Source organism: Siniperca chuatsi, linkage group LG14 (genome assembly GCF_020085105.1).
Source record: "Siniperca chuatsi isolate FFG_IHB_CAS linkage group LG14, ASM2008510v1, whole genome shotgun sequence".
Classification (NCBI taxonomy): Eukaryota; Metazoa; Chordata; class Actinopteri; order Centrarchiformes; family Sinipercidae; genus Siniperca; species Siniperca chuatsi.
In genome coordinates, this window is record NC_058055.1 from 10,502,907 (window position 1) to 10,615,898 (window position 112,992).

A 112,992-nucleotide genomic window follows, 5' to 3' on the forward strand; every position below is an offset into this window, starting at 1 on the left:
AATATATATTGATATATGCATCTTAATAGCATTTGCAGCTTACTTGAAAGCTTAGAGTAATGTGTTAGTTCAAAATCAGTTCATTTATTAACTAATGACTGTTAGGCGGTCTTATTAAGTGTTACCCAATAATTCATCCTCTGAGCTGCTCACATCCCTGATCACCATCTGCATCAGCGTTTGTGGAATGTAGTTTATTCATAAATGAATGAATTGCTGGCTTCGTGTCACCCCAGCTAGCGAGCCTCTAAAACTTGTACCTAATCCCATCCTTTGATTGTCAACATTATTGCTAATTCACATCTCACAAGTAAAGCTGACAACCATTCTACACACTTACATACAGTACAGAGGTTAATTAATGCTTCTAGTCTCTTTCTCTCTCGCACGGTTTTCTCAGAGATTTCAAAGGCATCATTCCTCTCCAGTCTTCCCTTTCAGCTTAACAAAGCTGATGTCATTAATCCTTTCTACATACTAATCACTTGATTTCTTAGGGCTCTGGGTTTTTAAGAGACAAAAGGCTACAACTCAAACCAAACAATTTACCAATCCACAAGGCTATTATTGTATGAACACATCATCAATGTCCTGATTTTTGAGGGGATCACATGATTGACGATTATCTGGCCCAATTGGTAAAATGGCAGTGTCTGTTAGTAAGAGATGGTACCTTACAAAGTGTAGTCTGTTAAAAATATTGATAGCATTTCATTTCAATCTAATTCAATATAATGTAATATAATGAAGTGATTGTTAATGTCTTTTTATGACACTCAGTTATGTCCAGTTTGTCGTGGGCTTAAAATGGCAAGCAAAAATAGGACGAGGGGCTTCTCCAAAAAGAAAAAGATAGCATGGTGTTTTCTCCTGCTCCACACTGGCTCCTTTGTACTGAACCCAGCTTTGACATCAACTGGGTCAAACATGAGGGAGGGAGGGAAGGAGGGCAGCAGCTGGACCCGACCGTCAATGTCACCCTTGTTAGTCAACTTCATCGATGTCAGTCACTGGTGTTTCGATTTATATCACTCTTTTGTCTGTGCACACCTCTTATCTCTGTGTGTTTCTGAAGATGCTGCTCTGAGGACCCTCAGACCTGTTCATTGTATTTTGCTGACATCTAGCATGTGTGTGTGTGCAGCCAGACATCACATTCATGTGGGCAATCAACAGATGAACTATTGAAAGTTAATGAAATACACCCGACAAATGAATGTGCACAATAATTTAACACCTCTGAGGTGAAACATGAAATAACTCTGTATAGCTGTGTTGGTTTATTTGCATTGCGCATATTAAGTTAAAGAAAACAATGCACATTTGCCCCTAAATGAAATATAAATTATTTTAAACTAGCCAAAGTGTATTAATGTGTATTTAATCTTTAATCTTTGTGGCTGATGTGCTGTATAAAGTGTGCATGCAAAAACTTCCATTCTTGCTAAATTACCCACATATTTTGGTGTAATCAAAGAAAGCAACAATTATTAATCAGAACAGCTAAAATACAGTAAATATCACCAAATACCAAGAAAATAACTCATATTAGAATTTATGAGCTGCTCCTTGTCCCCACTCCTGAACCCATGGCTCTATCAATAATGACTGGCAGCTGAAATGGGACTTTGTGACTTTAAGATGTGACTCTGGGAGATGTGGTCTATCTATTGTTGATGAGACAAAAGCGCGAGTCAGATTCATATAGGAGTGGCGGGGAATAACTTCTCATATCCTCATATCACAGTCACAAAGCCACCCAGCAAAACTTCAATAACCCCTGCACTTCTTTCTGGACATGGGTGAGTACACAGAATTTTCAATAACTCTTATCATCTATTATTGATGTGATTTGAAAATGTGGATTTCAATAACTTACTAATGTTGCCTTTAATATGTCCTTTCTGTCCTTAGACATCATGTTGCGCTCATGCACTGTGGGAAAGATTGGCTGCTTTAATCCTGTGTTTTCATTTATCAAAAGTATTTCAATATCCACATATGGATTACTGATTTACCATGGATTCACACTTTGCCCTTTTTCCTAATATATGATATAACATACAATGATGATTTCAGAAGACTGAAATGAAAACAGCATGTGGGCTCAGCCGGGATTACTTACTATTAATGAAAGAACTCCTCGTTACCTCCTCTAACCCCTGTAACCATGAATAAGACTGGAATCAGAGTGGCTGACAGAGATGGGCAGTGACTCTCATCATGCCAAGGCCATGCCAGGTCACTCGTGTGAAAGAGGTCAGATACTCCCATATGTGTCACAGGGATAAATTAGCAAATCTCCATGACAACGACCCAAACAACTTCTGCTTACCATTTTTTCTCACTCACAAACAACTTGTGTGCTTTCACACATTTTTAACAGCTTTCTAGTCTACTTGATTGATTATCTGGCATCTACTGTAAATGCATTTTTGCACTGAATTCAAACAGAGGCTCTGATGGCCTGTATCATTCTATCACTGTAACCACTGTTGCAGCAGGGCACAGCTGAAGCGTGGGCGTCTGCAGGCACTATCAGTTATGGGACTCTAGCAGTCTTCCTGCTGTTACTATTTATACTTTAGTAGCAGTTTGTTTAACTCACAGCCTCTGTTCCTTCCAGCTAAAATCATATAATTTGTGAAATTATCAGAATGTTTTATCACACTGAGATAGTTTAGGCACCTAAGGATTTTACAGTGTAGAGACAAATTTTGAGTGGGGATGTTGTTGTTGTGAAGATATTCAAATTTCCCCTCTCGGTCATTATGCTTCTACCCACTCTTTGAACACTTGAACCCAGCCCCCGCCGGCATTGACACTCAGTGCCATGGTACCAGTCTCAGCCAGCTGTGGATGGAGGATGGCCAGAGTAGTGACATTGCCAGTGGTGTTGAGAGGGTCCTGGTGACCCCTCTGCCACCACATACTACTGTGTGTGTGTGTGTGTGTGTGTGTGTGTGTGTGTGTGTGTGTGTGTGTGTGTGTGTGTGTGTGTGTGTGTGTGTTTTGTGGTACTATGGTCTTTGTTTGTTTGACATCGCTGCCCTTTGTTCCTCCCTGAACATGGCAAAGACAATGGATATTGTATCTGCAGCCACAAAGAGAAGCTCTTTCTTCAGGCCCCTGAAGCCAGTGTTTCACCACCATCTCTCACTTGGCTGGTGACGCCTGTGACCGCTGGAGAAAGAGGGCAGGACCAGAATTAGTAGGGGCTGAGCTGTGAGGTGTTGGTACAGGCAGAGGAGCTTTCACATACGGATGAAATCTGTGCAGAGAGGCTTATTTTACAATAGCAATACCTTGTAGGCAGAACTGTACATCACTGGTTGGCATTGGGATCTTTCTTGTTGCGGAGTGCAGGATCAGAAGCAGCAAATGTTTCCGGTCAGGCAGCCTTGGCTTTGCAAAGCCTTAGGTGCTTTCCTCTATCCCATTTCTGCCAATGCATTTATTAACACTGTGGATATTTACTACCTGCTTCAACAGCGCAGCTTACACTGGAAGAAGTGCATGAGATTGTTGTGAAGTCAGTGGTGACTGCTTTTGTTTGGACGCTTTATTGGGAATCGCTGCTTGAACTCTTGTTTGTCACTGCTGTCTAATTTTTTTTTCTGTTGCTTTCTTGCCTGTTGGTGGGGTTTTGGTGTTTGCTCATGGATTTGCAGACAGAGCGAGGCCTTTTTCATAGCTCCCCCACAGTAAAAGAGTTCCCCACCGTGGCGTAGATGTGTTGTGTGGTTATATGTGCGGTGTGTGCCGCCTGTGTGCTGATATATTATGCCCCCTCAGGTTGTTATGATTGCTGTATCCGGTGCATTGGGGCAGTGCCCTACCCATCCCTGGTGGCCACCTTGCTGTGCTATGCTGGCATGGCAATGTTTTGTGGCTGTGGGCACGAAGCGTTGACCCAGACCGAAGTCCTGGTCGAGACTTACTTCGCCCGCAATGTTCAGGACTTTGTGGTCATGGCCTCCTTGTGAGTGACGCTTTAATAAATTCTCTTAATTGTGATTTTTGACCTCTCAAGAATTGTTTGATTTTACTGTTTGACCTTACTTCTCCCTGTGACTATCCCAGTATCAAATACTTCCAGTACGTGATCTATGGCCTGGCATCATTTTTCTTCCTCTATGGTATCCTGCTGCTGGCTGAGGGTTTCTACACCACGAGCGCTGTCAAGCAGACCTTTGGAGAATTCAGGAGCACCCAATGTGGCCGCTGCCTCAGCCTGACGGTGAGAACAGGGAGGAGGGAGGGGAAATATGACGTCAGGTCATTATTAAGATGCTGAATGCTGGGTTGTTCTAGCTCCTAAGCTCAATGTTCAATGTTCTTTGTTTATGCCATTTCTAAACAGAATCATGAATTATGGTTGATAGCTGATTTAATGACACCACATTTATCACACTGAAACCTAAGCTCCTACACCACATTCCTGTGACCTTACATGCTGCACTTTTTTATTTCACCAGTTTATCATAGTGACGTACATCTTGGCCTTCATCTGGCTGGCAGTATTTGCCTTCACTGCTATCCCAGTATTCTTCTTGTTCAACATGGAGCAGACCTGCCACAACATCAACATCCTGGCTGAAACAACCCCCAGCATTAATCAGCACGGCTGGATTTGCATGGACGCCAGGCAGTATGGTGCGTTGTTCTAATAATGACTGACCGCATGTCCACCTGATGAGAATGTTAATGTGTCTGTGGAAGCAATGAATTAATCATTAGGGAGTGAATGCAAAACTGCTTGTTGAATTACTTGTGAAACAATTAAGATAACTACACCTTTATCGTAATTTCTATACTGCTGTGTCCCTGATATGCTGTATGCGAGCAGGACCTTAAAAGCGTCATAACTCATCATGATGCAGCAATAGTAAGAGATACTTACGTCATGTCTTCATTTAAGGTCTCCTCCCTTGGAATGCAATGCCAGGCAAGGCTTGTGGAATGACCTTGGCATCTATCTGCAAAACCAGCGAAGTAAGTAGATGGATCCAATATTCCTTTTTACACAGTTTAGTATTTCATGTCAGCATTAAAATCAGTGTGCAGAATCTAAGTCAAATCCATTCTAAATTATAAATGGGCATGTGTGTAAATGAGCACTTTTTATATAATGGAATGACTCAAACATACAGGGGATTGGTTGAATTCTCTGAATACGTATTAAACTAGCCTGTGTTTGATATGTCTTACAGTTCTACATCACCTATGACTTGTACATAGCTGCATTTGCTGGCGCCGGGGTCACTCTCTTAGCACTGGTGAGCGATTGCTTTGGCATTTGCATGCTTTCTGGTCAGATTCAATATTTCATTTAAGCTTCCTCTTGTAAATACTACCAGTTGAATCACATTTAAAGGGTCAGTTCAACCAAATTACAAAAAACATATTTAGTCGTGCAGATAGTTTTGGTTTTATGTGGTTGGGCAGGTTTTGAGATAGATTCTGAGATTATTGCTGCCACCTTAATACAATGGAAGTGAACAAAATTTTGTTTGTGGTACTGAAAGCATTGAAAACTGACTTTTAAAAAGATTCTGCAGCAACATCTTTTTCCAGGCCTTGCTATGTTTAACAGTTTTCAGTGGAACTACTTTCTAATAAAGAAATAGTTCCTACCAACACTGTTCACAGCAAAGTATGTGGATTATCTGGAGTAACAGGGACACAAAACTGTTCAATGTCAGTTTTCAATGCTGTGCGCATCAAAAAAAAGAAGAAAATTCCAGTCAAATTGTTTGTATTGGGCTGGCAGCAGAAAACTCAGAAACTGATTTCTCAAACCTTGGACAAGTCTGAAACAAAACTGCATGGCTAGATACCACAGAACCATAGAAAACATATTTGTTTAAAAAGCTATTTTTCCATATTTTCATCTTTTTTCCTTTCTGTTCTTCCCACCTCCATCTCAATGTCTTCCTTTGCAGTTTCTGTATATGGTTGCCAGCACCTACAACTACGCAGTGTTGCGGTTCCTGGGCAGGAAAGGTGTCCGCTAAGTGCAACACCTCCGTCCCAGTCAACCCCATCCTCTGGCTACGAGAGGGACAGTCAACACATGCAACACTAGATTTCCATTCATCCTCTGGGAAACAGCAACTTCCAAACCTGGATCACCTGCCATAGTATTTCTTTAGACATGTCCAATGACAGACAAATGATTCTCATCACTGTTTTGTATGAACAACAGACAGAGAGATGAAGATAATTCACACTCAGCAGCGAGCTCTGGCCTCCTCCTCAAATCCTCCTCTCAGATGATTCTCTTAGCTTTGTTGTTCATTTTCCTCTCGCAGGTTCTATCTCTCATTTTATCCTTTTTGTGAAGCTTCATTGGTGCTGACGCTGTTGTCAGATTGTGATGTATGACGTTTCATGAATAATTAAAAGCAATGACAGCTCGCCTCGCAAATCATAACTGCATGCCCTCCGTTCAGTGTTTATGATTTTGCTGCTGCCTCATTATCACCATCTTGTGTATCAACATCGTGTGAACTAAAGCAAGTGAAGCTGAATGTACCAAAGTTCTCTACAAGGGTTAGGTGTAATCCCCCATCTCCCTTTGTGCTTTCACTTACAATACATGTACTTTGCATTCACTCATAATGCATTTTTGCTTGGTTCTAATGCCACTGTGTAAGGCGGAATTCAAATACATGTATACATTTTACTGGAGGTTTTTTTGGTTACTGCTTAAAATAAGCTCTTTTTATGTTACTGAGGTGTTGATGCTTCAATAACGTGCCTCCAGGTGACTCAAGTTTGGTGTGTAGCCCTGCTACTTACTGAGCTTGGTTGTGTTGTGTGCGCTCATTTGAAATTAAGGCTGATTAAACCATTAAAATCTGAGGCAGTAATTTGTGATTTTATTTGAACCCTATACAGCATGTTGCAATAAAAATCTTTCATGTCGATTGTATTTCTTGTAAGCATCTTTGGCAATTACTAAATGAAATAATATGTTGCCAAACCTTTTCATTACAGAATTCTTAATCCTGACAATACATATGTTCTAAAAAACATTCAGTGGGGAAATTATTTCAAAAGACAGAATACAGAGTTAAGGCAACAGTGGTGAAGTTCTCAGTCCAAACAACACATTAATCACAGTATGCTTTGGGTCTTCTCTGATGACATATTTGTCCCAGTTAGGCTTCAGGTCTTGAGAGCTTTTGCAAAGCAGCCATCACATTGGATCACTTGATTACGCAAAAACATGGAGGTCCGCATATCTCCCAGGGCCTTAGCACACACACCACACTGCAAAAACATACACAATATTAACATTATGCAATAACAAGAGCCTGTCATTCAATATATAACCACAGATATACAGAATGTTTCCTAACAGGTAAAGAAGAAGACAGAACAAACCTTTAGACAGTCAGGGTGGCACTTCACCAGAGGTTCACTGAATGTGATCTTGATATTTCCATCAATTATTTTGTCACAGAATGAACAAACAGCTGTGCTATCCCTGCGGTAGAGAGAAAGAGTTAAAAACATTATAACCCTTGTTGTGCGTGAACTTACTTTGCATAACTTACATAATGTTTGAAACTCTAAACTGTGTTGTCTTTAAAGTGAAACATTACCTGGTCCCAATCAAAGTTTGTGTGGATCGTAGCTCCTCCACAGGGTTTTGAAACAATTCAGAGCTACAAAAAATAGTCAACAGCAAACAATGAGATGCATTTAATTACACAAGTGAAAACATGTGAATATTGAAAAATGATAAATGTGAGGTGGTTCCCTTTTATAAAAAGCTTCCTCACGTGTTTGTATCATCAGACTGCTGGCTCAGTCTGGTCTCCTCTGTGTGGGATTGTTTTGGATCTTTCAGAGGTTCAGGAGCAGTTTCAACTGTGGGTGGCTCCACATCTAATGCATCTGTCAGTTCAATGGCTCTGCAAGCTACCTTAGCTTCAGCATCCTTAGCTGTTACAGGTTCAACAGCATCCTCGATGTTCAGCTCCACCACACAATCTGCTGTGCTCTCAGGTGTTGTCTCAACGCTTTGCTCAACAACAGCAAACAGTGGCTGGACTTCACACTCAACTACCTCTTCAGCTCTGGTCTTTAAAACCGGCCCTGCTGACTCAGACTCAACTTTACCCTCTACAGACTTGACTGTTTCCACATGGTCTTGGAGAGCAGCCTCTTCCCCAGCTGTATCAGTGACAGCAGGGGTCTCAGGCGATGACTCCACAGCAACCTCAGCTACAGCACTGACAGTTTCCCCAGCAGCCTGTTCTGGAGGACCTTTCTCACAACTCCCCTCTGTAGCGGTTTCGGCACCCGGGTAAGTGGGCGATTCGGATACATTATCTGCCACTAAGTCAGGGACTGGTTCCACACGGAGAGCAGCCTCTTCTCCAGGTGTTGCATTTATCGCATCACTCTTGTCAGGCGATGACTCCACCACAACCTCAGCTACAGCTTCAACAATTTCTTCTGCAGCCTGTTCTGGATGACTCCCCTCTGCAGGTCATACAGTTGATTCTACTCCTGCTGACTCTGTTTTAGTTGAAGGGTCCTCTTGAGGTTTCAGTTCGACTGCAAGCGCAGCAGGGACTTCAGCAGTGTCTTTACTCTTGCTCGCCGCAGCAGAGGTTTCTGCAACAGGATCTTCCACATGAACATCTGCAGAGACATTGGCCTCATTGTGTTCTACATTTGACTGGTGAGCTGTTGTATCAGCATATTCTCGCTTGTTTTCTGCTGTTGTGTTGGCAACTGGTTGCTCAGCTGGCTCCACAGGAGACATTGCCTCTGGGTTTTCCTTTGTTGAAGAAACTGGTTGTGCCTGACCATTGTGGATACGTTCTTCTACATGACCATCTGCAGAGACCTCAGCAGCCCCCTCATTGTGTTTTAAGTTTGACCGGTAAACTGCTGTATCAGCATATTCTTCCTTGTTTTCTGCAGGTGTGTTGGGGACTGATTTTTCTGGTTGTGCCTCACCATTTTGGATAAGTTCTTCTGTGGGTGCTTGGGGCCTGTAACAGACGGAGTTACTTATTCCCAACTATGCAAAAAAGACATATGAACAAAAATGCCTACACTCAGCATCTTTAAATTTCATACTTGCAGTTCAATAGAGAGATGCTTCATATACTAACTTTATATCGTCTGTGGTTTCCACTGTTGACCCCTCAGGCTGAGCGTCTTTCTGGGGAGGAATAACTTCACCATTTGCCTGATTAGCTGAATCACTAAAATATACAACAGAAAATAATAAACTTGCAAAGATATATATCTGGCACTAACAGTCAATATTTGGTTTAAATGTTCAAACTTAACTGAGATTAATAATGCAAACCTTGAAACAAGTGGATTTGCAGAGGAGCAGTGAGTAGTTGCTCATAGTCTGCACAGTTAATTTTTAATTAAAATTCAGCACATACATACCCTTCAGATGGAATGAACTGTGTCATTTGGAGAGGAGGGCTCACTTGAGAATCTACTGATCTACAGGGTAAGAATAAAAAACACACCTTGAAAAGAACCTTGGCATTTATAACCTTTTAGCAGAGTACAAAACAGCAGCAAATTATATCTCGCTAATTAATTCTTCACAACCAATAAAAGATTTAATCAGCTTTAAACTATCTGAAAATACCAAACAGCCAAATGCTCCATATTGAGATGGTTAAAAGAGTCTCTTTTTTTTTGCAAGGGATAATGTAAATGTACAATATTAACACAGGTAACTTGTAAAACAGTGTCAACAGAGAAAACCTTATCAGCAAGGGATGATGAGATGTCAGGAGTTATGTCAGTTTCAGAATATGACTCTGCTTCTTCTTTTTTATAAGTGAGGCGTTCATCTATAACCTACACAAAAAATGTTGCACAAAAAGTCTGACCTGCATTGGAGGATGAGCACTTACACATATAGGACACCAGCATGTAAGCTGAGTGGTGTAAAAAAAGGGGCGGAGCTGTTTTCTTGAACAAGGAATGTGATCCAGTTACAGGCATGAGTCAATCTAGTACCAGTTTGTGCCTCTCATCTATTACCATTGCTGGTAATAGATGAGAGGCACACAAAACTGAACTAGAGTCAATTATGCTTGCAGTGGTAAAACATCTTGATATTGATGTAACTCTTGATAGATGGTAAGGTCATGGTCAACCTGTACACACTGAAACTAAAGCATGTGAACCTTTTCATCCATTATAAAGTGACTGGAACTCATGATTCAAATTAATTGCCATGGTGTCTATCCCTCCCAACACATGTTGTCCTCTGAAATGGCAATAGATGAAAATTTCTCTTAATCGATCATGGAAAAGTACACAAAGGCTTCTATATCTAATTATGTAGGATGATGTTACACACATTTATCACCAAAAATATCCAAAACCAACCAAAAGGGGAAAAATGCAAACATTTTGGAGTGATATAGAATGATGGTTTAGTGAAAACTTTAGCCTTAATTTTGTTTGTTGTTTTTTTTTGTTTGATAGATTGTTTTCTTATTCTTACTATTTTCTATTGCTATTTCTATTTTACAGCTATAGCTATTTAGTCATTTTGAGTATTGATTTAATCTGCATATCCGCAGGTTTGGACACTTATTTTTGTAACGGGAACCTTGCTACTTTTATTTTGAAAACAACGTCACTTAACTTCCGGCTTTGTTCCGCTGTCTCCCGGCTTGAGATGTAGCAGTTTCATGCTAGGCACGAGATGCGGTTCTGGTAAAACGTAACCGCATAATTTCAACTTTCTGTAACCGACAGGCATGTAGCGACGACTGTAGACTAAACACTACAATTCGGTTTGTGGGGGGTGGGGGGGGTTAGCGTAATTTTGTCTCAAAAACTACCAAGCTTCACATGATTGTAGTTTACAAACAGTAACTAGCGTTACGGTGCGCGACGTCACAACCAACACCGGACGAGTTGCCTCTTGTCCCCCACAAAATATTACTACGACGACTCCCCAAGACCAGTAAGTCAGTTGATAATGTTATTTTAACAGGTTTCTCTACGTATAATGAGAGCTTTGACCGTGACAGAAAGTACAGTATAATTTTAGTAACGTTACCTAAATTAACAGGCGCCTGATGAAACTGATATTAGCTTCCGATTCGTGAGTTAAGGGGGGATTTAAGGGAAACTTCATCATATCAGGGCTAATGCTTTACGCCACTTTTGCCATTGCAAGTTGGAAGAGCATCAAGTTTGTTTTATTTTATACTATTGTTCTATTTGTGAAAACAGACAACGACCAAGTCTAGACCAAAAATTCAAGTAAACCTGGACTAGATTAACATGGAAAGAGTTCTGGGTATCATTTTTTGCTTTAATAAATTCAATTCAATTTAAACAGATATGAAACGGGATCTTTAAGTCTTTAGACACTCCATGTTTAGCAAATTCCAGTTTGACTAGTCAGCATTGCAGGTATTTTACATCTAGACCTTTACTTATGTGGTCTGCATGGAGAAAGTGCAGCAAAAAAACAACAACAAATAGAATAAGTGTTTTAGTTACATAAAACAGGAAGTAGAACTGGTTTAATTAGTCCAAGTATGAGCATTTTTGTGTATTCTGGATGGACAAAAAGCACAGAAGACAGAAGCCTTTTCTGTCTACACAACTTGACAAGAGGTTTATCAGAAAGAGCACTTGCTACAACAGAACATCAGCTGAGGAATATTATCCCTTAAGTTTCATTCAAATGCCCCTTTAATTAGTCAATCCAAACCCAACTTCAGCCTTGTGCATCCATCTATGCAGTGAACATGAATGTTGGATGCAGGAGATTCAGTTGCTCTTGTTCATGAGCATTGCACTTGTAAGCATCAAGAGGTAGGACATCCATCTTGTAAACTAAACTTGGATCAGAATAAGGAAGTGAGGCCAGACAGAGCTGTGTGCTGTATGTGGTTCATTGTTAGCAACTGTAGACAAAGGAGGATGAAAAGCATTGGAGTCTCTTTAGTCTCCCTGAACAGATTTCATTTTTAATGAAGTGAAAAAATATTCTTGGTTATATTGAGTTTTGCGATTTTCATAACACATTGGGCTGATTTGTTGTGTGTATCACATTTGTTTAATGCATTATTGATGTATTAATGCAGTATTTCCTGTGCCATCCTAGAAAAAATGCCATCGAGAAATCATCTTGACAAAATCGGGAGGAAGAAGAAGAAGAAATGGACAGAGGAGGCCATGGAACGTGCACTGATCGAGGTGAAGTCAGGAAGGTGTACGGTGAGACAGGCTGCCAAGGAGTTTGGAGTCCCTAAATCTTCGCTGGGGGACAGAGTCAGCGGACGGGTGACACCAGGGAGTCGCAGCGGCCCAGCTCAGCTTATAACATCTGCTGACGAGGAGCTCTTGGTGGAGTTCTCTTTATACATGTCCAAGCATGGATTCCCACTGACCAAGCAACAGCTAGTGTCCTTTGCCTCATCCATTTATAAGAGGCAGCACCGGAGGGTGGCATTTTCTAAACTAGGCCAGACCTGGTGGCTCAATTTTAGAAAACGGCAAGAAAAGAATATTACCATTCAGCCAGCAGACAGTGTTGTCCGTGGGAGGACAGCATGTGTAAGAAAGGAAGCAGTGGATCAGTTTTTTCATTTACTGAGCACTGTCATCGACGCTCATGGGCTCAGAGACAAGCCTCACCAAATCTTCAACTGCAATGAAACAGGCTTTCAGCTGGGCAGGAAGAGGGTGATTCTCCCCAAATCTGCCAGTCTGGGCCAGAAGCCAATGCCAGGCTTGAGAGACCACATCTCCGTCCTGGCTTGCTTTAGCGCAGCTGGAGAGGACATTCCCCCATTTATTATCTACTCAAAGGCCTATCCAGGGGCAGTATGTTACAAGACACAAGGACCTCCAAATGCCCTCTATGGATGGTCAGACTCGGGGTGTATCAACTCTGACCTTTTCAAGAAATGGTTCCTCAAACACTTCCTCCTGCACGCACCAAGGGAGCGTCCACTGCTGCTGATTTTCGATGGCCACAAGTCTCCCGTGAACCTTGAGGTGGTAGAAGCAGCTCGTAAGGAGGACGTCATCCTTCTGTGTTTTCCGCCTCATTGCTCTCACATCCTGCAGCCACTCGACGCGGGTCTCTTTGTTCTCCTGAAGCATCGTTTTGCATCACTCATAGGTGATGGTTGTGATACTCACTTCGCAGTCAGCAAAAAGGAGTTCTCAGGTGTATTTAAAGGGACGTATCAGGTAGTGAAGGAGGAAGAGGGCGTCAGGACTGTGAAGGAAGGCTTCAGGAAATGTGGCATCTACCCACTGAACCACTTCGCCATCAACGAGGGTCATTTAATGCAATCGCACAGCATGGGCCCAGCAGCTGGACCCTCCTTGTCTACATCAGCACAGGGGGTGCACACTGTAGGAGAACTCACAGCTGCTGAACCCTCCTCCTAACTCATTACTACCGAAGACTGTCAGTCAGCTGTCAGTACCTCCTGGGGAAAGAGATTGACTGCATAATTTGACAAAACCTGAATGAACACAGACTAGTTCTATCATTTGCAGCACTGAATGGGTGCCCAGCCTCCCTGCAGAGCGCTCTGTTTGTCAGCTCGCCAGAAGAAAGGGGTGTGTTGATATTAATTACTTGTCAACGATGTGCTCAGATTTAGTAGTTGAGTAAAAATGTTTGAATGCTGCACAACAGTAGTTCCCAACTTGGGTGGGGGGTCTAAAGGAGTCAAAAGATTTTTAAAGGAATAAGAAAACAAAAAAACAAAAAAAAAAAAAATATATATATATATATATATATATATATATATATATATAATGTTTCTGCGACACAAAATTATGTTTTATTTTCTCTAAGATTTCTCTATTTATTGCATTTTTCTTGTGAAATACTGGATATTTTTGGTTTATCTGTTCACAAATCATGTCCACATTAAGGCCATAACCTGTGAGGAGCAGGTCAGAAGCAGACGTTGCTTCATTTTAGGGGATCACAAGCCAAAAAGGTTGAAAACTACTGCTGTACAACTAATTAACTTAAGCTCTGTCATTTTGTCTTGTGTGTGATTGATGGCCAGTCAGCTAGCTACGCTAACCAGCATCAAGCAGTATGAATATAGACTAAGTTGTGCTTTTTTTCTACATTAGTGGATCCTTGACAGTAAGCGGTAGGCTAGTCTACAAGCTAGCTTTCTATTTCTGTTCTGGACTGATCAAACAATTCAATGTGTGTTCATGCAGCTAACATATTAAAGCAGAACAGATTCACCTCATTGTTCTTAAGATGCTTATGAAGATGAAAGGACAGATTTGAAACTCATTGTCACCACATTGTCAAGTGTTATCATGTTTGAGACTCGTTAATTACAGGAACTAGTACATTGTGAAAATGTAGTTAGACATTGAGGCCTGGCAAGATTTATTATGGTCCAGTATCCATGCAGAAGATTAGCAAAAAAGACCATACTCATAAAACTTTTACTGAGGGATTTCTCCTTTGTGGTGTTCAAGCCTGCTGTGAAACAGAGGCGTACACAATGTTTTATGCTGATAGAAGGGAAACAATAACATGTCTTTGAAACCGCTAACTGTTCAGCTATTATTTCTTTGCTTGAGTATTCTGAATGTACTTGGTTCATTAAGTAGTTACAAAAGGAATATATTGTCTAAAATACAAAAGAACTATTGAGAAAAGTGTAGCCTGTTTTTAATCTGTGGAGGGGTGTCTTTATACATAAATGTGTTCAAATATGTAATATTTTCTATTCACACAGAAGAATTGACCCTGCAGGATGATCCCAGGGGGAAAAAATTGAATAAAGGTGTGTTTTGAAATATTTTTACAGCACAAATGTGTCCACAAGTTTAATTATTTACTAAAGGTGTGTGTGTAGTGAGGACTGAAACACTTTTTTTTACCTACAGGGTGAGGACATTTTTGGAAAGTGAGGACATTTTGGCCGGCCCTCACAACTTCAAAGGGCTGCTTGACGGGTAAAACTTGGGTTTACGGGTTAGGTTAGAATTAGGTTATGGGGTTAGGCATTTATTTGTGATGGTTTAAGGTTGGGGTAAGGGGCTAGGGAATGCATTATGTCAATGACAGTCATATAATTACTGTGTAAACAGTCAATTAAGTCAATGTTTACATCTTTACAGCTTAAAAATAAAGTGGATAACTCTGAAAATGGCTTTATTTATTTATAATTATTAAATACTATTTTGCAGAAAATGATCATGAATTTTTATGCTCAGCAAAACAATTAGATTAGTATTTAACACACATAATCACAAAAAATTGATGCATGGTCAAATATTTATACAGCTGAAATTGGGGATTCATGTTTATTATATAATTTATAGTGTTCATTAGGAAGCTGAGAGGGCTCTTGGTATTGAAGGGCAAATATACAGGTGTTAAAGCTGTGTGCCTTGAGGGGAAATACTCCAGTAAGAATGGTATTCAGATTAATGCTTCATCAACCAGCTAAAGCACAGGTCAGCCTGCAGTGTACTATGGGTCTTTGTGGATGCAGCAGAGCAGCCCAGGGCTAATTTAATGTTTGTGTATGTTAATACCACAGATGGGGAATTGTGCCTGAAGTCTTTATACATTTTTTAGTTTTTATTCACTGACACAACATAGTCGAAGGAGAATTTCAGTTTGACTTGCGGTACTGACACCACATTGTTCCTCGTATCAAAATGGGTCTCATGGGTCTAATATTTAAATATCACATGGTTTTATTTCTTTTCTTTTTTTTTTCTTTACTGCATTTTTCAACTCAAAATTAGCTAGATTGTAAAATATATAAAAGAATGACTATTTGTCACAAATGACAAATTTAGTAAGCACCAGCTAACTAACTGCTAAAATTCCGTTTACTAAATATTACTTCATTAAATCACATACATTTAGTATTGATGGGTGAAACGCACAAAAAGCTTTCTGAAGCACAATGCATCACTATGAAGTACCTGTGTTGAAAATGGTTCACTGTTTCGAGGCATTTGATACAGTCAAAAATGGCAACATCTGTTGGCATTGCATTGCATTTGTATGGGTGGATTAAATCTAAGACCATGATGAATCAGAATACAAGTGGTTTTACTTCTTTCATTATTGTTATTTTGTTCAATAAATCTTGTTTTATGAAAAACACTTTTAAACAGAGTCTACGGCTCTGTTTTTCTTCTGAGTGTGACGTAACGAGGTCTCTTTCAAAGTGGTTGTTGGTTGTAAAGCGAGGCATCGAAACTTCTTGCCGCAATACTTACGTACTTTGAAAGGTCGATGCTGTGTTGAGCAGTCTGCTTCTCACTAACATTTACTGTGTATTGTGTTGAGAGTCTTGGTGTCCATTTACTCAAAGCCTAATTTGTGTTTGTTTTTGCTGTGCTGAAGAATAGCGGTGTAAAAGCAGCTCAATAACTTTTTGTCCTTTTTTAAATAGCATCATTCACATCTTCCAGTATTTATACTGTAGCACTTACTCAAATTTCTTAGCTGTGGACATAACGTGTGAATTCTGTCTGACTGGAACAGGTCTGGTCTCCACAACATGGTCGGTGCTGTAAGACAGAAGAAGATGTTTTTTGTGAATTTGCAGCATATTTGTTGCACCATTTCTGTCTCAAAAATGCAGTGCTTGTGATGTAGGACACATAGAAAAACTAAAGAGGACCTGAATATACAGTAACAATTGTCTTGCTACACCATAGCACATCAGCAAAATACAGGAAAGCAAGTTTGTAACAATTTCATGTGATTCATTGAATTATTGCTTTAAATTAACACTTCATTTTTGATGTTGCATCTGAGTCGCTGAGAATACCCTGGTTTGTCTTGCTCTTCCTTTTTCTGTTGTGATTTCTGGATCCAACTGAAATCATTTTTCAGTGCAGTCCGCACCCTGGTGGTTTGAAACACCTGGTGTCTGTCAACATCTACAACACACACGTTCAGTCAGTACTGGGTACCAAGAATACTTGCATACCATATTTAATCTTAGAAAAGGATGAAATATTGGAATCAAGTGTGACTTACCTTTTGACATGATGCTGATATTTTCTCAGATGTTCAACCTGATGAAATTATTTAAAGATGAAAAAAATGTATTCAATAAAACAAATAAAACAGTAATAACAGAACTGTGATACACTGCATCTGCTTTCCATATGTCTTTCTTTCCATATTCTCACCAGTGACTTCAGACCTGTTTATGATCCAGCATCTCACACAAAACCCACAATACTGTATTCTGCACAGTAACAACTCACTCAGAATGTAAAAGTGACATTTAAGCATTTAGCTTTTGTTACAGTCCCATTCTGGACAACTATGTACTGTTGAATCAGAATATGGAGCATAGATAAACATTGAAATGACACATTTAGGTAACCGTTTTTATGCTCTTCTCAGTGCTCACCACATTTATGTTAAAATAAACCCTGTGTAAAAATATCATCCTGACAGAATTATGTAATAATGTTGTTCCACATAGACTCCATATTCACTATCCTCTCTTTTGCTCAGAATTGTAACTCGCCCAGTGTCATGTCCCATCATACTGTGCAACGTGTCTGTGTTCTCTTTGATCTCCTGTTAACATTTTGACCTGCGCTTAGTGTTTTAATCTCGTATGATGAGTCTCACTGGAGATGTGCCAGCACCAATTAACCAGGTCAAATTCATTATGCATAGAAAATGAAAGCAATTCTGACTTTGTAATGAGCCCTTACCCTGCATAGTTAATGAACATGAAATCAGAACTAGTGTGAAGTCCAATCTTGCACCATATTGTGTTCTCACCTGTTCTGGTCAGCTGTGTCGGCGCTGTCAAAGCAGAGTGGTGTCAAGCTTCCTCTGGATCTCTGTCTCACGCAGGCAGGCTGGTAGATATACTTCAACCCGAGCCCCCACCCCCTGTCATTTCACATTCCACCCCCTGTTAGTCTGAAGTGCCGCACCTGGATGCTGCTATGCAGGTTGATCGAGTGGGTAGATGGGTTGCTTTTCATGACAATCATGGTGTGGGTAGATATTGATTTACAGTGTTGTGTTTCTACAAGTGTGAAATGTTACAGCCAGATTTTCACAGTCACTCTTTTTTTGAGAACCAAATGAAAAAAAGAGCCAACCCTACAACTGAGTACTTTGTGGTGTTTTTTTCCCCCCACTGACTTTAGCCTTTAACTACATACTTACCACACTATAAATGTGGCCAGAAATGAAACCCTGCAGCTCATTCGCTGAAGACATTGCATAAGAAACATTTTAGTGTTGTTCCACTCTTCTAGAGAAAAACATGCTATTCCAGTTGATTGGATGCTAGGAATCAAGAGAGATATTATCTTCAAGACCTGATCAAGTGAAATGTTCATCTTCTCCAGTGAAACCGACACATTCAACCTCAGTCTTTTTTTTTGTAAATAATTTTACATTTAAATTTGATTAAAAATAATTGTATTAATTTTTTATTTATTATTTTATTTTATTTATCATACACACACACACACAAACACACACACACACACACACACAAACACAGGTGTATATATTATGAATAAGATCACATCAAATAAAGAGGTCATAGTATAGCTTGCAAGAAACCACAGTCACACTGTAAATAGTTTTGTTGTTAGCAGAAATTCTGCATTGTGTCTTCACTTTTCTGGGGTTTTGTCTCCTATGGGAGCATTTGCACTTGACAAAGAAAAATAAGACCTTTTAAACACAAAATATTTGAATGCTGTGTGGAATCCAACAGAACCTCGTCCGCTGGTTTGCTTCCTTGAGCCTCAGCCAACATCTTCAGTAATGATTGCTACGGCACGGTGTCAAAACAAGACAGAGATTGTCAAAGTGACACACTCACATACAGAACAGACATGGTGAAATGGGAATAGGTGTACTGCGCAATGAAAATTGTTGCAGAGAAACAGGAGGGCACAATTTGAACTTACTGTAACTGCGTTTTTGCATCATTAAAATGCATGCTATATAAAACAAACTTGTAAAACAAAACGTTTATTTTACCATCAAATTTAAGTTTGTCTTGCAAGTATTGTGACTACACAGCAGAATAAAAATATAAACATTAAATGTTGCACAGTGTGTGCTTTGTTTTTTATGTCTTTTAATGTATGTCATTATGATTTATGTATCTTATGTTCAAGTATGTGTGCTCTGTTTCACCTGACTGCAAGACAAATTTCCCCTTGGGGACAATAAAGTTTAAGCTGAAAGCTTTACAGCCTTGTTTTCCTGTGGCCATTTTAGTTTGGCATTTATTTACATGTTAGTTTTGAAAACCGGTCATAACGATATTATGAGGCCTCATCTTGAGATGTCTACACTGGCCTGAAAATGCAATAATTAAAAACAATTTAAGTCTGTGCCTATTACAGTCATTGGAAGTGTGGCTTACTTTGCCCCTGGCCCCTATCCAACTCACTGTATTACTCATGTGTCCTGCATCTGCATTGCATAACTTGCACATTATGTAGAAATGTAACCATAATACAATCTGGCAATTAGGGTTACAATGCTGCCAAAACATGATTTGTGACTTTCAAGGCATCCAAATGACTAAATCCTGCTACAATCATGTATTACATATCACAATGAAATGATAAACTGTACAACCAAAGTACTGTATGTTCAACTAAACTAACAATGCCAAACGACCAGCTTTAAACTCACTGGCTGTATGATTAAAGGGAACTCTCCAGACATGTAGATACTGATTATACCTCCATGAACCGTAATCATAGGCAGCCACTAAGTAGAGAGTTGGTTGTGATAACATTAAAGGAAGGTTGAGTTTTGATTCATCATCTGATGCTATCTGCCCCCTACCTTCCTCACTACAACACTGCACATTGTTATCGAGGCACTTTCGTTGTTCTCGCTAGCAAAGGTAGAGCACCTGATAAAATTTAGAAAGTGTAGAATATTTGTTTAGCAAGATTTGTATACCCTGATCACAGCAACACATGCTTTGAGTATTAGACAAATATATATTGTGACAAGCAGCGCGGAAGGAGAAACCGGAAGCAGTAAAACAACAAACTTAACACACTACTCCGTTATGGGACACGAGGGCCGTCGCTCTAATATAGATGTGTCTAATTAATACTTAAAAAATAATATTTTAGCTATATCTAAATAAATTATATTAATTTAGTTAGTAGGTCGAGTTATAGTTATAGTTTTCATCTAATTTCCGATTGTTTTTGAACGCATCTTCTCCAGGTTTCTACGGGAAGTGACGTCACTCCTTCGCGTCCGTCGGGTCTTCTATTTTGTCGTGTGGTAGCTGCTTTGGTAAGTGTTGTTGCTCTACAGATCATTTCTAAAATGCCCACAATTTGAAATGTAGTTTTATTTCAATACATCTAACGAAGTATTTCTTTTTTGACCATACACAGTCGGCCGCAGAGCTGAAATAGTATTGCACAGGACGCGTTGTTAGAGGTTAGCCTGCTAGCAACTTATTAGCTTTGTGTGGCTATCCGGCTAGCTTGTGTTTTGTACTTTATCAATAACTAGAAAACAACTTATAATTACAACTAATAATACAACTAATAATAGAGGGTATACTTCTCACAAAGACATGAAAACAATAAGCTGGTTGTTAACGTTTTTAATCTGATCAGCCAAAACTCTTACTGACAGATTGAATATGTTGCTTAACGTTAGCTTGTTAGTGAATGTTCTTCTGTCCTTTAATGTTTGACGAATGAAAAAAATAATGTAAATTCACGCCTCAGTTGGGAAATTAGTGATTTAGCATAACTCATTATCCCTGTGTCTCTCAACTGTAATGATGGGATCATAAATGTTGATGCTCTATTCAATTACATTACTATACCGCGATATTATCTGTAAATTATAAGGCATTTTACCCTTCCCCCTGCAGACAAATTGTGCATGGTTGATTTTTAGGTAGTTGGCAACAGAGCCTGCTGAGTTTCCTTAATCACTGTTGGGTTAAAACATTTGGGTAGTATAAAAGATGTTGTTCGATTGAAAGGCGGGGACTTCTGCTTCATAATTGGCAAATTGACTTGATATTTGTGTCAGGAGCTGCCTGCTTCTAGCTTTCCCACCCTGTGTAATTGTTCTCAGGTCTTGGTGTGTGTACTGTTCTGAACATAACTTGGTTTTCAGCTCACATTTGTCCACCTTTCATGTGTTGCCACAGCAGAGCCATCAAAGATGACTACAGCTGCAAGACCAACATTTGAGCCGGCGAGAGGAGGGAGGGGTAAAGGAGAAGGGGGTGATTTGAGTGCCCTGTCCAAGCAGTATTCCAGTCGAGATCTTCCGGGTCACACCAAGATCAAGTACAGGTCAGCAGATCAAACATGAATGGAGTGTTGCTGAGTGCACTGCTGGCTGGTTGGCCAGGCACTGATTTACATCCAGTATGACTCTGAAGGTGGATATATGCTGAAAGCAATATATATTTAATTGTTGTTTTTTTTCCTCAAAATTTTCTCCATCCTCAGGCAACCTACACAGGATGCCCCAGAAGAGGTGCGTGCCCGTGACTTCCGCAGGGAGCTGGAGGAGAGGGAGCGTGTAGCTGCACGTGAGAAGACCAGAGAAAGGGGACCAAGAGGTTGGTCTTTCTGCAGATATTAGACTTTATGTGTATATTTCTGACCAAATCCCTTATTTTATCTAAAGTTTTATACCCATGAAAACAACCTCTTAAAATAGTGCATTGACCCAAATTTTCCAGAGCACACCACATCATCATCATCATCTTCTTCATCATCTTCAAAGAGGCCCAGACTGGATCAGATCCCAGCAGCCAACCTTGATGCTGACGACCCTCTCACTGATGTAAGTGCTTGCACTGCAAGACTTAGTGGTGATTAGCGCTCATTAAGCTCCCTCACCAATGATACTTGGTTGTTTTAAAGGATGAGGAGGACGAGGACTCTGAGGAGGACAGTGATGACGATGACACTGCAGCTCTTCTGGCGGAACTGGAGAAGATCAAGAAGGAGCGGGCTGAAGAGCAAGAACGCAAAGTAAAGTATCATTTCAGACTGACGTGTTTGTACCTGCTGTCAGCAAATTAAGACATGGGTTACATTTGAGAGAGCAAATGTTTCCTCTTTGTGTTTAATGAATTTGTTTCTTTTCCCATCTTAGGAGCGGGAGCAAAAGGCAGAGGAGGAGAGGATTCGCATGGAGAATATCTTGAGTGGCAATCCATTGATTAATTTGGCAGGGCAGCAACAACAACAACAACAACAACAACAACAGACGAGCCAGACTCAGAATACATTCAGGGTCAAGAGAAGGTATCTCACAAACGCACACGAGTATTGTATTTTGAAGAAAAAGGTTCTCTTCACTTTCCGCTAATGGTCAACATTTAATTTGTTAATATCTTTCTAGGTGGGATGATGATGTTGTGTTCAAGAACTGTGCCAAAGGAGTGGACGAAGCACGGAAGGAGAAACGCTTTGTCAATGACACGCTGCGCTCTGAGTTCCACAAGAAATTTATGGAGAAATATGTAAAGTAAAGAACTTGGAGTGTCTTGTTTTGTTGTTTGTTTTTTAAATTCTCATTTCTTTGGCCTCCACCCTCCTGTTGTTCTCTGTCCCAAGAATGGTAGATGGCATTCAAATACATTCTGTATTCAAATGCATTAGCATTTGTACAGTCAACATGTAAAATGTTGTATATAAATGAGTTTGTGAGTTACATCCTTTGAATAAAGCTTATGAAAAGTTGGATGAAATTGTTTAATGAAATTCAACATCTGAGTCTTTCTGTAGGTTTTTTTTAATTAATTTCAATAAAAAAAAACTTGTGTTTAAAATGACTCGAAGAAATTTCTCTGAGAAACATGGCTGTCGTTGTGGAGAATGATCTGTTCACAGCTTTCTATTTATTCAACCTTTCCCTTAATTGTATCTTGTCTGCGTACTGAATTTCTTTATTGCACAGTACTCATTGAGCAAGATCTTGCACACACACAATGGGTTACATACTTTTATGAACCTTGGAAAATTAAAGGACTTGAATAGGATATAAATCAAAAACTGCAGAATCAAAATTTTAGTTTATTTAATGTCATGTGAAGTGTTTTGTCCTGTCTCTTTATTTCCTTTTTTAAATGTATTTATTTAACCATGCAAGTCATTAAGAACAAATTCTTATTTACAATGGCGGCCTGGCAAAACACAACAGAACAAGAGTAGCATACACAAGCAGTAAGACAAGCAGGCAAAGCAACAACAAAAAAGTAGCAAGAGGAATCATATCAATAATCACAATCTCACTAAAATCCTGTTGCTTTAGCTGCATTATTTTTTATTATTGTTCATATGCTGTATGGGTTTTTTTTTTTTTTTTTGGAAGTGCATGAGGATTATTTGCCGCAATTACAAATAATAGATTATTTGATTCAATGATATGCTAAGAATAATTATGTTTAAGTATCCAGAATTGTGTGAACAAATTCAACACATTGTTTTAGGGAATTTGGTACATTTCCCCACACAAGTATGTACAATTTTAAGAACAACTTCTCTTTTCTTACTCCATCTACCCATACACAGTATAGACCTATTGTCCAATATCCATTGTGCTTATGTAATTAACACCTGATTAACCTGATGTAATAGTATAATAAATACCTGTAGCCTATATTCGAACATTAATATGATTTATAACAATTCACTTAAATTATGAGATATAAATGTTTAAGAGTAAGCGCAGAATGACGCATATTGCAGTGCGTGCGGTCTTTTGTAAGAATTCCAACAGCAAGTAGATAAATATAACTAAACAATGAATTTACAGAGATGTGGCATTTATGGGGCAGGGAACATGGAGAATGCGCAAAGATGCACAAAGTAATGTATGATGTTTTAATCAAAATAATTCGAAATATGACACTGTGATATAGTCCGCTTTTAGTGCATAGCAAACGGTGGATTTCCTTTTAAAATATCCACCACCAAAACAGTGCCTGGAACCGCTGTTTCAGAGCAAAATGGTCATGTCAAAACGTACAAAGGGCAGTGAAGGCAGCATGCGACAAGTCGACACTCGAGGCAGCCGACAGGGGGCGCCACTACCAACAAACGCCTCCCTGTGACCACAGACTGTGTTTGTGACAGGGATTGGGAGGCTGCTGGGAAAAGATGGCAGCTTCCTTTTGTGTGTGTGGACATACTGTACTCCGAGGGGGCATTTAAAGACATTCTTCAGTGGATACACGGATCTCCATCGCATACTCGGGGTTCACACCGCCGGTTCTCCAAACATTTTGAGCAGGAGAACATGGAGAAGAGCGGGAGCATCGACAGTTTGGGCTCGAAACGCTCCTCTTCCCGACAGCCGAGTGTTGATTCATTGTCCAGGTAGCTAAACCCACCACAACACATCGCTCTTTAAGCTAGCTAAAAGTTTTTAAACTGACAAAAGGTTAACATGTCTAGTCCTAATGCACTTTTTGTAGCCTTTCAGAAGTGACTGTTAAACCCTAAACAGTGTAGCTAATCTGGTGAACACACTGTCACGAAACGACCACTGTTGTTGACAGTTAGTTAGGACACCATTTAATGGCTGCTGTCATTATCGGCTGTTGTCCCTTTAAATAAAAAAACTCGACGAATTGTTTATGCTGTGAGATGTGAATAATTGTGTCCATCAGAAGTTATCAGAGTCCAGAGTAATGTCATGTATTTGCATACACAGCCTGACCAACAGCTAAACCCCCTAAAGTTGCTACATTGTCGACTAAGGTGTTCATTGTGTTTTCGGTCAATCAATTAATCGTTTGGGCTACAAAACATCAGAAAATAATGAAAATATGCCCATCACAATTTGCTAGAGCCCAAGGCGATTCCTTCAAGTTACTTGATTTGCCCAAGCAACAGTCAAAAACTCTTAAATATTACAAAGTTATAAAACAGAGAAAAGCTGCAGATCCTCATATTTGAGAAGCTGGAACCAGAGAGTGCTTGGCATTGTTGCTTAATAAATGGCTTAACGTTACATAATTAAGCACTATTCTGCAGCATATCATACTTACTCAGTCTAACAGCTAAAAATTCTAAAGTTGCTACTCAGTTTAGAAAAATATAAAATGAAATAAAGTATAAATAAGTAGTTGTTCATTTGATTCTTTTTTTTTTTTGTTAGTTGGCTAATTATTTAGTCAAATGATGGTTTCAGCACAAGTGAAATGGGATGAGACATGGCTGCGGTTACTCCCTTCTCAGACAGAAGTTTGTCATATTATCTCTCGCCAGTACTTCCACATCTCGCTCTGACCGGTCTGCCCAGGCCAAGCCACCGTCTGCGATGTCCTCTGACTCTGTGTCTACCTCTGCAGAGCTCTCCCCAGAGCTCAGGGTTAGTAGTCTGCACATCGTTTGCTGAGATCCTGCTGCATCATTAATGACTAATGATAATGACTGAAGCATGACTATCCTCTTTTCTGCACCCTTCAGGTTAAGCCCAAAACTCTTGCCAAGGTATGCCATATCATGAATTACATACTACCCAACACGTGTCTTTGAATAATGCTTTATGATGATTACCTTAGCAGGTTTCATGGGTTCAGGTGAAGAGGCTGCTCCACATTCAGATCTAATTTGTATCCATTGTTTCCAGCAGGTGCTTAGAGATTCAGACAAAGAGGAGCCACAGTTACTTCCAAATGAAACTGTGCAAGACATGGGTAGGCTCTGTTTTTGCTGCAATCACAGCTCTAATAAAAATAGCTTGCTTGCATTAAAGGCAAAGTTGCTTTGCTAAGTTTTCTTTTTTTGTTTTATTCTATAGCCCAAGATGTCACCTACTTCTGTCCGTTCACTGGAGCACTGAGGGGAACAGTGACAGTTACCAACTACAGACTTTTCTTCAAATGCATAGACAGGGTATGCTTAGGGAATTTTTAAAAAGCACTGTAAATATTTTGAAGAATCATTTTGTTTTTGTTAACGTGTAGTTGGTTTCCAGGAGCCACCATTTGTGCTGGACCTGCCCCTTGGGGTGGTGAGTCGTGTGGAAAAGATTGGGAGTGCATCAAGCCGTGGTGATGTGTCCTATGGGCTTGTTTGCAAGGTGAGTAAGACGTGGAAGTGGTCTGGAATAACTACACTTGTTTTATATGGCAGTTCAGATGTTTACAGGTTACAGATGCAAGAACCTACAGATAGCACAGTAGATGACAGTTATACAGTGCACAGGCTAAAGCACAGAGGATGAACCTCCTCTCATCCCAACTGTGTAAACAACACTGTCAGAAAACATTAAGAAAGAATGAGCCTATAAACAAGATCAATGTCCACAATAGCATAATGTTACCGTAGTGGCTTTACTGCTATGAAATCATGTTCACGTACAGCTGTTGACCCCTGACTTTGACCATGACCTGCCGCTCTGCCTTTGTGCAGGATGTGCGAAATTTACGATTTGCACACAAACAAATGGAGGACACACTCAGGAAGTCCATTTTCGAAGTGCTGATGAAATTTGCGTTTCCCGTTTCCAACGGGCTGGTGAGTAACTCTCAGCCATCTGACACTGTAGCTCTGAATGTAGAGCCATTTAGTTCAAAACCCCACCCAAACTGTACACCACCTATCCAGTCATCCTGTGCCGTCACCCAGTCAACAGCGCAGAGCGACCCAGCTTGACATTGCGCACCATCCAGCTGGATAGCGCCAGTATTGGGAGAAGTTAGTCTTCAGGCCTTTCTGCCAGAAAGGCTTTAGGAAGTCATAGGACTTTCACCCAGGAGACCAAGGTTTGTGTCCTGTGTGAGGCAAATTTTGACTTATTTTAGCTGACTTAATATTTTACAGGGTTTTTTTATTTTTAGTCGCAATTTGGTTAGATTTAGGCAACAAAACTACTTGGTTAGGTTAAAATAGACCCTTTCACAACGTTAACCATGTGGCTTTCTAACACGTGGTTGACGTTGTGAAAGGGTCTATTTTAAGCCAAACCATGATCTTTTCCTAAACCTAACCAAGTAGTTTGGCAGAAAGGCCTGAAGACTAACTAGACTCCCAATACCGGCACTATCCAGCTGGGTGGTGCATGATGTCCAATTGGATTGCTCTGCGCTGTAGACTGGGTCGCGCCCGATGTCCACTGGGTGGTGACGCAGGATGACTGGATAGGTGGTGTCTGGTAACTGGATAGGTGGTATAGAGTTTGGGTGGGTTTTTGAATGAAGTGGCTCTCCATAGCTCTGCACTGTCTACCAAGTGATGAATTTCTCTCCCACTCTCCATAGCAAATCTTTGCCTTTGAATATGGGCAAGTCTTTCCTGAAAATGGATGGAAGGTGTATGACGCTGTCTCAGAATACAAAAGACAGGTATTTAAAAATGACACGGTCCGACTGCTTGGCTTAATGTTAAAGAAACTTATTACATCAGTTGCTTGTGTGTGTGTGTGTGTGTGTGTGTGTGTGTGTGTGTGTTTTTAAAGGGTATACCTAATGAAAGCTGGAGGATAACAAAAGTAAACGATCACTACGAGGTTTGTGACACCTACCCATCAACTCTGGCAGTGCCTGTCAACATACCAGACGAAGAGCTGAAGAGAGTAGCTGGCTTCCGAGCAAAGGGAAGGATACCTGTGAGTGACCATTCTGCAGAATGAGTCTAATTATCCTCTCCTGTGCACCTGGTTTGTTGGACTGTCTGTGGTAATATTCTGTTGTACTCTGCATGTAGGTGTTGTCATGGATCCATCCAGAGAGCCAGGCGACAGTGACACGCTGCAGTCAGCCCATGGTTGGGGTAAACGGGAAGCGCAGCAAAGAGGATGAGAAATACCTCCAGGCGATCATGGATGCTAATGCTCAGTCCCACAAACTCTTCATTTTTGATGCCAGGCCCAGCGTCAACGCTGCCGCCAACAAGGTTTAACAGATTTTTAAAAAAGCAATATTTAAAAAGGAAAACTATATTAATATAGTATTTAAGTAATTTCTTGTCATTACCCCTGTACATAGTGGTCAGAGGTTAGGGTCAGTTGTAGTACAGCACCATCAGTGAATGAACCATTGTACTACGCATTCTGTCTCCACTTGTTGTGTTTTTTTTCTTCAGATGAAAGGGGGTGGTTATGAAAGTGAGGATGCGTATCAAAATGCTGAGCTGGTGTTCTTGGATATTCACAACATCCATGTGATGAGAGAGTCACTCCGCAAGCTGAAGGATGTGGTCTACCCCAACATCGAGGACTCCCACTGGCTCTCCAATCTGGAGTCCACTCATTGGCTTGAGCACATCAAGGTGAGCATAATGATGCATCACTGTGAACTAGGAGAGGAATGAGGTAAAAAAAAAAGAATAATCAATCAATCAAGATGAGCCTATTCCCAGCCTCTTGATCAAGTTGCTTGTGTGTGTGTTTGTAGTTGATCCTGGCAGGAGCACTGCGGATTGCCGACAAGGTGGAGTCTGGGAAAACATCGGTGGTGGTGCACTGTAGCGATGGTTGGGACCGCACAGGTCAGCTCACCTCCTTGGCCATGCTCATGCTGGATGGTTACTACCGCACCATTCGTGGCTTCGAGGTGCTGCTTGAGAAAGAGTGGCTGAGCTTTGGTCACCGCTTCCAGCTGGTAAACAAATATTCATAAATTTTCGACATTTTGGAAACCACATTGGTGTGTTGGCCTCTCCAGTTGCATCACTGAATGTCGTTTCGTCTTTCTTCATTTCTTTAAGCGTATCGGTCATGGTGATAAGAACCACACAGACGCAGACCGTTCACCTGTTTTTATTCAGTTCGTTGACTGTGTCTGGCAGTTGACTCGCCAGGTGAGCAATAAGTGGTACTGATATGTGGAAAAATTCTTCAGAATCAAATGTGTCTTTCTAGGACACTAATGAAGCTGTTTTTATTTAAGTTTCCTGCAGCCTTTGAGTTCAACGAATACTTCCTGGTAACCATCTTGGACCACCTGTACAGCTGCCTGTTTGGGACATTCTTGTGTAACAGCGAACAGCAGAGGCTGAAGGAAGTAAGAGCATTTTACGATTGCGGTTGCTGTTGCAAAATGAGACGTTTTAAAGTAAAATATTGGAAAGAGTGTGGAGTAGAAAGTCTGTTACTGGTATGGAGGTTTGTTGTGCATTCAGTGTCATGACAATTGCACCTTTTACTTTACAGGAGATTCCCAAGAGGACAGTGTCGTTGTGGTCTTATATAAACAGCCAGCTGGAGGAGTTTACCAATCCTTTGTATGTGAACTATTCCAACCATGTGCTGTTCCCTGTAGTCAGCTTACGTCACCTGGAGCTTTGGGTTGGCTACTACATCCGCTGGAACCCTCGCATGAGACCTCAGGTATGTCAAGAAGCCTGTCTCTTGTTTAAGACCTGACCTTTTCAAAGGAAATTGTTTGCACTCCATACATGCTCCATTTAACTTTTTTGTTTTGTTTTTTGCCAGGAACCTGTTCATCAGCGCTACAAGGAGCTGTTGGCGAAACGCGCTGAGCTGCAGAAGAGAGTGGACGAGTTACAGCGAGAGGTGACCAATCGCTCAGCCTCCTCTTCCTCTGAACGGGCGGGCTCTCCCACACGCTCCATCACTCCAGTGCAGACCTTTGTTTGACACAACTTGACCCTCATGGCAGTCGCAGAAGCTGAGTCCTACCTGTGAGAAGGTGCCATACAGTAGTAATCAGTAGGCAACGCCTGGCGCCACAAAGGACCTGTGTGCCAAATTGCCTCTTTGGGTGACAAACCGTGTTATTACACTACCACCAAAAGTCTGATTAGGCAGATTACTGTATTTGCATCTCACAGGTCATGTAGAGTCTGCTTGCAACAGAAGGGAGTCTGTCTCAGACCGCTTTACTACAGCCATATTGTACTCTTCCTCCACAGTTGAGAGGACATGTAACCTGAATAGCGAGTACTCTTTAGCATATTGACCTACCTACAATCAGTGTTGATTTTTTTATTTTTAAGTACACTATACTATTACGTGGGTAAAATTTGTATTTCTTATACACTTCATAGGAACACTCACTTGAATCCTCTACACGGCAATTGTTTATTAGATATTGATTTGAAAGCAACACCGCTGAAGCAATTGTGAAGATGTACATTGCTGCAAAAAATAAAATTGAGCTCAAAACTGTAGTACTAAAACCAACTAAATGGCTCGGGAGTTGTTAAATATTCAAAAATGTAGCTAAAGGGCTATAATGTTAGCTTCTTATAATAGTAAAAAAAAAAAAAAAGTCATAGAGTGCATTAAAAAACGTTGGCAGGTTGTCTTCACCAGCCAGTGATTTTAGATTGTTGTGACCAAAAAACAGTTTATTTTTAATTTTTATGAATACATAATTGCATTCCTCTCATTGAGTGATTTAAGTTTTGTAAGTTTCATTTTTCTAACAAGTTAACATTATTTATTAAGCTTTAGTCCAGACTTGTATTTATGGCTCACAAATGTCAGAAATTCATTAGAGATGTTCCCATGCAATATTAATAAGCCACACAGAATATGCAAGAGTTTATTTGGCCCAGTTAAGTCATTTACTCAAAATGTTTATGTGTGGACATTTCTTTCAGACGCTTTTTAAAGCTAGTATCAGCTAATATTTTTTTTATAGGCAGTAGATGCGTAACAACTAATAATTTGCTTTGAGTGTTTGTTTTTTTTTTAGTTAAATGAATCTCATTGAATATCTGTGCCTTTCTCTGAATGACTGAGAATAACGAGAGAAAAGTGTGCATAGGTTTTAATTGCCAAGGTTAAATGGTAAATACAGTGTTAGTTAGGCTTTCCACTGCGCATGTGAATACTTCCAATAAACACAGGACTCAACTTCAAGGATTCAGTATGGTTTGTTACATTAGTGTGGTGTGAACACAACACCCTCCAGTCTATTTCTTGGTTTTAGCTATTAGTGTTTCAAATGGTAGCAGAACCCCAATGACATTAGCATTAATTATCTCTTGTTATGGTCTTGGCATAATATATAAGAAAATGAGTGCCTTTTTTATAAATGAAGAAATATGAAAGTGATTTAAAGGTCTGAAATTTACAGTGTGACTGTGCCGTGGGGTAACATTAGATTGCAATGGCTCTGAAAACATTAGCATGGTCATATTCAAGCTGTTTCACTCTCATACCTAAATATTAGATGAGTAGCCATGAATTGGCTTTAAGGCATCCTTTACCTATTAACAGACGTATTATTCTCTTGACTTTTGTTTTTAATTTATGCCTACTTAAAGTTAATTTATATTGCCACTTATATTGAATTACTCTCCCTTTAAAAATGTACAGCTATTAGAGCATGACCATTTTTCCACATGTATAAAGTGACGGTGCAATGCTGTATCCACTTCATTGCTCAAAACTTGTTTTGGGAAATTGATATACTGCAGAAAACAGCAACCTGTACTGTCAAATGTCAAAATGTATACAAATATTTAATTAATTAAAAGTGCTGATACTATATAGTCAACATTTTGGGAACGTTTGGGCTCTTATTTTTGTGTTAGTAAATAAGTCAGCCGATAACTGACAAGAAACTTAAGTACAGAAATGCCAAAGATGTGTTCGGAAACAGTGTCACCATTCTACAATTTGTCCACCAGAGAGTAGTGACAAGTTTATTTTTCAACTGTAAAATGTCCTGCTCAGTGCAAAAAAAAAAAAAAAGGATTATCAAAAGTGTTGTACTAGGGTAACTAACCCTAACGTACAAGTCATAACTATCAAAAATGTTTCATTATGTTCTGGGTTGTGTGAAGAAAATTTATATCAGCTGATATATCATTATCCAATTTTTCTCAAATATCAATATTGATATCGGCCCTTAAAAGATCCAGCATCGGGTACAGTTGACCGATCTTTTAATACAGGACAAACACTCCACAACTAGATTTAAATGTTTTCTTATGCTGTTTAAGGGTTGTTTTCATCAGTAACTTCTGTAAATACACTTTAAAACTGACAGATAGTTTTAGTTATAATCAGTTGAGAAACATACTGATCATTCACGTATGTGATTTGTCTTTAAGTTTAAACAAATTGATTCTCCATTAGCCAGTTTTTTTATTCTGACATATTCCAAACATTGATCTATAATAAAATCCATATTGACTGTATTTGATTCAAGACTGGTTTTTGAGCTAGAAACTGATCTTTCCATCCATCACAGTAGCTGAGGTAAAGTAAGGTTTACCCACCCCTTATTTTACCACCACAGCTTCTGATATCACACCAAATAGTTAAAGCTGATTTTCATCATAAAAGTCTTTTGTTTTTAAATAACAGAATGAGATTTAATGTAGCTGCTGCACAGAATTAGGCCTGAAACCAGGTTAACCAGGACCCCCTCACTGGATACATTACAGAAAACAAAAGGGCCTAATAGAAATTACTCAATCCTCCAATCTCAAAATGTTGATTGAAATGTCACACAAATGTCATACCTGAGGTTTAATCAGTTGGAATAAGCACTGAGTTGCAAACGACCATTGCTACTGTATATCAGATATTGTACATTCTTTTAACATTTTGGGAAAGGCCAAACTGATATTTACAAAAGCGCCGCCATACATAGACAAATTATAAATATAATTCTACTTATACCCTTAAAACAAAATGTGAATCATAAGTACAGGTATCCATCATATACAGAATGTGTAACAGCACACAGAGTCTCACTGATTGTTTGTTTCAGGGACTGGAGTCCTTTCATTAATGATCATTTTTACATATATGGCTACATACTGTAGAATTTGAGAGATGCCTCAAATGTATACTTGGGACTATCTTGTGACTTTCAGAGCTCCTGACAATCTATAGGCCCCCCGGGACCTTACTGACACTCCTGCAGCTCCTGCAGCGTGGCTGATTACTATGCCACCTATGCAAACTGGGTTCCATCATAACAATTTATAAACATTAATAGAAAATAGGGAGTTAGCAGACTCCAAAGGACAGGGATGGTTTCCATTTGAAAACATGTAAGCTGACATTAATGACTCAATAATTACACATAAAATGATCTTCACAAGGCAAACAGGATGGAATAATAACATTAGTGTCCAGTGCTTGCATGACTAAACTTTCAGTTGTTGTATTCGTTACTTTAGTGATCAAACAAGTTAAAAACTGCGCAAGTTAATGTCATGATTATGCATGTGGAGCTGTGTTGGATGAATCCAGACATATGATTGGCTCTGCGCATTTCAAAATGTGAATCCCGCGGACGGATGTTGTGTCGCGATAGGTTTCCTTTCTTCTTCTCGAGCCGTCGGCCACTTCCGGTTACATGACGACGACGACGGCGTTGATACAAAAAGAGAGAAGGAAAACAGGAAAATACCTTTCTTGGCGAGAACAGTGGAAACTTAATATAAATAGTCAGATCTACTTTAACGGGTTGCTTATGTGGCGGCATAACTAACGATCGATCTCGAGTTAGTCTGGCTGGATAACGTATGAGCAGTGAAAGATCACATATATTTGGAGTTTATTGTTCTTCGCCTGCTCCCTCCAGCTAAGCTATTTCTGTGTTGCCCTACCTAGCCGAGCTAGCTAACGTTAGCTAACGCTGGATGCCAACACAGTGTGTGTATTCTTAGTTCTCAGTTAGCACGCGGCTAGAAAGGAAATAGTGCCGTCAATCCGCTCAGTTTGCAGCTGGACTCTGCTAACCTCTTCTAACTCAGTGACATTAGTTGGCGAGAATGGCAACGTCGGCTCTGTACGCCTGTACGAAGTGTAACCAGCGGTACCCCTTCGAGGAGCTGTCGCAGGGCCAGCAGCTGTGCAAGGTATTTTTGTGTGTGTGTGTGTGTGTGTATGTGTGATCGAGAATGACAGCAAACAAGACACAAACAATCCCGGGATAAAAGAGTGTGGAAGTGTTACTGCCGAGTCGGTGTGATGATGTTACGGCGAGCAGCACGTTAGACAGGCTCAGGTTATGTAACAAGCTTTTGTCTTTCCAACCTAGACACGCTAATAACGTAACTGTAACCTTGTTTGGATCATGCCTTACGACCATGCTGTCTATTAAAGAGTAACAACACATCCATACCACATCCTAACTGCTGAATATTAATATTATAAGACATTTGTACTTTGAAGAATTACCGTGAATGTACATACTTGCCAACTTGTTGCTCTTGTAGAGCTTCAAATGTAGAATTGCAGTGTACAGCTGCGGATCAGACATTTGTTCTGTAATAGAAAAGTGTTGTAATGGAGGAAGGCAATATTGGAGCCATGATCCTCTAACAAGCCCTCTGTTCCCACCTTTCTCTACTTCACTGTCAGTCTGCACTGATTCTTTTTTTGTTTTGTTTCCTTTTTTTCAAAAAGGACAGTGTTATCACTCTGTAAACATCCAGTTTAGAGAAGTTTCCCCTTGAATATTCAGATAACTATTCTTTGCACAGGAACATTAAAGCACAAGGTCTATCAAGGATTTAGACATATTAGAAAATGCCAGCTAAAGTCACAGTTATCCAACAATGGTTCTGGTTAATTGTGCTTATTTTTCCCACACTGCCCAGCCCCTCCGCGATAATGTGTTTGGTTGGCTGAACAAAAGCAGTCTGTCGTCTTTACTTCTTGTATACACCCAAACAGTCAGGTGTTAGTACTTCCACAGATGTTGTAGCCAAGAGGTTTTACACAGCAAACATCTAGTTGTGCTGACATACACAACAACTTATGAGGCAGTCTTGTTTTTGATGGGTCCAATTTATTCGTCAGCCTCTGCCAACAGACACTCATGAGAACACTGACATTTCTTTGTTTTGTCACCACAGGAGTGTCGCATCGCACATCCAATAGTGAAGTGCACATACTGCAGATCTGAGTTTCAGCAGGAAAGGTGAGATATGTGCACCTTGTGATTAATTTCAGCTTTTACTTATGCTAATGCAGTGGATTTCTTTGCACGTTATGTCATGTGTTTTGGATGTAAACCCCTGTTTGTTCTTTACAGTAAAACCAATACAATCTGCAAGAAATGTGCCCAGAATGTTAAACAGTTTGGAACAGTGAGTAACAAGCTTTTCCTGGAGCACTTTTAGCTCCAGTTTTATTTACTCATTCAAGTTGCACCTGGTGTCACATCATGTGTAAATACACTTTGAACTTTTAACATTGTCTTTTGTCTGTCTTTACAGCCCAAACCCTGCCAGTACTGTAACATCATTGCAGCTTTTATCGGGACAAAGTGCCAGCGTTGTACTAACTCAGAGAAGAAATATGGACCTCCACAGACCTGTGAGCAGTGCAAACAGCAATGCGCCTTTGACCGCAAGGAGGAGGGCAGGAGAAAGGTATAAACATTACACACATGCTGTCTAATTTGACAGTGAATGTGTAACAGCGAGTCTTATGAACTACTGTCTCCTATCTGTCTTACAGGTGGATGGGAAACTGCTGTGCTGGCTCTGTACTCTGTCCTACCGCCGTGTCCTGCAGAAGACCAAGGAGCAGAGGAAGGGCTTCGGTTCCTCCAACTCCTCATCCCTGAACGAGAAAGACCACCACTCCAGACCTCACCATCATCACCACCACCACCAACACAGACACAGCAGCTCTCATCACAAGTATGTCGTCTGCTGTGTTACTTCTCCCTCTCGCAGTCCACATGCCACTCAGACTGTTTAACACAGACTAGTGAAAAGATTTGTGTCTGTTTCTGTGTTATTGTATTGTAATGAAAAGTAGAAAATTGGATCCAGCCCACTCACAGCTGACTTATCTTTGGCAGACTGAGTGGTAGCTTGAGTCCTGAGCAGGAGCAGGGACTGTGGAAGCAGAGGTAAAACTTTCCTGCTCATTTGAACATAATGCATAATTTTCATCCGAAAACAATGTATTGATTGAGTTTTTAGGCCCAAATTGTACATTGCCATTTGGTTTTCTTTCCAGCCATAAATCGTCTTCAATCCAGAAGGAGACTCCAAAGAAGAAACCAAAACTGGAGATGAAGCCATCCAACGGGGACAGGTATGATAACTTTTGTAATTGTTTGGGAAAGCGTTAAGTGCTTTACATACATTTTTCTTCCACTTGTTAACTACCCGTCTCAGTACTGACCTCATGCTCTTTCCTCTCTCCCATCAGCAGTTCCATCACCCAGTCAATGGATTCTGGAGGAACAGACAACTTCATTCTCATCAGCCAGCTGAAAGAGGAAGTGATGTCACTGAAGAGACTTCTGCAGCAAAGGGATCAAACCATTCTAGAGAAGGACCGAAAGGTGGGTTATCAGCCTCACCTGACCTCCAGCGCTAATGAGTCAAAGCTGCATCACTGTTGGTTGCTTGTATTTGTTTGACGCATTGATAATTCAATTTCCCTCTAGCTCACAGAGCTCAAAGCAGACTTTCAGTACCAGGAGTCCAATATGAGAGTGAAGATGAACCAAATGGAGAAATCGCACAAAGAGTCTATGGAGCAACAGCAGGTAAGAAACTACATATGCACACGTGACATTATCGCCAATGGCTGACAGTCATCGACCTGAGCCCTCTACCATCGCAACATCATGTTTCAAAAGGATGGGTTTATTCTAATTATTATAATAGCTTCTTGTGCCCGATTTGCTAAAGGAAAAAACACTTATTCAGTTACACTATTTACCGCCCATTGAAAGCATGTTTTAACTTAGGCGTGAACATAAAAAATCATTTAAAATAATAATAATACCTTTATTTATATAGCACTTTTCAAAACAAATTACAAAGCACTTTACATATAACTGTTATTAGAATATTATAAAAATGTGAGTCTTTATTTGTATCGCAAAACTGAGGATTAAAACTTACCTACAGAACGAACTCTCCTAAGAAGAACCTAAATTTAAAAAAGGTAGGAGCCGGATTGCTACGCCTACCAAACATGAAGCAAAGTGCTACACTATGGTGATTTGCCACTGTCACTGATCAACATCCGCTGGGCTGTCTGCCTTTTTGTTTGTTTGTTTTTTAAATTCACTGGTATATTCTGCAGTTACATCACTATGACTAGTATTTAAATAAATGTAATAAATTTATATTTTTTCTAATCAGCTGATCTGCTTAATGGGGTAGCTTAAGCATAGGCTATATGTGGTTATTAATATATATATATATATATATATATATATATATATAATATTATATATATATATATAATATATATATATATATATATATATATATATATATATATATATATATATAATATTATATATATATATATATATATATATATATATATATATATATATATATATATATAATATTATATATATATATATATATATATATATATATATATATATATATATATATATATATATATATATATATAATATTATATATATATATATATATATATATATATATATATATATATATATAATATTATATATATATAGAAAAAGCAGGTGAGGATGGGCTCAAATGTGATAAATATATATATATATATTATATATATATATATATATATATATATATATATATATATATATATATATATATATATATATATATATATATATATATATATATATATATATATATATATATATATATATATATATATATATATATATATATATATATATATATATATATATATATATATATATATATATATATATATATATATATATATATATAATATTATATATATATATAATATTATATATTATATATTAGTGCAGTCTGTTGTTATGGATACAATGGCAGTTGAGTCATTTCCTGTCAAACTCTGTGGTGTTGAATTTTATAATGGTTATTTTTAAGTGTGACTTTGGCTGCAGTGCTTCCAGTGTTTGATACACCAAATGGGTTTTCATCAGTACAGCCTAAGCAGCTGAAGGTAGCCCATGTTGGGCAAAACCCATTTAGCTTGTAGCGTCGGATGAATGATGAGTACTCTAAGTGATAAAAGTAAATGATTTGAAGCTGTAAGCCAGCTAGTGTGTTTGCTGCCATTAAAATGACAATCAAGATTACAGGCAAATTGCAAAGTAACTGTGCATTATGATTCCACTACGGTGTTTAAAAAGTTCTGAACTATGCATATAGTTTCTAACACAGTTAATCATTTGTTTCCCCAGGCCAAGAACAGGGAGTTGATGAAACAAGTGGCTGCCCTCTCTAAAGGAAAAAAGTTTGACCGGACAGGAAGTTCACTGCTGCTGCCCTAACAATAGGCCAGCCAGCGGGTAACAACACAGAGTGGCTTCATTGTTTTTACACTGTGAAAGTCTCCCTCCTGTGTTTCCTCATTGCCATCAACATCGATTACTTCTTAATTGGTAAAGCCAGAGACCATGTTGTACATGGAAATCAGTTGTTGAATCAAAGAAACCTTTCTCTAAATGTCAACATATTTTAGATATTTTATGGCGACTTTTCCACTGGATCATAGGATGTGACTTTGGATAGAGTGGAGGATGGAGCCCTCATTTTTAACACTGCCGGGCCAAAACAAAAAGCATGGTGTGCATATGTGGATGGCATTCTGTCGACTCAGTGTATCCACTTAATTTTTATGGATGTCATGCAATTTATTTATTCAACTGTATTTCTTAGCTTTTTTATTTCCTCACAACATACTAAGAGAATATCCCACATTTTGGGGTTTACTTCAATAGCAATTAGTTATATTTTTCTAAATTGATGCGATTGTGGACGACAAGTTCTCCTGGAAGTAATGGAGACCCTGCGCAACTTTACAATGTATGCAAACGTGGGAAGGGTGACCACTGAGCTGCTGCTCAACAGTAGAGAACTCTCAGTAACAATTCATAAATCAACCAATGAACACTTTGAAAGGCTGTCTGATAGAGAGACGCCTCTTGGCTGCCCTCTTTCTCACTGTGTGACAGCTGTAGTGCTTTTCTGTTTCTCTTTAGTGGAACGATTGTAATACTGCATGATTTTACTGCCAGACACCGGTTGGCATTGTGGTCAGACTTCTTTTTTCCCTCCCTTTTAATTAGTTTTTTAAGAATCACTTGTAAATGTATTACTGGGGTCAGCCATTGTATTTAAACTATTGCTTGTATCTGTTTTAGTGAGTACAGTATGTGTATGGTAAGGCCAGTTGAAATTAACATGTCTGTAGAAGATGCTTTTTAAAAGGAACACACTTATCACCCTGCATTATTGGGCTGGTTTCATACTGTGGCGTCCAGGATCACTTTTGTACTTTTTTCCAAACCAAGTGTTTTAAAACTATTAAAACTGGCTAAACTGTTACTGTATGTTTGTTTTTATTGACCATGTAGCTGTTTAACTTTTTAAACTTTTAGATGTTTGGAACCTCTATAGTTATGTATAGTTATGAAAGTTTAGTAGAAAGATGGTAAAAACATAGTGCTTCCATTGAATACATTTTCACCACTAAAGGATTACCACTATTTACTGATAAGTCAGATGTTGGGATTCATACTGAAGCTCGTTGACCAAGGGAAACTGTGGCGGGGATAGGATCAAGCACATACTGTGCATGGCTTGTAAACATGCTTTATACACTCACTGTTACTATCAATTAATATATTACTGCTAAAGGGGCACATAATTCAATCTAAAGAGGTTAGTTAAAGAAGTAGGATTAAATATTAGAGATTTTTAATAATATATATATATAGATATAGATATATATATAGATATATAGATATATAGATAGATATATAGATATATATATATATATAGATATATATATATAGATAGATATATATATATAGATATATATATATAGATATATATATATATATATATATAGATATATATATAGATATATATATAGATATATATATATATAGATAGATATATAGATATAGATATATATATATATATATATATAGATATATAGATATAGATAGATATATAGATATAGATAGATAGATATAGATATAGATAGATAGATATAGATATAGATAGATATATATATATATAGATAGATATAGATATATATAGATAGATATAGATATAGATATATAGATAGATAGATATAGATAGATATAGATATCTATATAGATATATATAGATATATATATAGATATATATATAGATAGATATAGATATATATAGATAGATATAGATATAGATATATAGATATAGATATAGATATATAGATATAGATATATATAGATATAGATATATATAGATATAGATATATGTATATCTATATCTATAGATATAGATATATCTATAGATATATATAGATATAGATATATAGATATATATATATATATAGAGGTGATGGTTGCATTTTGCAATTAGTTTTAATGGGCTACAATAGGCACAGATAAGAAGTTATGTTAAGTTAGAACTACAAAACGCAACCAAAAATAGAGCTGTTAAAGTTGTTAGTGTGGATGGCACTGACCAAAGCAATGGCCTAAATTTGATCAAATGCTGACACTCTCCAGGCTCAGTTATAAAAACCCTTAGTCCTGACACACATAAAGGGGGTGAGAAAGGTCCAACATAAGAAACATAATGTGTCTAGTCATATAAACAATGTATGTAATAATTCATTGGACATTGAACATAAACTGTTTGCCATCTACAAAACATAAAATGCAGTAGGAAGGAAGGACAGCATCAAGGGTAGCAAGGGAAATAAAACTTTAAAGATTTGATGGGATAAATAGGGGCAGCAATTCACTAAAATTCAATGCAGTATAAAATAATATTTCCTTAGAAAGGCAGCGGCGCTCTGTTATGCATACTTACATGCTGTCAACTAATACAGTATTAGTTGATATTGGAGAGTCCGCTTCTTTGTGGCAAACTTGACAGTTTACTACGTTACAGGGAGTGCCTGAACGCCTCGCCCTGTCCATCCGGGTCACTGCACTCTACGATCGCTAACTAGCTTAGCTAACGGTGTTGCCGACTTGCCTGCAGTGCCCGACATAATTAAAAACAAAAGTGTATACCGAACCCGGGTGACCGCGTTAAATGCATTTTTGTGATTTGTCTTTTGACTTCACGAAGCTGAAGCAGGCAAACGTAGTAAAGATGTTTACATAGATTTTAGTTAACTTATTAAGTAATTTTATCTAACGTTAGCTAACATTAGCCAACTTAGCTAAGCTGAACTGCTAATGAACTATACTTATCATTAGCATTCAGCAGATACAGCAAGCTGGCTTAAACACACGCTGATTAAATCTAAACTAGGTCCCGCAAGGTAAGTGTAAGTTGCATCTATGACATTTCTGATATTTTGTTTTCATCATATAGCTTGCGAGCTAGCTAATATAACGTAGCGAACGGAACTAGCTAACGCTGCACAGATAACATTATCAGGTTTGTCTCTAACAAAGCTTCAGGTCAAAATGGACTGTTAAGTTAAGCAGTTTGTTGTCCCAGCACATTTTTATAATTGAGGAAAATGACAAGAGAATGAATAACGTTACCAAAATGCCAACAGGCTGTAACGATAGTAAACAGTTAACGCTTCTACATGTCGTGAAGCAGACATAAACCAACTGTAATGCAGAAACAGACAATTAAAGTGTCAACGGTAAGAAATACATTTGCAATTCAGCAGCAACTCTGGGTAAAGGTAAGGGGACGAAGTGAAATTTCATTGGCTAGTTCAGGTGTTTGATCCTCCGGTCAAAGAGGAAGCAGTACACCTGACTGGAAAACACCAGCTTTAAAGGGACAGTTCATCCCAAAATCAAAAATACATATTTTTCCTCTTACCTGTAGTGCTATTTCCTCAGCTATTTAGCAGTTTATATTTTCTTTCTACTGATAGTTCCTACATGAAACTGTTCACAACAAGGTCTGTGGATTATCTTGAGTAGCCGGTCATGATTTCTGGATAGAGATGTTGCTGTTGAGTTTTTCAAATTTATTTTTTGGCGCTTTGAGCACCACAAGTCTTGTGCCATATAGTCCCATTATATTCAAGAAATGCAGACATTTCTACTGCCAATATCTTCAAAACTTGGCAACTCACACCAAAACAATCTAGATGGATAAACAGCACTACAGGTAAGAGGACAAATGTGTATTTTTGGGGTGAACTGTCCCTGTTCTTGCAGATATTTAAACCTTAATTTAGCCAAGAGAGTTGACAGAAAAATCAAAACTTTAATATTAACTTTAAAAATAATAACTTTGACATGTAGTCCTTGATGAAATTCAGCATGGATGCATCACTCATGCAGGGTGATTCAAGGATCATAGTGATGTTTCTCACTAATGTCGCTAGTCACACAGCATAAGAAAATGAGCCAAATGCCTAAACTGAATGTTATCCATTTAGGATGTCGGACTCGGACAGTGATGAGGACCAAGATCGCCCTTTCTCTCTAACTGGCTTCCTCTTTGGAAACATCAATGAAGATGGACAGCTAGAGGATGACAGTGTTCTGGACAATGTGGGTGTTTTAAAGATACTTTTCTACAGCAACACTTAAGTAATTTTTCAGTAGTATCATGCATAGCTTTTAAACTAATATTATTGAATACATGGTAGAAATTTTATACAATGTACTATTTTATATGACTAACTGTTAGAACCTGATTATTTTGTATTTTCAGTGCTTATTGTAACTTTCTGTTCTGTTTCTGCCATTTCTTCTCACCCCAGGAGTCCAAAAAGCATTTGGCTGGTTTGGGTAATCTGGGTCTGGGCTCACTCATTACAGAGATCACTGCCAATTCGGAGGATGATCAAGACGAAAACAGAGACTCTGGCAGTGTGGATGCAGAAGGTTAGGCTAAGTATAAAAAGGAACTTTGCATTCATTTAGCCAGGAAAAGGATGGTTTGACATTTTCAACATTTCTCCTCTTCCAGGTTGGGTGAAAAGCACTGAAGATGCAGTTGATTATTCTGACATCAGTGAGGTTGCTGAGGATGAGACAAAGAAGTACCGTCAGGCAATGGGGTCTTTGCAGCCCAGCAGGAAAACAGGTGATAAACTTACAGCTCCTTAGAGTCATGTTTGTGTTTGGTTGTTGTTAGGCTCAATTAATTTTTTTATTTTATTTTTATTTTTTTGAAGATGTATAAATCTGATCTCATCTTTATAAATAAAGATGTTTTTATATAAAAATTCCCCAAAACATCAGAAAACGTAATTGATACAAGATCTTGCTGTCAAAAAAACACCTTTACTTATTTACTTTAGTTTTTTCCACCATATATCATTTTGTTTTTTACCACAAGTTTCATTTCATTTCATTCCAAAATGTTTTTGGACCTTCAGTTTACTTTTACTATTTATTTTAATGTACTGAACAATTTTTTCTAATTCCTCAGATGATGAGGATGACTATGATGCCGACTGCGAGGATATCGATTCTAAGCTTATGCCTCCTCCGCCACCACCAAGTCTTCCTACATCTGCTAAGAAAGAGGAACCCTCCTCTCAGAGCACAAATGGTAAGGACATGTTTACTCATAGTTAGTCCCTGTTTACAGAGCTGCAGCTCTGGAGTCTGTGAGGAAGTGAATTTGCTACTTCATCTGGGTGGATGTTATTGTCACAGGTTTAGATTGCCTCTGAAGAACACATACTACACTTGATCATATAGTTAACTCAGTAGCAATTCAGGTTAGGTTCAAGTATTATAGATCACAAATATCTGAAGATGAAGTTTGATTGTCTCTACTGCTGCTGTGATCTGTCACTGTTTCTCCTCACAGTTGGGGAAGAGGGTGATGGCATCATCCTGCCCTCCATCATCGCGCCATCTTCTACGGCTGATAAGGTTGACTTCAGCAGCTCCTCAGACTCTGAGTCAGAAACTGACCGTCCCTGCCAGGGCTTGGGGGCTGGAGGCCCCCCAGATCGGCTCAACCTCCCTCTTGCTGGCATCATGCAGAAAGATGCTGCCAAAGCACTGCCAGGTGTCACAGAGCTCTTCCCAGAGTTTAGGCCTGGAAAGGTAAAACATCTTTACAGGCACTTTGCTGAGCTGAAATGTATCATTACACATGCTAAAGGTTTATTTTATCATCATCATTTTATAATGAAGGAGTGCACTGACACCCACTGTCTTGGATGTACTACCAGGTGCTTAGGTTCTTACGGCTATTTGGTCCTGGAAAGAACATGCCATCAGTATGGAGGAGTGCCCGCAGGAAGAAGAAGCGGAAGCACAGAGACCCTCAGCCTGGGACACCTCCTCCAGAAGGAGAGCCCATAGAGCAAAGCCAGGAGAAGAAGTCTGGATGGATTTACGAGTACGCGCCCCCTCCACCCCCAGAGCAGTGTCTCTCTGATGATGAGGTAAATCGTCCATTGTTACGGGCTATTATAGGCTCTCACAATGTCAGCTAATAGTAGTCTGGTAATATGCCATTGTATCCAGCACTTTACATGCTTTTCTGTCCTGTCCAGATAACCATGATGGCTCCAGTAGAATCTAAGTTCTCACAAACATGTGGTGATGGGGACAAGGAGACAGAGTCTCGACCTAAAGTAGCAGAATGGAGATATGGCCCAGCCCAGCTCTGGTACGACATGCTAGGCGTCTCTGAGGATGGAAGCAACTTCAACTACGGGTTCAAGCTAAAGGAAAATGAATCCAGTGAGCCTCAGAAGCAGGACACGCATAAAGAAATAACAGAGACTGCACATGAGGTATGCAGACACGGCCATCTGTAGCCGTAACACAAAAAATTATACTGGTTCTGTTACTGATATTGTGTAATATATCTCTAGTTTCTGAGACGAGACGACGACGATGATGATGATAATGAACATGAAGATAAGGACAGACAAGCCCTTGAGAATGAGCTCTTCCTGATGGTCACACAACTGCAATGGGAGGACGATATTATCTGGAATGGGGAGGAAGTAAAACACAAGGGCACCAAGACTCAGCGAGCCAGCCTGGCAGGATGGTTGCCCTCTAGCATGACCCGCAATGCCAATGCTTATAACGCACAGCAGGGTAAGACACCAGGAAAAAATAGAAGTAAATCTTGCAATGGGTCTTTTTTTTTGTGATGCAAACAGCATACTATACCTGGGTGGTGTTTACAAAGACATTGTAACGGTGGTAGTTGATGGTGGTGGAGCAGCAGGCTGTAATATTTCATTTGTGTAAAAGAAATATAATAATCTGTTTAATCTTACAGGTCTGACAAGAAGTAATTCCCTGTTGGTGCCACCTACGCCTCCACCCATGCCCAAGGCTTCTTCAATCTCTGGCTCTAAGCGGGAAAAAAACAACCATGATAATCAAGGTGAGTTTATTTTTAGGTCACAATACAAATAATAGATTCACCAGACCTTTTTATGTCAGGCAAACTTCTCATTTTCTGTATTGTCTTTATTTGTTTTTGTCCCACCGAAGCCTCTCATGAAGAAGACTCTCCCTGGTTCTCCATTTTCCCCATTGACAACGAGGAGTTGGTGTATGGACGCTGGGAAGATAACATTATCTGGGATGACCAGGAGATGGATCACATGCTCATGCCACCTGTTCTCACACTGGATCCTAATGATGAAAATATCATCCTAGGTATATTCAAATTTCCTATCTTGTTAGGCTACTTATTTACCTCTGTTTTGCTTTTTCATTGGGATTTGATGTAAAATATACAGTATGACCTTTCTGAAGTTTGTAAACTTTCTGTTGGGGGGGGGGTGTCATGTTTTTGAAAGGTGAATAATCATAAGAAGGAGATGGGGTTGTTTTGCCATGATCAAACAAAATATACAAAACATGTGTTATATACATACAGGTTTCATTCATTTATGTGACCTACAGCACATTTATTTTATGATGAAAACAATACAATACACATCTGTATCTAATGTTGGTTTGTAAGATAAAGTGCAAAACCAGTATTGAGAAGACTATGTGGAGATCTGCATTATTTTGTACCTGAAAATACAATGTTGTCACTGCACCGAGGAAGATAGTGTGCACTTTAGGTAAATCGCATATATGGGCTTTGTCTGATTGAAAATAGAAAGGAGGAGTACTGTGAACTTGCGCCTATATTTTTAATTCTACAATAATGTTTTTTAGTCTGCTTATTTTTGACAAACTGTTGTCTCTTTTAGAAATGCCTAATGAAAAGGAGGAGATGACTTCCAACTCCCCATCAAAAGAGAATAAGAAGGAAACGGCAATCAAAAAGAGCCGCATCCTGCTGGGGAAGACTGGGGTGATAAAAGATGAGCCACAGCAGGTACGCCGCCTCATCAGGGCAGGCCAATGGTAAAATGATAAAATATGACTAAGGAAGATCAAGGCTACATAATGAAGGAGCAGATATGGCGAAATGAAATTGACAGAATATTTGCACCCGAGGCAACAGAATTCTTCTTAAACACTATTATGTTTGAGGGTTAACTTGAGCAGTATTCTAACAATTCATTTCAAACATGAATGGAAGGTTTGAATGACATTACCTTAAGTGGGAAATATGGTTTCTCTCCACTCAGAACATGTCCCAGCCTGAAGTGAAGGACCCCTGGAACCTCTCCAATGATGAGTTCTACTATCCGAAACAGCAGGGCCTGAGGGGGACCTTCGGTGGCAACATCATACAGGTAAGCAGCAGCCCACAAAAATAAAGATAAAGCCGACAGCACATGATCAACATGGAGGTGCTTTTAATCTTAATTTATATTGTAAATACTGTGACAAAATCCTGCCAAATCATATAGAGACACAGAGCCATAACCTGTGAAATGTAAGCTGAAATGTAGAATATCGTATAATTCGATTGAGGAAATTTTGTGTCTTTAACAGCACTCCATCCCGGCACTGGAGCTGAGGCAGCCCTTCTTCCCTACTCACATGGGGCCCATGAAGCTGCGCCAGTTTCATCGACCGACTCTGAAGAAGTACTCCTTTGGAGCTTTGGCTCAGCCAGGTCCCCATCCTGTCCAGCCACTGCTCAAACACATTAAGAAGAAGGCTAAGGTGGAGCCCTGCTCAAAACAAGCACTATTACTCTCAGATAACCTTGTAGTGTTGTGCCACATCAATGGTGTACTGAGTGTATGTGTTGATTTTTTTTCCGTATAGATGCGAGAGCAGGAGCGGCAGGCATCAGGCGGAGGAGACATGTTCTTCATGCGAACCCCACAGGACTTAACAGGCAAAGATGGAGATCTGATCCTGGCAGAGTACAGTGAAGAATACGCCCCTCTCATCATGCAAGTCGGCATGGCCACTAAGATCAAAAACTACTACAAAAGGGTGAGTCTAGTCTTTGTTTTCCACTCACGACTTTGCATAGGTCTTAGAAAGTTTGAAAATGTCTTAAATCCTATTTTCAAAACTGAAAATAATGTGACTGTCACATTTATTTCAATTTGTATAATTGTGTATTTTATTCTGGTGTTAATTTTAGATCATCGCATTTAAACTTGCAGAACAAATGAAACTTGCAGAAGCCACATTTTCCACTTGTCACTTGTTTGTTGGATAGAGTTGTTAAAATACATTGTGGCGTTGTTACTGTATTCTTCAGAAACCTGGAAAGGATCCTGGAGCACCCGACTGTAAATATGGCGAGACTGTGTACTGCCACACATCCCCTTTCCTGGGTTCTCTGCATCCCGGACAGCTGCTCCAGGTCAGCACAAGATTCAGTTTTCAGATTAGGTAAATATGTGAAGCATCACTGGTCTGTTATCATGGCATTTTTCTTTTAGGCATTTGAAAACAACCTCTTCCGTGCTCCAATCTACGTGCACAAGATGCCCGAGACTGATTTCTTAGTTCTACGAACGCGACACGGCTACTACATTAGAGAGCTTGTGGACATTATTGTAGTTGGTCAGGAGTGCCCCTTGTATGAGGTTCCAGGGCCAAACTCCAAACGAGCCAATACCCACATCAGAGACTTCTTACAGGTATGTTTATTCACCTGACCTTTCCCAGAAACTCGACCTGTTGTTGTTCCAAATGCATAACTGTCACATCTATATTCTGTAGGTGTTCATTTACCGCTTGTTCTGGAAGAGCAAGGATCGGCCCCGGAGAATCCGCATGGAGGATATAAAGAAAGCTTTTCCGTCACACTCAGAGAGCAGCATCAGGAAACGACTAAAACTCTGTGCTGACTTCAAACGTACAGGTAGACCACGCTCATGCATTAACTCTGCACCCCGTACGTCCGCCATTCAGTGATCGTTATCATTTGTTTGACTAATCTAACCCAGATGTGTTATCAGGATAATGCTGAGGTTACAAAGAGATACTGTGTCGTCGTGTGTGTGTGTGTATGTGCCTTGAATTGACAGACAGGAATCTGAGCAGGGAAAGAGCTTTTTACACCTACTATGGATTTTACCCTAGAGGTAAGATGTAGTCTAAGGACAGTATAAGGACACAGGGTACAAATGTTTAGTATTTACATCAACAAGTCATGGTTTTCTACAATACTTTTTCTTTGACAAGAAGTCTAACATACATGTACCTATAATGGAAACTCTGACAAGGACAATTTGGTGTTGTTTTGTGTTTGTTTTTATTTATTTATTTATTTTTGGTTATAATACTACACTCTTTGATCAAGAGTAAGGTTGCAGGTAAGATAAAATGTCTAACAGTGTCTTGTCCCCATGCCAGGGATGGACTCTAACTGGTGGGTGTTGAAGCCGGACTTCAGATTGCCAACAGAGGAGGAGATCAGGGCCATGGTGTCTCCAGAGCAGTGCTGCGCTTACTATAGCATGTTGGTGGCAGAGCAGAGACTCAAGGTAACAGTATCGGCCTCTAAATCGCTTCACATGGTTAACACAAATCAGTATTGTGGCACGGCTTCACTACAAGTTATTTTACCCCTTTAGGATGCTGGATATGGTGAGAAATCCTTCTTTGCTCCAGACGAGGAGAATGAGGAGGATTTTCAAATGAAGATTGATGATGAGGTATTGATCCATGTGCTTCCTCATAATTAAGTTTAGAGTTCCAGACTTGAGATAACAAAAAACATTTCAGATTTACACCATGCTGATCCTGTCTCACACATCCTAGGTGCGGACAGCTCCTTGGAATACAACAAGAGCCTTCATTTCTGCTATGAAGGGGAAATGCTTGTTGGAGGTTACAGGTGTGGCTGATCCTACAGGCTGTGGAGAGGGTTTCTCTTACGTCAAAGTGCCCAACAAGCCCACTCAACAGAAGGTCTGACAGTCTAAAGTGAAAGTCTGCCACCCCATGTTCTGCCTTGTGTATGTATAGAGAGTGAAAACTTTGATTCTGTGCTGTTTTTCAGGATGACAAAGAGCCACAGCCTGCCAAGAAGACAGTGACAGGGACAGACGCTGACCTGAGGAGACTGTCACTGAAGAATGCTAAGCAGCTGCTGCGCAAGTTTGGTGTTCCAGAGGAAGAGGTAAGACCATGGTGATGTGCAAGTACATGAAACTGGTGTAGGACGTGTCTTTTATTCACTCTAACTGGAACAAACTCTGCTTGCAGGTCAGAGTTGATATGTTTTTGGAGATTTGTTAATGCTGACAAATGCAAGAAAGGCATGTCGCTTTACTTTTCAAGTAGGGTTTTTTCACCTTATCTTTTAGGCTTGTTACAGTGATTATGTGTTTGTATGTGTGTTAGATCAAGAAGCTCTCACGCTGGGAGGTGATTGACGTGGTGAGAACCATGTCCACAGAGCAGGCGCGTTCAGGCGAGGGACCCATGAGCAAGTTTGCCAGAGGGTCTCGTTTCTCTGTTGCTGAACACCAGGAGCGTTACAAGGAAGAGTGCCAGAGGATCTTTGACCTACAGAACAAGTGAGGCTCTTATTTAGGGTTATATATTTTATTCAGGATTCTGTCTGAGCACAGCTTGAATCCTTTTCCTTGTTGCACCCCCACCACAGAGTGTTAGAGTCGACAGAGGTGCTCTCCACAGACACAGACAGCAGCTCAGCAGAGGACAGTGACTTTGAGGAGATGGGGAAGAACATTGAGAACATGCTGCAGAACAAGAAGACCAGCTCCCAGCTTTCCCGTGAGAGGGAGGAGCAGGAGAGGAAGGAGCTGCAGAGGATGCTGATGGGCGAGGAGAATGATCGTGACAACAAGGGACGCAAGGAGCGGCGCAAAGGCTTGTGTGAGTCTGTTTCTGAAAGTCAGAGAGATCTTAATGGTGCCCTGAGGACATCTGTATTAGCTGTGTAAGGTTGAAAAATGTTGTTTGTGTATCTAACTGTAAGCTTTACTTCCCTTCACTCTATAGCTAGCTCCTTGTCAACCAGCTCCCATAAGGACGATGACACGTCCTCCGTCACCAGCTTAAACTCCTCGGCCACAGGACGACGACTCAAGATCTATCGCACCTTCAGGGATGAGGACGGCAAGGAATATGTCCGCTGCGAGACAGTACGCAAGGCTGCAGTCATTGACGCCTACACCAGGATCAGAACCACCAAGGATGATGAATTCATGTGAGTCTCTCACTAATCAAACTGAGCTTTCTCATCTTACAGTGAGTATTTGATCCTTGGGAAGAATCCATTAGACTGCTCTATTATGACGTCACCATGTCAGGCTAAGATTATTCACATCTGTATAGCTTGGTGCTATGATGTTTTATTTTTGATTATGAAAAGTCTGCTTTCTATTCTGGGTCTAATTAATTAAAAATGATGCAATGATAAAGTTCACATCATAGCTCTGCAACTTTTAACAAATCTTTAATAATTAGTATGCAAATTAGTTTTGATGCGGCAGCACGCAACATACTTTTGAGAACATAGATTTGTGTCTTGCATTTATATCAAATCAAATAGTTGTTAGATTAGTGCTTCTCTATATGTATGAAATAGAGAAGTCTTGCATGTCAATAGTGTAGAATCTAATGTTAACCAGCAGGTCAGCCTAATGCTGCTGTATTTTCCATAGTGGAACTGACTGGAGCTCATTAAGGAGAAAGCTAGAGAGCTTATATCGTAGAAATGCCACTTAATTAGGCCCATGCCATCATCACAACTGAACCAGTGAATGTTAAACATCCAGTACTGTGTATCATTGTGGCTGCAGACGAAAGTTTGCCCTCTTTGATGAGCAGCACAGAGAAGAGATGAGGAAGGAGCGCCGGCGCATTCAGGAGCAGCTGAGGAGGCTGAAGAGAAACCAAGAGAAAGACAAGATCAAGGGACCTCCAGAGAAGAAGGCCAAGAAGGTCAAAGAGAGACCAGACCTCAAGGTAAAAGTAAGCTTGCTGATTCAGTACTATACTCCTCTCCTTTACTTTTTCCTCACCAGCTCTTTGGTACCCAGCTAAATGCAAACCTATGGCCAATTTGCTTTCTATTGGTGTAGATATTATGTCAATTTGTAGTATTGTTCTTTCAGTATTATTATCATATAGCACAGGCAGATTGTTTTTCGTGTTCCTTAATGTTTGCCTCTTTTTGCTAGCTAAAGTGCGGAGCATGTGGAGCCATTGGACATATGAGGACCAACAAGTTCTGCCCGCTGTACTATCAGACCAACGCCCCGCCTTCTAATCCAGTTGCCATGACAGAGGAGCAGGAGGAGGAGCTGGAAAAGACCGTCATCCACAACGACAATGAGGAACTGATTAAGGTGGAGGGCACCAAGATCGTCCTGGGCAAACAGCTCATTGAGAGGTAGTGGATTGTCCTCGTTCCTCCTCTCTTACCATTAAAAGGATTTTATCAAAGATACTCAGATCTGCACTCATGGCAAATTTTTGCATGTGCTGCAAATTCTGCTATTCATAAATTAGCGCAGTATCTTCACTCAGTCACTCAGATACAGTTTTAATAAATGGATGGTCTGTGGCCTCTACCCAGTTTCAAAAAAATGTTTTTTTCTACAGTGCTGATGAGGTGCGCAGAAAGTCTTTAGTGCTCAAGTTCCCCAAGCAACAGCTCCCACCAAAGAAGAAGAGACGCGTAGGCAGTGCTGTGCACTGTGACTACCTCAATGTAAGCAGTGTTTTACAGCTCTTTCCAACACATTTTGAACTGAGAATCCCTTTATCTGATCTTTTACACAGTTATTGTTTTTTATATTCACAGAAACCACACAAGGCCATCCACCGTAGACGCACTGACCCCATGGTGACTTTGTCTTCTGTGCTAGAGAGCATCATCAATGACATGCGGGATCACCCCAACGTAAGATCTGTCAGGCACACACTCATCCACATCAACATTTCATTGTTCCCATTCACCTCCTTTTCGGTCTCATCTTTACTACCTCTGCCTCGTCTATGTAGACATATCCATTCCACACACCAGTCAATGCTAAGGTCGTGAAGGACTATTATAAGATCATCACACGGCCCATGGACCTGCAGACGCTGCGGGAGAATGTACGTAAGCGAATGTATCCATCAAGGGAGGAGTTCCGTGAAGCAGTGGAAGTTATCGTCAAAAACAGCGCCACCTACAATGGTATAAGCTATAAGAACATGTTTATCTCTTGAAATCAGACTTACTCTGGTTTCAGTTAGACTTTCAATTTAAACGCACATCAAAGTCTTAAGATGGATCTCTGTTTTTGTTCCACCAGGGGCAAAACATCCAATAACACAGGTAGCACAGTCCATGCTGGACCTGTGCGATACTAAACTGAAAGAGGTGAGTGTTAATGTAAATGTTTTGTCCTATTTCACATCTTGCTGCCATTTTGTCCACATTATCTATTTAAACCTGTGTGTGTGTGTGTGTAGAAGGAGGACAGGCTGGTGAGGCTGGAGAAAGCCATTAACCCCTTGCTGGATGATGATGATCAGGTGGCCTTCTCCTTCATCCTGGACAACATTGTGACCCAGAAAATGATGGTGGTTCCCGATGTGAGTCACTTCTTCTTACCATTTTCTTACCTTAATTAATTTGAGAGCACTGATCACTTCACATGCCGAACAAGTTAATGATCTGCCTCTCATTCCTTAATTCTTCCCTTCACTATAGTCATGGCCATTTCACCATCCTGTCAACAAAAAGTTTGTGCCCGATTATTATAAGGTGATCATAAACCCCATGGACCTGGAGAGCATCCGCAAGGTGAGAGTCATACAAGGTGTTAACCTTGAAACAAATATACTCATCTGATATTTTTAATATCAGTAATAGAAAGAACTTTTGTATTTCATGGTTCAACAGAACATCTCCAAACACAAATACCAGAACCGAGATGCGTTCCTTTCAGATGTCAGTCTCATCCACGCCAACAGCATCAAGTACAATGGTAAATGTGTTATCATCACTGTTATCGTGACCTCTGAGGTCGGTCTCTCTTAAAAACTGCATGACTTAGAGCCGAGTTCTATAGATTATGTTTGAAGCAGAAATAATCTTTGTGTGTTTTTCACAGGCCCAGACAGTCCTTACACTAAGACAGCCCTGGACATTGTCAATGTGTGCAAGCAAACCCTGGCAGAGGTATGTGGAGTCTTTTGCCTTTTAGTTTGCTCTTTTAATGGCGGGGGGAGGGTCATGTTAACGACTCAGTATTTATGCAGTAAGTTACATTGGGCTGGGCTTTATCATATTATCAGAACAGCTGCGAAGCAATGCTGGAAACAATGTAAAGGAATTTTTAAAAAATGCTAATTTTGAATAAATCTTTATCTAATGAATAGTTATTTCATAGCAATATTGTCATAGTGTAGACTTATACAAGATGGATGGTTGTACTTTCTTATTTTTTATTAAATTGCTGCATATTTCGCCACATTGCTTACACTGCTTCAGGATGAGGTTCATCTCTTTACAACCAAATCTATAACAGTAGTATTTTCATGAGTTGGAAAAACATAAATCAGTGTCTTAATAATCACCTGTTTTTGTGCCTCCAGTATGATGAGCACTTGACCCAGTTGGAGAAGGACATCTCTACTGCTAAAGAGGCAGCTCTAGATGCAGCAGACTTGGAGTGTCTGGACCCAATGACGCCGGGGCCATACACACCGCAGGTAGGAGAGCAGCCAGGGCCCAATTTTCAGTTACTAGCTTGGCAAATGGTGGTTTCCCAGTTGTCTTGACAATAGACTTTCGGCCTCCAGCTGTTTATAACATGCCCCACCAGGTAGTCTAAACTTTTCTACATGCAGTAGTCTCCTTGCATCACCTTGTAGTGCTCCTTGCCCTTGTATTTCTTCACTCGTTCTCTGCACTAACTCTCCTTTCCAGACTTTCACATTTCATCTCTACAATCTAGTTTCTTCACTGTAGTGTCTCCTTTCTCCCACCCTGTTTTTCTCCTTTGCTCCTGCCGTCTTGTCCTGTCTCTCCATTTGTGTGTGCCACTCTGTGTGGTGTTGGCCAGCCTGCTGATCTGTTTGACAGCGGGGCTTCAGGGAGTCTTCCCAGAGAGACCAGCAGCCTTTTCTCTGAGGGACCTCTAGTGGTTGCTCCAGAGAAGCGAGGGGGGCAGGTATGGAGAGAGACAGAAATGAGGCTTGCAACCACATGCCACCTCTCCTCAAACTATCCTCAGAGCACAACATTACAGATAACATTACAGTGTAAAATGAGAGTAGTTCGTTTGCTTCTTGCTCAGTCTTTCGGCAAGAGTGTTGTCAGACTTTTATCATCTTACCCCTCAGGGTCGCCACAGTAGAAGACCCGGGGAGGAAGAGTCAGATGTGGACATTGAAGGCTTTGAGGAGGAAGATGATGGCAAACCCAAGACTCCTGCTCCTGTAAGAAAGACTTAGAAAGATTTATTGAAAGGTTATGTAGTTGATATGAGGTCACCGCTGCTGTACATTTAAACACAAGTATATACATACCATTCTAGTTGGATGGCCTGATGCAGTTAAAATTGGGGTTTTTATTATCAAATTATGTATCTAACTAAAAAGGAAGGAATCTCCGTCCGTCCGTCTGTCTGTCTGTATATCTGTCCTTCGATTTTCTCGACCACCGTTCATCCGATCGACTTCGCTGAGGACCCAAAAAAAGTGCAGTGTCAAGTGTGAAGTAGTGTGGATGAGCGGTTCTCGAGAAAGCTGAGAAACATCGCCTTGCAGAGCCAGAGAGCCCCCACAGTTCAGTTCAGACGTACGCTTGCACGAGTTTAAGCGACAGTTGGTGAATACGTTGTTCCCCGAGCCATGTAAAGGGCAGGTTAGGGTTAATCTTCTCTCTTCACAGCGCTGGTTACAGCTAAGGAGGCGTCAGCTAATTTGAGTTTGCGTTGTTCTATGTTAGCGTTTTGATAACCCTCCACAGTGGTTAACTTAATGTTATTAAGCTAACGTTAGCTGGCTACCTTCATTGATTAATGGGGGGGTGGAGTGGTGGCGCTTGCGTACATCTAAAACGGTGGGTCTGGAACTCTGCAGGTCGATGATACTGAGAAAGCTGCAAGCAGCAACACCAATCAGCCGTTCTGAACAGGCACGTTTTGATCAGGAACTGCACTACTACATTTAATTCTCACACACTTTTATGAGATAACAATTGTACAATCTATTTCTTTCCACACCTTCATCAATTTTTATTTGTGTCAGACAGAAAGTGCCCCAAAACCCTCTTGTAGTATTTAATTAAAAAAAGATTTAAAATTATTTATTATTCTTGAGTTGTAATTGTATTTACTTATATACTTGCTTACTCTTCAGCTTGCTTACTTCTTAGTCATTTATATGACACATGTTTCTGTCCTGTCTTTTTAGGCAGAGGACGCAGACGGAGATCTAGAGGACGAAGATGACGAAGAGGAGATGTTACTGCCACCTCACAGACGGTTGCATGACCTGGAGGACGAGGAGGAGGAGGAAGAAGAGGATGGAAGGTCTAACCGCCCAGCCCAAGCCAGCGTGCTGTACCAGGACCTGCTCATGTCTGACGGAGAGGATGATGCCAGCGAAGAGGAGGGCGACAACCCTTTTTCCTGTAAGTCCACCCGCAGTGCTGGGGCGGCAGCAGAAAATAGTCACAGCTATACTAAAGAATAAAGCAAAAAAAAAGAGCTAAATGTTTCACATCAACACAAGAACATGTTCAGAAGAATGACTGTAGAATATAAGATGACAGCATTATTGTGCAGTGAAAAGTGAAAACATTATAAAATGTATGCATTTAATGTTTTGTCTGTGTAATATAGATAACTGAGAATGACAGATATACTGTAAAAATATTTGAATGTCATGTCCAGCCTTTTTTGTGTGTGTGTGTGTGTGTGTGTGTGTGTGTGTGTGTGTGTGTGTGTGTGTGTGTGAGACATTTATCCTGATCCATTGTATGTCCCCTCCAGCCATACACCTGTCAGAGAGTGGTAGTGACTCTGACAGAGAGGTGGATGTGCGACCTGCACCTCCACGGAGAGCTCAAGAGATGGCCCGCATGGGCATGGAGCGGGAGGAGAGCATGATGTCATATGAAGGGGACATGCCTGATGAGCCTCACATGGAAGACAGCAATGTCAGGTACAATTGGCCCGGGAGCCAAACACACTCAGTACTCTATAACAGTTCTCAAGAATGAAGATGATTTAAGTCTCTGAAACGTCAAATAGCAACTTTTTTTAAGTTACTTGGGAATTTTTCTTCAGGGAAGATAAGCATTTAGATTCCTTTTTCATCTACTAAAAACAAAATACTTGCTGCCCTAGATGGTCCTTTTCCCAATTATTTTGCCAGAGGCCTCATTTTGTCGCAGGAAGTCTTGAAATGATGTTATCTAAGGTAATCTATTGTTATACCTGAATCACATGGCTTGTACTGATGTGGTTCTTAAAGTTGGAATTCTTAAGATATCAGTCCTGGTTGATTTACTGGTGATATCAGAAAATGCAGTTTAATACTACAGCAAACACTCCTTGAGTGGCTACTTTGTCAGAAATACTACAGAAGAGCAACTGATGTATTTTTTTACTGCGTAACCAAACGTTTTATTAAAGACGTCAGTCAAAAATAATTTCAACCTTGATCTGATTTCATGCTGCACCAGGCGCAACACACAACACAACAGCAGGACACAGTAGAGGTGTGGTTGCTCCCACTTGTTCTATTACTCCCTGCAATATTTAAAACTGATCTGCTGTCAAATAAATGCTGAACATGACCTTGTCTTGTTTTGTAGATGCATTTTTGACGATTAGTCGTGGTCAGCCCTAACCTCAGTGACAAATACATTGCCTTTACTGTGACTGATTCACAATAAAAGCCACCACATATTTCACCAGTTGAATGCTTTTCATGAGAAGCAGTGGCAGTAGGAAACGTTCACTTTCTATTAGCAGTAACTTAATACAGCTCTGATACACAGTGAAGCTGATATCAATGGGATAGAATTACAGTAAGGAGTATGTGTAGGTAAGTAATTTGAATCCAGCATGGGAATGGTGGACGGAGTGATTACAGAATTTAAATACATTGAATGGCTATTGCTTAAAAATGGCAGCCATAAATAGTTTCAACGTCAGCATTTGATGTAATGAAAATCTTAAGAATTCTAACTTGAAACACCTCTTACTGTCCCGTTCGACTTTCCTCTCTTCTATCTCAGTTACGGCAGCTATGAGGAGACAGAGAGCCGGAGTCAGATGCCGCCCAGCATGGGAAACGGAGAAGACTACGGCATCAGCGAGGAGGAGGAGGAAGATGAAGAAGATGAAGCACGGAGGAGAGGCCCAGCTGTGCTCTCCCAGGTCCAGCTCAGTGAAGACGAGGAGAGCGAAGAGTTCAGATCTATAGGGGGAGATAGCGACATGGACTCTGACAACTAGTTCAGTTTTATTTTTTATACACAGTATCAAGAAAACATTGTTTATAATCCCAGTTTTTAAATTGAGAAAAGGAGATTTCTCAGGAAAATGCGTTGTACATTGTTCTTTTTTTGTAAATGATGGTTAATGTTTATAGCTTCCTCCTGTACCTACAGTATAGGGCACAGCACCTTGTAAATTTCAGTTTGCCTTTTATATGTTGAGTGAATAGTGTACCATGAAGTATCTTGACATGAAAGTGTGTGTTCAGTTGTTTTGTACAGTTCTAACTCATCCATATCTTTGCGCTCATAAATAGCTCAGCAACTCTGTTGTTTCTGCCCAACTGACTAATTAAAAAATAGAATAAACATACTGAAGCTCCTTCTGTAAAAAAAACAAAACAAAAAAAACCCATCAAATCATATATTACTAACGACAAACATTGAGCGGCAGTTAGAGACCACTAATCATTTTCCTCTTCCTCGGTTGAAATTTACATTCATTACAGGAGCCCAGTCTGTGTTTAGTATTCTAATAGACTTAACTCTCCAATGGCTTTGACCTCATTGGTTTATTGAAGTGGTCTTACTCAAAATTGCTCTTGTCTCAGTGATCGGGGTGGATCAGAGGCATTCAGGCAGTTACACAGTTGCACATATTGACATGTTTAATAATCTGTTAATTATTTTCTCATTAGCTAAGCTTATGTGTAGGAAAGAATCAGGAAAGCCAGTTACAGTAACCATCTCTTCCTTTTCAGAACTACTTCTTTCCCTAGTCTGGTTCATATGTGTTCTTACATTGAAATGAAAAGGCACATACCACTGCTGTGACAAGCTCTGTTTATTTACATATAAAAGCAAATTGTAACAGATTATTTGTGTGCAGGTGGGGTAACAAACCACAAGGCTCAGGCTTGAACTAATGATTATTTTAAACCAGAAAATACTGAAAAATTCCCATTACAGTTTCTCAGAGCCCAAGGTGATATTTTTTCTGTCTGACAAACAGTCCAAACATATTTACAATGATTTTATTGGAGAAAAGCTCATTTGTTGGCAGTCGACTAATTGTGTCAGCCTTAATGCTAATGCAGCCATCATTGATGTTATTAGTTGCACCTGTGCTTTTCTCGAGAACAAACTGCTTATTTATGTTGTGCTGATTATGTCATCACTGTCTTATAAACTAATAGTAAACAGTGTTTTCTAAGTGTAAGATGTCAAAAGAGTTACAGTTTTGTAGATATTTCTGTAGTGTTTTACTCGGTTATAAGCAGTGATATCATTTATGGAGAAGATCTTGCCTAGAGTTCAGTCAGACCACCTCAGCTGCATTTACTGGATGAATTCATAAACAATACTCAGTAAAACATGTTAAACATTATGAACAGCAGAGGGTACTCCAACAGCAAACTGTACATCCGGTATACAGACTATTAAATGTCTCTGTTCCAAAAGTATTCCGGACTGACTACATTTTAGTATTTTTGTGAAATGAGAGGTAACAAGACAACTTCACATCTGAACTAGAATAACCCACCAGTTCACCATGATAAATATTTGTATAATGACTTCATTCTTTGAACATTGAATTTGTGCTACATGTAGAGCACATTAATGGATCCCATTCAGCACAGATCAAAGAGAGCTGAACAGAAACTGACTTGATAGATTTGCTATGAATCAAAGAGGTTGAAAACAACAGCAATGTAAACAGCATTGGATGTCAGATTCTGGAACACAATAAGAGAAAGGTACCTTCCCTGCGAGAAGTTACAACATCTACTTGACCTGCACTTTCTATAAACATCTAAAAGCATTTCCCTGTAAATAATCACTTCAGTAGGTGATTGAAGGGTCATTAGATATCAAGTGAATAAAAGAAGTTAGGGAAACACAAAAACATCAGCAAAATTTAGCCACTGTCAAAGTAATGAATGACATTGAATACATTTTAGGAAGAAACTGCACCAAAACTACACCTCTATTTCTTTGTAAGGAGCAAGCTTCCTATTTTGCAAGTCTCCTGTTTCTATTTTTCTTTTCTGTGTGAACTGCACACTTCCTGTTGTAACAACGCTGCAGAAAACAGTCTGTTCCACAATCAGCTGCACTAAAGTGAACATTGACTCCACTTCCACATTCAAATAAGCAAATCTACATGAATCACGTTTATGACCTACACTGATAAACTTTACATTCCTCACATTGTGCCAACACCTCTATCCAAACATATTATGTTCAATGTTAAGAATTAGTTGAGCTCATGCACATGCATCACAGCATGCTTGCAAAACCACTGGTACAGCACAAACTGATTGCTGCAGCACATTATTTTCCACTTTCATTATGTCACGGGTATTTTAGATGGGTGAATTTATGTAGGCACAGATCCCCTGACATTTCTACATTCTTATGACTTTGACACATGATGCCTTCAACATTTTTCTACAATAGTCCACATTATTTAGCTTTTTGCTCATATAACATTTCACCGCACAGGATGACTTAGGTAATATAAGATCCAGCCCTCCAGGATGCTTCTGTCAGGTGTTGCTTACAACAGTGCCAGTTACGCATTCTGGCATCTTTATCTACAGTCTGTTGCAGACGAAGATGACTCAGATCCCAGATCATTTGATGGAAACTCACAGAGCAACATGCCTAATATAAAGGATTCTAACACAGAGATGAATTCCTTCACAATCTATTTATAAGATTATGCAGGCAACCATACAAGTAAATTAATGCAAGATATGACATAAATGTTTCAATTCTACATCATTATTATATTACTATCAGGGATTCACTGGTGACACCTTTCACCTTTGAGTGGATGGCACATTCCTGGCCCAACCTGCGGTGGTCAACCTCTCAGGTGAGGCAAAAACACGTCCATTAACAGACAGGTATCCCTTAGCAGGGTGAGGGATCCTGCAGGGGCTGACAGACTGAGACCTCTGCAGTCTCTCCATGGCTGTCGTCCGGACTGAGGAGTCTCTGACTGAGTGCAACGAGCCATTGGAGTTCATGGATGCTGCAGAAAGTGATGGAGACCAGCAACTCGCCCCCTTTTTGACTAATGATGCACCTGAGAAGACAATTTGTGTATTTTTTTTATTGCTATGTCTGTGCTGTGTGTTTCAGAGCAGAACAATTTGGACAACTTGGACAGACGTGACACATAAGGTAAATGTTTAAAAATGAATTAGATACATTTAAGGATGCAGGGAGATGTATATCTGCAGACTGTTGAGTTTTGTTGGTGTATTCTTTTTTTTTTTTTTTAAATGTGAGGCAATAGATCCAAACCTGATGGTGGGTAAGTGATGTGTGAGTAAGCAGGTTGGCAGTCGTTGATCTCCAAACTTCGGCTGTTCCTAACAGCCTGGAGGGAGCGGAGGCTAGTCCGCAGAGGTGACCTGGTCCTGCCTGGTGATGTTGCTGCAAAACACATCAGGGTCATATCTAGTTCACGCACAGAATTTCAACTGCAAGAATCTTAGGTTTGTCAAAAAAAAGGACATTTTTCTCTTGGTGTTATCAAACTGGAAAATGATCATGAACTTTATCAATAGGAGTGACATTTGTAAGTAACATAACACTACAGTTAAAAAACAATATGCCTTAATTGGACATTTTTTCATTGAATATCCTGTGTTTCGAAGTGATTCAGTATCTTTATTTTTACCGAAGATCAGAAAGTTCTCTCTTTCTCACAAGAAAATGAATAATCATCAGATCTTATGAGGCCTCTGATAATACAGTAGGGTGTTAATGAAAATAGAAAAGAAAATGTTTGTAGCTGTCAGACCAAAAGTACAGATAATGTAGAAAAACTGTGTAGGCTCTGTGTACCTTGACTCTGAGTGAGTTTCAGCAGTTTGAACTGGGCGACTTGCTGGTGAAGTCTGGCCAGTTTTGGACTTTGGCAGCCCTGCTTAGCTACTGATGTTGGAGACTGGCAAGGGGAAGAGCTCAGTGACAATAGACCAGGCTGCCAACAAGAGGATGATGACACTTCAGTTTTATTTCCTGGAGTGGTGTCATCAATATTTTCAACAGTGGTGTCAAAATAAGATGGCAACGTCACTGGTGACTCATGGCCTCTCCTAGGTGAAGCAGTGGCAGGGGTGGAAACAAAGTCCTGTCTTAAACCTGAAAAATATGGACCAAAGTTATCGCAATCCAACCTTCATTGAGTATTCAGTGTATACTAGATCAAAAATACTTGAGATAATTCTATTCTCACTGGCTTCCTTTATTCGAGCCATAATGTGGACATCTGTGATGTCCTGCAATCTGTAGCTTGTGGTTATGGAGTCATGGGAGACGCTCAGTTCATTGTTATCTGTGCAGATTAATAAATACAAAACATGTGCTACTAAAATATATGATATTAAAGAAAAAAATTAATTTGCCCTAAAAAATGTGATATTGTTGATTCATAACTGCGTTCCATTGATCAGTGTTGAAGAGTTATAAGCTATATCGTAGAAAAGGTTTCAGTCGTAGTCATCTGGACACTGTTTTCAGAATCAAGACGTTTCGGCTCCCATCCGGAAGTCATTCTCAATTGTGAAAAAATGGGACGGGCCAATCACATGCTAATCAGGTACTTAACAGTGATGAAGTAGATGCAGCCAGAAAACAATAGGCCTGATTACTGATTACTGGGCCATCTTGGAAACTATTAGGTCAGTTTCAGGTGAAACTAGCTATTAACAGATACTCAGGCAGATTCCTTCCTGAGGGCAGGGCTTATGTAACACAGAGTTGCTTAAATTTCTAGTTCCCGTCCAATTTTTTCACAATTGAGAATGACTTCCGGATGGGAGCCGAAACATCTTGATTCTGAAAACAGTGTCCAGATGACTACGACTGAAACCTTTTCTACGATAGAACACTCCTGGACGAATGAGGGACTACACCGTCCCAGTTATAAGCTATATTTCAGAAAGAAAAGGCTCTTATTATTATATTACCTAAACTGTCAGAGGCATTGTGTATTGTGTTCACAGATTGAAAAGTATGATGGAAAACTGCAGGATGTCTGTAGAAGCGACTGCTTGATCCTGACAATGCGGAGTGCGCATGGGTTTTTTTTAATCAAAAATGTTTGCAGGACGATGAGTGAGTCTGTGCTGCTTGCTTACTTTGATCCAGCTTATTTGTCAGTGAACGACATGCTGTCTCCGTCTGGGGACTGGGGTTATCCAGGACGTGTCGACACCATCTGAGAGCAGACTCAGATCTCTCCACAAACTCCTGCTTCTTTGGAGACTCATATAACCTGTGAGTCAGATTGTGAGGTTAGCTCTCCCGATTAGCACCCACCTCACTAGCCACTAGACATTTCTTTTAAAGTGTATGGTGACTTGGGCGACTGATCAAACCTGGGTTCATGTTTTTTTACATTTAACATTGTAGAAAAGGTTTCAGTCGTAGTCATCTGGACACTGTTTTCAGAATCAAGACGTTTCGGCTCCCATCCGGAAGTCATTCTCAATTGAGAATTGAGAATCAGCCGAAACGTCTTGATTCTCAATTGAGAATGACTTCCGGATGGGAGCCGAAACGTCTTGATTCTGAAAACAGTGTCCAGATGACTACGACTGAAACCTTTTCTACGATAGAACACTCCTGGACGAATGAGGGACTACACCGTCTTATTTAACATTGTCCTACCCTTACTAAAGTCAGACCAGACCACAAAGTCTCATGGCACCTACCAGCTCTCCTCATCCTGTGCATCGTCCTCTACATCAAGCAGCTCTACCAAGTCCAGAGCAGACTCTTCTTCCTGTGACTCGTCACTGTCCCAGAGGTCTTTTTGGCTGTTATAGTTGTACAACATCCCATCCATGGGACAGCAAGGCAAGGGTGAATTATACCCTGACTTCAGACTGTCCAGTCTTATTCTAGCATCCATGGCAAATGACCGATTGTTACAACTCTCAGCGTCTGTCCAGATGCTGCAGTATGGATCTGAGTTGCCCTTCAGCCTCACAGAGCTACTTTTCAACTCACTGCAGAGAAGATGATGGTTTGCACTTGTGTCAAACTCCACTGGTGGCTGATCGCAAAAATAACGGCGCCAATCGCTCTTCAATTGGTCTTGGAGTTCCATTTTCTCTATGAAATCCTCAAACCATCTCACTTCTTCAAGCTCTCGTCCAGTTATGTTTTATTCCACCTCGTCCATCCATAATGAGGATGTTAACTGTTACTAAACCAGAATCTGATGTGATTCTTCTCCTGGTAATTTTGCTCTGCACAAACAGCAACTGTGTAGCTTCACTATACCATCTATTGACCCAGATTTGTTGAGTAGGGCTGTTAAGTATAGACACTCAACAGATTGGATGGATTTAGAGAAGCATCATGAGCTTATGTGGATTAAAGAGTTTGTGAGTTGCAACTAAGAAAGAAAAAGAGCCACTCAACATCACACCATCAAGACTAATATGGACAATACCTATAGGCTAGTCAAGGTAATAGCTATTAGAAATATTTGTCTGCTTCCTTCACATAGTATGTCACATTGCTGTTTAGCTGTCGAGGACCTTTAAAATCTTTACATTCAGCACACCAAGGAGGAATTTCTCTGACTATAGAGTTAATTAGGCGTGTTTTCTCCTCTATATGGCCACTATGTATCAGTTTATGTTCACTTTGCTTTGGTGTTGGGAGCTATTGTTCACTGGGCAGCATTTTTATTTTTGGTTCTTATATTAAATGATATTGCTGAATGTTTGTGGTTGATGACTGACCACGAGGGTTAAATAAGCTACTTTTTTAATAGCATGTAATATTTTTGTAATTGGCTGTGCTTTTTGGGACCAAACCACTGCAATCTCTCAAAATCACAACAAAAGACAAGAAGCAAGAGGGCAGCTGAAGAATGTTGAGCATTTATTATAGAGTTCATGTATGCTGGTCTATTTATACATAGATGAATATTTGTCTATTTCTTTTAGATCTTCAGTACAAGATCAGTATAATAATCTCTGTAGTTTAACATATATGATTTGTGCTGTTGACATTTTAAAAACTCTATCTTATAAAATACATATAAATATAATATATATATTTATGTATAGACAGATTAAAATGTTAAAGCAGCAAAATCATAAAACACTTTCCATTTCATACACATGTAACCACAGCACCAGTGTTTTGGTTTCTGTTGGTGGTGTGGCCCACGGCCCATACAAGTTTTATATAACTTGCATCGACATACTTTTGTGGTGAAACAAAATATTTCACTTGATGTTCTTTTCACAAGTAATGTGACTACATTATTTTGGAGGAGAAAAAAAGAAGCTGTTTAGTACCTTGTCAAGTTGCTCCCAGTGATTCATCTACCCCTCCCTGAACATGCTAAAATCAACCCTGCCCTCATCTCACACAAAACAAAGCAGGTGAGGAGGAGGTGTCTTCTCCTCCCCCCGTGTCAGTGCTGCACTTGCGCCCTGCCTCTCTGCCCACCGGCCTGTTTCCTTATCGTCATCGCCGATGTCTCGCTAGCCGCTGTGTTACACCGACCGGACTTCTTATTGCCACTAAAACTACAGCAACATGGTGTACTCCAAAGAGGACTTTCCTGTGTAAAATGTCGATTAACGAGCGACAAATAAAACAGTGAAGCACCACCTGTGCCGGGGGTGGGGGGGGAAATGCAGGACGAAAGCGGCAAAGCAGCACCCGGGAGCCCCGCTGTAGCCGGTGCAACCACAGCACAGGTAGGAGTTTTGTTATTCAGGCTCTTCGCCGCTTGGTCCACACCAAACATATCACTCTGTGTGGGTTCAAGACACATGTTAGACTCTAAAAACAATGCGGGACCTCTTTTACGAGCGATTTAATTTCACCTTCCGGGCCTCCCAGAGGTATACCGGTCGTAGGAGGAAAGATACAATTTCTACAGATGAAGTCGTCTAACCTGTCCGTGCACATTGCTCTCAGCTCTCAGCTACACAGACACACAGTAGAGATAAAGCCTGAACCCCGGTGTACTTACTCAACACGTGTTTGCCCAGTCTTTTCTCAGACACAGATGATTATCAAGCGCTTTTCTGCTGATCTAATGATGTTACATTCAGTTATTAAACATTATCAAGCAAGGTGGCAATAACATGATTCAAGTTTTCCCCAGAGGAGTAGCTTTGTGCCATTCATAATATATGGATAACCATTTTTCTACAATATTCAGGGCTCTCATTTTCTTATTTAGCCCTATTTATATAATTATATAATTTTCAGTAATTATAGAAAGTCAAATGGAATTATTTACTCAGGTTTTTAGAGCTGAAACGATTAGTTGATTAATCGATGGACAGAAAAGTAATCGCCAACACTAAATCTGTGTTACATGTTTAAGAGATTTTTCTCTGTCAAGGAGGCTTTTTTCCTGTTAAATTAGGTTTATTATATAGAAAATAATCTGCAGATGAATCAATAATTCTGAGTTTGTAGAGATTATTTATTTACAACTGTTTTGCTCTTTTAGCACAGCCTTTCTTGCTGTTCATTGAATCTTATTTAGTCCTCTGTAAAGTACCTCAACTTCCTGGATCCTACTTTGATGTCTATGCCTCCATATGTTTACATATGTGAACATATATTCTCTTTGTGCATGTGAAACCTGGGGATACATGAAGTCTCGAAGACATTACATTTTGGATGACTCAAAACTTGAGCATCATTTTAATGAAACTACGTTTTTTTTGTGTGTGTCATTGGATTAACTGATTAATTATTCATCTTTAAACACATAACAATGACAGTAACAGCACGTAAAGCAGAAGCCCTGCTGTTATCTTAATCAGACTTCCTCCCTGCGACCTGGCATGAGAAAATAGTTCCTCTCTTGTTAAGAGATGGAAGGCTTGCAGGATGGAAGAGGAAGTCCATTTGGTGGTTTTAACACCTCATGAGTTACACAGACAGGGTAAACCTTACACAAAGCTTGTTTTACAGATGAAATAAAAGAGCACCTGAAGTACCTCTGAACTGTAACCAGCAAATGTTTTTACTTGGGAATGTACTTAAACAATAATGAATTATTAAAATTTTCATTGATTCATTCATTTTCTGCTGCTTGGCTAACTGAATAATTAACTAATCACTATTCTATATAATCCACATATAAACAACATGACTCCCTTGTCATGAAAAAGCAAAGGGAATTGGTCAGTTATAGATTTGCACCGATGTCTGTATTACTGTATATCTCCTCTCTGACTCTTATTTCACTGTCTTAAAAATGTGATTTTATTTTTTCTAGAATTCGGTACATTTGAACAGGCATACTGGCACTCAAAATGGCCACAACCCGACAGCTACGCCTGCACCACAGCCACAGTTTGAACCCAGAGCCTCGAGTCCTGCACCCAGTCCAACTCTGATTGTCCCGAGGGAGCAGTGGGGAGGGAAGTACGAGTTCCTGCTCTCCTGTATCGGATACTGCGTGGGACTTGGGAACGTGTGGCGGTTCCCATACCTTTGTTATCGCAATGGAGGAGGTGAGCAGTCTGCATGCATGTTCAACTGCCCTCTGAAGTTTCAGCTGCTTTAAATGCCTGGGTCTATAATTATTTGTTACACCTATTTGGGCAGGAAGCACTCTTTGCCCTGCCCTTGGGTGTACACTGTCCTCCTCATCATGCTGGCTTATTTACTCACACTCTGTCCAGAGCTCTCCATGGCAGCCTTTGGTACTGGGCGCTAGAACACAAAGCATTTGTTAATCCTATAAGTAGAGACAGCGTTTTCCTTGATTACAAGCCAGACATAAGTTCTGTCTTTCAGTTGAAATCAAACATGTTGGCGCTTGACTAACAGTATAATAACTTCTGTCTGTGAAGCTGCCACCTAGACAGAGGTTATATAAGTTAACCTGCCTCTACAGGCCTTCTACATGTACCTGCATAAAACAAGTCATTGCACTGGATGTCTCTCCCAGCACCACCCTTCCTCAAGCTGACATATTTCTAATCTTCACAGGTGTGTTTCTCATCCCCTACTTCATTATGCTGTTTTTTACGGGTGTTCCACTCTTCCTCATGGAGCTGAGTTTGGGCCAGTACGGAGCAGCTGGCCCCATCACTGTGTGGAAATGCTGCCCTCTGCTCAAAGGTAATGACCTCCTGTGCCATGCTTTTCAGCCCAGCAATTACACACTTACATACACTGAAATTCAGGGACACAACCTTGAAACTTTTTAGAGATAATCATGTCGGCGTGGTGACTTAATGTGGGCTGACAATTCTGATTAGTTGGACAGTGTTATAAATATCTGATCACAGTTCTATATTAATTCTCCAGGAACACTGAGCATCCAGTTTGAGCCATATGTAATGATTTGAGTAAGCAGGATCTCAAGTTGACATCAAAATCACTAGTCAGTCCAGACTAACATTATAGTCCAGGAAAATCAGTTTGCTACCTCACTGCTATATGTTATGTGGTTTACCCAAAACATTTCTGAGAGTTCTGCAACTCAGTTTCTAAATAGAAACATCTGATAAAGAAACCTGCACGAACGGTCTTTGAACCAAAACTAGAGCCAGAAAAGCAGGTTTTACCGTAAGACTAGTTTTTATTTTAAACTGGAAATGCCAGCAGCAGATTGGCAGGCTGCATTAAGAGAGCATTGAGATGGAGTGTTGCAAAAGGAAATGAACAGTTTCTGGTTAACAAGCACAACATTAAGTTAATTTAATGTTTTTTTTGTTTTAGGCAAGTAAAACTTTATACAACATGGGGTTCATACCTACCTGTATATTAAAATGATCCAACTGATATCTCATACAGTATCCTTACACAATAGTGTATATGCTGTTTTTCTGAGATACTTAAGGCTGTGTCTCTTCTTGTAGGTATTGGCATTGGGATGCTCTGTGTGTCCACGCTGGTGTGTCTCTACTATAACGTCATTATAGCATGGACGTTTTACTACCTGGGCAGCTCGTTCCAGAGCCCTCTGCCCTGGTCCTGCGAGGCTGTAGCCAATGCAGGTCTCTGTGGTAATGCCACCACTGGCAATAGCTCCACTGGCAAAGTCCTCAGCCCCACAGAGATTTTCTGGAAGTAAGTGTCTTTGCACAATCATTCACCTTTCTTATTTGGAAAAAAAAAAGTCAAATCAAGCCTGCTTTGCAAATGTATACAGGCTGTTTTGAAATACATGAGCCACAGTGTTACATTACTTTTAGGCTGTAAAATCTCCATATAATCTCCATGCAACATCATGTTATTTATATTCTTGCAAGTATTATTTTACATTATTTATTTGTCCACTTCTTTTTGACATGCTCTGCCAGTATGCTGCATACAGACTGTGTTCAAATACTTTGTTTTTCTTCAACAAACACACAAGTATTGTTCACAATGACTGGACAATTCAAACTGGCTAAGCTGTCACCTTTTCATCTAATATGACTGAGGACTTTGCAGCAAAACATCATATGATGCCTGGAAATATAATACATTACACTGTATAATACATCCATAAGACTCTGTCAATATAAATTATTAGTTGAGTTGTAAGGCATTGTGGCTATAATACTTTACAAGTTAGGTATTACAGGTACTCCTCAGTTCTCTGAATACATTTTGCATGAAAGGTTGTTCGGTGTTGTTGTTATGGTCAGCCACAATGCCGTGATAATAGCTTACTGTCTGCTTCATGTAATAGTAATGGTTTATTGATATATAGCAAACAAATCAAAGGACTCAGACTGAGGCAAGATACAACATCTAGGTCAGCATGTTTGTTGACCCCGTTACCAGAGCATACTCTCAAAAAAGCATGGCAGGCATCCAGAGGCATTGGGAGGGGCCATTTCTATACTGACCTCCGCGTTCTAACTATTTCTTGTGTTATCTTGTGTTTTAATTGTGTGTTTGTGCGTGTGCTCTGCTGCATATACTTTTTAACTGCCCCGCTGGGGATAAATAAAATTGAATTGAATTGAGAAGAAGTGTAGCAGCACAAAGAGAACAGAAACACAGCACAGCCTTGTTGGTAGAACATCTCTAATGTATTGCGTGGGACTACAGGACCAACAGATGTCATGTCCTGACAGAAATACCTGGCTTCCTGTCTATCTCTCTCCTCCCCTCATACTGTATCATAGTTCCTAAATCAACGCCTAATACATGACAATATTCATGAATACATACGTTGGACACTGGAGATGTCACTGCAACATTGGAGACATGGAGAGCACTGTGTTCATAAGACTTTATAAGCTTTCATGCAAAAAGAATTAAGCAATTATAAGCATTTGCGATATTTGACATTAAGTATTTTGATCATATGTGTAATTCCTTATGACTGGTAATATATTGTATATTACATTATAATGTATATTATACATTATACATTATGAAGGCTTATAGCAATCTTATAATGCATTATGCATGTGTTACAACACATTATGCAAATACATTATAGATACAGAAAATGTTACTAATATTATTATTATTATTATTCTTTTACTAGCACCCATGGAGTATTACAATTGGACTAAAATGTCCAAAAACTAAAATGCCCATTTTACAAATCTGCTGTGATTTTTTTTTTTTTGTGAAAACAAGAAGAAAAATATTTGAACACTCAACTGTGTGAATAATGGTCTTTTTCATCAGACAAATGCCTTCACAGTCACTTATAAATCCAGCCCAACAACAGTGCCTTGTTTTTATTGTGTCACTTAATGCGTAATAAGTGCGGCAGTAGGTGTGGTAAGAGGTGTGCTGTTTTATATGGTTGTGTTTGACCTGTGTGTCTCGTAGTGAGCGTGTGCTGGGTGTAGTACACAGCGAGGGTCTTCATGACCCAGGCCCTGTCCGTTGGCCCCTGGCCCTGTGCCTCCTGGCTGCCTGGATCGTCATCTTCCTGTGTATGCTCAAGGGCATCCGCAGCTCCGGCAAGGTGAATCAACACAATCTTGTTATTGTCAGCTCCCACAAAACACACACACACACAATCCTGCCCTTTGCTGCCATATCTTGTCGGCCTAATGTGTGTCTGTGCTGTCTGTGTTTTCAGGTGGTTTATGTAACGGCTACCTTCCCATACTTTGTGCTCATTGTTTTGATCATCAGAGGTGCTACACTGGAGGGCTCTCTTCAGGGCGTTGCTTTCTACCTCACACCAGACTGGGGTCGATTGACTAATGCACAGGTACTTCTGATGGTACACTGGCACATATGAGGCTGTGAACACAATGCTTTGTGGCTGCTTTAAAAATGGTTCATTGTTTAAAGCATATTTCTGTCTGATACATTGCAGGTGTGGAACGACGCAGCCTCACAGATCTTCTACTCCTTAGGTATTGGAGTAGGAGGACTGCTTTCTATGGCCTCTTATAATAAGTTTGACAACAACGTCATCAGGTGAGTTTGTGCTCTGCTGTACCATTTGTTCTGTTGTTGCCGGCATGATGGGTTCAGTCTCTTAATCATGGTTCTTTTGATTTCAGGGACACTTTGATTATCACCACAGGAAACTGCGCCACCAGCTTCTTTGCAGGATTTGCTATATTCTCGATCCTGGGTCACATGGCATGGAAGAAGGGAGTGCCTGTCGCAGAGGTGGCAGATACAGGTAGTTACTGTGCTCATTTTGTTCAGTAATCCCTTGGCTCTTCTTTAATCCAGAACTGACTGAATAAATCATTTTGAACAAAATCAGAATCTATGAAACTATGTGCAATTTAAAAAAAAAAAAAAAAAAAAAAAACTTCTCATTAGGACATTTTCTCATGACCATTTGAAAATGAGACTGGTGTTAATGGTATATGTGTGTATTTTTGTGTATTTTCTGAATGTAACTTAGACTCCATTTCTGTGACCTCTATTACAGTCATTTTTAACGGCACCCGCTTCTTTGAACAACTGAATTACTTAAATTAATACTATATATTGTATTAAACTATCTATGTTATGCATATATTACCTTCTTGAATTTGATGGGTTTTTTTTGCCGTCAGGTCCTGGCTTGGCCTTCGTTGCTTACCCAGAGGCCCTTGCTCTGCTGCCAGGCTCAGTGTTCTGGTCCATTATGTTCTTCCTCATGCTCTTTATGCTGGGGATCGATACGCTGGTAAGGCCACACACCACACAAAGATATGAGCAGAAATAAAGACGCACGAGTGTGCCTCCATGTGTGCGATACCTTCTGCTCTGCTGCTTCACAGTTTGGCAACATGGAGGGCATCACTACGGCCGTGCTGGATGAGTTCCCGCAGCTCAGAGCGAACACGCTGCACAAGTCCTTGTTCTTGGGCGCTCTGTGTTTTTGCTTCTACCTGATGGGTCTCCTGTTAGTGACAGATGTGAGTGTGTTTTTAACGAACTGTATTAAGTGAAGAAACGTGGCTGCAAATGCGTCTTCTCTGTGACCAGACTCACATTTCCCATTGCTGTCTGTGTCTTCATAGGGTGGGATTTACTGGTTCACTCTCATTGACTCCTTCAGCACTAGTTTTGGCCTCATCATCATCACCCTCTTCATGTGCATTGGCATCTCCTTCTTCTATGGTATCCCATCTCACACCCCTAACCTTCACATCAAACACCTCTAACACCACATCATTCCTCCATATGAGTTTCACTCATCCAGGATATAATATAATATATATATATATATAATAACATTTTGAACACATTATCCTGATGATATTTTGATTGTTCCAGGCTTCCTAATATGCATCTCTTAATGAACTTTTCTATTAGGAGTCAACCAGTTTTGTCAAGACATTCTTGATATGATCTGCCACTGCCCTCCCTGGTGCGGCAAAGTGCTGCTTTACTTCAAAGCATGCTGGGTTTTCTTCACTCCGTTTCTTCTGCTAGTGAGTGAACACATCAGTATTAATATTTATAGGTAAAATGTGACATCAGCATCGGTTATACATAATTAGTATGACTAATGCTTTTCAGAATATCTATTAAACTTCCATAAAGGCAGCTGGCTTATTGTGTTATCTGATATCTTTTCTAAAATCCAAATGCACTGAAGTTCATAGGTTTTATATAATTTTTTCAAGGTGGTTTTGTTAGAATGTAAGAACTCTGCATCTTTCAGCTAAAAGGATGCTTTCACTGCCCTTCATTCAGAACTAAAAATTACCTGCTTTGTCTATTATGTGAAGTTAGTAGCAAGATATTAAGAATTATTATTAAGATTATTTTGCCAAATTAAGAATTATGTCCAAGTAATGACCTTTACTACCAGCTGAAATGTTATTGCTGAGCTAAAGCTCATATTGTAGCCTTACAGTATTGTTGGTCTGTATCAGTTGCACTATCCATGTTACTTCACTCCCTCAATAATTACTGTCGCTCTTGTCACCTGAAGCCAAATTTCCATTTACAGGAAGGCTGATTGATATAGAAATAGCCATTTGATGCCACCTTTTATTGTAATGTCAAAGGGTAATTTGATGAGACACTGTGCTGTCCCAGTGAGTTAGAAATATCTCTAATAATATAAATGACTGAAGACTTTATCGTAAACTGAAGGAGAGCAAAGTATGATAACTCAATTACCAAAGTTCCACCAAAGAAACTAAAATAACATCACTTCTTTGAAATGTAGCCAACTGTGCTGAAATCTTCACAACCACAGTTTTGAATAATTCAAGAGGAGAAAGTGACGCTGGCATCTCAGTCGCACTTCTTCCGTTGCCGTTGTGGCTTTTTGTTTGGATGAAACGTTCCTCTGCTCACTCTGCACCTTTATCCTTGCGGCTCTAGTTCATCCTGACCTACATCTTCATCGAGATGTACAACACATCACTCCACTACGGGTCCTATGTGTATCCACGGTGGGGTAAAGCGCTGGGCGTGTGCATAGGCGCCACCTGCTGTCTACAGATCCTCATCTGGGCCATTGTGGCCATCAGCAAGGAAACTGGAACACTGAAAGACGTCAGTATCACCACTATGTCAATCTGTCACTGTGAAGGTCCAGTTACACCTCTGCCACGGTCACACACAAACAGTACAGCTCAAACGGATTGTCACTGCTGTACTGTTTAAATATATAACATTGGCTAATGAAATGACCTGTGCAGGAGGGTTCGTGACTTTCTCTTGCTTCTTTTTCTTTTGCAGCGTTTCCAGAAATCCATTCGGCCTCTGAACTCCTGGAGAGTAAACAACTTGAACAGCGCCGCAAGAGTAGAGGAGCGCGTGGAGCCCGAGAGAGTGGACGCTCCGTTCACTGTCACGCTCACAGACATGGACTTTACTGCGATGACATGGGAGGTTGGAAGCCAGGCGTGACGGCACGGAGAGAACGCACAGTGATGAGCAAACTACGTCGACGAGACAGAGGAATTTATTATTATGTTGTTCGCCCCAGCTAGGCACTGGTGCCCGTGTCTGAACAGACTGTGTGTCCTGCAGGGCAGTGTGGATGAATTGCTTTATTTATACTATTATGTATGTTTAAACTGTATGTTTGTTTTTTTTAGTTTAAAAAAAATAAGTTTTACATTGTGTAGAATATAAGGTTACAGCTGTAAAGTTTGGATCATCATCTTATGGTGATGATCTTGCAGTGTATCTGCTGATCTTATTTATTGTCATAGTAGCTTAATATAATTAATTTTCAATGACAGCGGTCAGCAGCGGCTGAGGGACCACGATTGATTGCTAAAATAATTGCTAGAATATTTTTATTTTTTTTTAACTTGCCAAAGGAACTAATAAGTACTGTCTGCGTGTCCATAAGATTGTAGACACTTGGATGTCTTGTCTGACCGTCTGCATTTCAAATAGCCAGTTCCTGCAGAAAATGTAGCAATCACATCACTCCTAGTGAAAACTTTGTTGCTCAGAATACATTGACATTGTCACATTTACAACTACATTCTATGCTAGTATTGTAGACTTTTAAGTGAGACTTCAAGAAGTTCTCTAACTATCCTTTGTTATCTTTAGGGGGAAAAATTGTGGGTATCAGTGAGCATCTACACACATGTTGGTTTTTAGTGTTTTATGTTTACTGGAACTTGGCTTCGACAGTCCTTTATTGTTGATTTCCCCCTCTGCTCCTGAAGTCATTGTATATCATCGGTTAAATGTATTATCCGGAGGGGCACAGACATGATTATTGTCATAGTATCAAGCTTGCTAACTTTTCTCACAAGTTTCTGAGGGTGCAAATGTTACTCTTATTTGGGGTGCCTGCTTAGAGAAAACATCAAAATCGGTTGTTTAAATGTTATTTATCTGCAAAGTGGCCATACTAGACATTCTAGATTTACTAGACCCTTTGCTAGATAAGCCCAATAATATTATTTTATAATATATATATTAAACATACATAAACATAATGGAAAGAATAACCAGATAAGACAGCTCACCTGTCACATGAATGTGTTGTTTATCTCTTGAAGTGGCTGACTGAAATAGACTGTCCCAGATAAATAACATTTGTTAACCATCCTAGTTGCACTTCTCTCACAGAGAGGACTGATGTTTTGAAATTGTCTTAAACGTCTAAAGGTTTCATTTGGGGTAACTGATGAAAATTCCCTGCTGTTTTCCAGGTTGTTTACTTAAAAACTGTTTTCAAGGGCATATGTGCTCCCTGTTGTGTCCTGTTACAAATAAGTAAATGATGACAGATCTGACAAAACTGCCAGATCTGTGATTTCTGCATTTTTAAACCCTTTCAGTCACATGAAACTAATTTTGTGTGTATTTATAATGAGGGTGACATATTTCAAGCATAGTTCACTACTTTTAAACCTTTGATTATGAATATTTTACTATCATTTCTTTTAGGATTGTATGTCATGTCATGAAACTCCTCTAATTGTAACTTTTTTTTTTGCCTTAACCTTGTTGCCATTCTCTTGTATTTCGCTGTGCATAATTAAATGTTCTCATTGTCCTCATATCTGTATACCCTTTCTTTCAAAGATCTCTGATGAACTAAAACAGTGAGATAAATGAAATATAGCCAAGCTCTGATTTATTTAACTGAATTGTCTGAGTTACCCATAGAATATGAGTTTTGAAACAATAAAGTGATGGTGATCACAACAGTCAGGGATGTGCTGGTGAGCATGTTCAGTGAGGTTAGACACATCCAGGATACACACAACAAATTAACACATACACACATACATTTTAAATGGAGGAAACAAAGAGGCTGCTTTTCTAAATGTCTGCGCCATGACTCAAACGTTTTCCCAAACCTTGCAATCATTTGACATAACAATATGTGAATTTTACCACAAGAGGGCAATGGTTGCACAAAGATTAGGGTGCAGGGTAGGCACCTTTAATCCATGGTCGTTTACTAAAACTTCACATTTGTTGTCTCTGTTATGTGAAAGAGAACCTTTTACAGTGACCAAAGAGAATTGATTATAGCCTATGTGCCAATGCTGAAATGCCCCTTGATAAGTGAAAAAAGTTAAGACATCAGTGCGTAAAAGAAGTGAAACAAACAAACATACACAAGGTAAACAAAGTGAAGTGGGGGCACGATCTACATCACTGTAATAACTATACAATTACATTACATTAGTTGAAATGATGAGCTGCCTACTTTCCATATACAGTACTGGGCAGTCGGTAAACCCTTTGTAACTCGGCTGGATGGCGGGATAAATGCTAATGAGCGGATGTTGCGTAGACATTTTCCCGCGTTTTCATCTCGTGAGTTTGGGTGAGTTCGTTTGCGGTGTGTCACGTGATCCCGGTGAAAGCACCAAGCGCTCAGTTTATAATCACAGAGAGCAGATACATATAAAGCTATAAACCGGTTATCTAATGTTGTTTTTGTATCTAGTGTCGACAGCACTGGGTTTAAACAGACACATATTATCAGAAAAACTCAGTGAACAGGTTAGTATTGACGGGGTTGTGAACACTGACTGTGGAGGGCGTCTAACAGTTGAGACACCGGGCGCACCGTCACCCCGCCGCGCACTTCGGTGATACAAAACGAACACCCACTTCACCACGGTTTCAGGAAGTCAGTCAGGTTTTGTTGTATTGTTGCCACGGACGGAACTCGTGAAGTGGGCTTTAAATTTAGTAAATCCCCATTTGTTGCCTTCAAAACACAGTTCTAATTTTAATTAATATATTTGCCTGTTAGGTAACCGGATACAAAGATGCCACCTAAAAAGCGCAACTCTGGTACGACACAGAGCAAGGAGCTGAAGCCCAGTGCTGAAAGTGCCTCTCCAGACAAGAAGGAGAGTCCTGCATTATCTGTTAAAAAGTAAGACAAGTTATGTGGCCCCATTCAGGTATTAGCGGTATATCAGCAGTCAGTAAATGAGTTGGTTACTCTGTAAAAAAAAAAGCATACTGCAGCCTAATGGTTAGGTAGTTTGTGCTGGTATTTTAATCCTGCTAGCTTAACTTAAGCTATGTGACTAACCGATAGGCTGACTAACGTTAGCTAGCTGCTTCAAACGAAGTCAGGTCTGTATTTACAGCTAATACCAGTGAGTTTTAACGTCTCTCTACCCTACAGAAGTGGCGACAGAGTATAACTGTTCAGTAACAGATGCAGCATGAGATGTAAGGCTGTTATAACACACAAATACACCCCATGTCTGGCACAGACTTTGGCTAACAGTCAGGGAAGTCCTGCACTGGGAGGCTGTTGTCGTTTGTGCAGCATGTTTTGATGTCCTGAAACTGTGTTCGTGTTCTCCATGTTGTTGATTTATGGCCTCCATTCTCTAGACACAGAGACAAGGATGCTGAGTTTGTGACCCTGTGTAAGAGCCTTAATGTGACAGACCTGGTGTGTGACCGTGCCTGGATGCTGTGGAAAACTGTTCAAGAGTCCATGGATGAAGTGGCCGTATGTATAACGTTATATATGTATATGTATGTATGTGTGTGTGTGTGTGTGTGTGTGTGTGTATATGTATATATGAATATATATATTAGTTATGTGACAGTAGATTTGTAATGTTGTGGTCCTGTTGGCTGTCCTATTGAAGCGAAGGAAATTGCATGGGTGGAAATTGTATTACTCTGGTTGAAAACTACCCAATAAGTGAACAAAAGTATCCCTTTTGGAGATGGCTCACATACTGTTTAGTCAGAATAAATTAGCCATTATGGCACTCAAAAAGCCCAAGTTGATGAAAAGCTACTCAATTAAATTTATTTCAGATAGTTACTTTTCCACCCCTGTTGAAAGAAGAGCAGGTGAGGATGCACCACACACAGTTATCAGACAGATGTCTCAATCACACGGTCACTGGTCTTATGTGACTATTATCTTATCTAATTTAATGTAAAATTTTAGACTAATTAGTGTTGCCTTGGTTGTACCAAACGTGTCAGTTTATACTAATCTGGTCATGTGGCACAGTGTGTATGTGTGGTGGTCTGGGCATGTTGTGGTTGGACAAAGCTCAGGGTAATTATGGCTTTTCTGCAGTTTTTAAAGTCAAGCTCATCATTATCACACAGTCCAAATGCTATTTCAGTTTTCTTTCTAACTTTTAAAGGAAATTTAACCGTCAGACCAGTCAGAAATGTTTTTAGTAAAATAAATGTGCAACTAACAGATCTATTGGATTTTGGTTTCAGTCCTCCTGATAATATTAAAGTTCCCCACCAGGCCTTCATATTTATTGATGTCACTGACTAAAAAAAATATTACGTGTTATTATATTTGTTAGTTTTAAACATTGTTCTTTTTGCATTTCATTTCAGGACAGTCAGAAAAGGCTGTGGGGAGCTTGTCTGTTTGTCTCAGCGACAGACATGGATGTTACCTGTTTCACCTTAACTCAGGTTCTGAAAGAAGTCAATCTGAAGTAAGTACTCTCCGTGCATGATGCATGTTACTGGCAAATACTCCTTGGCACTTATAGTGCAACTTCGCTATCCACATTAATATATGTAATATCAGCTTATTTGAATAGACATTATGTAAAAGCATAACACATGGCTGCTCTTACCAAATACAAACTGTGGTCCAAATACAAACTGTGACAAAAACTAAGAGGCAATGCTGAGGATTTTTTTGATGTTTAAATTTTTCTTTTTCAGATTTGCAGATTGATTTTTAAAAAAAAAATTTTTTAGCCAAGATTACTCCTTAACAATTCCTTGTTCAGGAGGCTTTCTGCAACATACAGTTGATATCAAGTTTTTATTGCGTGAAGTAAAAATCTATCAAATGTCTTTCTTAACGTCTGTGGTTTAAGACACAGATTGTAAAAGAATGTGTAGATCTTTCCAGATAAGATACGAATTTCAGACCTATGTAATTTTGACAGTCTTACAAATGTCATTACTAATATTTTTTAATTAAATCTGAACTCTTGGTGTGGTTTTTACAATTTTATGCGATTTATTTTATCTCTCACACAAATTCATCCTTTTTTTTGTAGCGTAAAGCAGTTTTTAGCTCTCGTGAGGAAGTTAGATGTTAACTTGGATACTATAAGCACCAAGGTGAATTCAGCACTGACACGATTGGAGAAGAAGTATGATGTGACGCTGGCTCTCTACCAGAGGTTTGAGAAGTGAGTGAACACATCAATACAGAACACGTGCTTGATTCATGTAGAACTGTTCTGGGCAAAATTGTATGTGATGATAATAATATTTGTTTGTTTTCAGAACATGCAAGAAAATCTTTGCTTTGGTTTCTGATGGCAAGTAAGTTGGGAGACTTATCTAGTGAAATGTACTTGTCACACTCCTTTTTTTACTATCTTTATGGTTTTGTGTTTGATAAATGGGTGCTTCTTTTAAAAGATGTGATGCAGTGCATGATTAATGGTTTAGTGTCTCTTTTCCAAGGGAGAGGGAGACCATGCGGAGCTGCTGGACCATGTTTCTTTTGGCCAAAGGTAGGTTAAGCCTTTTAACACATTAACAACAACAAAAACAAGTACGATCAAGCTGTTAACACACTTGATGGAATAGTTTTCATGTTGCTCCGTCTTCTTTCCATCCTTCCTGCCGCCTTCGTGCTCAGCTGTAGAGCTCAAATGAATTGGAAAATGTTTCTCCTCATGGTCACTGTTTCCAGTCCGCAGTAGTACTATTGTGATGATGCTTCTCATGTGCTGCGTCTCTGCTGTCTGCAGGAAGGGTCTTGCAGATGGAGGATGACCTGGTCATATCATTCCAGTTGCTGCTTTGTACACTGGAGTTATGCATCAAGCGCTGCCCTCCAGACCTTCTGCAACCTCTTTACAGTAAGCTTCAGTGTCATTTACTTTAACCTCTCTCTTAAAGTCTGAAAAGTGTAAAGTCAAAGAATTTATTTTAAAAAAAGACTGGAAAAATAATTTTGTCATCCTCAATTTTTGAGTGAGGATGTAAACATGATTGCACATGTGTTGTTGCATTTGTTGCTGTAGACCCAATGCGATTTCAAGTTGTTATTTGCTTAAAAGCGTATGCATAGTAGTAGTAGTAGTAGTAGTAGTAGTAGTAGTAGTAGTAGTATAGGATAGCATAGTATTATATCGGTCAGGCATGTTTTCCATGGAAAATAGGAAACGGAATCTCAACTTGGGATATTCTGTGTCATGAAAGGAATTATCGTCTACGGCTCCCAGAAATGTTCTAACCCCTTAAATGTTTTTCTCTCAGAATCAGCTATCAGCAAAGTTCAGAGCCCTCCGACACGGACATCTCGTCGCAACCAGAGCAAAGCCAAATCCCGACCTCCGGAGCCAGAAGTGGACTTGCAGCTTCTCAAAACCTTGTGCAAAGAGAATGAATGCAATGCAGAAGAGGTCTGACCCCCCTCTTTGTGTAGTTCTTTGTCATCATACAAACACATGTCTGCTCTGTGTGTATTTTGGCCTCATTTTCCCTCTGTGCCAATTGTACTTGCAGGTGAAGAATGTATACCAGACCAGCTTTTCTGCTTTCCTGGACTCACCTGGTCTTTCAAGATCTTTAGATTTTCCTCAGGTAATTGTGCGATTGTTACAGCATCTGCTCTACTGTTTGGCTTCACTGTCTGCTCTTCACTTACTGTTTCCATTAGTTATCTCTTCCTGCTTGCTGTTGCCATTGTTGAACGTTTGAGTGTCTGACAGCTGTTGGTTGTTCTCTTTGCCACTCATACGTGTTTGTTTTCACATACATGGTGTCAGGAAAATGTACTCAGGCAGGGGATCTTTTAGTGTGTCAGGATAGTATATTGCAGGTATGGAAACAATGGAGACAGGATGCTACTGTTTGCTGACACGACACACTCCTCCGAAGAAAGATGCTGGACATATTTATTTTACTGTTACATTACCCCAGTAACGGACAGGTGGTACGCATTATTTACATAAGTGTCTTATGTCAGTAATGTGTAAGTCTCACCCTGATCTAACCTATGAGGGGCCTGAGTAAATTTAAAAAAAAAAAACATTTTGAGTGAGATTTTGGCCCAGATTATTTTATAGCACAGATGTGTCAGAGTCTCAGTCTGTGATCCTAATCTAGTTGCAGACAAGTTGGAACCTTGCCTTATTTCAGAGATGTTGCAGACAAGTTGGAGCCTTGCCTTATTTCAGAGATGTTTATTTTTTTAATATTGAGATCTGATCAGACACAGAGACTCAGGCACAGTTGAAATTGTACAATCTTTAGACAAGTCTTGTCAGTTCAACGAGGACTCCAGACTGTGTGTTTTGCAGTGTGAGTTGGCTGATATGCACAATGACTACAAGAGTATAAAGGCTTGAGTTACATCTATGAAAAACATCTCTTCTGGCTGTTTATAAATCGTTGCAGATGTCAGTTCTTTAGTTTCTCATTCCTTTTTCATTGTCTAATGTCTTATTGCAGATCTGATTTTCAGATTAAGATTTCACATCTAAAGCATGCATTTAGGTAATGAAATTTGATGCATTGTTGGAGCTCAAGATAGCCAGCAGTATAAGGAGTAGTTAGCATTCCTACAACAGTAAAATTGTTCGTATTCAGTAGGTCAAGTATGATTTTCTCCTCCTCATATATAGTGCTGGTAACATAAACAGCTCATGTATAATGCAGCAATAATTTAACATGTTGAAAGGAACCATACAGAGCTTTTGTTCTTGATATATTGGTACATTTTAGCTTTCTAGCACTTTTGAATTTAGGTAAAATATTGAATTTAATGGAGAACTTTTCAATCTCTGTATGTTATACTCATTTTAACAACCCTGCATTTAGTTGGGCACAGTGATGGTGTTTAATTCTGTATGTCGGGAATCACTTAACTACGAGTAACCTCAACCTTTATTTTTCACCACAGGTGAATGACCTTAACCAACAATATGAAGAGCACTACCTCAAGAGTAGAGACTTCGATGGACGGCTGTTTTTTGACAGAGATGAGACTGTTCTTGCACCTAAAGTCGAGATGTAATTTCTTCACTATTCAGTGTTTTGATGTTGGACTGGTTGATCTGTTAAAAGAATTTAAAGAAAAGTGTTTCATAATCCCCTCCTGCACTCAGATCACAGGTGGAGAGAACGCCAAAGAAGAACCTGCCAGATGAAGATACCGTCCTCATCCCTCCCCAGACTCCAATCAGGTAAGTAGTTAGCAGTCACTCACCTGTTCTTCATTGTTTTAATCATTGTTTACCCAGAGGAGAAAGACCAAGTACCTTGTTTTTTAACATTTGTACAGTTTCAAACCTTTTCACTTCGATGTCTATATACACTGTTGAGAGTTACTGAAGTGTACATTATTGAGCATATTTCATTGTGTGTATTGTTTTGAGTCCGTTCTTCAGCACTGTCTGATGTTTGTTTTGTCTTATCAGAGCTGCCATGACCTCCATTCAGCAGTTGAGGGGTGATCTCCCCTCCAGTGGGGACCAGCCATCTACTAACTTGGCTACATATTTCAAAGTGGGTCTCTAGAAGTGTTGCCACTGATTAAAATGTCCATTGAAGCTATATCGTACTACCTTAATTTGACATATTTCTCGTTTTCTTCTTTCCTGTGGTCAGAATTGCACTGTGGACCCGACGCAGGACGTGCTGAAGCGTTTAGAGACACTCGGACAGGCATTCAGCCAAAGGTTTGGTCAGGCAGTCGGCCCGCGCTGTGTAATACTTGGCAGACAGGTATGAACTAATACTCAAGAAGACAATGAGCAACAATGACAATACTTGCTATTCTCAAATTATTTTATGTCTGACTGATATATTTCTTTCCTCTTTCAGAGATTCACTCTCGGTGTCAGACTGTATTACAAAGTCATGGAAGCGATGCTGAAATCGGTACTTGACATGTTTGATTTTATTTAATTTATTTTTCACCTTTTTTATTCAACAATGTAGTATTTTTGATTGTTTGTTTGTTTGTTTGTTTGTTTGTTTATTTAGGGGCTTGGGGTCATTCAAATGTAGCAATTCCCAGGTTTACCTGCAAAAACGTATCTCAGAAAACCACAATTGATTAATCTACTGACCACAAACAGTCTCTGAAATAACTCATACTCATGTTGTTTTTCCTCTCATTGATCTGATATTTTTCATTTCGTAGGAAGAGAAGCGGCTGTCTGTGCAAAATTTCAGGTATGTGTTTTTAAGTGTTTATAAATTCAATGGGGAATTATGAAGCTAGTCAATTGTTGTTTTTGTATTTACTTGTGCATGCATACTTTTTGTTGTTTTAATTGTAAGTGAAGTGTTGATTTGTAGTCAAGTGTTATTTGCCTTGAGCTCAGTCACATGATTTCCATTCCAGTAAACTCCTCAATGACTCCACATTCCACACATCACTTTTGGCCTGCGCTTTGGAGGTGGTCATGGCAACGTACGGAGGTGTGTCCCGTAATTTGCTTACAAGATAATAACATATGCAATTACATTCTGAATCTGAAATAACTGTTCTTACTGTTGCCAATAATATAGGTAAATGTTTACACTTCTTGCAGATGTGTGACAAGTTGTAATAATGTTGTTTGCTCCTCATGATTAGAGAGCAGTTTTAAGACTGGAGGATACAACTATGGTGGTGGTTGTGACTCAGCAGAAACAAACGTGTGTTTCCCCTGGATACTGGATGTGGTCAACCTTGCCGCCTTTGACTTCTACAAAGTCATCGAGAGCTTCATCAAGGCCGATCCCACTCTGAGCAAAGACATCGTCAAACATCTGGAGACCTGTGAGAACCTCATCATGGAGAGGATTGCATGGAGGACGGTCAGTTTTATCTCTCATCACCAGTACAGTATGCTAGTAATGATGTCGCAGCATTTTAATGAGATTCATGCATACACAACATAAAGGCACATAGACATAGTAAATACAAACTATATCTACCTTTTTTATATAGCATTCATTGGCCCATGAGAAGAAAAACTATCAGTAGATAGATAGTAGATTAATTATTACTACATTTCATGAATAACATAAATGACATGGAGTAGTTTACATGTTGATCTATAACGTTTGATCAGCATTTTTGTAAAATGAGGCAGGTTCCACATAAATTAAACATTCAGTAAATATGAAAAATGTCAAAGAAAGAAAGAAAGAAGAAAGAGTCTCTTTCAGTAGTGGTGTGAGATGGTTTGTGTCACTGGCTGCCGCTGCCTCCACCACCAGGCACCTCCCTGTGCACAAGGCTGCTGGAGAAATAGTAGATGAGTGGGTTGAGGCAGCAGTTGGAGCTTGCTAGTGATAGTACCACAGGGTGTACAGCCTTGGTCATCTGGGCCAGGCCACAATGGGGCAGCAGCCACACATGTGTAAGGGTGTATCCCAGGAGGTTGATGTGATATGGGACGAAGCACAGCAGGAAGACACCCAGCACCCTGTAAATAATTGTGAGTGTGTGCTGACGGCTGAGGTGCTGGCTGCGGGAGTGGTGTCTTGGCTGACGAAGCACGCTCAGCACTCTGCAGTAGCTGTAGAGAAGTAGCACAGTGGGCAGCAGAAATGACCCTAGGACTAAGCCCAGAGCTACCAGGATTATGGTGCGGTGGTGTTGCGAAGATGGGTCCAGCAGACAGAGCTGGTGCTGGCGAGCGGCTGCAGAGCGCAGCAGAGGCAGACTTACACTGAGCCCCAGCCCCAGCACCAAGCACCAGATCCCCCCACTTATCAGCTGTGCAACACGCAGCCTGCGGAGTGTTGATGCCAGCGGGTGCACCACAGCAAAGTAACGGTCTACAGCAATGCACACCAGGAAGAAGATGCCCCCATACAGGCTGATGTATTTGAGGGTGAAAGTAAGATGGCAGTATGCCACCCCAGGAGTCCAACTGGATCGGTCTCCTGTCATGGGGGACAAGGCTCTGGCTTTTTGGTGGTAGTAGTAGATTCTCAGGGGTAGAGAGATTACAAAAAACAAGTCGGCAGCTGACAGGCTGACCATGTAAACGGCTGTGCTGTTCATGGTGCAGGGAGATAGACACAGTCTCCGAAGGGCCAGGCTGTTGGTGGCCAACCCCAGCAGGAAGATGACACTATAAGACACTTGATAGAAGGTGAAGCGATAGCTGGTGTCCACAGTGCAGTTAGACAGAGGTGAGAATGGCTTGGCTGGCACATCAGTCATATTCCACATCTCCATGTCCCAAATAATTTTCTGCTCCAATACTTTAAATCACTGTGTTCCTCTTATATCTGGAGGAAATTAGTTTGGTTGAAGTGAACATAAGATGGGAGGAAGGAACATGTTCAGTTGCTTCTGTTGGAGCAGTTAAACCTGTCGCAAGTAAAAATGTAATCAACTCAAAGTGACTGCTGTTTTATGGAATGTAAATTTGCTGAGCTGATGCAAACACACTGCTACGGCTAATATAGCTGAATTAATATTTGATATACAAGACGACAGTCAGACGAATGCTGTCAATAAAGTTTTAACTGCAACTTCATGCTCTCATAAAACAAGTAAACATTTGGTTTCATTACATGCAGAGTGGGGAAAAACAGGAGCCTCACAATGTAATACAATTGCCCTGCAGTAAATACACATTTAGTGAAGCTCATAAAGTTCATCTTTAGTTGAGATTGTCAGAGGTGTTAATTTAAATTGTTTAGGCTGTAGTGTGTAATGTGGAAGCAAATATCCGGTTAAGCATCTTTCAGTCAGTATTAGTATTAGGGAGGGTCTGATTGTAAGAACTCTTTACTAATGCATTTTTCCTGTGTTCCGTATATGTCATCATGATTTTTGTGACTTTTCCTTCTGTCATTTTACATAAATTTCTTTTTTTGTGACCAGGAATTTAGACTGTTGAAAAACTCAATACACTCCAGTCACAAAATGACCATTGAGTTGAATCAATACGACAAGATTGCAAGAGAGCTCCCACTATTTTCTTAACACTAATGATATCATGATACGTTACACACCAATTTCAAAAATACTTCAACTTTGATATTAACACTAATTTAACACTAATTGTTAACATATGTTAACATTCATTAACATTTTTTAAATTCTCAGTAACATTAAATTACATTGATATATTTTTTTCTATGACATGATAAAGCATTTAAAACAAATTTTATCTTCCCTAGCCCCCAATTTCGTCAGCCATCCCTGATCTTTTCACGCTCAATCCCTGATCCTTTAAATGAAACAGTAAATCTTTTCCTCCTGACTTATAATATTGAGTTGCTTCTGTTGTCTGCTTTGGCAATCTGATAACAACTCCTGTAAAATAATTCAGTTATCACTAATACTAAGTGTCTGATGAGTTATCAGATGAGTTCTTTATCTTTGTCTTCAGATAATCTTTGTGGACCTTCTTCATTTAAAATTTTAAGTTTCTACCAAACACTAACAAGATGATACAGTTAATTGCTGTCTTCATTTTATAAAAATGACATTTCTTAATCTATTATATTCTGTGCATATATGTGCAATTAGTACAACTGAAGAGAATATTAAAACAGACAAAACTTCATCACTCACCAGTATCAGGATCTCATCAATGCAGTGACAGTGAGATGAAGTTATTTTTCCAGTCAGCTGGTGTTCAGCAGCAGGAGACCCTGTCAGGATGCTGTAACAGCGCACATGCTACTGACTGGAGCAGTTCACACCTGCACTCATGCACAGGTCAGGGTCTCTCTTTCTCTCCGTTTCTCTCCCTCCCCCTCTCTCTCCCTCTCCTACACACCCTTCTTGTGTTTTGTTCTCACTACCTAATTTTGAGCTAATTTTGTCAAAATATTAAGTGAGTTTCACAAGTACTGATAACAAGTCTATTCTCAAGCCAACCTAGTGATCTGAGCTGAATTTTGTGATTAGCCTTACAACAAGATTGTTTCATTACCTTCATAGTGGGAGTCATGTTTATGGCTGCTTGTTAAAAACCTACATTGGAGTTAATCATTAACTATCTTTGTCAGCCAGTTGATGGGGGAATAGCAATAATTCACTGAAAAAGGTGCTGTAATCAGACAGCAGTGTATGTTGGGACCGGCACTCTCAGGGAAGACTAGGTTAGTGTAGATCAGACCATGGGTATTAGAGCCCAAGAGAAAACCAGAGAAAAACAGGACACAATCTGATGAAAATGTATATTGTGTCAAAATGTTAGTCTTTGCGCCTGAGAAAAGCAGTAATTCACCTATTATCCACATCAGATTTTCTATACACACCACAGTTAGACAGCTGAACCTCACCAATCAAATTGGGATGTAATTAAAGCAGTGTTGAACTAGTTTCTCTTTGAATAATCTTAATTTGGAGAATATTGGGCTAATATAGCACATATTATGATTTAGCTACACACCACTTGGCCCTTGTGAGACAAATTTCAATTAGATAGAAATATAAATAACAAATTGATTGCCAAATAGCTGGTTAAGATTTGTTCTCCTGTGCACATAAAAAATAAATCTTACCTTCATGTTATGATTATCATTACAAATGGAAATGAAATGGTTTGTTTTGTACAAATATTTATGCTGGGTGGAGAAAGCCCAGCTGCATCCTGAATTTAAGCCTATTAGTATTACATGTAGTAGTGTAAGGAATCCAAACATGGCAAAATTAGTACTTGCTAATTGTTTTATTTGTCTCAAGGATGCCATTTTTAAGTTGACATTCTTGATTACTTGCGGGATCTGTCTCAGGATTGCAGCAACCACCACTGTGCTCTATTTTGTAAATGTACTTCTCCATCAAGAGACATGTTGTCGCTCGCCTGCTTTGGTTTCACAATGCTTCTCATCTGTGCAGTGGTGGTGATGAGTCTACCCTTGTCAATGCAGACCCCCGGGCTAAGCCTCCCCACAGGAATGCAGTAGTGCTCGCTCTTGGAACACACCACTTTTACAAGGCGGAACAAATATTTCACATGAATTTAAGCTGCACCATATTCCTTTTACACTGTGAGCTGTGTTTTCACTTTACCTTGTAGTCCATAGGAAACAGACATGTAGTCAGTCTGGCTGAATTGGATTTTGGGAGAAATTCCTGTTGTTTTAATTTAGAATTTTACTCTCTACAGACTCCAATTTTGATCAAACACTGCATGAAACACTATAAGGAATATTCTGACTTGACATATCTTCATGTTTTTAATGTCAAATTTTCTACAGAACTTACCACTTATTTAGATAAAGCTATTGGCAGTCTTAGTGCAGTCTTGACCGATGCAATGTAGCTGTCAATTGTTGACCACACCTGTAATCTACATTTTAAAACTTATTCACTCATTGTACATTCAAGGCATTGGCCAACCTGTAGCTGTGTTGTTTGTACCTGTATGACTAATCATTCTAGACAAAAGACGTGGTAGCACTCCGGGAGAGTGGCATATGAACAACTAATACCCATATTTCACAACACCCCACTCTATCAAACAAGTAGTGAATTTCAAACTCAAGAACCTTTTACATTAATAACTCTTTTATTCGCTTTCAGTATATGGGGTAAAAGCTGTTATAGAACATGCTGCTCTATAAAGTGCTTAAAAGCCTTAGTGAGGCCACAACTACTTAGAAACTGCACAGTACAGTACATAAAAAGAGTTGTAATACTAGTTCAGCATTGGCACAGCAGAATTTTCCCATAGGATAATCTGCTCTGGGGAATAAGACTACAATTCCATGTTATATTGTTTTATGTGCAAAAGCTGATAGTTATTTTCAGTACCATGCACATGACTATGGCATATACACCTGTCATTTCTACTAATATACATTATAAACTCATTCCTTAATAGAACAAAGTGTTTTCAAACTTGTGTGCTGTGAATTGCCACCTTGATAAAGGGTATTTATGCTGCAACATACAAATGTTTCCTCTTTGACCTATTCCACCCTTTTATTGACTGGATAGGGATCTCTCCCAGTCTAAAGTCTCTGTGGTGTCCAGTAGATGAGACACTGATTCCTTAGTAACCATTGTGTTTATGTATTGGTATGATCTTCAAGTCCACTCAGCTTCCACCTACGTCCTCTGATAGAAATTGAGTTTCTCCAGCAATATTCACTGAATTATTAATCATGTCACATAATAGAGTTGTCATTAGACTGTAGACTCATTGTCAAACATTTTGGGTCTCAGAGTCCTCAGGGTAAGGATTGTGGGTGTTGTATTTGGACTGTTTTGTTGGCTGTCCATCTGTAGTCTGTCGAATAGTTTGGCACCGTTGTGCCATACTGTGGACTTGCGTTTGATGGAGCTTTGAATGGTTTCTGAAGTGAAGTAGTAAATGACTGGATCAAAACAGCAGTTGGTCACTGCTATGCACAAAGCAATGGGGTAGATGGTTCTCACCACATATTCTATGTAGCATCCCTTTAGGACACTGGAGCGGACCAGGGCATAGAAGATGAGATTAATATTGTAGGGAATGAAACAGAAGCAGAAGATGAGAAGATGCACGATGATCATCCTCAAGATTTTTGTCTTGTTGAGGTTGCCTCCACGGCTGATTGTTTTGGGTTTCTTCAGTGTCCGTAGCACCATGACCGAGCAGAAGACATTGACCATCAATGGGATAATGAAGCCCACAGTCTCAATAAACACCACCACCTTGGACAGCTCAGCCTTCCATTGTTTTTTGGAGTAGTTTTCAAAGCAGAAGTTTGAGGAGTTGGCATTTTTGGGTGAAGTAGTATCCAAAAGGAACCCAGTGGGTATACTTCCAGAAAGAACCATCACCCACACTGTACAGCAGGCCAGTTTGGCATTCTTCTTTGTACGAATTGCTTGGGACCGGAACGGGTGCACAATGGCCAAGAAACGGTCAACACTGATGCAGGTGAGGAAGAGGATGCTGCCATACATGTTGGTGTAGAACAGGGCCACAGAGATCTTGCAGAGTACACTTCCAAATAGCCACTCACGTTTAATAAAGTAAACAATCCGAAAAGGCAGGCTGAGGACAAAGAGAGAGTCTGAAACCACAAGGTTTATCATGTATGTCGTGGTCTCATTCCGCAGCTTCAGTGTACAGCCAAAAATATATACAGCCACCATGTTGAAGAAAAGTCCAAGTAAAAACACCAGGCTGAAAACTGAGCTATACAAAGGGTACTTGAAGTCATCACTCTTGTTGCAATTCATGTAATTTTGTTGGGTGTTATTATACATTCTTAGGCCAGGCTGGTAATTTTTGGGAGAACTTTTTCACTCTGTAAATGTTCCAATTGTTGAACTTGTGTCAAATTCGACTTGTTAATCCAATCATGTGCAGGGAAAATGTACATTTCATTTGGCTAGGAAAAACAGTCCAGAAATACTGAAGAATGCGAGAGAAAGTATACAGCAACTCCACAAAATACCTGTATTAGTATCCAAATTAAAGTGAAGAGTGAAGTTTTCAGTCTTTTCCAGGTGTCTTTGACAGTTGAAATGTTTATTCCTTTGCGAGAAACGTCATGTGCCTCTCCTCAACTCTATGAACAGTCGACTGGTTCTTCCCTTCCCTTGTTCTCCTGTCTGTTCCTGCAGCAGCCCTGGGCGTGCATGGTGATCGTTATGCTCCACAGGTTTTACTCTGCTCCTGCCTGTCCGTAAATCAGAAACCTCGAAGCAGGCTGCAACTCAGAGGCTCCAACACAAAGAACTCAGGGGACTGTTGAAACCCAGAGGGTGGAGCCTCCACCGGGGCCAAAGTCCTCCCAACGCTGCTTTGTTTTATCTGAAATTTAAATATTGAGATATTAGTGTGGTCCATAATCTTTGAATTTTCTTTTAAATTAGAAACTTGAATTAGGGTTTTTTTCTTCTTGATAGCTGTAGGTGTGTTTAGATCAGCCTCCCAAAAAATCAAAGCATTTTGTGTATTCAACAGGAGATTTTGTCTGCCTGGTAATGCAGTATATGGCGTTATCATGTTTTCTTTATATGACTATGATTGTTTGGGTCGTTTCACTTTCAATTTTCAAACAAATAATCAGGTAACTTTAGAGACCCAAAGTTAAATATGAATCTAAAGTTGACAATGAACACAGGACTCTTAAGCAATGATCTCACTAAACCTAATGAAACATTGCAGTGTAGGTGTCCATTATACGTCACTGAATGCTGTTAAAGCAATCAAATACCAAGTGTACTTTTGAAATGTGTCGATGGAAATCAGCCGGGCGTGGCATGTATGTCATGAAGAATGTGCTAATAGGAAGTCTGTACCTACTGTCTCTGTGTAACTCGCTGAGTAGTAAACCACACCCACTTCCCTGTATGATCTCATCTCTGATTTTTATCTTCATGCTGATATGATATTCACATGCACGTCTTTTAGTCTTGATTTAGATATTAGAACTGCCAAGGATAATTATGTGACTGTAGGTGCGGATTATACTGTGTTGGTATTTAGAGGGAATTGTATTTTTAAGTAAAATGAATGATGTTTCAGTTTAGCGGGATTTCCATGACTATCACTGAAATCAGATAGGATACTATAGGGAGTGTCCTCGGGTCAACATAAAATGAGGAACAGATGCCTGATTTATTACCCAACTGTTTATTACCAGTATGGACTGCAAAGGAAGTTTGGTTTGTAAAATGTAATGATTTCCTGATCACACTAATACTTTGTCAACGCTACACTTGTTGCCCTGTGTAAAACCAAACAGATGGGCTTTTAATGAAGTTATTGCGATAATATACACTAATTGCAATTAATAAATTACTTCATATGGGGATACTAGTATTAAAACTATTTTTCATAATTCATCAACATCAATTATAATTCTGATTTTATATTATATAATTGCCTTGTCAGCCCACTTGTGATTGTATTTTCTTGTGAACAACTTATTCATTGCAAACACAAAAATACAGTAGGTTCCCTCAGAACATCCCTGATTCTCGTTCCTCTTGTGGTTTCTTTATGCCAATAATACTGCAGATTACACGATCTGATAGATAAACAGACAGCAGTAACTCTAGTGATAGTCTTGTGATTAGGATAACAAAATGTTTGTATCAATTTGTGCTCTCAGATCAGATAAAAATGCAATTCAGAGTAGCAAAAGTCTTCATGTACAAACTCAGAAGTAATTGAAATTCTGCTTTGGTGTTTCATATTTGCAGAGCTTTGAGGTATTGATTAGCTCCAGTAAAAGTTTAATTTGGATTGGCCCCTTCCTGCCTAGACAGTGGTGGAAAAACCCTCATATCAGCTTTCGGGAGGTTTTTCCCTTTTGTCCAAATTTTATTTCATGAATTGAATTCCAGTAAAAGGTATGTTGTAATTTTCAACATGATTTAGATGCACTGTAAAAAAAATATATATATTGTGGGTGCTTGGTTAAATGTAAATAATCATGTTTGTGTCTCTGCAGGGCTCCCCACTGTTTGAGCTGCTGACACAGGAGCATGAGGGCGGAGCAGCAGAGCAGGTGGAGACCCCAGCCAGTTTCAACCAACCACTGCAGCACAACCACACCGCAGCTGACCTGTGAGTCTGCCATCCCACAATCTATCTGTCTGTTTTTCAGTTGCTAGTATGCAGCAGCTAAGAAACCATCTTAGTCCCTAAAACCTCTTTAGCTGTTGTGTAACCACTGTGAATCACACAGCTTGCATCATGGTATTAAAAAATCAGAGAGAGAGAGATACTCATCATGAGCCTCCCTTTCTGTAAATCATAAATCACAGATAATTAGAGGGTTTAGAATAAGGTAGCTGAAGAGGTTCAAACCTTAGTTTTGATGGTGTAAGTGACGAATTGGGTTTCTCCATTGTCCTGACAGATATCTGTCCCCCATACGTCCGGGCCTTCGTGTCTTGCCTCCTGAGTCCCCGGCCACGCCCAGCTCTTCCTCTCAGCCTCAGACCCAGCCTGCCAGCCAGACTCCACGGCTCCCAAAGTCCAACTCTCTCAGCCTCTTCTATAAAAAATGTAAGCTGTCGTTCAAGCTCACATACATAGTTGGTTTCGTTATATTTTCCACAAGGCATGCAAAACATCAGGTTTCTGTGGATAACTTCTGAATAATAACAGACGCGTGGAAAATCAAAATCTCAGCACTGCCAGCTCCACTTTACAAACGTTACAAACTTTAATTCAGTAATCCCCACTGTTTTGTTAGTGATGGATTTCCAATGTGACCTTATACCTTAATAAAGTGGAAATGACTAAAATATTAACATGAGTCATTACATTTGTATAAGCTTGAAGAAAGAATTTTGGAATGACAACTAATATTTGTTCTGTTTGTTTTATTCAGTAAACAAATCCTTTAGGTTTTTTTTCTCCATTTACATTCCTGTTTGCTGCGTCTCTTTGTGTCCAACTGTCTCTGTGGTTTCCTCTCTGTAGTGTACCGCCTGGCCTACACAAGGCTGAAGATACTCTGCTCCTACCTGCTGCCCTCCCACCCCGAACTGGAGCCCATCATATGGACCCTGTTCCAGCACACTCTGCAGCACGAGCAGGAGCTGATGAGAGACCGTCACCTCGACCAGGTAACCTGACAATACGCTGCTTTCTTTCTTTGTTGCTGTCCTTCATTTGCTCATTCATTTTCTTGCTTTTTGTCTTTTTCTTTGCTCACTTTGTCTCTGCATCTCTTTCCTCATGTTTTCTTGTTTAGTTTTTTCTCAAACTGCTTCTCATTGTTCTTGTAGTTGATGATGTCAGCCATGTATGCCATATGTAAAGTGAAGAGTGTTGATCTGCGCTTCAAAACCATTGTCACAGCATACAAGAACATGCCCAACACCAACCAGGAGGTGAGGCCTTTCAATGTTAATAACTCTATCACCCTTGAGGCTGTTTCTTTTGCTGTTGTAATCATAATAAAATTATTTTGAACTTTGCATCTCTTTGTGTCACACTGTATGTTGCAGACCTTTAAGCATGTATTGATCACCGAGGGCCACTATGACTCCATCATTGTCTTTTACAACCAAGTGTTCATGCAGAAGCTGAAAACCAACATCCTGCAGTATGCGTCTACCAGGGTGAGACACTTCCCCACAAAGGATCTACAGTTTGATTTTGATACATGCACAATCAGATAAACGTGCATGACTACTATACCCTCTCATTGTTGCCGTTTTGTTTTTGTAGCTGCCCACCCTCTCTCCGATCCCACAAATACCACGCAGCCCCTACAAGTTCCCTAATTCGCCTCTACGGGTGCCTGGGAGCAACAACGTGTACATCTCCCCTATGAAAAGCCCACGCATGTCCCCGGGTATCATGACTCCTCGCTCCAGGTGAGTTTTGCATATTAGTGATGTGTCTATGAGCCGGCTCCTTTCGCCATTTCGCCATTGTCGACAAAAAGTAGCACGGTCTTTTAAAAGATATTTCTCATTTGTGTTTTTTGCCTTTACAGAATGCTGGTATCAATCGGTGAATCTTTTGGGGTACGTGCCTCTTTTGTTTGCTTTGTGTCATATTAAAGGATAATCTCGATTTAACAAGTGCAGTGGCAACAATGTTTTTCCTCACTCACTCTTTTTTTCTGTTTGGTCTTCATCTGCAGATGTCCAATCGGTTCCAGAAGATCAACCAGATGGTCAATAGCAGCAATCGCTCCTTTAAGAGGACTCTGGATCTCGGCTCCACTCCAAAGCCTCTGAAGAGGTTACGATTCGATGTGGACGGGCAAGATGAAGCCGATGGCAGGTTGGTCACTAATGCTGTTATATTTGTCGTAACATACTAGCACACTGATTTATTAACTGTACACCAAAGTCAAAAGCACTCGAATGTAGTATTAGTCATGGCGTACATACATTTCAATTAAGCTCACTTTTTATCTTTTAATTTACAGCAAATCTGGAGGAGATTCTACACTGATACAGAAGCTTGCAGAGATGAGTAAGTGAAAATATAATACAATATATATATTCAGTTCCATTGTTGCCTTTTGATATTCTCAATTATTTTTCTTCATGTGTTCTTACTGTCAATCGTGTGGCTTGTGGATATGTGGTCCCCTAACATATTGTTGATTTTTTTTTTCATGTAGGCTCCACTCGGAGTCGCATGCAGGAGCAGAAGATGAAGGAGGATGCAGAATCAAGAAAGGAGTAACTCTAAAACCTACTGAACTGGCCTGCACTGTTTATCACAACGTGAACACTACTTTTTGTTCACACACAAAGGGAAACATGAGTTTCTCTGTACATTTATGTTGGATTTTAGTTTGTATTTAACTTTGTCTTTGAGGAGTAATATGTGAATATAGAGGACTTTCTCCTCTTTTTTTTTGTTGATGCTTTAACTGAGTGTTTTAACTGAATGACTGACGTCATTGAATTTCATTTGAATTTTGACTTGTTGGATATTAAGTATGTTTGGTTTTAAGAGTGGTATTAATTTTTCGGTGTTTATAAGGAATCATTGTTTTCACTCTCATGGATGTTCTCAATTGTTAAGAGCGTTGTTGAGATACATTGCTGGTTTATTTGTTAAATAATTGGTTGAGTCTTACCATCAGGACCTTCGTATGTTGGCCTTTCACTTTTTGACATTTCAAATATTTTCAATCATGATGCAACATTTCACAGTGTTAAATCATGATTACTCTCCTCAAAAAGGATGAAATGTCATTCTCCGAGGGAAATCAATTTGTCCATGTTGGTTCATGGTTTTATTTTTAAAGTGACATTTTACTCTGGAAAGTTTCGTTTGTGCCATAAAGTGAGAACTATGAAACAACATGAATCTCACTTACAGGAAAATTATACAGTATATGATTTGCACTCAACCAAAATTCATGTAGTTTCAAAGCATTTGATTACAGTTAATGGTTCTCTTTGGTGTAATATGTGTAGTTTTTTAATAACTTTTGTTTTACTTTTGGGTGGTAAAAAATATACATACATCATACATCATATGCAAACACCTCTTAATGTGTTTCAAATAAAGGAATATTCTTTTATGTTTTCAGTCATATTTTTCAACACATACAGTAATGCTAGTAAACTTGAATTTTTTTTAAATGGGTTTTGAAAGATTTTGAGAACGGGGAAAAAATTACAGGGATAAATACACACACCACATAGAGCAAATGAATATGTGAACACTCCAGAAAAGTATACCAAGAAAAATTACCAGAATTTTTAAATTAAAATGTCTTTATATTGTACTTTATTGAAGTAGTTTCTTGAAAGTATAGTAAATATTTCTTTTGAAAATATTATTTTGTGTTTGTACTTATTTGCATGGACCTCATTACATGCAGGTATTTTCTTCTTTGCATATCAGTTGCCATGACTCCTTTGTCTTTGCGGCCAACAACAGGCAATGCCAGTATGTAGTGACTTTTGGAGAAAAATAGTGTTGGTTATGAAAAAGGAACATGACAAAATCTAGTTCTTTCTCAGAAATCACAATCCACATTTGTCACTTCGGGTAGTCAAGCTATTGTCCGAGGCTCCGTTTCCCAAAAGCATCTCAAGGCTAAGATGATGGTAAAACCCTTTTAAGGAACCTTAACGTAGGACACTTAAATCTCTCAACCTTCAAGATCATTTGTTATCGGGCCCAGCTAGATGACCGTTTAGACCATCTCCTAATTGTGTTTAAAACCAGAACAATTCTGTTTTTAGATTACGAACCAATAAAAGCCAGGACTTCAACAGAAAATAAATTTTGGAATTGTAACTGGCATCAGTCTTGTTTTATTACCTCCTGTATCTCCAAAAGAATTGCAGTCACAACAAAGAGCTTAAAGTCTACAATGGTCCTTTTCCTCCCTCTGCTGTGGAAAAAAGAGTCAGCAGCCAGTCAGGCTTCACTTCCACACAAGATCAGAGTTGAGCACAATTGTGTGGTGGGGATAGGGATTTGGCCCAAACCCATCAGCACACATACAGTCAGTGGTGGAGGAAGTATTCAGATCCTTAAGTAAAAGTAGTAATACCACACTGTAAAGATACTTCATTACAAAGTTATTCTTGCATTGAAAATTTTACTTAAGTAAAAGTATGTAAGTATAATCAGGAAAATGTACTTAAAATATTAAAAGTAAAAGTACTCAATGCAGAAAAATGTCCCCTGCGACTGTTATGCTATTATATCATTAGATTATTATTACACATGCCTTGATTGGTTGCATTGCAACTAATGATTATTTTCATTGTGGATTTATCTATTATTTTCTTGATTAACAGATTGATTGTTTGATTTGTACAAAAGTTTGAAAATAGTGAGAAATGCCGTCACAATTACCCAGAGCCCAAAGTGACACCTTCGCAGTTGTTTTGTACAACCAATAGTACAAAATTCAAAATTATTAAAAAATAAATTAAAATAATTAAAAGGAAAAGCAGCAAATCCTCACATTTCAGAAGCTAGAACCATGAAATGTTTTTACATGAAAAAAGTTGCCAATAAATTTTCTGTCAATCGATTAATCGACTAATCGTTTCAGCTGTACTTGTATATTTTCATATGTTTTGTATGCAAAAATCTTAAATCTGTAAAGTAACTAGTAACTAAATCTGTCAAATAAATGTAGTGGAGTAAAAAGTGTAATATTTCCCTCCGAATAGTGGAGTAGAATTATAAAGTGGCATGGGAAGAAAATGCTCTTAAGTACTTAAGTACAGTACCTGAGTAAATGTAGTTAGTTTACATTCCACTACTGTATACAGTACAGATAATGTGACTGACTGATTCTACACTGATGAAAAACCAATAAACAATCAGAGAAGCTTCTCAAAACCATATAGATAGGAAAATAATCCACGCTGAGAGAAAACCTTACAGAAGTTTCAAGAAAAAAAGAAAATGTGTAATTTTGGTAACTGGACAGAAATCTCCTTCCATAAAGAAAACTGCATGAAAAGAGAGAAGTGAAAATAATCAGTATATCGTTTACTTGCCGCTCCTTGTTTTCCCCACTGCTGAGAACTCCGTCCAGCTCCTCTGGGGGAAACGATGACAGCTGCTGCCTGTTCAGTAACACCTACCTTAATTGTGCCATGGCACTGTTTCCAATGGGGAGACCAGAGTTAATTCCTGTTTGAACGCAGAAACAGTTTGGTTTGGGCCCAGCCGAGCATGAAACACTTTGAACAGGTTACGTTTTAATTGGCCGTGCCCCATGGGGGATAGAAGTGTTGTTGAGTTTTGGTGGTGCTGATTCCGTGCAGTCAGCCGGTAGCACATGATTGCAGGACACCAAAGGACTCGGTTCTCCTTTTGGAGCTGTTTGTGCAATCTACTGATATCTCTCACCTTCATCTCTGAAGCTTAAAATAACTGGCAAAAATATATTTCATGTCTCCAGAGAATGTGATTGTGTTTTCACTTTAGGATCGCTGCTCAGAATTGTGCTGTTTTTCATCAGGAATGGAAAACCTCACGGTAAGCAGAGCTTTATTCACACGTGGTTTGTAGAATTTGTCATTTAATAGATCAGAGTTTTAAAAACATTTGTAATGAGGCCAAAAAAATTAGGCTTAATCTAAAGCTATTGTTCTCCAGGTAACACAATTCTATATTTTATTAATAATGTCAGTGCTGATGTCAATAAATGTGTCTCCAGTCACATGCAGTGATTTGTAGACTGTGCCATGCTTTTTATTTTTTGCACATCCTTTATTTTGTTACAAAATCTTAACATTTTGTCCAGGCTTTAATTTCCTCTTATGAAATCAAATTGGAAGTTACCTTCTTCCCTGATATCTGACATCAATTTCAGTTAAAAAAAAAGTGTGAATGGACATCTAATACTGCTGCTAACTGTCCTATCCCTCAGCCAGAACAATGGCGCGAGATTATGAACAAGAAGATGCAGTTCCCTCCGGGGCTCATCAGTGCCATTCAGGAAGGGAAAATAGAGCTGCTGTGTGGACTGTTGAAGACAGGTGATGGCATCATCCGCCAGCTGGATGAGTCTGAGGATCGCCAGTGGAGGGAGGCCCTCAACCTGGCCATCCGCCTGGGCAGCGAGGACAGCATGGACGCCCTCCTGCGGGGGGTCAAGTTTGACTTCCGGCAGATTCACGAGGCCCTGCTAGTCGCTGTGGACACCAACCAGCCCAGAGTGGTGAAGCGTCTGCTGGACCGCCTGGACCAGGAGAAAGGCAACAAGATGGACGTGCGCTCCTTCTCTCAGGCCATCTTTGACCACTCTATTGACAACTCACAGTTTGCCCCTGGTGTGACTCCTCTGACCTTAGCCTGCCAGAAAGACCTGTATGATATAGTCACCATGCTCACCCAAAAAGGTCACGTCATCCCATGGCCACATAAGATATCCTGTGCCTGTCTGGAGTGTCGTAACGGCCGGCAATACGACCTGCTGAAGTTCTCCTTGTCTCGTATCAACACCTACCGTGGCATCGCCAGCCGTGCCTACCTGTCCATCACCTCTGAGGATGCCATGCTCAGAGCTTTCAGTCTCAGCAGAGAGCTCCGCAAGCTCTCACAAAAAGAGCCAGAGTTCAAGGTCTGATGACATTCGTAGATGTCCCCATTTACTGTTCATGTTGGCTCTGTGTTGTTGTTACTTGAATCTACTGTGGTGCCTCTCTCCCGCAGCCTCAGTACCTGGGCCTGGAGCAGCTTTGTCAGGATTTTGCCGTTGAGTTGCTGGGCATGTGTCGCAACCAGAGCGAGGTGACCACTATCCTGAACAGCTGTGGAGACGAGAGCCAGGATTACTTAGAGCAGCAGGCCTTTGAGGAGGGAATACCCAACCTGTCTCGTCTGAGGCTTGCTGTCAACTACAACCAGAAGGAGGTAGCTAGATGCAGAAACTGAGATGAGTAAAAGAAGACATACTTGATCCATAATTTGTGTGTTTGTTTTTGTGCAGTTTGTGGCCCACCCAATCTGCCAGCAGGTGCTGTCATCTATCTGGTGTGGGAAGCTGGCAGGCTGGAGAGGCAGCAAGACGGCCTGGAAGCTGTTTGTCTCTGTGGGGATCTTTCTCACCATGCCCCTCCTCTGCCTCGTCTACTGGCTCGCACCCAAGTCAAAGGTCACACCATGTGAAAAATCGCCAAATGTTGAGAGAAGTTTGTTATCACAGACTGTCATGAGAGACATTCAATTAAGAAAATAAGATGAACACATGTGTGTCTTGACCCTGACATGTCTTTTGTGTTTTCACCAGGTAGGAAAGATACTGAAGATCCCTGTGATCAAGTTTCTCCTCCACTCAGCCTCCTATCTGTGGTTTCTCATCACGTTACTTGGAGAATCAATAACAATGGAGATGTATCGAGACAAATTTGCTTCCCGGCAGCAGAACCTCCTGCACAGCTCCTTCCACATGGTGTGGGTGGTCGGTGGGTTCACTCTCTCTTTTCTAACTCCCTTCTATCATGGCCTGGAAATAGTTAAAATCAGGTTTTAGTGTTTATACTGTGCTGTCTCATGTAGGATTCTTCTGGTATGAGTGCAAGGAGGTGTGGATCGAGGGGCTGCGGAGTTACTTCCTGGACTGGTGGAACTGCTTGGACGTGGTGGTGCTCAGCATGTACCTGGCGTCCTTTGCGTTACGTGTGCTTATCGTGCTCAAAGGTTACTTCCTCTGCCATGATCATAACGGCGTGGATGAGTGCGTCTACTTCACTCAGACTGGTGAGAAAATGATATCAGCTCATTCATCCAAAATGATTGTTGGAGGTGTTAAAAGTTATGCTGAACTGGTCCGTTTGGTTGTGTGAAACCGTCTTGCAGTGCGTGAGGACTGGCATCAGGAGGACCCCCAGCTGATTTCGGAGGTGCTGTTTGCAGTGACCAGCATGTTGAGCTTCACGCGGCTGGCGTACATCCTGCCAGCCCATGAGTCTCTGGGAACTCTGCAGATCTCCATAGGGAAGATGATTGATGATATGATGAGGTGAGTTTTCATTTTGCTTCCTGTATTATACATCTGCATATTTGTATATTGATCATTGCCTGGAAGGAAATTCAGGGCCAGTGAGAATGTTTGTTTTTTCTTTTTTAGATTTATGTTCATATTGATGATCATTGGAACAGCCTTCCTCTGTGGCATCAACAATGTCTATGTTCCATATGTCATCTCTCCACAGCTTGGCAGGTAAGAATATGGGATCTTCAGCTTCCTAAATACTATTGTTTCAGCTCAGCGGTTTTAAGCCAAAACCCTGCTGCAGTGGTCAGCAAGGTAAACACAATAACACAAGGTTGCTGGATAAAGTGGGGACAGATGTATAAGCTTTACAGGAATAGCTTGACATTTGGGCAAAGAAGCTGATTCAATTTCTTGCGTGGAGTAAGATGAGAGGATCAACACCGCTCTAATGTCTGTATGGTAAATAAGTTAGCTTAGCTTAGCATGAAGACTGAAGGCAGGAGTAAACAACTAGCCTGGCTTTGTTCAATGGTAAAAAAAACAGTACCTATAAAGCTCACTAATTAACACACTATATCACCGTACGAAAACTGGAATGTAAAAATGACAATTTCTGGGTGTACGGGGAGTTACGAGCTAAAACTATTTCTTGGCCGGTCGCAGTGACTCTTGTGAGGTTGCCAGGCAACCAACAGAGACTCCAGGAAGTCACAGTGCCCGGAATAAGCCCTATTTTCCAAAATATCAAACTATTCCTTTGAGCCTTCAGCCTATATAAAACTTGTGCCATATTAGAGCTAGACTGACAAATTAGTTGGGTCAATATTTCAGCTGATATTAGGTTACTGCAGATGTATTGGTATGGGCATGTATGTCAGCCAGTGAGTTACACCAAATGTACAGAAATGCCAGACATGTTAAGACATTGTTGCATAGTTTAACAACCAGAGAGCACTGACACATTTGTTTCATGCTCAGTACATAGCTTGGTCACATTTCTTTTAAAAAACAATTTTAAGGGATCCTTATCAAAAATGTTTGTGTATGTTGTGTTTTTATGTAAACAAAAATTCTATTAGCCAATATATCGTTATCAGATTTTTGTAATTCTCTGATATCAATATAAATATCGATTTCAAAAATCCAATATTGTAGGATATGTTGAGGTATACATCATGCAATGTTTATCCCTAAACCAGATTTTTTTTATAAAGATATATAAATTTATAATACAATGATGTTGAAAATAATAATGAAAATAATTTAAAGAATATCTTCCTTCTGTTTACTTATTCAAATGATGTACAGAAAATGAATCTTAACAACAAGCTCTCTACACTTTGACATCCAAGTGTGAAAAGTTAAAAAAAGGTATGAAGACACTCATCATGATGACACTCTCCACTGCACTGTTACAGGTTTAATGAGACGTTCCGCTTCTTATTCTGGACCATGTTTGGCGTGGTCAACCAGGACTACGTGGACATGCCACAGTTTGTGTTGGCAGAGTTTGTAGGAAGGATTCTGTATGGCATCTTCACGCTCGTCATCGTCATCGTCCTGCTCAACATGCTTATTGCTATGATCACCAACTCCTTTCAGAAAATTGAGGTAAAGAGAGGATTTTTTTATGTCACACCTGCAATAAAAGCAGAAACCAAAGACTGGCACTAACGTTTTTATTTCAGGATGATGCAGATGTTGAGTGGAAATTTGCCAGGTCAAAGCTGTACCTCAGTTACTTCAGAGAGGGCCTCACCATGCCTGTGCCCTTCAACATCATCCCCTCACCAAAAGCTGTCTTTTACATCTTAAGGTGAGATCTAAAATGTCAATGCACCTTTGATCTGCCAAGACACCTCATTGTTTATCTATATTTTTATTTATTCATTTTAAATTCTGTTTCAGGGGTATCTTTAGACGAATCTTCTGCTGCTGCACTTGTAATTCTGAGAAAAAATATCCCCCTGTAGCCTCTGTGGTAAGTGTGTGTTTAATGCTCACAAACCGGAGTTAGTGTGACTGTAGTAAAAAAAAAAAAAGATCTTGTACATATTCTTTGCTAAACACTGTGCACTGAAATGTGTGATGTTAAATATGTGTTTTAAGACCAATGGTAAGGGATCTGAAGACAGCCAGTTACCTTACCGGCAGCAGGTGATCAGAGCTCTGGTGCAACGCTACATTGAGTCAGCTCGCAGGGAGTTCGAGGAGACCAAGAGGAAAGGTAACCGTGACACAAATCTGTCAGGGCTTAACAGTCAGACAGGATTAAAAAGTCCTGTTGGCTCACAAACCTGCCCTGCTGCATGTTGTCCCTTTTCTCCCTTCCATCTTTCTAGTCTTTCTCTACTACTAGCTATCAGATAAAAAGTCTAAAATTATACATTTTATAAATGTTATGATTTTGAGTGGTTTGGAGTAATATTTTAGATCTCTGATATCTCTGATACACTATGGAACCCCAAAGTGTTCAATATTCAATAAATAAGAGACATTATGAAATAAATAATCACATGAATACATTGTGTAAAATATATAAATGAACCAACAATCTGCAAATTAATTGAAGAAATTATTCAAACTCAACTCAGATAATGAAATGTTATTTCATCCTTCATTTTCATAATAACAGAATTTTATTGGATTTAATTTTTATATCATTATAGATATTTTAATTTCAAAATGCTCTTTTTCCAAAGTCTGTTTTTATTTAATAAGGTCATTTTCCCCAATGATCCTTTTATTTCATGTCAAGCTAACAGGAGCTAACTGGCTAAAATTTGGTAGCAGTTGCTGAGCTTGCTATCTTAAGAGGAAGGGTGCATGTGATTGGCTGAAAGGTGAGAGGGCGGTGACAACACCATTGTCAAGAAAAGTGACATAAAATGTGTCATTATGAAAAGTGAAATGAGATAAAATAGGCAGGAAAAAAGTGTCATTTGGAAAAATGCCATTATGAAATAAAAATAGACTTTTGAAAAAGGCCATGGAATAAAATGTTAAGTGTTAACAGATTTTCCTATGAAAAAGTATTTGATTCGAACATCCAGCCTGTAGAAATTGAATAGTACTGTTTATCATTAAAGCGCCTTAAAACTGTGTTATGATTGGAGTATTCTCTTCCCTCAGATATCGGTAATAGGATCACGGAGCTGAGCAAAGCGGTCTACAGGATGCACAATAATATGAAAGTGGTCCAGCAGCTTCAGGTGGATGATGGACACATTGGAAGCCATGCATTGACCAAGGATAACTCCTCCATACTGGGGAAATACATCACTGGTGCCAAGAACAATTTCAGAGGTTTTAACAGCAGACAAGATGACAAAGATACATCACTTAAAGTGACACTGCACAATGAAGAGGAAGAGGTTCATAAAGAAAAGGTTGACTCAGATACAAAACAGGAGTCAAAGTCAGACGCACAACTGAATCAGGTGGGCGAATGTGGAGCAGAGGGATCAAAGCAGGTAACAGACTGTGATGTGGTGAAAATGGAGGAAGGCAGAGCTAAAGCAGAGCTGGGAGATAAGAAGGAAAGTGAGAATAAAAAGCAGGTGGAAGCAGACAAAAAAGAAAACACCGACACTGAAGTGAAAGAGAAGGTGGTGGCAGGGACAAGTTTTAATAATGTAGAAGAAAAGGTAAAAGCCAAGGCCACACAGAAGGAGGCAGAAAAAAGAAGGGAAGGGCAGATACTTACAGGAACGAAGGCGGGTGAAAAACACACAGAGACGACCCCCGAACAAGCTAAAAGCATCAAAGTCAGTAATGAAAAGACAGACACAAAGAGAGTAGTAAACAAGTTCAAAGACATAGAGCTGCAAGAAAAAACAGTGGAGGCAAGATGGATGAAGGGTAGAAAGTTTGAGGATAATGTAGCAGAGAAGCCTTGTGTCAGGGTGAGCAATGAAGAACGCGGAGCCAAGAAAATGATTCCCTCGCCAACAGGCAGCAGCAGCTCCCAGGACACGGGTTTTGGTTCCCAAGAAGGGGAGGGATCGATTGATGGGATGCTAGTGAGACTGTAACCGTGGTGATGTCCCATTTAAAGGACCACACTGACTTTTTCAGGGTTTGGCCCTTTGGTCACCTTATCCAATATCTGATGAGAGGGTTTGTTCTAGGGCTGCACAATTAATGATTAACAATTTGGAGATGGTGTGGGTTTTTCCATGGCCTGTAGCTTCATGATTTTGGCTCTGTTACCGACAGGGCTTGGGGATGGTGATGTCTGTCAGCTGATCCATCCAAAACTTTGATCCAAAGCAGCATATTTCAACAGCTACAGGCCAGATATCTTGAAAACTAAGCACCAGCAAATTAAATGTGATGTTGTAATTAATATTGCAGCCTCTTGGGGCTGCCAGCACAGCTTCTTGGCGTGTTCACAGTTTAAAAAAAATATTTAAGCAAAAGTTCCACATTTTGAGAAATATAGTCTTGCACATAGCCACCCGTAAAACACCAAATTGTCATTTTTATACTTTTTTTGTACTGATTAAACAAACAAGACATAATGTGTTAATTAGTGAGCTTTAAAGGTGCTGCTAGGTGGATTTTGTTACAGTTGAACAGAGCCAGGCTAGCTGTTTCCCACTGTTTCCAGTTGTGTTAAGCTAAGCTAACCAGCTGGTAGTTGTAGCTTCATATTTACTATGCAGATGTGAGAGTGGTATCTACTGATATCTCACTGATATCATCTTAATCACTGATACTGTGAGAAACTTTTAAAGTAGTGTAGCCAATCTGTGTGCAAACACCTGTAGCTTTCTGGCTAATTCTACTCACATCCTCTGTGAAATTGGTTCATTGGTCAGTTGGTTCAAGGGAAGTGTGTCACACACTAGTTGTACTGCTGCTTTGTGGGTGTCCGTCTCCTCACTGCCACTTTCCAAAGTAGCAAAGAGCCTTTGTTGGTCATTCTGGTTTCTCTTAATATTCAAATATCAGATGAAAATAGTCCTGTGTTCAATTAAAGTTTTGCACAATAGAGTAACTTTGTAACACAATTAAACCATTTGAAAATACATTTGTTTAACTCTGTGTTAACTGAGGTTATGAATTGGTGTTTCTTTAGTGTTTCTCAGAGCTACACCTTGCTACAGTATGACAGTGCAGGTCTCAGCTTGCTTTACACATACTGCTCCCATGAGGTTGCATGCATGAACACACCGCTTCATTAATTCATCACCTGCAGCATCACCTGTCCCAAGACACAGCACATCCAGACTCTTCCACCGGAAAAACACCTTGGCATGTAGCCCTTTGTTACGGTATTACGTGATTGATGCCATCACCATTTCCACTTTCACTTCTGGTGTTGTGAGCCTGTTCTGTTGTCCTGATCTGCCAACTTCACCACAGATAATTAAAACATACTTTATGTCATCTGACACAAAAGCCTCCAACATTATTCACCAGGAAAATAAATGTCTTACGTGGACAGGCATTGGCATGTCATATCACCAGCCAATCGTAATCGCCATCCTGTTAGAGCATCCCCAGTGACAGAAAAGCTTAATTTCCCTGCCTCTCATTTCCTAATAAACAAGAAATATTAACAACAGCATGCTGACTACTTGCCCTTTCTTATTTTGCCATTTTTCACTGGGTGTAAAGGATATTTTTCCTTAGTAAATGTAAAGAAAATTACTGTTCTTGCCTCAAAAAAATGCAGGTCTAAACACATAATAACGTGGAGTATGTATACAGTATGCTCAGGTTTTGAGATATAACTCAAGATTCACGTATTCTTGAAAATAGTGTAATACATGAGACTGAAATTAAGACCATTGAATAACAAGTTTAATTTTCCACACATCTAAAAAAACAACAACATGAAGTTCATTAATGTGACCCACATATTACAAAACTGTATTGATAAAAATATTAATTCATTGTACCCTATTAATTCTATACAAACATGCATACAACACACACTTCATGATGAAAATCCAGAATATATTAAATAGAAACTGCAAAGATTTGTGACTTGATGACAGCGGCATATGTATAACACTTGTTGCAACATCATATACAAATAAAAAAATACTTGTGTTTCCAAAAATACATATTTAATGGGGGAGCTGGTGGATATGAGGAAGTGTGTTAGTCTGAGTGAACCACACTTCACTTAGGAACCACACATCAGGCACTCATCTTTGTTCGCTAAGGAACAGACCATGGCAGCAGTGTTGCGCTCTTTGGTCTCCTCCTCCTCGCTCTTGACTGACTGGGCTTCCTTTAATTTCTCCTTGTTCAGGGTGAACTGAATGGGGTTGGCAGCAGGCTTCGTCCGCAGGTAGTACATGCCAGTTTTCAGGCCCTGCACAGAAAAGAAGACAGGCATTAAGATGTTGTCTCTTGGCACTACGATGCAGCATGCAACAAGCCTGCATTCCCTAGGTCCTGACTTACCAACTTCCAACCATAGAAGTGCATGCTGGTCAGTTTGCCATAGTTTGGCTCAGCAATATGGATGTTTAAGGACTGGCTCTGGTCAATGTAGGTACCACGATCTGCTGCCATCTTGAGGACAGTCTTTTGGGAGATTTCCCACACAGTTTTATACAGCTGCTTTAGATCATCAGGGATCTCCTCAATATCCTGTGGACAAGTCAGACATGTTTAAAAATGTTTGATCACCAAAAAGATAATAGTAACATTTAGAGCAGTGATACTGAATAATTTAATCAGTTAAGATTTTATTAAGTGTGACCCTTTACCTGGATGGACCCGTTCTGAGCAATCAGCTGGTTCTTCATTTCGTCACTCCACAGTCCTCTTTCCGTGAGGTCCTTCAGCAGGTGAGGATTCACAATCTATGGGAGAGGCAGAAAAGACACTTAGCAACACTAGCAACCTTTCCTTCCATGGATACACGACTTTGGAGACATAAAACAGCGAAAGCATTCGGTGCTGACCTGAAACTCTCCTGAGAGCACCCTGCGGGTGTAAATGTTGCTGGTGTAGGCTTCAATGGACTCGTTGTTGCCCAGGATCTGGGCAGTGGAAGCTGTGGGCATGGGGGCCAAGAGCAGACTGTTCCTCACACCATGCCTGAGGACACACAGGGGCAAGACAGGAGCTGAATCGGGGATGATCCACAATCTCCACATACAGTAGATATGAGATGAGAAATATCAACAACAAGGAAGACATTCAGGAAGACTTACTTGGCAATTTTCTCCTTCAGTGCTTTCCAGTCCCACAAATCTGTTGGGGTTTTACTCCACATGTCATACTGAAGGATCTGGAAAACAAAACTAGTTAGGATCTGAGCCCAAACTGCTAAACTGTATCCCAGGGTGGATTTGAGACATTGTGAAAACTACTCACTCCCTTGCTGACAGGAGAGCCAGCGTAGGTTTCGTAAGTGCCGAGCTCCGCTGCCAACTCACAGCTGGCCTCCAGGGCAGAGTAGTACATGGTCTCAAAGATCTGAATGTTGAGCAACTGGGCCTCTGGGCTTTCAAATGGGTAACGCATAAGGATGAAGGCATCAGCCAGACCCTGCACGCCGATTCCAATTGGCCTATGACGCATGTTAGACCTTTCAGCCTGTAAAGCGGACAGAGGAGCCATCTGTTAACACTGAGCACAAACGACCCGTTTGCACGGTTGATAGAGAAGCAACACTAGACAAGAAAGCATACCTCAGGCACTGGGTAGTAGTTGATATCAATAATCTTGTTCAGGTTCTTGACAATGACTTTGGTGACAGATGCAAGCTTTTTAAAGTCAAAGGTCCTTTCTGGGGTGACATACATGTTGAGGGCAATGGATGCCAGGTTACACACCGCAACCTGAGTTGAAGAAAGAACAAACCAAATTGAAAACAAGCATCAACAAAATAATGTAATATTACAGAAACAACAAGCTAAATCTATAGGTATCAATGGAATATCCCCTGACCCTCACCTCATCTTTGCTTGTGTACTCTACGATCTCTGTGCACAGATTGCTGGATTTGATGGTGCCCAGATTCTGCTGGTTGCTCTTCCTGTTGCAGGCATCCTTGTAGAGCATGTACGGTGTACCGGTTTCTGTCTGAGACTCAATGATGGCGTACCACACCTGCTGAGCCTTCACCACACGCTTAGCCCTGCCCTCCTTCTCATATCTGAGGACAAACAGGATACATGGGACAGGTTAGCACTGAGAAATGAGCTGTTTGTTAAGAACAGAGTTTGGTGTGCTGGTCTTACCGAGTGTACAGCTCCTCAAACTCCTCTCCCCAGCAGTCCTCTAACCCAGGGCATTCACTGGGACACATTAGAGACCAGTCCTACAAGAGCAGGAGAGGAACATTAAGACTTTTCCCCAAATGGTAATGCTCAAGATTTAGCAAGAGCCTCAAACTATCAAACCGAGCAGAAAACATATAATAGATTAGAGAACATACAGCTTAATTCAAACTGTAACCTATGTGAGATTTGAGTCAGGGAGGAGATTCCCTCCAATATTCACCTGATTGCTTTCCACTCGTTTCATAAAGAGGTCTGGGATCCACATTGCGAAGAACAGGTCTCTGGCCCTCTGCTCCTCTTTACCTGTGTTCTTCTTTAACTCTAAGAAGTCAAACACATCGAAATGCCACGGCTCCAGGTACACAGCGAAGGCCCCGGGTCTCTGAACAAGCGAACACAGAGAGCAGGGTGATTAAATTTACTACCAGAGGTGTCTCTAGAGCAACAATGTCAAGCTCCATTGACGTGTGTATTGTAAATCTCAGCCTTTACCTTGTTTCCACCCTGGTCAACATAACGTGCTGTGTTGTTGTAGACTCGAAGCATAGGAACCAGCCCATTGGAAGTGCCGTTGGTCTGAAAAACAAGAACCACTGTAAGTAATACAAAAATGACGGTGTAAATTAAAGCTCCTGCATATCTGCTTTGTTTTAATCCCTGTGGTGTGCATTTTACTCACCCCAGCAATATAGCTGCCTGTTGCTCTGATACAGCTAACTGCCAATCCAATACCTCCAGCTGATTTGGAGATGAGGGCACACTGCTTCAGTGTGTCGTAAATACCATTGATGCTGTCGTCCTTCATGGTTAGCAAGAAACAACTGCAAAAAATCCAAACTAATTAGATTAGGAAAAAAAGGAGCATCAGAGATTAGGTCAACTTGGCTCAGAGTCCTTACCTGGACAGCTGTGGCCTGTTGGTACCAGCATTGAACAGAGTAGGTGAGGCATGGGTGAACCACTTCTCTGACAGCAAGTTGTAGGTCTCAATGGCTGCATCAATGTCTCCTTTATGAATCCCGACTGCCACTCTCATTAGCATGTGCTGCGGCCTCTCAGCAACTACAGAAAAAGAGGTTAATTAGCAATTAAACAATTAAAAATATCCAAATACCAAGTGACTTGACAGTGAGTCTATGCACCCATGAACATGCTTCTCAAGACGTCATTGGAAAATCAACTCTCACCTTTGCCATTAATCTTCAACAAATACGACCGCTCAAGTGTCTATTAGAGCAAAAAGACAAATTAGATTCATCATCCAAAGTAAGTATCTGAGATGTCAAATGTAAAATGACATGAAAAATTACCTTAAAGCCAAAGAAGTTGTAAGAGAAGTCTCTGTCGTAAATGATGGCTGAGTTGAGGCGCTGCAAAGAATAGAGGACATTATGTTGAAAAATGCTAAACATAACTACAGGGACAGGGAAATTTGAAAACATGAACAAAATGTATCAAATGTGACTTACAGCCTTGTTTTCAATGACAATGTCGAGCGTCTCCTTGGAGATCATAGGAGAGTGACGTTTATTTAACGGGTTCACGTAGTTGTACAGGTCTTCCATCACATCTACAAAAGGAAAGAAAGTATAATGTCAGTACCAATAATCTAACCACTTTAACAATGTAACCTCCACCAACATCATAAAAAGTAATACATTTAGAAAAGATCAAGATCAATGCCATATATTTACCAAAAATGTTGCACCAGAGGGCATTATGATGGCTAAATGAATTTATAGTGCATTAATAGTGGTATTCATTTCAATGCAAAGTCATATTTCTAAATACATTTATTACATACACAAAAATCACACAGCTTGCAATAGAGCAGTGTATTTTTATGGTAACTTAAAACTATAACTCACCACTGAATACTTTCTTGGTCTCTTTGTGCAGGTTGGACACAGCAATCCGCGCAGCCAGGATTGCATAGTCAGGATGTTTGGTGGTTAGAGTGGCTGCTGTCTCTGCTGCCAGAGTGTCCAGCTCTACGGTGGTGACTCCACTGTACAGACCTTGGATCACCTTCATTGTAATCTGAGCCTGCGGAAACATAGATAAAGGGTCACACATATCACAGAATATCACTGAATTGGATGGAGTCAGCCGACAGTGTCACTCCATTACTTGATGTTTCTTTTGTAACGTTGGTAGGTAACTTTATAGTGGTTTGAACTTACAGAGTCCACAAAGTCAGAATTGAGTCCATAGCAAAGCTTCTGGATGCGAGATGTGATTTTATCAAAAGTAACTGCCTCCTGGCGTCCATCTGAAATACAAAAACATTATTAGTCCTCAAACGTATTGGGTCATTTTTTGAAATATATTCTCAGGATAGTTAGGATCAATGTAACTGCTGTGGTAAACACTCAAGAAATATCAGTGCCATAGCTGTTCATTGGATTCCCTCTACTGATCAATTAACTCAGATGAACACCTGTCTAACCAGTTGTTATGACAACAAAAGGACACCTTGCTACTTCGCGCCAATACCACAGATGCCAATCACAGATGCCAATACGTGACTGCCATAACCCTCTTCTTACACATTCCTTACAGAAGGAAGCTTCTCAACGCCTTTACTTTGCAAAACACCGAGGAAAAAAGTTTAAACCTCAAAGGCTAGAGAGCAAAACCAGGTCAACCGGCGTGATAATCAATTTAAAGTCCCGGCTGTGTCGCTTCTATTTAAAAATAATGCTCAACGTTAAGTTGTATTCAAAATAAAGAAAAACTTGCAACAAACTTGCAAACTGAGAAATAAACGGTCAGCCTTTGTCCTTCCATAACTCAAGTCTTTGTTTGGTGTCTCGACGGAAACACACCACACAAAGAAACAAAAAGACATTTTAACATGACTGAAACTGAGCTGAAGACTATAATGCGGTATTTCGTTGTAGTATTAACATTTATCACTGCTACAGATACATTTTAAGACTTTTCCATGACCTTCACATACCCCGCAAACCCGACAGTATTTGACAGCAAGAATATAAAAGTTAACTTAGCTAACTTACTATACCTCGCTTAATCACATGCATGTTGGCAACAAAGCAGCTGGTTTCCTAAGTCAGCAGTTGTTGATGTTATCTTCTCAGCTGGACACTTGAAACGAATAAAATGATTGTGGTACAGAGTTGTTATAGCAGGTTATTACACTGGGAGAACAATCGGTTGACACAGTTGAATCTCAAACTGAGAGCGCCAACGACCCGCAAGCCAGTTACACGGCATTGTGCCAGCGGCTCAGCCAATCAGAGAAGACTCCAGCAGACTTTTAAACCAATCACAATCCATCACACACAGTCCTTTTACATTCCCCGGTCGCCGTTTCCGGGCGAAATCTGGCGGGATATTTCCCAAACAACAGGTTTTGTAATATGTAGTTACGGTATCTGCTTTATTTCAGCAGGACTGCTTTATATATCTGTGTTGTTTGTTGCAAAATGCAAATGATAATAACGCACCAGCATCCACATATATGGCACTTAAGTTATAAACAAGATGTGACTCACAGAATTGTATGCGTGATAACTACACTAACACATTTTATGTTTACTAATACACAAACTCTACAATATAAACATAATGGCAACACTATACATCATGTGTAATATTCCATGAAGGTGTGTTGACGCAGTACAACCTGGGTGGCATTTACATATAACAATCATAATCATCAGTCAATTTCAGCACTTCTGAAAAACAAGTTGCACATAATGAAATTTAAAGCAAAGTACAGTAAATATGATAATGAGTTCAGCTTTAGTAATTCACTATCACTCGCTACGATTCAGGAAACACTGCAGTGTATTTAAGTAAGGAATATTTTTGCAATCAAAATTTGATAAGGACTGTAGTGTATTGGTCTCAGTGATATTCATATTTAGCATCT

The 112,992-nt window shown here is 39.9% G+C and overlaps 14 protein-coding genes across 26 annotated transcripts; 9 read left to right on the forward strand and 5 right to left on the reverse strand.

Moving 5' to 3' along the window:
- Window positions 1–1,648: 1,648 nt before the first annotated feature.
- On the forward strand, window positions 1,649–6,867 carry plp1b (proteolipid protein 1b). Of its 2 annotated transcripts, none has more exons than XM_044223691.1 (7): window positions 1,649–1,802; window positions 3,796–3,982; window positions 4,084–4,240; window positions 4,479–4,656; window positions 4,922–4,995; window positions 5,214–5,279; window positions 5,946–6,867. In XM_044223691.1, the coding sequence occupies exons 1-7, from the start codon at window positions 1,799–1,801 to the stop codon at window positions 6,015–6,017; spliced, it is 738 nt and encodes a 245-aa protein (XP_044079626.1). In that variant the 5' UTR covers window positions 1,649–1,798; the 3' UTR covers window positions 6,018–6,867. The 2 variants fall into 2 exon arrangements, with proteins under 2 accessions (XP_044079626.1, XP_044079625.1); XM_044223690.1 differs by lacking the exon at window positions 1,649–1,802 and adding an exon at window positions 3,127–3,421.
- Window positions 6,857–8,785, reverse strand: si:dkey-125i10.3 (fibrous sheath CABYR-binding protein). The gene is made up of 5 exons (XM_044223577.1): window positions 8,611–8,785; window positions 7,794–8,499; window positions 7,614–7,676; window positions 7,393–7,495; window positions 6,857–7,278 (listed from the first exon to the last, which is right to left on the reverse strand). The coding sequence occupies exons 1-5, from the start codon at window positions 8,783–8,785 to the stop codon at window positions 7,174–7,176; spliced, it is 1,152 nt and encodes a 383-aa protein (XP_044079512.1). The 3' UTR covers window positions 6,857–7,173.
- Window positions 8,786–10,639: 1,854 nt separating this feature from the next.
- Window positions 10,640–15,176, forward strand: si:rp71-1d10.8 (MFS-type transporter clz9). The gene is made up of 4 exons (XM_044223689.1): window positions 10,640–10,978; window positions 12,134–13,605; window positions 14,763–14,810; window positions 14,914–15,176. Exon 2 carries the CDS (start codon window positions 12,139–12,141, stop codon window positions 13,429–13,431), a length of 1,293 nt encoding a protein of 430 aa, XP_044079624.1. The 5' UTR covers window positions 10,640–10,978; window positions 12,134–12,138; the 3' UTR covers window positions 13,432–13,605; window positions 14,763–14,810; window positions 14,914–15,176.
- A 5,054-nt stretch (window positions 15,177–20,230) lies between these two features.
- On the forward strand, window positions 20,231–22,841 carry cwc15 (CWC15 spliceosome associated protein homolog). Of its 3 annotated transcripts, none has more exons than XM_044223692.1 (7): window positions 20,231–20,317; window positions 21,198–21,345; window positions 21,505–21,617; window positions 21,741–21,844; window positions 21,925–22,035; window positions 22,160–22,311; window positions 22,409–22,841. In XM_044223692.1, the coding sequence occupies exons 2-7, from the start codon at window positions 21,212–21,214 to the stop codon at window positions 22,536–22,538; spliced, it is 744 nt and encodes a 247-aa protein (XP_044079627.1). In that variant the 5' UTR covers window positions 20,231–20,317; window positions 21,198–21,211; the 3' UTR covers window positions 22,539–22,841. The 3 variants fall into 3 exon arrangements, with proteins under 3 accessions (XP_044079627.1, XP_044079628.1, XP_044079629.1); XM_044223693.1 differs by having other exon boundaries at window positions 20,249–20,317; window positions 21,201–21,345; XM_044223694.1 differs by lacking the exon at window positions 20,231–20,317 and adding an exon at window positions 20,450–20,467.
- A 1,217-nt stretch (window positions 22,842–24,058) lies between these two features.
- On the forward strand, window positions 24,059–31,487 carry mtmr2 (myotubularin related protein 2). 4 transcript variants are annotated; one of them, XM_044223698.1, is made up of 16 exons: window positions 24,059–24,387; window positions 25,282–25,384; window positions 25,483–25,506; window positions 25,646–25,712; window positions 25,817–25,911; window positions 25,994–26,098; window positions 26,431–26,535; window positions 27,279–27,362; window positions 27,476–27,625; window positions 27,724–27,912; window positions 28,105–28,287; window positions 28,413–28,619; window positions 28,726–28,818; window positions 28,908–29,021; window positions 29,171–29,347; window positions 29,453–31,487. In XM_044223698.1, the coding sequence occupies exons 1-16, from the start codon at window positions 24,308–24,310 to the stop codon at window positions 29,615–29,617; spliced, it is 1,941 nt and encodes a 646-aa protein (XP_044079633.1). In that variant the 5' UTR covers window positions 24,059–24,307; the 3' UTR covers window positions 29,618–31,487. The 4 variants fall into 4 exon arrangements, with proteins under 4 accessions (XP_044079633.1, XP_044079634.1, XP_044079631.1 ...); XM_044223699.1 differs by having other exon boundaries at window positions 24,060–24,387; window positions 25,172–25,384; window positions 28,102–28,287; XM_044223696.1 differs by having other exon boundaries at window positions 24,060–24,387; window positions 28,102–28,287.
- Window positions 31,488–33,252: 1,765 nt separating this feature from the next.
- fam76b (family with sequence similarity 76 member B) lies at window positions 33,253–39,255 on the forward strand. 3 transcript variants are annotated; one of them, XM_044223701.1, is made up of 10 exons: window positions 33,253–33,810; window positions 34,813–34,877; window positions 34,992–35,046; window positions 35,176–35,331; window positions 35,420–35,604; window positions 35,769–35,819; window positions 35,930–36,007; window positions 36,128–36,260; window positions 36,366–36,467; window positions 38,109–39,255. In XM_044223701.1, exons 1-10 carry the CDS (start codon window positions 33,724–33,726, stop codon window positions 38,196–38,198), a joined length of 1,002 nt encoding a protein of 333 aa, XP_044079636.1. In that variant the 5' UTR covers window positions 33,253–33,723; the 3' UTR covers window positions 38,199–39,255. The 3 variants fall into 3 exon arrangements, with proteins under 3 accessions (XP_044079636.1, XP_044079637.1, XP_044079635.1); XM_044223700.1 differs by having other exon boundaries at window positions 33,255–33,810; window positions 36,125–36,260; XM_044223702.1 differs by lacking the exon at window positions 35,769–35,819 and having other exon boundaries at window positions 36,125–36,260.
- A 1,573-nt stretch (window positions 39,256–40,828) lies between these two features.
- taf1 (TAF1 RNA polymerase II, TATA box binding protein (TBP)-associated factor) lies at window positions 40,829–59,105 on the forward strand. Of its 5 annotated transcripts, none has more exons than XM_044223703.1 (41): window positions 40,829–41,197; window positions 42,287–42,401; window positions 42,614–42,737; window positions 42,823–42,939; window positions 43,288–43,410; window positions 43,675–43,916; window positions 44,045–44,260; window positions 44,372–44,614; window positions 44,696–44,927; window positions 45,115–45,222; window positions 45,333–45,500; window positions 46,049–46,176; window positions 46,433–46,540; window positions 46,743–46,916; window positions 47,022–47,195; window positions 47,470–47,574; window positions 47,654–47,854; window positions 47,937–48,078; window positions 48,573–48,703; window positions 48,794–48,874; window positions 48,981–49,130; window positions 49,222–49,341; window positions 49,566–49,741; window positions 49,831–50,063; window positions 50,190–50,397; window positions 50,993–51,164; window positions 51,374–51,585; window positions 51,798–51,906; window positions 52,000–52,098; window positions 52,200–52,377; window positions 52,496–52,563; window positions 52,656–52,778; window positions 52,897–52,989; window positions 53,089–53,173; window positions 53,300–53,367; window positions 53,784–53,900; window positions 54,254–54,361; window positions 54,534–54,629; window positions 55,608–55,827; window positions 56,189–56,360; window positions 57,442–59,105. In XM_044223703.1, exons 2-41 carry the CDS (start codon window positions 42,288–42,290, stop codon window positions 57,659–57,661), a joined length of 5,958 nt encoding a protein of 1,985 aa, XP_044079638.1. In that variant the 5' UTR covers window positions 40,829–41,197; window position 42,287; the 3' UTR covers window positions 57,662–59,105. The 5 variants fall into 5 exon arrangements, with proteins under 5 accessions (XP_044079638.1, XP_044079639.1, XP_044079641.1 ...); XM_044223704.1 differs by having other exon boundaries at window positions 50,993–51,158; XM_044223706.1 differs by lacking the exon at window positions 54,254–54,361 and having other exon boundaries at window positions 50,993–51,158.
- Window positions 57,905–64,558, reverse strand: LOC122888818 (SLAIN motif-containing protein-like). The gene is made up of 5 exons (XM_044223708.1): window positions 63,378–64,558; window positions 62,802–62,938; window positions 61,504–61,803; window positions 60,958–61,089; window positions 57,905–60,736 (listed from the first exon to the last, which is right to left on the reverse strand). The coding sequence occupies exons 1-5, from the start codon at window positions 63,773–63,775 to the stop codon at window positions 60,468–60,470; spliced, it is 1,236 nt and encodes a 411-aa protein (XP_044079643.1). The 5' UTR covers window positions 63,776–64,558; the 3' UTR covers window positions 57,905–60,467.
- A 494-nt stretch (window positions 64,559–65,052) lies between these two features.
- slc6a7 (solute carrier family 6 member 7) lies at window positions 65,053–75,569 on the forward strand. Its single transcript, XM_044223710.1, has 14 exons — window positions 65,053–65,390; window positions 66,935–67,172; window positions 67,654–67,785; window positions 68,529–68,739; window positions 70,450–70,588; window positions 70,706–70,840; window positions 70,949–71,052; window positions 71,139–71,263; window positions 71,649–71,761; window positions 71,856–71,993; window positions 72,099–72,198; window positions 72,394–72,512; window positions 73,417–73,590; window positions 73,777–75,569. Exons 1-14 carry the CDS (start codon window positions 65,325–65,327, stop codon window positions 73,945–73,947), a joined length of 1,965 nt encoding a protein of 654 aa, XP_044079645.1. The 5' UTR covers window positions 65,053–65,324; the 3' UTR covers window positions 73,948–75,569.
- A 1,060-nt stretch (window positions 75,570–76,629) lies between these two features.
- rb1 (retinoblastoma 1) lies at window positions 76,630–96,201 on the forward strand. The gene is made up of 27 exons (XM_044223712.1): window positions 76,630–76,909; window positions 77,383–77,503; window positions 78,370–78,473; window positions 79,053–79,187; window positions 79,285–79,323; window positions 79,468–79,517; window positions 79,758–79,868; window positions 80,269–80,414; window positions 80,518–80,595; window positions 81,917–82,026; window positions 82,122–82,199; window positions 82,434–82,521; window positions 82,624–82,740; window positions 82,840–82,896; window positions 83,162–83,193; window positions 83,366–83,442; window positions 83,600–83,823; window positions 92,386–92,501; window positions 92,797–92,945; window positions 93,366–93,511; window positions 93,674–93,778; window positions 93,896–94,009; window positions 94,119–94,267; window positions 94,390–94,420; window positions 94,540–94,682; window positions 94,831–94,877; window positions 95,029–96,201. Exons 1-27 carry the CDS (start codon window positions 76,800–76,802, stop codon window positions 95,091–95,093), a joined length of 2,742 nt encoding a protein of 913 aa, XP_044079647.1. The 5' UTR covers window positions 76,630–76,799; the 3' UTR covers window positions 95,094–96,201.
- Window positions 83,844–85,319, reverse strand: LOC122888826 (lysophosphatidic acid receptor 6-like). The gene has a single exon (XM_044223718.1). It carries the CDS (start codon window positions 85,196–85,198, stop codon window positions 84,200–84,202), a length of 999 nt encoding a protein of 332 aa, XP_044079653.1. The 5' UTR covers window positions 85,199–85,319; the 3' UTR covers window positions 83,844–84,199.
- Window positions 88,478–92,789, reverse strand: LOC122888824 (lysophosphatidic acid receptor 6-like). Its single transcript, XM_044223715.1, has 2 exons — window positions 92,745–92,789; window positions 88,478–90,737 (listed from the first exon to the last, which is right to left on the reverse strand). Exon 2 carries the CDS (start codon window positions 90,185–90,187, stop codon window positions 89,117–89,119), a length of 1,071 nt encoding a protein of 356 aa, XP_044079650.1. The 5' UTR covers window positions 90,188–90,737; window positions 92,745–92,789; the 3' UTR covers window positions 88,478–89,116.
- Window positions 96,202–98,110: 1,909 nt separating the features above from the next.
- LOC122888820 (short transient receptor potential channel 2-like) lies at window positions 98,111–105,394 on the forward strand. The gene is made up of 13 exons (XM_044223711.1): window positions 98,111–98,375; window positions 98,770–99,462; window positions 99,555–99,755; window positions 99,832–99,996; window positions 100,132–100,306; window positions 100,401–100,601; window positions 100,701–100,863; window positions 100,972–101,064; window positions 102,258–102,450; window positions 102,528–102,655; window positions 102,748–102,820; window positions 102,949–103,066; window positions 103,972–105,394. The coding sequence occupies exons 1-13, from the start codon at window positions 98,361–98,363 to the stop codon at window positions 104,871–104,873; spliced, it is 3,120 nt and encodes a 1,039-aa protein (XP_044079646.1). The 5' UTR covers window positions 98,111–98,360; the 3' UTR covers window positions 104,874–105,394.
- A 1,234-nt stretch (window positions 105,395–106,628) lies between these two features.
- Window positions 106,629–112,306, reverse strand: LOC122888822 (ribonucleoside-diphosphate reductase large subunit-like). Its single transcript, XM_044223713.1, has 19 exons — window positions 112,120–112,306; window positions 111,278–111,366; window positions 110,963–111,140; window positions 110,564–110,664; window positions 110,405–110,464; window positions 110,282–110,321; window positions 109,994–110,156; window positions 109,774–109,915; window positions 109,587–109,670; window positions 109,315–109,476; window positions 109,053–109,132; window positions 108,766–108,967; window positions 108,501–108,650; window positions 108,184–108,405; window positions 108,021–108,097; window positions 107,769–107,904; window positions 107,571–107,666; window positions 107,263–107,451; window positions 106,629–107,170 (listed from the first exon to the last, which is right to left on the reverse strand). The coding sequence occupies exons 1-19, from the start codon at window positions 112,136–112,138 to the stop codon at window positions 106,979–106,981; spliced, it is 2,382 nt and encodes a 793-aa protein (XP_044079648.1). The 5' UTR covers window positions 112,139–112,306; the 3' UTR covers window positions 106,629–106,978.
- Between the last annotated feature and the right edge of the window lie 686 nt (window positions 112,307–112,992).

Coding starts and splice junctions, on each gene's coding strand:
- si:rp71-1d10.8 (XM_044223689.1), top strand. CDS start 12,139: ATGCCATCGAGAAATCATCTTGACAAAATCGGGAGGAAGAAGAAGAAG.
- LOC122888826 (XM_044223718.1), bottom strand. CDS start 85,198: ATGGAGATGTGGAATATGACTGATGTGCCAGCCAAGCCATTCTCACCT.
- mtmr2 (XM_044223696.1), top strand. CDS start 24,308: ATGGAGAAGAGCGGGAGCATCGACAGTTTGGGCTCGAAACGCTCCTCT. Junction 27,913..28,101: donor TCAACGCTGCCGCCAACAAG/GTTTAACAGATT, acceptor TTTTTTCTTCAG/ATGAAAGGGGGTGGTTATGA. Junction 28,620..28,725: donor TTGGTCACCGCTTCCAGCTG/GTAAACAAATAT, acceptor CATTTCTTTAAG/CGTATCGGTCATGGTGATAA.
- fam76b (XM_044223700.1), top strand. CDS start 33,724: ATGGCAACGTCGGCTCTGTACGCCTGTACGAAGTGTAACCAGCGGTAC. Junction 33,811..34,812: donor AGGGCCAGCAGCTGTGCAAG/GTATTTTTGTGT, acceptor TTGTCACCACAG/GAGTGTCGCATCGCACATCC. Junction 36,008..36,124: donor AAGCCATCCAACGGGGACAG/GTATGATAACTT, acceptor CTCTCCCATCAG/CAGTTCCATCACCCAGTCAA.
- slc6a7 (XM_044223710.1), top strand. CDS start 65,325: ATGCAGGACGAAAGCGGCAAAGCAGCACCCGGGAGCCCCGCTGTAGCC. Junction 70,841..70,948: donor GTCGATTGACTAATGCACAG/GTACTTCTGATG, acceptor GATACATTGCAG/GTGTGGAACGACGCAGCCTC. Junction 71,762..71,855: donor TGCTGGGGATCGATACGCTG/GTAAGGCCACAC, acceptor GCTGCTTCACAG/TTTGGCAACATGGAGGGCAT.
- rb1 (XM_044223712.1), top strand. CDS start 76,800: ATGCCACCTAAAAAGCGCAACTCTGGTACGACACAGAGCAAGGAGCTG. Junction 77,504..78,369: donor AGTCCATGGATGAAGTGGCC/GTATGTATAACG, acceptor ATTTCATTTCAG/GACAGTCAGAAAAGGCTGTG. Junction 80,596..81,916: donor GATCTTTAGATTTTCCTCAG/GTAATTGTGCGA, acceptor TTTTCACCACAG/GTGAATGACCTTAACCAACA.
- LOC122888824 (XM_044223715.1), bottom strand. CDS start 90,187: ATGTATAATAACACCCAACAAAATTACATGAATTGCAACAAGAGTGAT.
- si:dkey-125i10.3 (XM_044223577.1), bottom strand. CDS start 8,785: ATGTCTCCTGTGGAGCCAGCTGAGCAACCAGTTGCCAACACAACAGCA. Junction 7,677..7,793: donor CAGTCTGATGATACAAACAC/GTGAGGAAGCTT, acceptor TATTTTTTGTAG/CTCTGAATTGTTTCAAAACC. Junction 7,279..7,392: donor GCCACCCTGACTGTCTAAAG/GTTTGTTCTGTC, acceptor ATGTTTTTGCAG/TGTGGTGTGTGTGCTAAGGC.
- LOC122888818 (XM_044223708.1), bottom strand. CDS start 63,775: ATGGAACTCCAAGACCAATTGAAGAGCGATTGGCGCCGTTATTTTTGC. Junction 62,939..63,377: donor GCACAGGATGAGGAGAGCTG/GTAGGTGCCATG, acceptor TCTGACTCACAG/GTTATATGAGTCTCCAAAGA. Junction 61,090..61,503: donor GAAACTCACTCAGAGTCAAG/GTACACAGAGCC, acceptor TGTGTTTTGCAG/CAACATCACCAGGCAGGACC.
- LOC122888820 (XM_044223711.1), top strand. Junction 99,463..99,554: donor AAAAAGAGCCAGAGTTCAAG/GTCTGATGACAT, acceptor TCTCTCCCGCAG/CCTCAGTACCTGGGCCTGGA. Junction 99,756..99,831: donor TCAACTACAACCAGAAGGAG/GTAGCTAGATGC, acceptor GTTTTTGTGCAG/TTTGTGGCCCACCCAATCTG.
- plp1b (XM_044223690.1), top strand. CDS start 3,382: ATGTTTCCGGTCAGGCAGCCTTGGCTTTGCAAAGCCTTAG. Junction 4,241..4,478: donor GCCGCTGCCTCAGCCTGACG/GTGAGAACAGGG, acceptor TTATTTCACCAG/TTTATCATAGTGACGTACAT. Junction 4,657..4,921: donor CATGGACGCCAGGCAGTATG/GTGCGTTGTTCT, acceptor TCTTCATTTAAG/GTCTCCTCCCTTGGAATGCA.
- LOC122888822 (XM_044223713.1), bottom strand. Junction 109,916..109,993: donor AACAGGCCACAGCTGTCCAG/GTAAGGACTCTG, acceptor GATTTTTTGCAG/TTGTTTCTTGCTAACCATGA. Junction 107,171..107,262: donor ACTTCTATGGTTGGAAGTTG/GTAAGTCAGGAC, acceptor TTTTCTGTGCAG/GGCCTGAAAACTGGCATGTA.
- taf1 (XM_044223703.1), top strand. CDS start 42,288: ATGTCGGACTCGGACAGTGATGAGGACCAAGATCGCCCTTTCTCTCTA. Junction 43,917..44,044: donor CAGAGTTTAGGCCTGGAAAG/GTAAAACATCTT, acceptor ATGTACTACCAG/GTGCTTAGGTTCTTACGGCT. Junction 52,779..52,896: donor AAATGATGGTGGTTCCCGAT/GTGAGTCACTTC, acceptor CCTTCACTATAG/TCATGGCCATTTCACCATCC.
- cwc15 (XM_044223692.1), top strand. CDS start 21,212: ATGACTACAGCTGCAAGACCAACATTTGAGCCGGCGAGAGGAGGGAGG. Junction 21,346..21,504: donor CACACCAAGATCAAGTACAG/GTCAGCAGATCA, acceptor CTCCATCCTCAG/GCAACCTACACAGGATGCCC. Junction 21,845..21,924: donor CTGACGACCCTCTCACTGAT/GTAAGTGCTTGC, acceptor GTTGTTTTAAAG/GATGAGGAGGACGAGGACTC.